Here is a 133,302-nt window from a genome sequence, read left to right on the forward strand (position 1 = left end):
TCCCATCACCTCATGGCAAATAGATGGGGAAACAGTGGAAACAGTGTCGGACTTTATTTTTCTGGGCTCCAAAATCACTGCAGATGGTGATTACAGCCATGAAATTAAAAGACGCTTACTCCTTGGAAGGAAAGTTATGACCAACCTAGACAGCATATTAAAAAGCAGAGACATTACTTTGCCAACAAAGGTCCATCTTGTCAAGGCTATGGTTTTTCCAGTGGTCATGTATGGATTTGAGAGTTGGATGTGAAGAAAGCTGAGCGCCGAACAATTGATGCTTTTTACTTGACTGTGGTTTGGAGAGAAGACTTCTTGAAGTCCCTTTGGACTGCAAGGACGATCCAACCAGTCCATCCTAAAAGGAGATCAGCCTTGGGTGTTCATTGGAAGGACTGATGCTGAAGCGAAATCTCCATCCTTTGGCCACTCATGCGAAGAGTTGACTCATTGGAAAAGACCCTGATGCTGGGAGGGATTGGGGGCAGGAGGAGAAGGGGACGACAGAGGATGAGATGGCTGGATGGCATCACCAACTCGATGGACATGAGTTTGAGTAAACTCTGGGAGTTGGTGATGGATAGGGAGGCCTGGCATGCTGTGATTCATGGGGTCGCAAAGAGTCAGACACGACTGAGCAACTGAACTGACCTGAACCGAAAGTCCTCTCCTGACCACTGAGGAAAAGAAAGGAAGATTCCAAGCAGGCTGATCAGCAGCAGAGCCAGCCTCCCAGGCGGGCAGTGGTTCACCGGGAGCCCTCAAAGCTCCGGGCGCCTGAGGCCACACTCGCACCTCTGAGTCTCCCCACCGGCCCCTTCTGCCCCAGCTGCCTGCTTGTTCTCGTCTCTTCTGTGCCTCGTGGCTTTGGTTTACGAGTGACCCCTGCTGTCTCCTGTCGTCTCTCGGTGGCTCTGAGCTGCTTCCAGTTGGCTCCATCTGCTAAAGAGAGACGCGCTTGGCTCAGCACATCACTGGCCATCAGCACCCTCCCCAGGTCAGCTCAGTTTCTAGGAGGGGTAGGTCACCACCCTTGTCTAGAGCTTTCCAAGGCTTGGTTGTTTATTCCCCTGGCCCTCTGGGAGATGGCCCCAGCAGGAGGCTCTGTCTTTTATTGTCTTGATTTTGTGTGGTTACCTTGCCCTGCTCACAAAACCACTAACCTGTGTTTGTCAAAGAGTCCCTCGTGGTAATTAACTGAAAAAACCCTGGAGTTAGCAAAGCAGAAAGATTTCTAGGCGTAAGTACCTGGTGAGATGGGGTGCAGCTGACCTTCGGCATGCCTGGAACCAGGAACTCTGCTTCTCAGCCCGCTCTTGTGCTGGCTTCGCTCTCTCAGGCGGGCTGATTGTACGAGACTCACAGCCTGAGTGGTTACATCTTTAATTTCCTTGCCTTCCTCACTAGAGGAATTTAAGACTGTCAACCTCAACCGTGGTCTAACTTGAATTCCAGTTCAAATAAACTGTGCTTTAAAAAATGAAAATTTCCACCTGACTTGATATTTGATAATATAAGAAAACACTGTTAATGTTTAAGACAGGGTAATACTACTGTGCTTTTTTTTTGAAAGAGTCATTATCCTTTGAAATTCACACTGTGAAAGCTGTGATGTTGGGAATTTGCTTCAAAATAATAATTCAGGGAGAAGTGGGTGAGGGTTGGGGTGAAAAAAGATTAAAGAGGACCCTTCCTCACCAGAGCCAACTGGAAAATTCCAGAAAAACCCTGATTGGGTCACATACCCACTTCTGCCCAAAGAGATGCTTATGGTTGAACTGGGGAGGAGAAAATCCCTCCTCAGGAAAAGACCTCGGCTGATAAAATAATACATGTCTATTTTGGGATATCAAAGAAATTTTTTTAAATTTATTTTTGACTGTGCTACATGGCATGTGAGATCTTAGTTCCCTGACCAGGGATCGAACTTACCACTCCCTGCAGTGGAAGTATGGAGTCTTAACCACTGGACCACCAGGGAATTCCCCAGAAATTATTTTTATTCCCAAGCATTTTGAGGCTGCATGTTTGGCCCAGGAGACCCGAAAGGTTAAATTTTCCATTTAATGTTTCAATCTCAGTTAATGCAAATTTTTTCTCAATAAAGTGTATCACTAAGCATGATTTGTTTTTGTACACTTTTATATAGCTTCATACGAATGAGTGACTAAATTTGAAATTTACTTGTCAAATCTTATGCCCTTGGTTTAAAAAAAAAACAAAACTTGGCACCTTGCTCTACCATTGAGCACACTAGAAAAATTAGCAAGAATCTCTGACTCTTTCTTCTTTACTTCTATCATTTGAGCTCTTCATTTATCTGTTGACCCACTTGAATGGGATCTTCGTGACCTTAGATTCTGTTGATTGTCCAAGTCCAGGTGTTGTTGACCTACCAACAATGGATGAAAGATGTGTTTGCTTAGCAACTGAGAAATAATGTTTTCCACATTAGACTCTGTTTGAGGTGTGAGGTCTTTTTTGCTATGTGCCTGATAATCATCATTCCAAACTTCTTTGCATGGAACTCTCTTGAGATTGGGAGGGCAGGAAATTAGAGTTTGTAAAGTCCAGATCATGCTATCCTCTCTTAGGCTGCGACTTAATACAAGTCTTAATGGCCTCTCTAATGGTTGGTGGCAGGGAGAAATGTCTGGAAGGAGAACAGGAATGGTAGGAAATGGGCAAGGAAGTCACATAAAGGGGGAAACCACAACTGGCATTGGACGAAAGCTATGGGAGTGGAGAGAAGAGACGAGTCTGGGAAACACTGTGAGAGAAGAACGTATAGAGCTTGGTGACTAAGCGGATTTACAGAGAGAAGAGGAAGGGAGGGAGTCAGAGACAGCCAGATGCCTTTCATCTGTGATCGAGGCAAAGGAAATGCTCAACTGGTAACAGAAAAGGAGAAGTTGGGGGTGAGAGCCTGGTGCTGGACAGTTTCAGACATACTGAGATCAGACAAGACAGGAAACCGCCTCCCTTCTAGTTAATATTCAGGAGGGGAAGTGCAGAGAGGTGGAAACCCCAGGCCCAGTGAGGGGTCAGGGGGTGCCGAGGGGGCACTCACCCACAGAAAGGCTCACCAGGTGCTCTTCACATTCCTGTCTGTGGCCCTCAAAGTGCGGAGACGAAGCGGCTGGGATAGACCCACTTTTTCTTTCCTCTTTTGTTTAACTTCTTATTACAGAACATTTTGAAAATAAACAAAAGTAGAAATAACATGACGAATTCCAGTGTTCCTGTCACCTAGCCTCAACACTGATCAGATTGTGGTTAACCTTGTTTCATCTCAACCCTCACCCATTTCTCCCTGTGTTATTTTGAAGCAAGTTCCAGACCTCATAGCTTTCCCAATAAATATTTCAGAAGATAAGGACTTTCAAATTTCAAATGGACTCAAAAAAAAAAAAAAAAAAGCACAATACCATTATTATGCCTTAAAAATTAACAATAATTTTTTAAAATCAAATACCAAGTCAGGTTCAAATTTTCATTTTATATAAAACAATTTATTTGAATTAGGATTCACCTTAGACCACAGATTGGGATCGATGATAGACTCTTTTAAGTCTCTTTCACTCTGTGGATTCTCTCCGTCCACCCCCTCTCTGATCTCCACTCCATACTCCTCTTTCTATTTATCTTTGAAGAAGCAAATTTGTTTGCCCAGAGAATTTCCCACACTCTGGGTCTTGCTGGTTGCATTCCCCTGGTATCGGCATGTTCGTCCTCCTGTATATGTTCTGCAACCTTGAAGCCCTGATGAGATTTAGACCCAGCTTCATTTTTGAATGTTATGCAAAAAGATGTCCAGTGAAGGGTGTTGCAGGGAGTCAGGGCAGCAGATGCAATCAGCGGGGAAAGAGTGTGAACTGAGAGGGGTCTGAGGCCCCTGAGGCCCCTTAGGAAGAGCGACATTTGAGGGGCAGGTAGAAAAAGACACCTGGGAACCAGGGACAGAGGTGCGGGCCAGGCCAAGGCTGAAGCTCAGACCAGGTGGTGGGCGGGCAGGTGTCTTCAGTCCAGCGGTGGCAGAGTTGCTTACCCTGAATTACCTGCAGTAGAAAGCAAAGGTTCTTCTGCAGGGGTATTCGGGTGGTCCTGGGGAGAAAACAGGCGCAAACACTGCCAGATGTGTGCGTGTTGCAAGAACCAAGCTGAGAACCAAATAAGCACAGCTCCCGGCGGCTTTGCTCTAGTGTCCCCTTGGTGGAAGGGGCAGCTGGGCTTGATGCCTGAGACCCCGCCACATGATGGGGCCAGACGGGGTCCTCCGCGGCCTGTGTGCCCACCTCTTGCAATAGTCCCTGCAGCTGCATTTGCAATTACACCCTCACCACCTGCCCGCCCAGTGCCCTCCTTCCTACACAAGGGGTGTTCTTTTCCGGCTGGTGCCAGGCTCCTCCTTCAGGTGCTGGAGAGATCCAGGGATGCCTGCTTTCCCTCACTGCTCAGGGGCCCTTGTGTTGTTCAATCGCTCAGTCACGTCTGACTCTTTGTGACCTCATGGACTGTAGCCCGCCAGGCTGCTCTGTCCATGGAATTCTCCAGGCCAGAACACTGGAGTGGGTTGCCATTCCCTTCTCCAGGGGATCTTCCTGACCCAGGGATTGAACCCAAGTCTCCTGCACTGAAGGCAGATTCTTTACCGACTGAGCTACCAGGGAAGCCCCTGGCTCCTGGTAAATGGCCAGGACTGGGGAGGCAGAGAGGCAGGAGAGGAAATGTAGCATCTTATTGAACATGGAGACAGGAGTGATGCTGGTGCTGATACACAAGCAAAGACTAACTTCTGGGCACAGGAGTGTTAATAACTACTGAGGTGGAGACAGGCAATTTTTGTTTTTCCTCTCCCCGTAAGGTAAAGCCAGTCTATGTAGAGTGAAAGAAGTCTTCAAAGAAAACGGATGCCTGCCGCAGGAAACCTCCTCTGCCTGGCACTGAACCCCTGCCAACACAGCTCATGTCCTCACCAAAAGCCCCCAAAGAGGATCTCAGCCTCAAACGAGGCCCAGGGCGGAGGGCGGGCCCTGTGGACGCGGCTGGTCCAGAGGTGCCCGGTGTTGCTGGAGCTGAGCCCTGGGTCAGGACTGACTTCAGCCCCAGGCTCTCAAGACTCCCGCAGGCCCCTCGGCCCCCGCCTCTGAAAGGAGGGACACGTCTTCCCATTCAAAGTCATCTCTGAAGGAATTCTGCCAGAAACCACTTAACCAGCCAATGGAGCCACCAAGCAAGGTATCTCCAGGACATGAACCCTTCTCCCCATGCCCACTGAACAGGATGCAAGTTCCCTGAAGCCCTCACAGAGAAGCTTCAAAGGTCACAGGGTCAGGCCTGGTAAGTGGCCAATGTCTTAAATACCCCTGCAGGCCCGGAGCCCCCAGGACAGACCTGGGTCGTAGGCACGCCTGCAAAGTGGACTGGATAATGGGCCTCAGCGCTGTGGAAGTCAGCCTTCGGCTCTCAGATAACCCACCATATGGTACTAACAGATGCAATGCTCGTTGGTTTGACTGGGCAAGGAGGGGCAGGTTTAACTTCTGGGTGATTTGGATTTTCACCAGTATTGTTTCCCTGTTAGTAAAGACATTGCTTTTTACAGCTTGTTGCTTTTCTAAAAATTATTTTCTCCCTCTGACTTGGACAAATAATAAAGGAAAGGTGATTAGAGGGGAAAGAATATGGGAAGGAATCATTGGGAGATATGCTTTAAAACCACAAACCTGAGGAAAAGGAGACGTGAGGGTTTTTCTGTTTTAATTGCAGTTAAATTGCACAGCACAGTGCTGTGGAAGTGAATTGTGATGCCAGACATTCTCTGCCCAGCTCCTGGCTGTTGATACATTTTAATTCTTGTATGTGTCATTAACAGTTGTAGTGTATATTAATTACCTGCAATCTGCCCTCTTTTAAATATAGCTCTGAATTAAGGGATTTTATGTGCTTTTTGTTTATATAACAAAATTTGGGGGTTTTTGTTCATACTTCAAAGTGGAAAGAAACCAAGTATTCATTTTTAGAAGCTCATTCTCTAAAGTTGAAAGAGATTTTTTTAAAATGTATTTCTTCTCTTAAGGTTGTTTGATAATCTGAATTCATTAAAGCATTCAAAATGTAGAAGTCCAAGTTTCATACCTTAATGGCAGTAAGAGTCCAACAGCTAAAATCCAGTGACCTGGTTTTCTCTTAAAGAGACAGAACTATGTGTATAAATAGATTAAAATAGCAAATACTCATTAATGTAGACCTTATTAAATACCAGGCACTGTTCTAACTACTTTCATAGTTATTAACTTATTTCATCAATATAAAAATTCTAGACTAGGCACTATCATTATCCCATTTTATGGATGAAAAAATTGAGGTACTGAAAGGTTAGATAAACTTGCTAAGGGATAAACCTTAGGAAGCAGAGGAACCAGCACATAAAACCAAGTTGCCTGGTCCCAGAGCCACATTCTTGTCCGATTGCTATGATTTTCAAAACTAAAAAAGATCTTCCCCTTAGGACACAGCAGTCCTTCAGGGGAACTGCTTTGAACTCGTGAGTTGAGTCCTGGTCTGGACATGAGGTTCATAAGTTGAGGGGCTCCTGGAGGCAAGAATAATGAAGGTGCAGAGAGGTTGAGTAACTTGTTCCAGACTGTGTGGCTGGTATGTGGCTGGACAGGTTTCAGAGTCATTGTGTAACATCAAGAATACATTAAATTGCCTTGAGATGTTTGCAAATGAAGTCTCCTTAGAAAAAAATTAATCATCAGCAATATTTTTAAATCAACAGACTTTTAAGGTCACCAACTATGGGAATTTCCTTGGTGGTCCAGTGGCTAAGACTCCATGCTCCCAACGCAGGGGGCCAGGGTTCAAACCCTGGTCAGGGAACTAGATCCCACATGCTACAACTAAGAGTTCACACGCCGCAACTGAAGATCCAGCATGAGGCAACGAAGACCCAACACAGCTAAATAAATGAATAAAAATATTTAAAAATCACCAATTATGTGAAAGCACAACTTTAAAGTAGACCTCATGCATAAAAATAAGGTGGAAGCATTAGCTTCATGGAAAAACAAAATTCTTATTTTTAATAATTTCAGAATTAATAGATAATTGAGATTATGTACATGAAAGGTTAGAAGTTTGATTAATACTGTTGAAATGTTATAAGGCTCCAAAACCAACTGATTTTGTTGTTGTTGTTTGCTGTGTCTTCTACTGGAATAAGGACATTGTTCATCTTGTTCCCTGCTATAGGACAACGCCTGGTACACAGCAGGTACTCATTAAATGAACACTGACTGAATGAATGAGTGTATTTACCAGACTTACTGAATAAGCTGAGAACGAGACTATGGACAATGACAGGAAAGGAAGAATCTTGAGGAAGTGCACCAGTCAGAGGATGGGAGTAAAAAGAGAAGTCAAAAAGTAATCAGTGGGATGGAGGCAAATCAAGAAAGTGAAGGATCCTGAAAGTCAAGAGTAGGGAGAAATCTGGGAAGTGGTGAGTAGCATTAGGAAACACTGCAAATAAATGGGAAAGCTCTATTGCATTTGGTTTTGGGGGGGGGGGGGGCACTGAAAAAAATGCAGCTGCGTAAGAGAAACTGGAGTGGAACCCCATTTGCACAGGAATCAAGGAGTGATTAGGACACTAGGCAGGAAGCCCAGCATTGAACAGAAGAGTTGACAGCATCGGGCAATTGCTAGTAGAATGCAAGGACATTGTTAACTCAGTAGAAAAGCGTTCTGTTGCCACTCTGTTATTGTCTCAAGTGGGGGCTCCCTCTCACCCATCCTTTGTCCTAAAGGAACAAAAGGGGCCTTGAATTTCATGAGTGCCCCAGTGATGCGTCTGAGAGCTCAGGAGTCAGTCCAAATTCAGATCGTGCAGAGAGATGTTCCACTGTCTAACTTCTGAGTATAATAAATTTATTAAATTTCTCACCAGCATTATTTTTAATTACACTGATTCTTTAACTGCACTCTTTACTTGACCCAACTGTGTTGGGTGTTTGAAGAAGAAGAAATTACTTGGGAAGTTACCAGTTGAAGAAGAAATTACTTAAGTGCTTAAGTTTTCTCACTGAAACAGAGATTCAGTCACTGAATATTTTTAAGTTCCTACCATGTGCCAGAAACAGTTCTAGTGGGGGAGTCAACACATCAGCAATAAACAAATCTCTGTACAATTTCAAAAACATGAAGCCAACTATTTTATAAAATATTTCATTTCATGATATTTTATATCTTGACTTCTGTTACCAGGAAGATGGAGTAGATGTAATTTTCCCTGTTGCCCCCATTCAGTTCAGTTCAGTCGCTCAGTCATGTCGACTCTTTGCGACCCCATGGACTGCAGCACACCAGGCTTCCCTTCCTTCACCAACTCCTGGAGCTTACTCAAACTTATGTCCATTAAGTCGGTGATGTCATTCAACCACCTCATCTTCTCTTGTCCCCTTCTCTTCCAGCTTTCAATCATTCCCAGCATCAGGGTCTTTCCTAATGAGTCAGTTCTTTGCATCAGGTGGCCAAAGTATTGGAGTTTCAGCTTCAGCATCAGTCCTTCCAATGAATATTCAGGACTGATTTCCTTTAGGACGGACTGGTTGGATCTCCTTGCAGTCCAAGAGACTCTCAAGAGTCTTCTCCAACACCACAGTTCAAAGGCATCAGTTCTTCAGTGCTCAGCTTTCTTTAAGTTGTATTTAATGTTGCCCCCATTAAATACAACTTAAAACCCCAGAAGTGGTCAAACAGGAGACGGCAAGAGTGAACATCAACATTTTAGAACATCAACATTTAAATCAGCAAACTAAAATGGACCAGAATGGGAAAATTTAATTCAAATGACCATTATATTTACTACTGTGGGTGAGAATCCCTTAGAAGAAATGGAGTAGCCCTTATAGTCAACAAAAGAGTCCAAAATGCAGTACTTGGATACAATCTCAAACATGACAGAATGATCTCAGTTCATTTCCAAGGCAAACCATTCAACATGAAAGTAATCCAAGTCTATATCCCAACAACTAATGCCGAAGAAGATGGAAGTTGAATGGTTCTATGAAGACCTACAAGACCTTCTAGAACTTTCACCAAAAAAAGATGTCCTTTTCATCATAGGGGACTGGAATGCAAAAGTAGGAAGTTAAGAGATACCTATAGTAACAGGAAAGTTTGGCCTTGGAGTACAAAATGAAGCAGGGCAAAGGCCAACAGAGTTTTGCCAACAGAACACACTGGTCATACCAAACACTCTCTTCTACACATGGACATCACCAGATGATCAATACTGGAATCAGATTGCTCTTTATTGCAAAATTCAGGCTTAAATTGAAGAAAGTAGGGAAAACCACTAGGTCATTCAGATATGACCTAAATCAAATCCTTTGTGATTGTATAGTGGAAGTGACAAATAGATTCAAGGGATTAGATCTAATAGAGTACCTGAAGAACTACGGATGGATGTTTGAAACACTGTATAGGAGGTGATGACCAAAACCATCCCCAAGAAAAAGAAATGCAAGAAGGCAAAATGGTTCTCTGAGGAGGCCTTACAAGTAGCTGAGAAAAGAAGAGTGCAAAAGGCAAGGGAAAAAAGGAAAGATATACCCATCTGAATGCAGAGTTCCAAAGAACAGATAAGAAATTCCAAAGAATAGCAAGAAGAGATAAAGTCTTCTTAAGTGAACAATGCAAAGAAATAGAGGAAAACAATAGAATGGGAAAGACCAGAGATCTCAAGAAACTTAGAGATGCCAAGGAACATTTCATGCAAAGATGGGCACAATAAAGGACAGAAACAGCATGGACCTAACAGAAGCAGAAGAGATTAAGAAGAGGTGGCAAAACTACACACAACTGTACGAAAAAGGTCTTGCTGACCCAAATAACCACGATGGTGTGGTCACACTTTGAGCCAGACATGCTGGAGTATGAAGTCAAGTGGAACTTAGGAAGCATTATTACAAACAAAGCTAGTGGAGGTGATGGAATTCCAGTTGAGCTAAAAGATGATGCTGTGAAAGTGCCACATTCAATATGCCAGCAAATTTGGAAAACTTGGCAATGGTCACGAGACTGGAAAAGGTCTGCTTTCATTCCAATCCCAAGGAAGGGCAATGCCAAAGAATGTTCAAACTACCGCACAACTGCATTCATTTCACATGCTAGCAAGGTAATGCTTAAAATCCTTCAAACTAGGCTTCAACAGTATGTGCACTGAGAACTTCCTGATGTACAAGCTGGATTCAGAAAAGGTAGAGGAACCAGAGATCAAGGTTCAAAAAGCAAGGGAATTCCAGAAAAACATCTGCTTTATTGACTACGCCAAAGCCTTTGACTGTGTGGATCACAACAAACTGTGGAAAATTCTTCAAGAGATGGGACTAACAGACCATCTGACCTGCCTCCTGAGAAATCTGTATGCAGGTCAAGAAGCAACCGTTAGAACCGGACGTGGAACAACGAATTGGTTCAAAATTGGGAAAGGAATATGTCAAGGCTGTATATTGTCTCCCTAATTATTTAACTTATATGCAGAGTACATCATGCGAAATGCTGGGCTGGATGAAGCACAAGCTGGAATCAAGGTTGCTGGAAGAAATATCAAGAAAATCAGATATGCAGATGACACCACCCTTATGGCAGAAAGTGAAAGGAACTAGAGAGCCTCTTGATGAAGGTGAAAGAGGAGAGTGAAAGAGCTGGCTTAAAACTAAACATTCAAAAAACTTAGATCATGGCATCTGGTCCCATCACTTCATGGCAAATAGATGAGGAAAAAATGGAACCAGTGACAGACTTTACTTGTTGTTGTTGTTGTTGTTCTATTCCTTTTTTTTCTTTTAGTTTTTTTTTTTTTTCTTTTGTTTTCAGACTTTATTTTCTTGGGCTCTTTCTATGGTTTTTCCAATAGTCATGTACAGATGTGAGAGCTGGACCATAAAGAAGGCTGAGCGATGAAGAATTGATGCTTTCAAATTGCGGTGCTGGAGAAGATTCTTGAGGGTCCCTTGGACAGCAAGGAGACCCAACCAGTCCATCCTAAAGGAAATCAGTCCTTCATATTCATCTGAAGGACTGATACTGAAGCTGAAGCTCCAATACTTTGGCCACCTGATGTGAAGAGCCGACTCATTAGAAATGACTCTGATGCTGAGAAAGATTGAGGGCGTGATGAGAAGGGGGCAACAGAGGATGAGATGGTTGGATGGCATCATCGACTCAATGGACATGAATTTGAGCAAACTCTGGAAGGTAGGGGAGGACAGGGAGGCCTGGTGTGCTGCAGTCCATGGGGTCACAAAGAGTCAGACATGACTAAGCAACTGAACAACAACAAAAACCCTAGACATTATATATAAGACATGAGAGGAAATCTAAAAGATGGAGAGAAAAATGCAGACAGACTAGGGACTTTGGGATCTGAGGCACAATCTGGTGATGAGTTGCCTGTGTTTTCTTTCAGCCTCATGGTTCCCAGACCTGGAGCTGAAGAAGCTGGCATCCTAGAAATGTCAAAAGGAGCAAACAAACAAACAAACAAAAAGTCCCCAACACAAGTTAAAATAACAGGAAAGGGGAAGTCTAACAAGAGTAAGAACTTTTAACCAACTTACTCCAGCCAAAAACCACAGATAAAAATGGTGACTCCATTCCCACCCACACCATCAAAGGGAGAATGGAAGCCTAGACTTTCTGCTAGTGGGGTGTATCAAAGGACCCCAACTGTATCCCCACCCCCACCCCCACTGAGATGGTATCAGAGATGTCTGCAGGGAGCCAGACTTTCATCCCCACCAGACAGTAATGGGCTCTGCCCCTGTGGTGTCAGTAGACCACTTGGGGCATCTAAACTCCATCTACAACAGTAATAAGGCACCCCTCTCCATCCCAGCTGGGGTGGCGTCAAAGGAGTCAGAGTGGAGTCAGGATTTTCACCACTGCCCAGAGATAACGAGGCTGATCATTTACTTTCTTATGGTCAGCAGTGGCCCCATGGGGAGCAATAACAAGGAATTCCTACCCCTCTCAGCCAGGGTAATAGGTATTGATGGCTGCATCATGGGATGCAAACCTCCCACCCCTGCCAAGCAGTTCCTAGCAGCCCCTTTCCTCTCCAGTGTCAGCAGAGGTCAAGTGGTGAACTGGACTTCTACCCCAACCTGGAAGGAACAAGGCAGTGCCCTTCCCTTCTTCCGCCAGGAATTAGAAGAACCAGTTATAACAGAAAGTTTAAGTAAGATCCAGAGTCTCATAATGCAATACCCAAAATGTCCAGGTTTCAACTGAAAATTACACATCACACCAAGAATCAGGAAAATCTAAACTTGAAAGAAAAAAGAACATCAATGGATGTCAACTCTAAAATGACTGAGATATTACAATTAACTGAGAAAGATTCTAAAGCAGCCACCTCAACGCTTCAACAAGCAATTATGAACATGCTTGAAACGTGAAAAAATAGAAAGCCTGAACAAATAAATGGAAACTCTCAGAAAGAGATGATATAAAAAAGAAAAAAGTGGAAATTTAAGAACTGAAAAATATAAAGCTGAAGATTAAGTGGATGGGCTCAACAGTGGAATGGAGGGGTCAAAGCGGGGTGGGGGGGGGGGGAATCTGTGAACTGGAAAATAGAGCAATAGTAATTGCCCAATTTGCACAATACAGAGAAAACAGAATGGGGTGGGGTGGGGGAATGAATAGAGCCTCAGTGATTTATGGACTCACGGCAAAAATCTAACTTTATATTGTCTGAATCCCAGTAGAAGAGGAGAAAGAGAGCAGGCTGAAAAATTATTTGAATAAATAATGGCTGAAAACTTTCCAAATTTGGCAAAAAAACATAAGCCTATAGATTAAGTAAATCATGACACGTAAGTAAATCACAAACAGGATAAGCCTAAAGAAACCCCATACCAAGTTAAACTTTACAAAACTAAACACAGTATTCTTCTTATATTTACTTAAGTGTAATTTCATGCTGTTGAATATAATAAAAAATTTGAACAACAACAAACCAACCCTAAAAACAAAGGATCTTGAAAGTTGAGAGAAGCAACACCTTATATAAAGAAGAAAAACAGCTTAAATAATAGCAGATTTCTCATCACAAATCACAGACGCAAGAAGGGGGTGGCAAAACATTTGTGAAGTGCTGAAATAACTGTCAACCTATAATTCTATATCCAGTGAAACTATCCTTCAAGAATGAAAGAAAATCAAGACATCAGCTAAAGAAAAACTAAGAAAGTTCAGTTTATCATCATCAGAATTATCTTAAGAAAATGGCTAAAGGAAGTTCTCTAAACAGAAAGGAAACGGAAAAGGAAGGAATCTAGGAATATGAAAAAGGAAGAAAGCACATAAAGAGTAAAAACTGTGAGTAAATACACTTCCTTCCCCTAAGTTTCTAAATTATTTGATGATTGAAACATAGATTATCACACTGCATGATATAGTTATAAATATGAGTAGAGGAAATTTAAGACAATTATAACCAGGGGAAGGCAAAGAGCTGTAAAGGGAGGCAAGGTTTCTACACCTGACTTGAACTGATAAAACACTGACACCATCCGACTGTAATAAATTGTACATATGTAAAGTAATACCTGGAGCAATTACTAAGAAAACTACAAAGACACACACTCAGAAACACTCCAGCCATAGAAGAATCTACAGAATAATATAAATTAAAACTGTATAGATAAATAAAAACAGAATTCAAAAAAATGTTCAAGTGATCCATCAAAAGGCAAGAAAAATAAAACAGAAGCATAAGGAATAGAGCAGAAAACAATAAAATGGCAGGTTTAAGTTCTAACATCAATAATTACATCAAACATAAGTGACCTAAATACACCAACTGAGAAAATAAATAAATACACACCCCAACTGAAAGACAGAGATTGGCAAAATGGGTTAGGAAATATGACCCAACTGAATGCTCCCTATAAGAAACTCACTTAAATATGATTTTATAGGTAGGTTGCAAATAAAAGGATGGAAGAAAACTTATCATCCAAACATTCATTAATCAAAAGAAAGTAATGTAATTGTAAAGAAAATGGCAACCCACTCCAGTATTCTTGTCTGGAGAATCCCATGGACAGAGGAGCCTGGCGGGCTACAGTCCATGGGATGCCAAAGAGTCGGACACAGCTGAAGCAACTGAGCATGCACAAAGAAATGGATATTACTTATTATTTCTTTAGAGCAAAGAAACTTACCACAGATTCAGAGGGACATGACATAACAACAAACTCACTTAAGCAAAAGAGAATAATTTCCTAGAAGACTCATAAAACCAAACTGTTGGCTGGATAAGGGGTTAGTGGAAATCAAAGACATGGAACCATGAATTAGATGTTTTCCATTCTCTTTATTTCTACTTCTCAATAGGAATTTCACTTCTCAGATTTCCGTGAGACCGAAAACATGGCCACCAGTGGTTCTTGAGACTCATGCCTCTTGCCATCTGTGTGTCCCCAGCTCCAGCTCAAATAATTTCAGCAATGAGAGTGATGCTGGTTCATAAAAACAGCAGGTGTAAAAAAAACAAAAAAAAAGAAAAAAAAAAAAAAAACAGCAGGTGGTAGATCTGCTAGTCACATGGTTCCATCACAAACACCTCTTCAAATCCTCATACTCCTGATGAATGCCTACTTTCCATTACAGGTTCCATTTAAGCATCATTTCTGTAAGAATTCTAGTATGTTCTCACAATAGAGTTTAACACTGTTCTTTGGACCCTCTTCACATATCCTCTATATACCTGTATCATGGATCTGATGATGCTTTATTTTGCTTATTTGTTTACATCTCTCTGCATGCATAAGTTGCTTCTGTCATGTCCAACTCTGCGACCCCATGGACTGTAGCCTGCCAGGCTCCTCTGTCCATGGGACCCTTCAGGCAAGAACACTGGAGTAGGCTGCCATGCTCTTCTCCAGGAGATCTTCCCCATCCAGGGATCAAACTCATGTCTCTTAACTCTCCTGCATTGGCCAGCAAGTTCTTTACCACTAGCACCACCTGGGAAGCAGCTCTCTTTCTACTAGACCCTAGTTTCATAGACATCTTTACTTCCCCATGTCCTAGCAGGGTAGTCAGGTTGCTAAGGATTCTAAAACAAAACTCACTGGCAACTCATTCCAGGAGTAGACATTGAGCAGTTGTAATCAACGTGCTCACTAATGTGCTTAAAGGAGTGACCACGGTAGCAGAAGAAATTGCTGACGTTTGCCAGGAAGAATGAAGAGGCCTGCCCCAGGACAGGGTCACACTCACCATTTCATTGTATTCTCTACTCCCTAGGGCGGCTTCCTTGGTTTGGGACAGAGGAAACTCCAAACAGGAAGTGGCATGTCAACCTACATAGTGATGTAAATCACTACTGAATAACTGAGGAGTTATATCCCAGTAATGCCACTGAGAGACAATTCCCATCTGGGGAGTTGGTATTAAATTTAAAAATGTAAAAACCAAGACACACACAAAGCGAAAAGGGCCCTTCCAAGCTCTCTGTCGAACAAAGAGGGGAAAAGATGAAGAGCTAAGGGGCTTTTTAATAGTGGGAAAAAACGTACCAGTGACAGGATGCCCTCTGTCCCAGATGACAGGTCCAAACACCGCCGTGCTCCGGGCAGCTGCAGACCCAAGCTCAGGCCTCTCCGAGACGCCTACGAAACGCTCCATGGAGAGAACAGGAGAGTGGCCTGTCAGCCAAGTGGTCATCCCTCAGAGCACGCCTGCCAATTTCCTTCCCTCCCGTTTCTCATCCTGCTCGATGTCTTTTCTAGGAACCGTTCTCTGAGCCAGGACCAGGACATCTGCGCTGGATATTGGTCGCAGTAGTAAATCTTCTCTGGTGAGAGCAAAATATGTATCTCTGACCTCCAGTTTCTCACCAGAACCCAGCTGGATTGGCCTAGCAGAGCCCATACACCCTGAGGCACACACTGGTATAATTTTTCCTCTGACACTTAGGTGACACAACATAATTACATCTATTGCATCGTCTCTCACTCACCAGCACAGACATGAAAAAGTTAGGGAGAAAAGCTAACTCCCCAGAGCAAGTTTACAAGGCGATCTGTGTGCGGCACCAGTGCATACAGGACACGAAACGTCACTAGAATTAACTCAAAAATAAGTTTCATGAACTCAGGTGCCACAAACAACTCCTCACATAACCAGTAGACATGAACTGGTCCCACATCCACAGAAGTAGGGAAAATAGTCCTTACCAGCACCAGCTCCATCCACACTAAATGAATTTTGAAAATTTATTTAAATGAATATTAGTTTGGATGGGCTAAATTACTAGTCTGCTTCATATTCCTTGGTTGAGTACAGTGCCCATTTCTCTTGTTTATTATGTTTCATATCTGAGCTAACCAATCATCAAACAAAATGGAAATCTTTTAGAGTCAAGATGATTTAGAACTGTGTTTCGAGTTTTTGCTCAGAGACATGCTAACGAGCAGTGTGGTTCACTGGCTTCTAGTTTATTCTCCTCCTCCCTTCTCTTACCTTTCCACTATTTGAGGAGGGGAAAAGCAAAGGGAGAAAAAGGAAACCAAGGTGGTTGAAAGAGAAAGCTGATGGGGTGGACTAAAATTTGACTGATAATAATTTACTAATTACAAATAGTAATTTAAATAGTAATTTAAAAAAAGAAAAATTATGAAAAGTGACCAGGCCAAGTGTGACCACTCACTTCTCAGTCTTTTATTTTTAATGAAAAGGAGTTATGAGAACATGTCTTCAAAAAGTGACCTCCTCTAACATTTAAAATGACACTTCAGATTCAAACACAGATAGAAACTGAGCATATGCTCAAGACGGCTGATGGCATCAGTTCACTTGGATCTGTTCCTCACATCCTGCTTCCAAGTCATTTCATGTGGACCTAAATGCGAGGCTTCCCAGGTGGCTCAGTGTAAAGAATCCTCCCACCAATGCAGGAGAGGCAGGAGACATGAGACATGGGTTTGATCCCTGGGTCAGGATGATCCCCTGGAGTAGGAAATGGCAACCCACTCCAGTATTCTTGTCTAGAATATTCCATGGACAGAGGAGCCTTGCAGGCTACAGTCCATGGGGTGGCAAAGAGTCAGACATGACTGACCAACTGAGCACACACTTGGACCTAAGTGTAAGAAATCAAAACACAAAAAATACTAAAAAAAGTCATGGGAGAAAAATATTTTATAATCAAATAGGCAAAAACTATAAAAAATTAAAGAATTATCAAATGGTTTTTACATATATGCAAAGATGTTCAAACTCATCCGTAATTAAACAAAGGCAAATGAAGCTGTTCCAAGAAGTACGTACATAAATCCAGTGTTCTGTTCTACCTAGGAAAACCTTATAAATATTGGAAAAGGTTATTATGCTGGCTTTTCACAGAACATTACATGGAATGGTGGCTTAAACTTTTGATTATTAAAGGAAAGTTTGACTTCAGAGGCCTTAGATACATTTGGACTACAATTGCAAAATAAAAGAGAATGTATTACCATTGAATTAAAATGCCCTACTGAATAAAAAGAATATTGCTATTTCAAACTGTATTTCTCAGCTAAAATGCAGACTAAAATACACTATACACAACACACCAATGTTGTATGTCATATATATGCCAAGGAAAAAACTGGAAGGACATAAACACTATCTTAACGGTTTATCTTTTACCTGGTATAATTAGAATTGATTTACTTTTATGATTTTATTTTTGGCTGTGCTGGATCTTCATTGCCGCTTGGGCTTTCTCTAGTTGCAGGGTGCGGGCTTCTCATCGTGGTAGCTTTTCTTGTTTCAAAGCACCGACTCTAGGGTGCACAGGCTTCAACAGTTGTGGCATATGGGCTCAGTAGTTGTGGTATACCAGTTTCGTTCCTCTGCAGAATGTGGGATCTTCCCAGATCAGGGATCGTACCCTTGTCTCCTGCATCAGCAGGTGGACTTTTTACCACTGAGTCACCAGGGAAGCCCTCAATTTGATTTTAAAAATGTTCTTCCTTTATGCTTTTGCATTATTTTCCTCCCCAAGATTTCTGTAATGAACCCATGTAGGTTACTTGCGTAAAAAGAAAATGCATTAATTTAGAAAATGATCACTCAGTAAAGAGAATATTACACACTCCTCCAAACCACGATTCAAGCAAATCTAACAACTACATTGAACAGCTTACAAGAAAGGAGTAGAGCAGGTGTCTGTATGTTAAATGAGAACTTTCTCAGCTTATTAGTCCACTTACAAGATTAACGCAGGATAGAAACCACTGCAACAAGCAACAAATGTAAAATATATGAAATAGCTTCTCAAATCATTAATGTTGAGCTCCGAAAGAATCTTTGTAGCACCCGTAAAAGAGATCTTGTGGTTTTAAAAAGCTCTTGAACTTGTTCTCTGAGAAATTCAATCTGTAGGTCTGTGTTTAAACACACAGGATATTATTATATAACTAAGCAGCTGTGAAGATTAATCGTGATTAAAAATAAAAGGGAAAACACACAGAACACCAAGGCAGGACTGTTCAACGAGAGAAGGGTGACTCAAAGGAAAACAGTATCTATACTGGGTAATAAAAAGTCAACCCACAGACTTATCAAGTAAGAATAAAGATAATCTATTTCAAATCTGACTCAAAAGGTATGCTTGTTAAATATGATTATACTAGAATGCAAATAATACTCATAAGCATATATACAAAATACATGCATTATGGACCATTTGTGAATGGCCCAGTATTTCCAAATTTCATGCCATTTTTCAAACCCGAACACCTTAATGTGTCTATAATTTATCTTTCCAATTTTACCCCACAGTCCAGATGCTTGAATGCCATATACACTGTCCACTCACCACCTTCTGCCATGAACTCCCAGTTCATCCCTTACATATAAGCCCCAATCCATTAACATTTTCTTGGAGCCCACCACCCCACCTTATACTGTGGCATGTTCATCCAGACCATAAGGATTTATGGAGCAGCAATAGGATCTATGATAGGTTCTGGGGATACAGAGATGAACAGAACATGGTCTTGCACTCAAGAACTTTGGATGAGCGAGGGACAGACTGGTAAACAATAGTTAAAATGCAGTCCACTTGCAGAGAGAACTCATGGCTACGCTTAGTGGACCCAGCCTCCAGTTATTTGTAATCACTTGTTATTAACCCATCATTCGCAAATTCTCCTAAACCACGGTTTGCAAACTCAAGTCTTACAGGGCAAGCAGGTAACATGAATTTATCAGGCTGGGAGTGAGATAATAGCTCACGCTGATAACTGTCTGATCTAAAGGCATTAAATTTCTTTTTTAAATGCCATGCCTGAAAATCAAAGTGTGCCGGTCTTCTATATACTAAGGTTAACAACATCATTTAGTGTTTACTCCGTGTAGGTCCCTCTTCTAGGCCTTTTACATGTTGAAGCCGATACTGTGATTCTTCCCATTTTACAAGTGGAACAATCGAGGCACTGGAGGGTTCTCATAACTTGCTGAGGTTACACGGTTGTTAGGGTGGTGAGACTGGAGCTTGAACCCAGTCAGGCTCCTTCGGAGCAGTACTTCACAGCGTTAGACTGCTGTATCTAAACTTTCAAAATTCCTTTATTCAGTGTATACTATATAATGAGTTATATATTTAACAATGCCCCAAGTACCACTCCTTTTTGTTGTTGAACAAACTCTTAATCGGTATATACAGACTTGATGCAAAAAAAAATCTGTCCATCTGCGCACTGTTTGATAAATTTCATCACATTCCTTGCTTACAATCATTTTTCTCATTTGAAGGTTCTAATTCTTTAGAAAGTAACTTTGCAGTTTTACCCCAAGACATACATGTTCAGTATTGAAGACAGCAGGGAGAGTGAAGTGTTTAAGATATTCACGGTATTCTCACAACCACTCCCCACCTCCTTCCCCATCCTTCCAGTCTATCTCCAACACCCTTCCCAGTTCTGGATGCATGTGGTTCACCATCAGTCCTCCAACCAGCAGGATAACATTTGGTTTTCAGTAACTGTCAGCATAATGCTTACACCTCTGTGGATCTTTCCGGACAAGGCAATCCATCAGGCCAGTGCCCTCAGAAAAGTCCTATTAATACCAGCTAAAACAAACCCAAGGACACCATGGCATCTGGTGCAACAGGCAAGATATAAACTCCCATGTCAGTGATCTTAATTCAAAACGTTTCACTGGTTTAAGAGATGTAGTCAGTTTTTAATCACAAACTTTCCTAAGAACTCTGAACATTATATTCTTTTCACTTAAGTAAGCTGAAGCCAAAAACTCAAGATTCTTGCCAGAGGCTGTATCAGTTCTGCCTCCTGGCCTTTGCTCCTACTGCTTCCTCAGCGGGGACCTCCCCACACCACCTGCACCCCCTTCCCAAAGCCTGCCTCCTACCCCAGCTTCCTGAAATTCCTCACGCGTCCCCTCCTCTGGGAAACCTTTGACCTCCAAAGTGGTTATGTGTCCCTCCTGTCTACACCCAGTGACCAGCAGGTAGTATCAATTTCAATTGCCTGTTTACTTCTCTAATCTGTAGTTAGAATATATGTAGATATACTTTTTAGCTCAATCTGTACCTAAAATTTATGCAGTAATACTTATTTCTAAAAAAAAAAAGAAAAAAAAAAGTTGTGCCCTTGAGCTTTAAACTTGGCTGTTTATTTTACAATCTCAAGAATGGCAAAAAATATATGGGCTGTGAGCTTTGGCATCGAACTAATGTGGGTTTGCCATCCAACTCTAGTTCTAATGGCCGTGTGACCTTGAACTGAGGCAATTTTATCCTTCGGAAAATAAAGACCTACTTCACTGTCAAGAGTAAAGCAAAGGGGCGCAGAGCATATCACCTGTGCAAGTCTGCGCTAAGTGTTAACTGCTGCTTTATTTCTCAGGAGACATTTAACTTTCATCAAAAGGAGAGATTTAACCAAAAGGACAGAAAAAATAATGCTAGCTGATTGGGGAACTACTCAAATGTATTTTATGATAAGCAACGTTACCTACATTGAGATTAATACTTAACATTTGTTATCTGTTGCTCTCCACCTATTCAGTATCAAAATGTGTCTTACATGGTTTGAAACTGTATCTGACTCTTTTAAATGCTCTAATAGAAAACAGATCTGAAAAATAAAAAGCACTGTTGGCACCATCTAACGGAGTATCTTTAATGCCAGGAAATTAATAGTACAGTAAACATCAATGAATAATAACCTATCTCAGTCTCTAGCAGACTGGAAACTTCATCCAAATCTCTAAGCATCAAATTTAAAAGGACTTAGAAAGCATTTTGAAATTATTTGCTTAACAGTAAATTGGCTTCTGAGCCAGTGAAAAATCCAGTAATCCAGTTGAGTGTTTAAACCCTTCTTTTTAACCCTTCTTAGACAGGAACTAAGATGCTTAGTTGCCAACTGCTGCCAAGTTTAACCTGGTAAGATCCAAAGACAATGCTTACTAATAAAGACCATCTTCAACGAACTTTTCAACTCTGGACCATTCAGAATTCCAACAGGAAATGTGTCCCGTTTCTGTGGGTTTTGCTTCTTTCACCATCAGTATAAACCAAAAGTACATAACATAAACAACTGCACTGTATGCTCATCATTTATACATTTATTAACCTCCACTTGCTCTAAATCAGAAGCCATACTAAGAACTTGGCGGATGCAAGAAGAACAAAACAATGTATTTCTGCTCTTAAGCAGCTCTCAGTGTTGAGTTTTATTTGCGAAACATGTAATATTTTAAGCCATCATTAATTCACAACTGAAGCAGGCACTTATTCATAGCTGAAACCAAAGACTTGAGATGGGACAGAAATGATACAACAGAGGTGGGAGTGGGCAGGAGACAAGACCACTAAAAAGACAGGAAAAGAAAACTAGGGTGTAATTCTGGTGCTGAGAGCTAGAGACTCATTCAGAATCCAGATCTGCCAACTACGAGATGCAAACAATTGTTTTTTGCAATGAGTATGTATTTTATAATTAAAACTTTTTAATTTCCAAAAATGTTCCTTGTTTCATAGTTTTGAAGATCAGGCGAGAACACTGGTCAAAGTGCATGGCACAGAGCTTTTTACCGGGAAACTCAACTAGTATACTTGTCTTTAAAAATGGAGTATCCCCATAATGAATTTTTAACACAATTTTGTTAATTTAATTTACATTAACACACATTTTGTTAAGAAGAGTTTTGTTCATGATGATAATGCTCGATGACAGAAAGTGAAGCAGAAAGGTAAACAAAAAAGTAAAAGCCTCCAAGTCAGCCAAGACCTAAAATCACATTAGGACTGGAGCTCTTGACAGCTTGCCGCCTTACCCTAAAGAAGTTATTCTATCATCATGGACAGATTTTCACAGGGTGGGAAAGAATAAATGTTAGAGATATAAAGGACCTCAAAATAGCAACTGACACTCCTCAAACACTGATGTTCACTTCACTCTTCGTGATCCTTAAATAAATGCATTTCCCAGCTGTACTAGATGCCTGGGGTCTGGCTGCTCAGCATACAGACCCAGTCCTACTTCAGCCCGTTCCCGGTTCCTCTGCAATGGTGAGAGAGGGAGGGGAGGAGCCATCCCCCTGCCCTCTGGCGGCAGAAGCATGGCCTGCAGCCTCAGCACAGCTGGAACTGGGCTCCCTCCTGGGGCTCCGCTCCCCAGGATGGTCTCCGCCGGGCCTGGGGCAGAATCCTGGCCCCCTGGCCCCACAGCAACTTCTCATCCATTCTGTGACCTACACGCTCACCCGATAAATTCATTTTCTCCTTAAGTAGTTCCTGTTGTGTGTCAACAAGAACCCTAAACTAAGGACACTTTTGTAAAACTAATAAATATCAGTGCCATGAAATTATTTTAGTATCTTTTTCTCCATGACTGAATATACAAAAATAATGGAAGCAAAGTATTCTTCCGCTGTAAAGATGGGTGGAATAGATCAAAATCCACTTGTTGAATTTTCTTTAAATAGTCCTCCAGAGCAACCTGGAAAAAGAGAATAATGGTCACCAGATCATATAGATTAATTCTTTTAAAGAAACAAAAATAAAACCAGCAGGTATTAAGGCTACTTTAGTCTTCCTGAGATGGTCTTCTGCATGCTAAGACTGTAAACGAGAATTTTTAAGAGAGAGAAAATAAAGACATCTTCTAAGAAGTTTGGAAGTTATGAAGCTAGTAAAACTGTATCACAGAGCTAGGACTAGAAATATCAAGCCAATTCTGATAATAATTTATAGTGTTCTGGTCAAAATGTAAAAAAAAGGAATGATTTACTACTAGATTCTGTAGGATACAAAAGGGGTGTTTCAATTAAGGAAAAGGAACACACACACCCCACCCCCCACAGAAATGCACTGTGCCATGAGCGGGAGCCCAAGTTGTTTAAAACAGTATTTTGTGAAAAAGTTCAGAGTCTCCATGTTCTTGTTAGAAGAAAATCTGCAACCAGGGAGAACCATCACGGGTCCCTTAAAGGTCACACCATGCTCCCCCATCACACAAAACTTGGCAGTTTTCCCTGGGGTTGGGGGGGCGGGGGCAGGTTGGAAAACACTGTCGACGGGCAGTGCTCTTCATGGTTTTCAATGTTACTAATCTGTAAATTTTCATCGTATTGCAGCAACTTCCTCATTACACAGAGAAGCTCCGAGTTTGGCACTGCACGATGCGAGCAGTCCCACCGCCCTCTCACCCATGTGCACGGCGCCCCCTGGAGTTCTGCGCACGACCTGGGTGTCCCACACAGCCGGTCTACAGGACTGCGCGTTCTCCCAGGATTTTCTTCCACATACTGTCAACGAGCAAGTTTACATATAAATTCAGTCTCTATTTCTGAAACTCTCAACTTATATACACACATCAGATATGTGCATGAATGCATGCAGCTGCAAAAAACCTGGAAACAGTCCAGAAGTTCTTTGACAGAAACAAATAAATAAAATGTTCACATGATGAAATATTAAGCTGCAGTGAAATTAAAATGTATTTAGATGGAATAATATGGATAAATCGTAGCAACATTATGTGTGTGTGTGTGTGTGTGTGTGTGTTTGTGTGTGTGTAACCTAGAAGAAATAAATAGAAAATGATCCATTTTTTTTTTTTAAATGATCCATTTTTACAAAGCTCAAAAACAAAACTAAGCAACATATTGGTTAGGAATATATAAAATGGGAAAAGCATTTTTAGAATAATAAATACCAAGTTCAGGACAGCTACCTGGAGGAGGAAGGCAGAAGTAAGGGGATGAGATGGGGAAACACATGAGCGCAATGAAACAGCAACATTCTAGTTCGTGGATGGAGCAGTGAGTTCATGCGTATTCACTATGTTATGCTTCACAATACATGCATACATATATGGATATAGTCATTTGTAGATATCAAATAAAAAACACTTTAAAAGAGAATAAAAGAAAAACCTTTGAAGGTATTTTAGTGGACTCTCACATGTTCTTTGTTTTTTGGGGGGAAAAAGCTCATATTATTCATAATGTTCTGTAACTTTTTTGGCTGTGAGAGATCGTTACTGTGGCATGCAGGCTTCTCTAGTTCTGGTGACGGGCTTAGCTGCCCTGTGGCATGTTGAATCTTCCTAGACTAGGGATCAAAACTGCACGCCCCCTGAATTGGAAGGACTCTCAACCACCAGACTCTACTGTAACCTGCTTTTTTTGAATCACTCAATATATTGTGATTAACTTTTCATCTCTAAGAATTTTATTATGTACATTTTAATAGTTTTATAATATCCAATTATAGGTATAGTTACTGAAATTAAGATGCAAGCACATAATAAAGAATTATACAGCCATTAAATATTAAATAAATATTTTTAATGATGTGGTTAAATGCTTGACAAATAGGACACTACCATATAAAGTGTGATTTTAAAGACACACAGAAATTCATTAAAAAAAAAAAAAAAGAACAGAGTGAATAGCTTTTGTCTCTGGGTCCAGGAACTGTGCTATTTGTGGTATGGTAATTATTTTCTTTTAATATTCTTTTTATATTGTCCAAATCTCTATTATGAGAATATATTGCTTTTATAATCAGGAGAAGATTTCATTGAAATACAGATGAAACAGACCTCAAAATTCAGAGCTCAACTGAGCCTGGGAGGCTGCCGTCTACGGGACTGCACAGAGTCGGACACGACTGAAGCGACATAGCAGCAGCAAGCATTCACAAGTCAGGATTTGGTTCAAAGTCTGAGTGAGTGAGGGAGTAAGGGAGTGACTCAGTCGTGTCTGACTCTTTGTGACCCCATGGACTACAGCCCACCAGGCACCTCCGTCCATGGGATTCTCCAGGCAAGAATACTGGAGTGGGCTGCCACTTCCTTCTCCAAGCAAAGTCTGGCTAATGGCAAATAAATTGTTCAACGTAACAAATTCATTGTGAAATTTTCAAAGATCTTATAATTTCTTAATATAGCTTCTGAAAACCATGGGCTTCTCTGGTAGCTCAGCTGGTAAAGAATCCGCCTGCAATGCAGGAGACCCTAGTTCGATTCCTGGGTTGGAAAGATGTGCTGGAGAAGGGATAGGCTTACCCACTCCAGTATTCTTGGGCTTCCCTTGTGGCTCAGATGGTAAAGAATCCGCCTGCAAAGCGGGAGACCTGGGTTTGATCTCTGGGTTGGGAAGATCCCCTGGAGAAGGGAAAGGCTACCCACTCCAGTATCCTAGTCTGGAGAATTCCATACAGTCCATGGGGTCACAAAGGGTTAGACACGACTAAGCGACTTTCACTAGCACTTCACTTTTCTGAAAACCTCATCTATAGAGAACAACATATGCTACCCCGGAAGAGTCATTTTCAAACAGCAGAACCTTTTCTTTGAAGAAAGTAATGAACAGATGCCCCACACACGGGGTGAGACGTGCCCCGGCTGGATGAGGAGGACAGCAGCAGCTCCCCGGAACTGTCATGCAGTCCCGCCACTTTCTCCTCGCACAGTTTGGAAACTGAGAACTGGGCTCCAACCCCAGGAGTCTCTGATCCATTAGGTCTGCGGCAGACCCCCAAATGTGCATTTCCAACAGGACCCCAGGCAGATACTGCCGGCCCAGGGACCATGCCACCAGCCCAAGGGACTGGTTCTTGGCCTAGATGCACTTCACGATTTCTGGGGGAACTTGTAAGTGGTATCAATGCCTAGATCCCACCTCTTAGATACTGTGATTTAGTTGGTTTAGAGATAAGTCCAACATTGTTTTGTTTTAAAAGTTCCCCCAAGTGATTCTGACAGACAACCAGAGTTGAGAACAACTTTTTTTTCCCACAAATGTGAACAAAACAGTCTTTAATCTTCTTGGGGCTTATAAATCAAAACAGGTGATGGTACATCACCAAATGATCAAATAAATAACAATTAAAAATGGTGATTTAGAACGTGTTGACATAGAGAGACTTGACATCTCATTTATACCAAAAACACATATATAATTATATGAATATAAAAAGTCCAAAAAGATGAACAGACATTATCTCTGGAAAGGATGGAATTGAGAAAATATTCCAATTTCTTCTTTTGCCTCTTGTTATGTGAACATCTAAAATATTAATGTATTACTTTCATAATAAGTAAACTCAGTAAAGAAACGAAATGATTTCAAACACTCAGATCTGAGACTTAGGACAAAAGATGTCAAGGGACAGAAGTGAATCTTTGAACATATTTTAGGGAGAAAGGTAGAAGGTATGTTTGGTACTGTAGAAAATGCTTGAGTTTTCCATTTTCAAATATCACAAATCTTTGAACCTTGGTCTACAAAATGAAGTAAACCACACTGAAGAATAATGTATGAGATGATCTAGCTCAGAACCTGTTTCCCATAATAGGTACTACTGACCGGAAGTTATTCTCATTTTTTAATGTATTTTACAACAATGGTTCCTGAACCTGGCTACACATCAGAATCACCCGGGTAATTAAAAAAATAAAAATCATCACAAATCCTCCTAGGAATGCACCCCCCACAACCCCAAGAGTCTGAGTCTTAGTAAGAAGACCCCAGGAATCAGTATTTTTGAAGAGGCTTTCCAATATGATTCTGATGCAGCCAGCTCAGCACTGCACTTTCAGGAACCACTGCTACAATATGGTCACTATTGAGAAAAAAATTAGTAAGTGTACCATTAAGTCACACTTATATGGCTAGAAGCAGCCTAACACACCTATGAGGCAGTTTCTCCTGTGAGTCCCATTTTACCTATGGGTAAACTGAGGAACGTAATGATTAAGGAACTTGTTCCACAATAAGTGACAAAGCAGATTCAAACCAGTGCAGCCCGGCTGCCGTCAGCGCTTATGACAATTCCACTCACCTGCTTCTGGGGAACATAGGCACGACCTTCACCAAGAGCAGAATGTTAACTAACAAAACCCACCCTAAGGGACGAAAACAAAAACAAATACTACAAACTAAAGAACTGCACTGGAAACCTTATTTTAAAAAAAAAGACTATACATATCTGCTTTATTAACTAAACAACTTTCTCTGTTAATCTACTCACAGTCTGAAGAAAAGCAGGAAATGCTCTCACAGGAACACTTCTGTGGAAGGACCTAGCCTAAAAAAGGAAGACAAAGGAAACTGGTTTGAAAGACAAGTATTTCTGGAAATTAACCCTCTCCCTCTGAAAGTGGACACAAAGCAACACCAGCAGTTTCAAACAGCAGAGTTAGGGCCTTTCTTGAAAACAAGAGAACAGTCATCTCTTGCTGGTTGAGATTAACTTGCCAAACCTAAAGATATCAGGAAAAGGTAGTATATTAAGAATTCTATTTATCTGACTCTGCCAGGTCTTAGTTGTGGCATGCAGCACCTTCAGTTGCAGCACGTGGGATCCAGTTCCCTGACCAGGGATCAAACCCAGGCCCCTTGCATTGGGAACATGGAGTTTTAGTCACTGGAAGTCACCAGGGAAGTCCCAAGATTTCTATTCTTTCTGACATTTGGTTTTGGCATTTCCAGCCGCCACAACTTTGACCACTGCTGCCCCCCCACACACAGAGCACCCCTGGATACAGAAGGCCACCTGTAAATTATGTGTGGATTTTTAACAGCGTGGAAGGTTGGCACCCTAAGCCCTGTGGTTGTGCAAGGGTCGACTGTATTTACACACCAGTCCCAGCACCTCCCCAGCCTGGACGTCAGCCTCTCTCGTCAAGATGAATATAAGACCCTCCCAGCCACGGTTCCTGCGTCTGTGTTCCCCAACCTTTAATTCATGCCACACAGTTAGCCAAATGAATGTCATAAAGTCATTGTTTAACTGAACTCCCTGATAGATCATGTCTCAACTACTCATCTTAGAATTCAAGGCCTTCACATCTTGAATCCAATCTCACCTATCCAACCCAGCTTCCTACTGCCCTGGACTAGAGCCTCGACCCACTTGGAGTAATGCCCACCCTCCACCTTCCCCAAGCCCACCTCTGTCTACAGCCTTTGTTTACATCGACAGAAACTAAACTCCCTGACACACTTCTCAACACACTGTACTCCAGTTTTACTCCATCCACTAAAACTGCTCTCTTCAAGATCATTCACAGTTTACTGAGCAGCATACCCCTCTTTTCTCTTCATTCTCTCGGAGGAGTGCAGGACTTCAGTATTTCCCGTTCTTGGAATCTGCTCCTCCCTCAGGTTTCCAAGACACTGACTCCGAGTCTCCTTCTTCCTAATACATGGCCCTCTCTCTGACAACCTGAGAACTAGAGGTGGGTTCAAGGTTCGGCCTTCGGTCTTCTTGTCTAAATACATACTCTCTTTGGACAAAAGCACACCCGCACCTGGAGTTTTAACCCTAAGCCTTCCATCTGGATGACTCCCCAGGCTGCATCTGCAGTTCTGACCTCCTTTTAAAGTCCTCATCCTACAGTCTGCATTCTGGCCCCCCTCCCTGAATGTCCCCGAATCCCCTTAAATTCAGCGATGCCCAGAGGCTACTGACGAGCAGCCAGCACACCACTACTCTTCTACTGCTGGCTCCGACTGGCGCCAGCACAGCCTGCATTCCATCTTCATGAAACCTGCGGCTGCCCTGCTCCCTGACCCTGTCACAATCTCACCAGTTACCAAGTCTAGCTGCTTCTTCCTCTTACGTGTCGCTTCAGTCGTGTCCGACTCTGTGACTCCATGGATTGTAGCCCGCCAGGCTCCTCTGTCCACAGGAGTTTTCAGGCAAGAACACCACCGGCGTGGGTTGCCATGCCCTCCTCTAGGGGATTTCCTGAGCCAGGGATCGAATCCGCATCTCCTGCATCACAGATGAATTCTGTACTGCTGAGCCACCGGGGAAACTCGTTATATGTATGTACATTCACATACATACATGTAAAACATCTACCCTCCCTAAATCAGACACTCTTTATGTTTTAATGACTTATTATGGCTGAATTAGTTGCTAAGTATCAAAGTAATCGGTAAGTATTAAACCTAGACAGCATATTAAAAAGCAGAGACATTATTTTGCCAACAAAGATCCATATAATCAAAGCTGTGGTTTTTCCAGTAGTCATGTATGGATGTGAGAACTGGACCAAGCCAAAGAATTAATGCTTTTGAACTGTAGTGTTAGAGAAGGCTCTTGAGAGTCCCTTGGACTGCAAGGAGATCAAACGAGTCAATCCTAAAGGAAATCAACCCTGAATACTCATTGGAAGGACTGATGCTGAAGCTGAAACTCCAATACTTTGGCTATCTGATGCAAAGAACTGACTCACTGGAAAAGACCCTGATGCTGGGAAAGACTGAAGAGGAGAGAAGCGGATGGCAGAGGATGAGATGGTTGGATGGCATCACAGACTCAATGGACATGAGTTTGAGCAATCTCCAGGAGATAATGAAGCCTGGCGTGCTGCAGTCCACGGGGTTGCAGAGTCAGACATGACTGAACAACTGAACAACCACAAAGTAATAAATCTGAGAACCACTTCTTTGTACTTTCTGGGCTTTAATAACTTAAGTGGAAATTTTTTTTTTTTTTGGAAATTTTAATTTCAGAAACTATTTTGACTGAGCAACCTAGGTAAGTTACAAAAATATTTGCTGCAACAAATTTGCTCTTATATTGTATTCTGCAAATGAGTACACCTGCAAGATTCAAAGACCACCATGGTTTCAGTGACACGATTTCCCTCTTACAAATCTCTCTTAGGCGATGTTGCAGGTACGAAATAAGACTGAGCCACAGGAGAGCCGCAGCCCTTTGGACTCCCCTGCAATTCCTACAGCATTCACTCATATCCTGGAAGCAATCAGGTTGAAGCTACCAAGAGGGTTTAAGAATGCAATAAATCAGATACTCTTTCAAATGTGGCAAAAGGAAATGATTTACTAGAGATGATTATTAGAGTATGCAGGATGGAAGCCAAATTACAGCCCGGTGAACAAGGTCACAGTGGTGAGGGCCTTGAGGTAAAAATAAACATAGAACACGTCTTCAAAAAGGGTTAACTAGGAGGGAAAAGTAAGAAAGAGAAGGGCCTCACGGGCCGCCCAATAAAAGCAATAGCAACAAACTAGAAGATAAACGGGGCACGGTGTCGGGGAGGCCAGCTGAAAACACCAGCTGGGAACTGCTGAGGATGGAGTCCTGGGAGGGCGGAAGAGGAGAGGCATCAGCCTTACCAGGCAGGAAGACATACTCTCCCTGGAGAGACAGAGTAACAGTGAGCGGGTGGGTCCCAGAGGAGCCTCACTGAGGACAGCTGAGGAGGAGAAAGGGGGATTTTTAAAAAGTGGAAAAAGTTTACAGTAGGCCCTGAGATACATCTGCTGGGATTTCAGTGAGCAATAGATATGCACTGTTAAACTTAAAAAACGCTACAACCAGCCTTAGGAGTAGCCACAGCTAGAAATGATGGTTTTTTCAATGATTCCGCCAGAGGCTACTTACGTGCTTTAGGTGCAGGTGTGCCTGGCTGGCAACATCATATACCACATCTCTCACGTTTCTATCTTGACGCTTCTGTAGAAAATCCTCTTGTGAAACACCATGCTACATAGGAAAATGCACATTATGTTTGGAATCAAAAAGCACACTTAAAACTAACTGAGCTCAAGACAACAGGGGTTAGAACAATGTATACAGTAAAATGCCTCTTTTGGTTTTTAAAATATAACTATATGTACGTGTCACACACACACACACTGTCTCTCCTAGGAGAATATGCAACCAGATGCTAAGTAAACAGCTGTACCTGGAACAAAATAAACTAACAGATTAAGAAATTCAAAAGAACAGAATAATGAACCTCATCCAGAAAACAAAGGTTCTCATAAACAGTATTCTTTCCTAAGGATTACTTCCTCCTTTAAAAGAACAGGCTAAGGTAAACACTAGGACTAATTATGTAATTGCTGGGAAGGGAGTGAAGCTACACCAAGTGAGGCTCTCTGGACCGTCTTACACACAGCTCCACCAGGACCTAGAATGCCTGACTGATAAAACTCTGACTTGATAACTCTAGAGCAAAAATGCAATAAGCATGCGTTTCAAAGAAGTCACAGACTAAAGAACCAAGAAGAGAATGTCCCTCCCCATATTCTTAAGGTAAATAATTAGGAGTATAAGCAACAGCCTTACCAGCACACAAACATCCATGGGAAGGAACACCCTTCTTCTGCTACCGTGATAGGGTGTGGCTCTCAAGCAAGTGACGATGCCTTGTGCTTTTCCGATGTGACTGGCAGCATGGTCCGCGTGAAGATCCTTTACGCCTATGATTTCAGAAATCTAGCAATTAGGCTGCTCTTTTCTCCTCAAATGCATAACAAGTCAATACAAGCAGCATAGGAAAATCACCTTAACACCTAAAAGGTGTTTATCCTGTGTTTCATATCTGAAAAACAGGATTTATGTGAGCAAAACTGGGCACAAAGACAAGCTGATCATTTACCAGTAACAGGTTTCTGAACATCAACTTTTAAATAGAAGTTTCCTCAAACGACCGCATACCAAGAGCACATTTGGAATTTTAATCAGCTCTTGTGGAAAACACTGCAAGTCTTGCACTTCTTCTCCTCAGTGCAATTTCCATATGACCTCATTTTAAGTATATGCTTAACAAACTTTCTGCTCTTTGCTCCCTCCTTTCACTGCGTTGGCAAACATGTCACTGAAGGAGAGGCAAAACAGGCCTGGGAAATTGGGTAATGACTTGTATTATTCTTTTAGGCTGACATAAAGACATATTGCTTTCTTCAAATGGATGGTACTGTCCTTGCCCCAAATAATTCCATTACAATCCTCATGACAATAAGTGCTCACCAATTTAGAATAGAGTCAAAAGAGCAAAAATATCTAAACTCCATAGTTTTGGGTTGTTTTTTTTTTTTTAAAGAAAAATCTCATAAAAACTTAGAGTTTTATTTCTTCAATCTTTGTCTTAAACATGGGAAAGTATTATTGACAGAGAAGAAAGGAGTCACGTCACAGGTTTTCCAAAGAGTAAGGGTTGCATAAAAGAGTAAAATCATCTGCAATTACCAGATTATTAATTATAGCATGAGGCAGCTAAAGTACTTTTATGAGAATCTGGGTATTTTCATTAGTCTGCATTCCATTCCAAAGAAAGGTATATATTATATTCCCTTTTTACCTCGAAAGAAAAAGAAAAGCTAGTCCGTTATAGTTGGTGCAAAGAAAAATTTTAACATTAAACTGGTTAGACTGTCAAATTAAGAAAGAGTGAAGTATAAAAGGTGTTATGTTGATGGAGGAAAAGAAAAAAAAAGGTGTTATGTTAACAGCATGGAGGTTCCTTAAAAAGCTAATAACAGAGTTACCATATGATCCAGCAAGTTTACGCCTGGGCATATATCCAGAAAAGATGAAAACTCTCATTTGAAAAGATACATGCACCCCAATATTCATAGCAACACTATTTACAATAGCCAAGACACAGAAACAACCTAAATGTCCATCAGCAGATGAACAGATAAAGAAGGTGTGGTACATACATACAATGGAATATGACTCAGCCATAGAAGGAGAATGAAATACTGCCATTTGCAGCAACATGGATGGACCAGAGATCATCATACGGAGTAAAGTAAATCAGACAAAGACAAATATTATATAATTCCACTTACATGTGGAATCTAAAAAATAAAACTAATGAACTTATTTACAAACAGAAACAGACTTACAGACTTAGAGAACAAACTTAAGGTTACCAAAGGGGAAAGGAGTGGGATAAATGAGGAGCAGAGGACTGCAGACGCTCATCATTATATACAGAATAAACAAGGATGTAGCACAGGGAACTATATTCAATATCTGTAATAACTACAATGAAAAAGAATCTGAAATATATACATAACTGAATCACTTTCCTGTATACCTGAAATTAACATAATGATGTACATCAAACAACTATATTTCAATTAAAAAAAGTATTTTAAGAAAGAAAACCATAAAATAGAAAAAAAAAAATACTTACCCAATATTTCTAGTGTTAGATAAAGAAGAGAACTCTGTGTATTTTCAGCATAATTTTCTAGTTCCTGGATATTACGATATGCTTTGTCATCCAAATTTTTTTCCTATAAACAAAATGCTTTATTTGTTTGATGAATGGTTAATAACTTATTATAAAAATGCACAATTTTTCCCCTAAAGAAATGAGTATTAAATAATTAAAACTATTAGTATGAACTGTTTATTACACAATAAAATAAGATAAAAATAAAATTAAAATATTAAAGTCCTACATGTTCACTACTTACAAATCACCCCTCAAAATAATACCTCAGGAATAATCTCAATGCACAAATCACCATGGACGTGGGGTTGGCTTAATTTTTACTTGCTTCTAAAGTCTAAGGTCTTTTTATACAGTTCATGAGGTTCTCACAGCAAGGATACTGTGGTGGTTTGCCATTTCCTCCTCCAACTGACTCACTGGAAAACCCCTGATGCTGGGAAAGACTGAGGACAGAAGAAGAGGGCATCAGGGGATAAGATGGCTGGATGGCATCACTGATGCAATGGACATGAACTTGGGCAAACTTTGGGAGATGACGAGGGACAGGGAGGCCTGGTGTGCTGCAGTCCATGGGGTGGCAAAGAGTCGGACAGGACTGGATGACTAAACAACAACAAAGTCTAAGGTGGGGGCTTCCCTGGTGGCTCAGTGGTAAAGAACCTGCCTGCCAATGCAAAAGTCACAGGTTTGATCCCTGGGTTGGGAAGATTCCTTGAAGAAGGAAATGGCAACTCACTCTAGCATTCTTGCCTGGGAAAGGCCATGGACAACGAGTCTCTCGGTCTACCATGGAGTCGCAAGAGATTCGGATATGACTTAGCCACCAAACAATAACAAAGTCTAAAATATCATGGAGAAAATTACTTAACTGAGCTCCTAATTAAGCATTTCAGACATTATTGCACCTCCATCCCCCCACAGAAGAAACCATATTCCATAAAGTAATGATTGATTACCAGAATACACTATATTCAAGAAACAGAAAAACGTAAATCTTAGAACAAGCACATCTAGCAACTTTTATAATACATTTAAAAAGACTCCATGGCCAAAGTAATATTATTCCTCCACCCCTTCCTCCTGTTTTAAAACTAGGAGAAACTGGCACCAGTTTCCCGGGGGCGGGGGGGAGATATCCTCCAGACCTTTCACATTAAAAAAAAAAAAAAACCTGAAACAATTCACACACCATAAAATCTTCTGAAGTATACAATTTCACAGTTGTAGTAAATTCCAAAGTTGTGCAATATTACCAATATCTAATTCCAGAATGTTCTCATCACCTCAGAGAGAATCCTGTATGTATGAAGCTGTCACTTCCCATTTTCCCCTCTCCTGATCGCCACAAACCACTAATCCACTTTCTGTCTCCATGGATTTGTATACTGCAAACATTTTATAAAAGGGCAGTGATACGATATGTGGCATTTTGTATCTGGCTTCTTTCAATTAGCGTATTTTCAAGGTTCGCCCATGTTGGCACATCTATTAGTATCTCATCCCTTTTAAGTGAAGAAAACATAGATAATATTCCATCGTATGTTTATTCACTCATTCATAGACTCTGAGTCATTCCCACTTTTGGACTATTATGAATAATGCTGCTATGAACATTTGTGTACAAGTTTTGCAAGGACACATGTTTTCATTTCTCTTATCAACCTAGGAGTGAAATTGCCAGGTCTATGATAACTCTATGTTTAACTTTCTGAAGAATCTGCCAAACGGTTTTTCCAAACAGCTGCACCATTTCACATTTCCATCAGCACTGTCCGAAGGGTCCCAGTATCTCCATATCCTCACCAACACCTAACTATTGTTCATTCTTTTTATTAGTGCCATCCCAATGGGTATGAAGTAGTATCTCATTGTGGTGTGCTTTTTTTAATTTCTGTTTATTTATTTGTGTCTGTGCTGGCTTTTCTCTAGTTGCAGGGAGTGCGGGCTTCTCCCTGCGGTGGCTTCTCTTGCTGTGGCCCACCGGCTCTAGGGCGCATGGGCTTCAGCAGTGACAACACGTGGGCTTGGTAGCTGCAGCCTGTGGGCTCGAGTCATTATCTCATTTTGGCTTATATTATTACTACTGTAGCCTATGGTTATTAACAGATTGTATCCAAATAAACTAAATAAACTTACATTTTCATGACAACAGTGTATGACAAATATTAGGTCAAGGACACTCAGCCAACAATGTGTCAGAAAGAACACACAGATCAGTCCCAGTCATCAAGCAATCTGCAAGCCTGGTTGGAACTAGAACTTAGTTCTAGTAAGATTCTATTTGCTAGAACCATCAGACTTTCTTTATTCATTCTATTTGGACAGCGCTTCAAGCACTGGATGTATATAACGATATATGTACAACTATTCTCATTTTGATGATATTAAGGAATTATGCATACTTTTTAAGGTCTGATTATCACATTGTAGTTATATTGTATACAAGTTTTTTCTTTTCAATTTTTATTTTATATTGGAGTTGATTTACAATGTTGTGTTAGTTTCAGGCGCACAGCAAACAAAGTGATTCAGTCATACACATACTTACATCTATTCTTCAGATTCTTTTCCCATTCAGTTTATTACAGAACACCGAGTTTCCTGTGCTATACAATAGGCTCTTGTTGATTATCTGTTTTATACAAGTTTTTATCTTTTCAAGTTACATGTATATTTACAGATCAAATGATAACATGTCTTGGGTTTACTTTAAAATAATCTAATAGGGTTTAGTGAGGGAAGTTGGTAGAAAATAAATGAAATAACATTGGACATGGGTTTATAAATATTAAAGCTGGGTGACAGATACGTGAAAGTATATTACACTATTCTCTCTACTTTTATATAAGTCTGAAAATTTTCTATTATTTAAAAAACACCAAAATAGTAGAGTATGATATGCACATGCATGCCTCTGCCTGGATGCCCGTTTGCCTGTCTGTCTCCAGGTACTGGGATAGGAGCCTGAGGTAGGTGGCATGCAGTGATGGAGAACAGATGAAATGGCACAGTTCTCTAAAAGTCTCCTTCCTCCAAAATAATATGCATATTAAAACATTTCTTCCCTGAAGAATTAGCCTAAGGGTTAAAAGAGGAAAAAAAACAAGACATGAGCAATTGCAACTTACTCTCTCATCAATGATTTTCATAAGCCATCTTTTAGTCAGATTATGTCTTCTGACAGCCTAAAAAAAAAGTTTTAAGTTTTTAGAAAGTACCACAAATGACTTCTGTAGACTTGAATAACATAAACAAACCAAATACAAAACCAGGCCAGGGAACGTTTGTAATAACTCTTCACCAGACAGCTATGTTAAAAACCTAGGGAAAAAGAAAATGTCTCTAGAAAACATTTTAAAACATTTCCAAGTAAAGATAATATATCCAAAACCTTTTCACTAATCTTTTCCTTATACTATTAGTAATTAGTGAATCCACTTTCAAAACAAACAAAAAAACAAGAATTAAGCAGAGCAAGCTTCTCTACGTGATATGCCTCAACTTCTATGCTTATTACAAACTTTTCCCCCATAAAATGAAGACCCTATTTAATGAAAATAACCACTTTATAAAAAAGAAAAGGGTAACAAAGCTCCAAAGAAAACAATCTGCAGGGTACAATGTTATCTTATAAGTAAAGACATTCCATTAAGAAAGAGCACACTTAGTGCTCAGATTTTGGTCTCTAATACCATTTCCATCAAAGGAAACAGACCCTAAAAAAGGGGATTCCAGAGCTGGAACAAGGGAGATTCAAGAGGATCCTAAACCATTTTATTGTGCCAGAAAATAGAAAGTGGAAAAAAAAAAAAGATAGGAGGCATGTTAGGACACAGGAGCCAGTTTGAAGGGACTCTCGTTGTCCAAATATGGGACTATTTGAATACCAAATAATTAAGTACAGTAATGAGGTATAATCTGCCTGCCAATGTAGGAGACATGAGACGTGGGTTCATTCCCAGGGTTGGGAAGAGCCCCTGGAAGAGGAAATGGCAAATCAATCCAGTATTCTTGCCTGGGAAATTCTACAGACAGAGGAACTTGGTTGGCCACAGTCCATAGGGTCTCAAAGAGTTGGACACAACTAAGCGAATGAGCATGCATGCAAGCAATGAGTTATAAAGTACTGAAAAAGAAAAAAAGAAATTCAGGAGTTTATACCAATAATTAATAAACAAATAAATAACAGGAGCGTGAGAGCACTTGCTTACAGTAGCGTGCCAAGTGGTAAATGTGAACAGAGCATTAGAGTTGGGACATTATCACTCTGTAATCATAACAGTAAAGACTGGATAAGAACCATCAGTGCATGTTACGTTTCACAGGAAACTGATAAGGAGCAGGATATTTGCATTGTCTTAAAGTTGATTAGTTGCAAGGGAAATTCTAATTATACAGTAGATTACACATTGGGAAAACCGGGCAACATCTTGAATGTTAAGGAAAATGAACAATGCCAAGAAAGGACAGATGGACAGAATGTGTCTCCAGATGTGACGCTCCGAGAATACATCGCCGATGCAGTATTCTGGCCAAGAGCACACAACCTGAACCATCTAAGCAGGAGAAAACATTAGACAAATGCAAAATGAGCAATGTTCTACTACAAAAAACAAAAGATGTTATACACTTCAAAAATGTCAATGTCATAGAAGGCAAAAAAAAGCTATGGAAATGTTCCAGCTTAAAGTAAGCTAAAGAGATATGACAAAAAATACCTGACTGGATCCTACACTGGAGGGGAAAAATACATTAATTTATATTATTAGGTCAACTGACAAAATTGGAATATGAATGGAAAATCAGATGAAAGTTATTTCAAAGTTAAATTTACTAAAGTCAATAACTATTCTGGTTAAATAAGACAATGTCTCTATTCTTAGGAAATACTAAAGTATTGAGGGATAAAGAGACATAATGTAAGCAACTTATACTCAAATAATTTAAAAAAATTATGTGTGAAAATATACAGAGATCATGCCAGCACACACACATGTGAGTGAGCACATACAAATAATTAACAAATAGGATAAAATGTTAACAACAGGTAAATCTGGGTAAACGACCTAGAAGTGTTCTTTACAATATTTTTAATTTTGTAACCTTTCTGAAATTTTGAAGCTATTTCCAAATAAGTTTTTAAACACTGCTTTTTTGCCAAGTCAACACCAGGTATAATACATTTTCACAAGAAATATTAGTAGTGAAACATAAAGTCTCCGGGATATCCTACACTTCAACTGAGACTCTAAGATGTCACTGATATTAATGTAAAGGCTGGCAGGCCCACCAATACACATCCATGTGGCAAAGGATGACGTGTGCAGAACGGAGCCCACTTTGCCCGACAGGCGCGCAGCAGAGGCTAGGAGGGCGGCAAAGAGTTGCTTTGGAAGTGCTCTCAGCATTGCTACAACTACCCAGCAGCACTCCCACGGGCCTCTCTCCCCAGTTCCAAGAGCCAGCCTGGGATACCTCAGTCACCTCAGTCTCGCTCTCCTTTTGCTCTGCACATGTCTGAGTAGGGCAGGGATGTTTGATCTTCGTAACCACACCATCAAGCACCATCCCTGGCACATGAAAGTACTCAGTAGACACTAAACCACTGAAAAGTCAGACTCCTATTTACTCAAGACTGACGCTGTAACAGCTGCAGTCCCTTGACCACAAAACAGAGTTCTGTCTGATTCTGAAGGAAATCAGAGATCAAGATAAAAAAACACATACTTATAAGAAGCTAAAAACCTGTTGAATAAAGGTATCAAAACTTTGGAAATAGAAGCCAGATGGAATAAAAATCATGGCTATAATTATTAGAAATTATAGGAATTCATCTCTTCTGTGCTCTAAAAGCAGCAATGAAACAGTGCGGCAGGAATGGACCTTCTGTTCCCCGATTTAACCTTCTACAGAACCCGAAGCTCTTTAAGTAATCAATGGAAAGTCTGACGGGACAGTGGCGCAATAAGCGTGTGCTCCAGCAGAACGCGGAGAAGCAAAAAACACGTCATCAGGACAACCGCTCTGAACACTACCTGCTTCCTTCAAATGCTCACGTTCATCTGCAATACCTGTCATATCAGAGAGCTGGCCAACATTAATCACCAAAATGTAAGCAGCTTTTAAAACTGGACAAATTGGCATACATGTAAAACATTCTGTAATTCAGATATGTCTTCTGGCATTTAAGTGAAGCCAAGACAAGATAAATTTATGTTAAATAAATCTCTGATTTTTCAACTTATTTCCTGACAAAGGCCAGAATTTTCGATACAAGTCTTAGCATAAACTTCTAACGCAAGTCAGGTTTGCATATAAAATAAGCAGTTTCTGGACTTTGGAGAAACTTTCCTCTAAACTGAGTCAGCCAGGATGAGGTTCTTGAAGTGGGATGAATAAAGGGAAACAACTGATCGGATACTCACGAGTTTCCCATCCACTTTTCCTTCCCAGCCCCTGGTGGAGGGGCCTGGCCCTCCAATTACTGAGGCTCTGTGATGTCAATCTGGGGCCCAGAAACAGGGCCTGCCTCTGCTGGGGCACAGACCTGAGAAGGGGTGTACCAGTCAGGCCTGTCAGAGGCTCCTGGGACAGACGCTGTCTTCTGGCACTCACAATACGACAATGCGGACACAGATCAAGGACGAAAGGAGCCTAAACCCCGTCCTCTGCTCCTAGTTCAACATATTTCTAAACTGCGTTAAGGCTAGCTGTGAATGAGGAATCCATACAGCTTTAACGTAAAACTAACTACTAAATACATCTTAGTGTACAAATAACAACCTCGCCCATAGGCTTCCATTCTCAGATACCTAAACTTCATCAACAAAGAGGCAATTCTATGAAACCAGACAAGGCAGCTTTAGGAATGATAAGAGCACAAAAGATCAATGCATCATCATTTTCTACAGTCCAGAGTACGAACTAAAGCACTGGAATAAGGAGCTACTTGGCAGACAGAATAGAAAATTTACCTGTCATTGTTTCAAAATTTGTAGGGTTTAAATTCTGCAACCAAACATGTGGAAAATAATTTATAACATAAACAGACCAAATTCCTCTTTCTTCTTTTAATAAACACACTAAAGATGTATGCAAATTATTTGTTAATGATATTAAATTCTGTCAAAACTAACATATATCTGAACGTTATATGAGCCCAAGAATATTTTCAGGACAGATTCCCCATTGCCACTATCCAACTTGTATGTAACAAAAAGTATGCTTAAATAACATTCATACAAATGAAAAGTAGCTATTTTTGTTTTACCTTCCATAGTTCAATGGCCACAGGCTGATGTGGTGGATTGTCACCATATATATCATCCACAGTTTTCTTCCAAAACTGCATTCGCATCAGTCCAATTGTTTTCTCAGAGACAGAGTCCTTAATCTATAAACAGGGTTTAAAAACATTAATAACTGCACTACTCAGAGTCTCAGAAATCACTATTTATAACTGCAAAATCATATAATTCAGTCTTCTCTGCATTTAATTTTTCCTTGAAGTTATATATCAGTTAAATTTTCACCATTATGAGTTACCTAAGTAAAAGCTACAGATTACTTGGTGATTATTCAAAAATATTCTCAAGGTCTGCATTCAAAAATATGAGCAATTCTTCTAAAAAAGTTATAAGGAAAAACAAAGGAGGGGGGACATTTTGTTTAAAAGGAATTTAAGAAAGATCGACGAGTCACATATAGACCTATTTGAATCCGGATTTAAAGAGAGACACAACTAGGAAAATCCGAACACCAGATGTTTAATGATATTAAGGAATTATTTTTAAATTTTTAATGTATAATAATAGTAGTGTTATTTTTTTTAAGTGAATTCTTTTAGAGATGCAAATTGAAATATCTGCAGATGGAAAAATTCATCTGAAACATAACTTCAAAATAACCTGGAGGTGGGGATGATGTGGCTGAGGAGTAAAGATGAAAAACAAGATTGGCCATGAGTAAGTAACAGCTGCAGGTGGGTGATGGGGTACATGAGGGTTCATTATATTTCTCTCTCTGTATATGGATATACTTCATTCTAGACATGATTGAAATTTTCCAATGAAGTTTTAAAAAATAAGTGGAAGCGAAGAAAAACAATCCTCACTTGGTTAGTGATAGCACAAATATTTTTTAAGTCTGAAGATAAACCTAGGAAATAGAACCAGAAGTTTTTTAGAGGAAGCAGAGAGGAAATATTATTTATCAAACGTCTACAAGTTCCAGGCCCTGTGCAAGTACTGTACCAGATGTTACCTGGTCACAATCATCAGAACAAACTCACAGGGTCCTTACCAACACATTCATTCTACAAGTACAGAAACTGTGGCTCAAAAAGGTAGAAGCTTATCTCAGGTACATGGAGAAGACTGTGGCGAGGGTAGGGGCTGACTCCAAAGGGACACATCCGGGAATCTTTCAGGTTGATGGAATTGTTCTGTATCACAACTCTGATGCTACATACATGACTTTAAGCAGTTTTCAAAACCTATAGGTCTATACACCACAAAAAGCAAATTTTACTGTGGTACATTTAAAAAAACTCATTTGTTTATTCACTAAGTAACTTTTTAAAAGAAGACTGTTAGATTCTTTCCCTAACTTACTACTGATTAAGAATGGCCTTGTTAAGTTCTGGCAAGAATCATCAATGCATGCTAAATCTAGGAGGAAAATTTTTTATTTCTAACTGAGCTATAATTGACACTTAACAGTTTCATAGTTTTAAGTATACAATATGATTTGATATGAGAGTGGTGGGCTACAGTCCATGGGGTCGCAAAGAGTCGGACATGACTGAGTGACTAAACCTACCTACCTACCTATATATTGTGAAAGATCACCACAGGTGTCATTAATATCTACTATCACCACACAAAATTAGAAGTCTGTGTATGTCGAGAGCTTTTAAGATCTGCTCTGTTAGCAACTTTCACATGCACAGTAGCAGCACTAGCTGTGCATTTCATGCCCACGCCTTATTTACTTACAATGCAAGTTTCCACCTTTTAACCACCATCACTCATTTCACCCACCTCCTACCCCTGCCTCTGGAGACCACCAATCTGTTCTCTTTACCTATGAGCTTGGGAATTGTTTGTTTTGCTTTTGCTTTAGATTCCACATGTAAGTGAGATCATATGGTATTTGTCTTTGTCAAACTCATTTCACTTAGCATGAAGCCCTCAAGGTCTGCCTGTGTTGTCACAAATGCCAAGATTTCCTTCTTCTTTATGGTAAGTAATAACTCATTGGGGAGATATACCTCATCTTTTTTAAAAAATATATTTACTCATTTATATTTTCGGCTGCAGCGGGTCTTCACTGCTTCCTCCGGGCGTGCCCGAGTTGCGTGAGCCGGGCTGACTCCGGTGCGGCGCACAGGCTTCTCACTGCGGCGGCCTCCGTGGTGGAGCACAGGCTCCGGGGCGCACGGGTTTCAGTGGACGCAGCAAGTGGCCTCGGGTGGCCGTGGCAGGCTCTAGGGCGCTCAGGCTTCAGGAGCTGCAGCTCGTGGGCTCAACAGCCGTGGCGCACAGGCTTCAGTTGCCTGTGGCATGTAGAATCTGCCTGGGCCAGGGGAACCTGTGTCCCCTGCACTGGCAGCAGATTCTTATCCACTGTACACCAGGGAGGTCCCGAGAAACCACGCCTTTATCCAGTCATCCACAAATGGACACAGGTGGCTTCCATGTCTTGGCTATTGTAAATAATGCTGGGATGAACAAGGAGGTGCAACTATTTTTCCAAGTTAGTGTTTTCATTTCCTTTGGCTAAATACCCAGAAATGACTAGATTTTGTGGTAGTTCTAATCTTTTGAGGAAACTCATACCATTTTCCACAGCGTCTGCAGCAACTTACATTCCCACCAACAGTGCACGAGGGTTCCCTTTCCTCCACATCCTCAACATTTGTTATTTCCTGTCTTTTTGATGACAGCTATTCTAATAGGTGTGAGGTGATACCTCACTGTGGTTCTGATTTGCACTTCTCTCAAAGTGATGCTGAGCACATTTTCATGTACCTATTTGCCGTATATGAGGTAAATTTTGATGAGGACCACAGTCTTAAAATGTCACATTCAACAGGAAAAAAATATTAACACCTTGACCAGCGACCAAAATTGGTATCACCAGTAAGAGGCATACAAATGTGTCATGCCTCGTTGTGATTCCCTGAGAAGGACATACACCATTAAGACAGTTAAGTATGACTAGAAATGTTTAATTGTGACAAAAAATAAACTCCAAATGAGAAATATTCAAAATTTTAAGAGGAACAATATGGTTTTTTAAATGTCAATGTTTAATAGAAGACAAAGAAAAGCTATGGAAATGCTCCAGATAAAAGGAGGCAAAAGAGATACGAAAGCTATATGTAATATGTGATCTTAGTTTGGATCCTGTACAAAAGGGTTTAAAGATGCCATAAAAAACATCATTCAGTCATTTGACAGAACTGGAAACCAGAAGGTAGATTAAATAAAACTAGTGTATCTGTCTCAAATTTACTCAAACTGGTAACTGTTATGAAAGAGAATATTCTTGTGCTAATGAAATACAGCTCAAGTTTATGAGTAAAGGGCCATGGTTTAGTAAGTTACAGTAAAATGATTCATAAAAAGAAAAACAGTGCACGAATGTGTGTGCATATATATGTGTGCATATACAGAGAGAGAGAAAAAGAGAGGGAGAGACGAAGGAAGAGAGAGAAGGGGACAACTTGATAAATCAAAAGGGGCCCAATATTAACAAAAGGGCGCATTGGTATTCCTTGTACTATTCTTACTCTTGTGCACATGAAAGTATTTCCAAATAAAAAAAATTTGTTTAATGGTCTTAGTGCTGGGTGGGTCTCTTTCAGTGTTCAGATCCCATGGCATATGATCTATTCTAAATACAGCATCAAGAGTAATCCTTTAAAGATGTGGGCACATATATACAATGGAATGTTACTCAGCCATAAAAAAGAACGAAACAATGACATATGCAGCAACATGGATAAACCTAGAGATTATCAGATTAAGTGAAGTAAGTCAGAAAAACAAAGAAAATACCATGTGATACCACTTATTTGTGGAATCTAAAATACGACACAAATAAACTTATCTACAAAACTGAAACAGACGCACATAGAGAAGAGACCTGTGGTTGCCAAGGGGGAAGGATGGATTGGGAATTTGGGACTAGCAAATGCAAACTATCATATATAGGATGGATAGACAACAAGGTCCTCTAGTACAGCACAGGGAACCATACTCAATACCCTATGAAAAACATAATGGAAAAGAAAAAATAAGTTAAAAAAACTTTTTTAAAAGACTAATCAGTGTCCTCCTGCAGTTCCAGCTGGCCCCCGCCAGCAAAGAGGAGAAAATCTCAGTCCAGAGGCGGCCGCCAGCCTCCGCTGACTTCAGTGGATGGTTGAATTAGACTGCCATTGTTACAGGGTTGGAATTCTTTCCTCTGTGAGGATGGCTTCCCAACCATGGATGTGAAATTTAATACATGTTTTACAGTCTCTGGGGAAAAAAAAAAAAAAAGACTAATCATTTCAGGAGGACACTGAGCTCACTTCTCCCCCAATGAACACATCAAATATACATCTACATCGCTGAAAACAACCTGGAAACTGGTTAAAAAAAAAAAACAAAAAACAGGCTCTTCTGCAACCAAGGCTATAAAGAAAAATGCACATGGAGTTGGGCAGGGAGGGAGGAAAATCGATGAGGCTGGGACCTGCGTTCTTAGCAGGGGACACAGAAGACGAGAGGAATATCATACACAGGTTCAGGGATCCACCCTGGGAAGACAATTACTCTTAGTTGGTGTGAAAACCAGTGGGACTTACTGGAGGGCTGTAAGAAACCAAGACTCTGCACAAGCTTATTTACTCCCAGGATTTGCATCAAGGCTGCAGGCAGAAAAGTGCCTGAGCTCTGACCAGCTGCCTGCTCCAGCCCCTTATCCAGCACTGCCCTCCACTAAGGCAAAGGCTATCACTGAGAGAAAAGGAAGCCAGCCTGGACCCGAGCCAGCACGCACGCCATGCTGCAGGCTGAAAACTGCTCGGCTTCTGTTTGGCTTCCAGGACTGTTCCAGCATGCACCCCAGCCCACCCAGCTGCCTGCTCCAGGCCCTCCGGCTCTCCACTGGGAGAGCAGTAAACACACTTAGAGGGAAGGGAGCCAGCTCAGACCAATCCTTAGAGCTTGTGTCTAGGACCCGGAGCTCTGATCGCACCCAGACAAGGGGATGACCGCCAAAGGAGGAGCCCAGGAAAAGCCCCAGCTCACACCTGGCTTGGCTAAGCCCCTTCATCTTTAGCCCTACCTCCCACCACGGTGGTAGCTGCCAGCACACCCCAAGAGAAGATGTGACCTACGCTCACTTCAGATCCAGCTCTCCCACCAAAATAATTGGGCACACACAGACTGCGTAGGGACAGCCCCACAAAAGGATACCCCTTCAAGATTGGGACAGGTAACCATTTCACCTAATTTCATACAGACAAAGTTATACAAAATTAAAAGACAAAGGAATATGTTTCAAGTGAAAGAATAAGGGAAAAAAACTGAGAAAAAACCCTGGTGATACAGAGATAAATAATTTACCCCAAACAGTTTCACAGTAACAGTAAAAAGAATGCTAACTAAGTTTGCAAAGAGTCCATGAACACACTAAGAATTTAAACAAGGAACCAGAAACTATTAAAAAGAACCAGTCATAGCTGAAGAATACCATTAATGAAAAGTGCACTAGAAGGCATGAATAGCAGACTAGCTGATAGATAAGAACACATAAGTGACCTGGGGGGAAAAAATGGAAATTACCCATCAGAATAGCAAAAAGAAAAACCAATTTTTAAAAAGGAGCATAATTTAAGGGACCTCTGAGACAACATCAAGTGTATTAGAATTCAGCTTATAAGGATCCCAGGAGAAGAGGGTGAGAAAACAGTAGAAAATGTATTTGATAAAATTATGGCTGAAAACTTCTTGAAGTTGAAGAAGGAAACAGATTTCTACAGGAAGCACAGAGTCCCAAACAAGATGAACCCAATGAGACCCATACCAAAACACATCGTAATTAAAATGGCAAAAGTTAAAGAGAAATTATAGGCAGCAAGAGAAAAACAGAGTCAAGCACAAGGGAATTCCTGTAAGGCTATCTATCAGCTGATGTTTTCTGCAGAAACTATGAAAGCCAGAAGGGAGTGGCATGATATATTTAAACAGCTGAAAGGAAAAAACCTACAACCTAGGATACTCTACCCAGAAATGTTATCTTTCAAAACTGAAGGAGATAAAGAACTTCTTAGACAAGCAAAAACTAAGTTTACCAGTACTAAAGCAACCTTACAAGAAGTATTAAAGGGTCTTTTTCAAGTGGAAAACAAGATTGTAAGAAGCAAGAATTCAGAGAGGGAAAAAAAAAAATCCCACTAGTAAAGACAAATCTTACAGTAAAGGCTGTGGATCAATCTTTTTAAATGAGCTAATACAAAGATTAAAAAAAAATTTGTAAAAGCAACCATAACTACAATAAACAGTAAAGAGACAGCCATGAAGATGAAAAGTATGACAACAAAAACATAAAAATATGAGGGATGGAAGTAAAAAATGTAGATCTTTTAGAATATGTTTGAACTTAAAAGACTATCAGTTTAAGTCAAGTAGATACAATCACTGGTCAACATACACAACCCCATGGTAACCACAAATCAAAAACCTACAACAGATACACAAAAACCTACAATAGATACACAAAAACCAGTAAGATAGCAACCCAAGCACAGTACAAAAGAAGATCATACGACCACAATGGAAGAAATAAATGAAGAAGAAATGAAAAGAGAAAAACTGCAAAAACAACTGGCAAACAAGTAATAAAATGGAAGTAAGTCCAGTAAGTCCACACCTATCAATAATTACATTTGCACTACCTACTGAATGGGAGAAAATATTTGCAAATAATAATCCTTTGAGGGGTTAACATCCAAAATTCAAAAGCAGTTCATACAACTCGATATCAAAGAACAAACAAAAGACCTAAATAGACACTTTACCAAAGAAGAGATACAGACGGCCAAGAGGTCCATGAAAAGGTGCTGAACCATCCCTAAGCACCAGGTAGATATCACCTCACATCTGTCAGAATGGTTATCATCAAAAAGACCACAAATTAAGAAATACTGGCATGAATGTGGAGACAAGACAGTCGCAGTGCACTGATGGTGCACCACTGAGCCGGGTGTCACCAGCTGTCATACAAAATCCACTTTTTATCTCAGGTCACAATCAAATCGAGAAATGGTCTGTTGTACAGAATAAGAGGAAACTTCAAAAAGACAATTTTTGGATTTGAAGTCAGCTCATGTGGCACCCACTTAAACTTTTTCACCTTTCCAATTTGCTTCAAATGCCAAACAACCATAGAACAGTTGATGTTGAATTGTTCAGCAATTTCTCCTATAGTTTTAAGAGGATCAGCTTTGGTGATCCTCTCAGTTGGTAGCTGTCAAATTCTGTTGGCTGAAGAAGCTGACATGGTGCTCCTCATCTGCAAGGTTCCTGTCTCCTCTGCAAGGTTCTTGAACCACCACTACACTGTATGTTATCAGTTCGGGGCAAATGCATTGCTGATGCTGCGAATTGTCTCTGCTGCTTTACAACCCACTTTGAACTTGAATAAGGAAACTGCTCGAATTTGCTTTTTGTCTAACATCATTTCCCTAGTCTGAAATAAATATAAAATAAATAGCAAGTAATAATTAGCAAAAAAAAGTGATAAATGTGCATTAAAATGATGTATAACATAACCACACTTAAGAATGTATTCCAGTAACAAAGAACAAAGTTCAACAATGCAAAACTGCAATTACTTTTGCACCAATATAATAAATCCAAATAAATCAAAACCACTAATTTGAAAAGATATATGCACCCCAGTGTTCATAGCAGCATCATTTACAATAGTCAAGATGTGGAAGCAACCTAAGTGACGATCAACAGATAAATGGACAGAGAAGATACGGTTTACATACACACACACACGCACACACACACACGCACACACACGATGAAGTATTACTCAGCCATAAAAAAATAATAAAATTTTGCCATTTGCAGTAAGAAAGGCCCATAGGATATGATGCTTAGTGAAATAATTAGAGAAAGGCAAATACTGTATGTTATCACTTACATGTAGAATCTAAAAGTTAACACAAATGAATAAACATAACAGCAAGAAAAGGAGAGAATCAGACTCACATATATAGAGAACAAAGTAGTGGCTACTAGTGGGGAGAGGGATGAGGGGAGGGGCAAGATAGCGATAGGGGAGTAAGAACTACAAACTAGGATGTATAAAATAAGTAAGATACAAGGATATACTATACAGCACAGGGAAGATAACCAATACTCTATAATAATGTTAAATGGAATATGACCTATAAAAATATCAAATCACTATGTTGAACACTTGAAACTAATATAATATTATAAACCAACTGTATTTTACTAAAAAAAAAATTTAAAGGGTAATCCTTTTAAAACATGACCAAGAGATGGTCTCTTTGCTCAGAATCCTCCAACGGTTTTCCATCTCACTCAGAGTAAATGCCAAAGTGATTGCAGTGGTCTCCAAGACCTTACCTTTCTGGCCCAGATGCCTCTAACCTAATCTCCCACACCATCCCTCCCTCTCTGCTGTGTCACACTGGCCTTCTTTTCTTTGATTATTTCAGGCACACATATCTCAGGACCTTTGTATTTGCTGCTCCTTTTGTCTGAAATACTATGTAGCCACGTATTTTTCACTTCTTTGCTGCCTTCAAATCTTTGCTCAAATGCCACATTCTCAGTGAGGTATTTTCTTACAGAAACCCCTGGTACACCAAACCTTCCCTAACCTCCTTAACTCTTCTATACAGAATTTATTTGCTCCTTGAGTGCAAGGACTTTGCATGTTTTACTCAGTGCTATATAACCCAGTACTTAAAATAGTGCCTAGCATATTTTGGACAATACCTATTGAATGAAGAATGAATGAACAAGATGTGTGTGCAAAAACAAACAGTAAGACAGACAGCTGCTGGGAGACGGAAGTCTTGTGAAGGGGCCACGGGGTCAAGGGGCAACCAGGGCCACACTGCCTGGAGCGGCAGGCAGGAGCGAAAATGCCTGCATAATTGAATTCAATGAAATTTTTAAAAAAAGGCAGCAAGACACTCTTATAAGATGACAGAGAATTAGGGAAAATATGGAGGATTTATCTATTAAAAAAGGAATTTTTTATTATTTTAAAGTTACAATGGAAGACAGCAATGGAGATTATTTATTTTTAAACTGTGGTGACTGACTTAAGATGGTGAAGTATAGTTTACACCTGAAAAAGGATAAAGTGAAAAAATACAGAACCATGACTTCTAGAAATACATCGAGGACAAACAGCGGGACTCAATTACTCTGCAGATTCATCAAGTCTAAGCTTCGTCATGCCTCAGTGCTACACTCACATCCTTTTATTCGTTCCGAGCTCACCTCCTATCACATTCACCAGAGAAGCTGCTTCAAAACTTGCCACACTCTTCAAGAACCCCAACACTCCCACGCTCCCTCACTCTCAATAACTGATCTCTCCATTTAATTTACTGAGAAAATTAAGGCCATTCTATCTCAACTCCCTCAATGACCCTCTCCATTTCAATTTATCTTATACCTCAGCACACATTCTTTCCATTATAACAAAAGGAAGACACTCTACTTCCTTCGTTATTCTTTAGACAAGAGTTAGCATGATGTAAGATTTGGGTTTGCTATAATTACTTCAATTTCCTTTAAAGTTAAAAACTTTAAAGTTAAAACTCATTTCAAAAAGTGCTCTGAAGAACTGCTATATACATGCAAATTATGCAAATATTGTAGAGAATAAGCAGTAATACTCCGATTAATCTATTCAATTAATCGACAATGTTAATTGCATAGTTTAAAATATCCTTAGAAAAGGAAATTCCAGACTGGTCTTTCCAGAAACATTAAGTTCATTAGCTACCTTTATTTTTGGAATTGAATTGTTAAGCAGGAGAAAGAAATCCCCGGCAGAGACCTTAAGCATGTCTAACATATAAGTTACAACTATGGTTCTTTATCATTCAGCATTAAAGGTGTTATATCACAATTTTTGCAAATAATTTATAAGGTATTTTAATACCAGCCTGAGCCAGTTCCACATTGAAGGCTCTCAGTGCAAAAGCAGAGCTTCTGGATTCGGCAGGGAGTAACAGCGAACATAAATAGCCTTCATAATCTCGTTTCCTGTAACAAATAAGCAGAAAAAGGTAATTACTTTTCACTGAGTTGCACACAAAAAATACTGACCAAAATGAACAGGAAACAAGGCTTCAATTCAAAAGGGGCCTTAAGTTTCCTATATTTTATATCTGTTTCTCTGCAATTACAAAAAAAAATGTATCTGCCTCCAATTCCAGAGCAATTACAATAATCAATCTCTATTAATTTATTTTGACATATATATAATTTTAACTATTTCAGAATCACTTTGGTTTTAGTAATAAGAGTTCAAATGAGCTACAGATATAGAAATCTAGAAAACAGTTCCAGTAAGTCCTGGTATGAATACACAGACATATTTACATATAGGGAAGACATAAAGACAGAGAACACTGCGGGCGCCGTGGGGGAGGGTGTGCCCATGTGTGTGCACACACACCACTCGTGGTTGCCTACAGCGCCTGTTGAGAAAGCCTATAAACAATGACGTTTGCCCTTCCACCCCATAACTGACACCTGGACCTCGATCTCTCCACTGAAAGAAACTCAGGCTCCCTGAAGCAATGACTGACTCCAGGACTGGTGCACAGAGAATACAAGATAAGCCTGAAACATCTTCTCAATAGAAAGTAAGCAAACATTCAGAGAATGGAGGGACCTGTCAGAGGCCAAAGAAACGGGCTTGATCAAGTTCTCCTTGGCCAAGTGGGGCACAATTTGAGCATCAAAAAAACAATGAGAGTAAAGATTGCAACAGGACCCCATGAGCCCAGACCAACATATGTGAATGAGTAAACAAACACAGAGAAGGAAAAACTTGACAACCAGTACCTGTCAACTGATCTAGAAGACATGACTGGATTTTTTAAAATCACCATTTGATAGCTCTTAATAGTAAAGTAATGCTCAAAATTCTCTAAGCCAGGCTTCAGCAATATGTGAACCATGAACTTACAGATGTTCAAGATGGTTTTAGAAAAGGCAGAGGAACCAGAGATCAAATTGCCAACATCCGCTGGGTCATGGAAAAAGCAAGAGAGTTCCAGGAAAACATACATTTCTGCTTTATTGACTGTGCCAAAACTTTGACTGTGTGGATCACAATAAACTGTGGAAAATTCTGAAAGAGATGGGCATACCAGACCACCTGACCTGCCTCTTGAGAAACCTATATGCAGGTCAGGAAGCAACAGTTAGAACTGGACATGGAACAATAGACTGGTTCCAAATAGGAAAAGGAGTACGTCAAGACTGTATACTGTCACCCTGCTTATTTAACTTATATACAGAGTACATCATGAGAAACGCTGGGCTGGAAGATGCACAAGCTGGGATCAAGATTGCTGGGAGAAATATCAATAACCTCAGGTATGCAGATGACACCACTCTTATGGCAGAAAGCAAAGAAGAACTAAAGAGTCTCTTGATGAAAGTGAAAGAGGAGACTGAAAAAGTTGGCTTAAAGCTCAACATTCAGAAAACTAAGATCACGGCACCTGGTTCCATCATTTTATGGGAAATAGATGGGGAAACAGTGGAAACAGTGTCAGACTTTATTTTTCTGAGCTCCAAAATCACTGCAGATGGTGATTGCAGCCATTAAATTAAAAGACGCTTACTCCTTGAAAGGAAAGTTATGACCAACCTAGACAGCATATTAAAAAGCAAAGACATTACTTTGCCAACAAAGGTCTGTCTAGTCAAGGCTATGGTTCTTCCAGTGGTCATGTATGGATGTGAGAGTTGGACTATAAAGAAAGCTGAGCGCCGAAGAATTGATGCTTTTGAACTGTGTTGTTGGAAAAGACTCTTGAGAGTCCCTTGGACTGCGAGGAGATCCAACCAGTCCATCCTAAAGGAGATCAGTCCTGGGTGTTCACTGGAAGGACTGATTCTGAAGCTGAAACTCCAATACTTTGGCCACCTCATGCGAAGAGTTGACTCATTGGAAAAGACCCTGATGCTGGGAGGGATTGAGGGCAGGAGGAGAAGGGGACGACAGAGGATGAGATGGCCGAATGGCATCACTGACTCGATGGACATGGGTTTGAGTAAACTCTGGGAGTTTGTGATAGACAGGGAGGCCTGGCGTGCTGCGATTCATGGGGTCGCAAAGAGTCGGACACAACTGAGCGACTGAACTGAACTGAATATCAAGGTAAACACTGATTCAGGCAAGTATCAGTGTCTGAAAATGTTAAACAAGTGAAAGTTTGACAGGAAAAGGATATTTACATAGTATTAAAGTATCTCCTCACCAAATAAATATTATTTACTAACTTTTTATTAATTAAATTTAAAAGACAGAAACCTTGAAAGACACCCTCTCAACCAAGGAACAGAAAGTTCAGCCCACAGTAATAGGATAAATCAACATACTGTGCTTCCTGATAGGATACTGAGAAAACCACAGCGTGAGTTCTGTAATATACTTGCAAAAATTGTATAAACCCAAACTGAGAGAACCTGGCTAATTCTCTTATTAAAAAAATCAAGTTCATGAAAGATGAGAAGCTGTCCCAGATTGGAGAAGACTAAAGACATTTGACAACTAAATGTAGCACATAATCCTGGATGCATGAAAGACATAACAGAATAACTAGCAAAAGTTGAACAGAGTCTGGATTAGATGGCAATATTGGATCAATTTTAATATGTTGATTTTGATGGCTGTACTATGATAATATGGGGGAGAATCCTTGTGCACTAAGAAATACACACCAGTAAATAATAAGGGAGGTAATGGGTCATCTACATCTTACTCTCAAGCGGTTCAGAACGTCCACAAGGAGGAAATCGCCATGATGAGCGTACTGGGGCTCTGTGTGCTATTTCTGTAATTTTTATGTGAATTTGAAATTACTTTAAACTGTAAAGTTAAAAAAATATAGACCTTAGTATATTCATTCTAGGACGATGTAGGTATAAAGTACTTACTAGACTGCCTACTGACAAAGCTACTTTCATTGTAATACGCTGGAACCTTACTGTAACAGTATTTCCTATAAAAGCAATACTCAATATTAAATGGGTCCAACGTCATTCCACGGAGTTTATTCCACACAGCATGTGTGGCTAGCAGAGAACTTAAACTTCACAATCCCCGCCCAACTTCCACAAAGACTAAAGAGAGAGGTCATGAACAGCAGAACCTAGCTATCACAAGACAGCTCTACTAAAAAATCTCACCAGTTGCAGTTTCAGCTATAATATGGAGGGTTCGGGCAAAAGAGCTTTATAGCTTACACTTTTATTATATAAAGATGAAAATATTTTGAAATTTTATTATAAAAAGTCTGTACACGTCAAAAGTTTTTAAAACACCTTAAAGTTAATATGGAACAGTGAGAAAAACTGAATAGGAATCAAAAATACAATCTTAATTTCCATCATTCAACTGGTTATTGACAGAAATTATATCAGTCATGTCTACTTCCTAACTTATAAAATGAGGCTCGATAACCTACCTGTTTCATATCTCCTAAAAAATAACCAATATGTGAAGTATTTTCAAGCTACTTACAGGAAAATGAAAAATAAAACAATGACATAACAGAACTGTAACAGTCTTTGGGAAATAAAGATAGTCTACACAGCTAAGAATTTGCCCTGTTAATAACTTTTTAAAAAGTATTTTGGTTGGAAATTTTTCTAAACAATATTACCCACTTCTTCACATTAAACAGAATATACTATTGACCCATTTCTGCACCGATCAGGATCATTGTTATAAACAGAGATTACCAGTGTACAAGGATATCCTGTAAGTGGCTAACCAAGGTCCAGTTACCTCAGAGCTGTAACGACAGTGAGAAATCCTGTACTGTGATAGCTTTATACAGCAAAGGGTCAATAACTTTTCATTTATTCATTCAAACATTCATTCAGTGCCTACAACGTGCCAAGCACTGTGCCAGACACTGAAGACGGTATAGACTTCAGTCTAGCAGGGAGAGACAGACACGTGAGAAATAAGCATAACTAGTGCTAAGACTGCGCCGCTAATTCCAATGACCTGTGCCGCCGAAGCACAAAGTTAGAAGTGGTTCCTCAGTGAGGCTGCAGCACTTCCAGATCACCAGTAGCACCTCATCTCCTTATTAGAGCATTAATCCCCAGCGACTTCACTTTTACTTTTCACTTTTATGCATTGGAGAAGGAAATGGCAACCCACTCCAGTGTTCTTGCCTGGAGAATCCCAGGGGTGGGGTCACACAGAGTTGGACACGACTGAAGTGACTTAGCAGTAGCAGTAGCAGGGGATTCCCAGGTGGCGCTAGTGGTAAAGAACACGGCTACCAAGGAAGACAAAAGACGCAGGTTCCATCCCTGAGTCGGGAAGATCCCCTGGAGGAGGGCATGGCAACCGACACCAGTATTCTTGCCTGGAGAATCCCACCATCAGAGGAGCCTGGCAGGCTACAGTCCAAAGGGTCACAAAAGAGTTGGACACAACTGAACTGACTTGCCACACTCATAAGGCCCAAGGAACTGTTTCTCAAAACCAGATCCCAAGAAACCTACATATAATAAATTGGGTTTGAGATTTTCCCACGAACCTTGATTCCTAAAAGAACCCCTGCAGGCTAACCTGAAGTTATACGGCATCTTTTCTGATATTTGGAAGCTTTGCATAAGACACATGTCCAAAACAATCCTGCACACACAATTTCAGAGTCAAAATTTTGCAAAGATTAATGGACAATTAGAAGCTAAAAGTTCTCATCTTCTGTTCAAGCTTCATTTTGTTTTAAATTTCTAATCCTCTGTTCAAGTGTCATTATGTGCCTGAATTTTTATACACATCATGTAATTTAACCCTCACAACCACCTTATAAAGTGGAAGTAGAAACCTACAAATGAGGAAATAGGTGAATCTTAAAGTAATTAACTTTCCCAAGTGACACAACTAGCATTAATAAACTCAGATAAGGTCTGCCTGCTTTTCAATAAATCACTAGTCAACAGCCTCCATTCCCCTTAATTACCAACATGGACAGATTAAGTGTCTCCCCATTTGTAAATATGTATTTGAGAAAAGCTGTTATGTGATATCCACAGACTATTACTAAAAGAATATATAAGAAATCTGTAAAAAAAAAAAAAAAAGAAAAAGAAAAAGAAATCTGTAAGAGTGATTCAACCCTGGATAGGAAAGTTAGAGGACACTACTGGTGTCAAAGAAAAACTGCACTGAACAAGTGAATATGGATGGTAACCATACATCTTGATAATCTAAACTGTTTATTATCAAAAAGTGGTCATTTTAAACTATATAAAAATGAATATAACTTTTTTGGCTTTTACAGTTTTTAATGCCCTGATTTCCACTAATGCTACCTTGTTTCTCCAAAAGTAATCAACAAGTAAACAAGGCGGGATAGGTACACTATTTTTAAAAGCAATTAAAAACAAAACACTGAAATGCATGGGAATTCTGTCATTATACTACATTTTGCTACAATGGAATTTTTTAAAATTGGACTTACTAGCCCAATCAAATCCAGGGTGGTTAACTACTCTAGCACTTCTCAGAAGCCCTTGAGATCATATATTTTGAGATTTTCCGCCACTCTTTATTAATCAAAGGCAGCAGAGTCGGGGAGGGGGCGCGGTGCATTTTAAACCATTCATCCCTGAAGTCAGACCGGGAATCCAAGACAGGCCCCTGCCGAGATCTATCAGGTAACCTGATTTGTCCAATTCACTCCTCTGTGCTAGGCCCTTCACGTGTTACCTAAACAAAATCGTCATTAAGCTTCTGACTTTATGAGGCTTAGATTCCACTGAACTCGGGTAAATTCCCTGAATTCTCTCTAAATCTTTGTTTCCATATCTGCTAGATAAGATAATACAGTTTATAGTCACTGTGCCCCTGCTTTGTACCAGACACTGTTCTAAATGCTTTAATTCAGAAAACTTGGAGTGTACAACTGTCCGTTATACTTGTAGCGAAGATTGATTACTTGTAAACTAATACTTTGCATAATGCCTGACTGACACACAGGAAGAACTCAAAGTTAGCCACTGCTTACTTAAAATTAATTACTAGTCATCTTTCACATTTTAAAAAAGCTATTCATGTAAAAACTTTAAAGATAAGGCTCAAGCAATATGACAAACGAAGGAATTTTGCCACAATTTTGGGACCGATGTGAAGGCTCCTGTGGCTTCACTCCCACCCCACACCCGGGGCTGACCCCAGGGCACATGCGTTGTAACGCCAAGGGTCAGGACGGCCCCGAGGCCCGCCGCGCCCACGAGGGTTCCTTCCGGCCTTGCTCCCTGACCTCGGGATAGGCCGGGCTCTCTCACCGCAGCAGCTCCAAGCAGTAGCGGTCAGTACCCGAGGCGCCAAGTCCACTAGCCGCGGCCACGCTCCGCCCGGACGCCACGGGCTCCGAAAGCCGCCATGCGCGCGCCCACAGGCCCCGGAGTGGTCGGCGGCAACACAGGCCGGGGACGCCTAGCCGCAGAGGTCCCCACGCCGAGCCCAACGTGGAGGCCGCCATGACACAGACGCCGCGTGCCCTTCGACCCCGCGCTCTCGGCGCGCGGCTACGCTCGGCCACGCCCCCGGCAGGTCTAGTCGCGCAGTGCGCGGGGGCAGGAAGGCGACCTCCGGCCGCCGCTCAGAGAGGAGCCAGGTGTCGCTGTGGTCCGCCGCCGCGCTCCTCAGGAAAAGCCCCGCCTGAGTTCCAGGGATTCCGCCCAGGCTCTCCCCTTCCCTTCCAGGCCCTCCTGAAGGTGTGTTTATCGAGATAGGAGAATGGAGAATAATTTGACAGTTTACTAGCTTGATTTATAACTTTTAAACAATTATTCACATGGCATGTGAGCCTCCTTAGGCCCTCTTAACCTCAGGCCGGTCAAATATTACGGTTGGGTCTAGTTGCCAGAACCCAAGACCTGGTCCAAGCTGCTTACATCTGGATCCAAATAACACTTCCTACCTCCAGGTTTGACCAGAAGTTTCCTGCTGCCACCACCCTCTTCAGTTCAGTTCAGTCGCTCAGTCGTGTCCGACTCTTTGCGACCCGGTGGACTGTAGCACGCCAGGCCTCCCTGCCCATCACCGTCTCCCCAGAGCTTGTTCAGACTCATGTCCATCGAGTCGGTGATGCCATCCAACCATCTCATCCTCTGTCGTCCCCTTCTCCTCCTGCCCTAATTCTTTCCCAGCATCAGGGTCTTTTCTAATGAGTCCTCTCTTCACATCAGGTGGCCAAAGTATTGCAGCTTCAGCATCATTCCTTCCAGTGAATATTCAGGACTGATCTCTTGTTGGATGGACTGGTTGGATCTCCTTGCAGTCCAAGGGACTCTCAGGAGTCTTCTCCAACACCACAGTTCAAAAGCATCAATTCTTTAGCGCTCAGCTTTCTTTATGATCACGTCCACACATGACTACTATGTAAAACCATAGCTTTGACTAGAGGGACCTTTGTCGGCAAAGTAATGTCTCTGCTTTTTAATGTGCTATCTAGGTGTGTCATAGCTTTTCTTCCAAGGAGCCACACTAGATCTTTCTAAAATGTACCTCTGATCATGATCCTTCTCTAACTGACAAACTTTACTGCCTGTTGGCTAAAGCTCCTCCTTTCAGTTTTACCTTAAAGCTTTACCTTTCAGCCTCAACCCAAGTGTTTGTGACTCCAGCTTAATGTTCCTCCTTAAACCCAAGGGAGAGTTCTGGTTTTCTGGACCTAAGAACTCCAGCCAATTCACCCTGCCTTGGTTTTACTCCCCGACACAGCCTCTCTTCAGCCTAAACAGGGTCTCAGTTCCTCCTGCATAATGTTCTCTTTTCTCTTTGGGCTTCTGTCCTTTAGCACTAAGTTTAAACCTGCTCAATAAAAAAAAAAAAAAAAAAATCCCTTATTTCCACTTGCAATTCTGGTCTCCTGCCTAGCTGGACTTTTCCATCTCAACTCTTAGTCTTTTTGTCTGGACAATGTGCCCCTTCTCACAATCAGGGGAGAAATACTTTGGAATCATCTCTACCTATTCTTTCTTGTATATCTAATGTAGTCTAACTGGTCAGGTCCTATCAATTCTTCTTTCGTCATATATTCACATCCATGACAGCAAAAGTACCTGGAATCAGATCCTGGCTCTACTTCCTATTATCTCTGTGACCTTGAGTGACCTTTTCTTGTGCTTCGAATTCCTCCACTGTGAAATGGTAAGAGTAATAGAAGCCAAAGTTTTTGTGAGAATTAAATGAGTTAATATGTTTAAGGCGTCCAGGGCATTGCCTGACCCATAAATAGCACTCAAAACAAGTCATCTGTGTAGGGACAACATTAAAAAAGACTGTTTAAAAGGACCAAAAAGATTCCTGGGTGTTTTAATGGAAAGTTAGACACTGTCCAGGTTGTCTGATTTTATGGGTTCTTTGTGCCTTTCACTGTCTTTGAACTGTTTTATAATTCTGTAAGTGGCAGAATATTGATAATGCAAATAATTCTTGTCCATGACTTATGCAGATTATATCCGTAGGAGAGTCTGTCAATTACTATTCTGTGATTATTGTCCGATTTTACCTGTTTCTTATCAAACAGATTTACTTAAGCTTCCTGACTGCCTATATATGTCTAGTAGTTTGAATACTTCATTGAATTGGTTGTAAGATCTTACTGGTTCCCCCACAAATTAATGAAGTTAATTTTTTAATTTTTAATTTTTGGCCTATGCTGGGTCACCGTTGCTGCGTGCAGTCTTTCTCTAGTTGCAGGGAGTTGGGACTATTGTCTAGTTGATACGTCTGGGCTTCTCATTGTGGTGGCTTGTCTTGTCGCAGAGTGTGGGCCCTGTGGTGTGGTGGGCTTCAGTAGTTGTGGCATGTGGGCTTAGTTGCCCCGAGGCATGGGGAGTCTTCCCCAACCAGGATTCAAACCAGTGTTCCCTGCATTGGCAGGCAGATTCTTAACCACTGGACAACCAGAGAAGTCCTGAAATTTTAACATGTGTTGATTTTATATCTGTATGAGAATCAAGACTCTACAATTTTGTTAAAAATTATTTTTTTAACAGTTGTCATTTGTTATCATTAACTTCTCTTTTGTTTTTTTTGCAGGACCCAGTTTCACATCTTTCTGATGGACCCATTTCTTTTCATGTCTCCAGGCGGATCAATCTATATCAAAAAACATAGCCATTTCTCATAAATGTTATGAGCCTGTACATTTTTTTTTTTTTGAGCCTATAGATGTTGAAACCTGAAAGTACAATTTCAATTAACAGGATAGAGGAAAATTAAGAAGTTTTAAAATTATTCTGTGGATAACACATTGTCACTAACATTTTTTTTAACATCTATTACTAATACTGAAGTTAATTTTTTTAGAATTATGAGTACATGAAAATATTTCCATAGTGTAATTTCTTGATATTAAAATCAATATATTTGAAATATGCGTGCATTTTTCTTCATTTAGGGTTATATCAAGGCAGAAGCTCAGTGCTTAACCCAAAAATTAACATCAAAAAATAAATGACCACAGAAGCACAATTTGTTAACTTGGCCTTTAAAAGTGACAGTTGCTTACTTTGTCATCTTTGAGTTTATGACTCTCTCCCTGGTGGTTATAACTGATCCATCTGTGTAGCTGTGAATGAAATATAGTAGTGTTTATTTCCAAGCTTCAGCTCAATAAAGATTGTCCTGTGGTTATTGCTACATTGTAAAGAGCTGTGCATCATTGTTCCGGAATATTACATCACTTCTTATTTTTTACATGACCTCTGTTAAGAAGTGAGTTTCGCTTTTTATAATGAGTCAGGCTGACCTATTTACTTTTATTTTTTTAATTAAGTCTTTTTTTGTTTATTTATGGTTGTGCTAGGGTCTCCATTGCTGCCCTAGGGCTTTCTCTAGTTGTGGCGAGTGGAGATCCTCACTACAGTGGCTTCTCTTGTTGCAAAGCATGAGCTCTAGATCATGGGCTCCAGTAGTTGAGGTGCATGGGCTTAGCTGCTCCACAACATGTGGAATCTTCCCAGACCAGAGATGAACCTGTGGTGCAGGGGTGCATTGGCAGACAGATTCCTATCCACTGTACCTCCAGGGAAGTCCACATATTGGCTTTTATGTGACACCTTGAGGATATAGTAAATGGTCTGCACCAGACCACAGTTGGTTAAGTCTCCCCAGACGACAGTACGGCACCCATCACCTCCAGCTTCTCCATGGCTCTCAGGGATCAACTAACTTCTCCTCAGTCCACTTTGTTTTGTTACATGTTTTTGATTATATGTATTTTTTCTTTTTAAAAAAAATCTCATTAAAGGAGATTTGGAAAATATAGGCAAATGTAGGGAAAAAAATCATGCTAAAACCTATGATTCAAATAGTTACTATCCACATTTTGTATTTTCTTCCGACCTCTTTCTTTATGCATAGGCTTTTTACTTGTTTTTACTGCCTGTGCAGTGTTATTGGATTAGTCTAACATGCTGATGTGCATTTTCTTAGGCTATTATTTCATCCATTTTGAAACTTTTATTGAGAATCTACTCTGTGTCTACACTGTACTAGTTGCTAGGATTCCAGAATGAATAAATGTGCTCCATGTCCTCCAAGAACTTATTCTTAGTGGTAAAATCATTTAAACAAACAAAAATCATCACAACTAAATATGCAATTAGAAAATGTGGTAACTGTTGCTTTAATAAGAATATAGATTCTGCTGCTCAGATGAAGATACAAAATAACACTGCTGTAAACAAAGTAGACATTTATTCTCCTTTCAAGTACCAGTTCAGGTATAAGCAATATAGGGTTGCATGGAGATTCCAGGATCCCAGACACCTAGGCTTTTTCAGTCTGGTTGTTCCATCATCCGAAGGGTACAGTTATCTCCATGTCCAAGATGACCTCTTGCTAGTCCACATGCCAGTCAGCAGTAAGAGTCAAAGGGGAAGGGGCACACGCCCTTCTCTTTCAGGAGTTCCTTAATGATTTTTGTGCCATGGCATGTAACAATAGATGTGCTTCCTCAATGTTAAATAATATTTAGCAGTGAGTCTGATTTCAAGTGTCATAGTCATGATGAACATAAACAATATAAAAAACTATTTGTAATTTCATTTGGTGACAAGATCAAGGTTACTCCCAATACTTTTGCACTTCGTTGCCTATATTCATAATTGAAACCATTGATAAATTTTAGTTAGCAGTTAGTAAAACTAAAGATGTAGGTTTTTGGGGTTTTGTCCTACTCAAAGTTATAGACCACTATGAATTCTATCCACAGCTTCCTTGGGTTAAGAGCCCTCTGCTTTAAGGGTACAGCCTAGCATTTGTACATATCCCATCCACTCATATCCCATTGTTTAGAACATAATTTTCTACAACAAAAGCTGGAAATAGTCTTTATTCCTGCAGACATGTGCCCAGTTAGAAATCAGGGGTCCCATTATTATTGAAAATGAAGAAAATGAGTATTCCGAACCCCTAATTAAGAAGAACCATATACTATGAAAGAATTTAACTAGGAGCCTAACCTAGATTATGTGGTCAAGAAAAGTATCTCTGAGAAAGTGACAGTTAAACTGAGATCTGAAATATAGTTAATGATAATAACAATACCTATTACTTATTGAGTGCTTACCATATACTAGACATTCTTCTAGATATTTGTTCAATCTCACAACAGCCATATTCAGTTTAGGGTGACCATTCAGGTTTTGGGGAATGGCAGTCCACTCCAGTATCTTTGCCTGGAGAATTCTGTGGACAGAGGAACCTGGTGGGCTACAGTTCGTCGGGTTGCAAAGAGTTGGACACAACTGAGCTTGCACACACTTGATTCAGGATTTAGCTCTGAGAGTCCTGCATCCCAGGAAACCCCTTGGTCTGGGGCATACTAGATGGTTGTCACTCTACTGGTACTCTTGTTATCATCCCCATTTTACAGAAAAGGAAACTAAGGCAAGAAAAGTTTGAACCGTTTGCTAGAAATGGGCAGAGGCAGGATTTACACTTAGGAAGGTTACTCTAGAACTCAACTGCTTAACTACTCTGTTGGTTTGCTCGGGCTGCCTAACAATATACCTCAGACAGGGTGGGCTTAAACAACAGAAATTTATTTTCTCAACTTGACAGAGGCTAGATATCCTAATCAAGGTCTAGCAGAGCTGATTTCTTCTGAGGGCTTTCTCCTTGGCTTCTGGATGGCCGCCTCCTTCCTGTATCTTCACATGGTCTTCCCTCTGGGTGTGTCTGTGTCCTAATCTCATCTTTTATGAGCGCACCAGTTATATTATGGCTCACCCTGATGATCTCGTTTTACCTGGAATCACCTTGTTGAAGACCCTCTCTCTAAAATCTGGATTCTGAAGTACTGGAGGTTTGGACTTCAACATATGAAGGCGAGGGTGGGAGCTCATAACTGAGCTGTAACAACTGCTATATTCTACCGCCAGGCAAAGAAGGAGGGGTGGGGTAGCATTCCATAAGGTGTAGCTTCATGTCCAGGAGTCCTGAATCAGTAAAGCACACTCGAAGAACAGAGTGAATGCCTGTGTAGCTGACACTTACTGAGTGTGCAGGAGGGTGGACCATTTGAGACTGGAGAGGTGAGCAGGAGCCAAATGATGTGATGTTTTGTAAGCTAGGTTGAGAGTGGAGGATTTTATCTTAAGTGCACTGGGAAGCCATTTAAAGAATGACATAATGGAGCCATTTAAGGAAGGACAGGGAGTTGACATAATGGGACTCAGATTTTAAAAGACAACTCTGATGACTGTTTGGCGAATAGATTTGAAACAGTGGGATGGGTTAGGAGTTCATGGCTGCAAACTGGGCCAGAGCTGTCGGCGACTTGGACAGGTATAGTAGTGGAAGTGGAGAAAAGTGGTGGATGTCAGACATGAGGTGAAGATGGCACCATGGAACGAAGAAGGGGGCAGGAGAAAGAACTGTCTGCTTCCTCCACCAGACAAAAGCCTCTTTGTACAGGTGTCAAAGGAGCCAGGTACCGTCCTCAGTCTGCACAGGTATATCACCAGAGACTGGCCTAGGACCACGCATGTTTACCTCCTCTGGACAAGGACACTTGTGGAAAAGTCCACTGTGGCGTTTCTGAGAATTAAAAAAAAAAAAAGCCTCCCTAATTAAAGGACGCTGGGTCAAAGCAGAAACAAGGCTTTTGTGGATATGTCTGGTGGTGAAAGTAAAGTCTAATGCTGTAAAGAACAATATTACATAGGAACCTGAAATGTTAGGTCTGTGAATCAAGGTAAATTGGAAGTGGTCAAACAGGAGATGGCAAGAGTGAACATCAACATTTTAGGAATCAGCGAACTAAAATGGACAGGAATGGGAGAATTTAATTTAGATGACCATTGTAGCTACTACTGTGGGCAAGAATCCCTTAGAAGAAATGGAGTAGCCATCATAGTCAACAAAAGAGTCCGAAATGCAGTACTTGGGTACAGTCTCAAAAATGACAGAATGATCTCAGTTTGTTTTCAAGGCAAACCATTCATCATCACAGTTACCCAAGTGTATGCCCCAACCACTAATGCCAAAGAAGCTGAAGTTGACTGGTTCTATGGAGACCTACAAGATCTTCTAGAACTAACACCAAAAAAAAGATATCCCTTTCATTAGGGGACTGAAATCCAAAAGCGGGAAGTTAAGAGATATCTGGAGTAACAGACAAGTTTGGCCTTGGAGTACAAAATGAAGCAGGGCAAAGGCTAACAGAGTTTTGCCAAGAGAACACACTGGTCATGGCAAACACCTGACTCCAACAACACAAGAGAAGACTCTACACGTGGACATCACCAGATGGTCAATATTGAAATCAGATTGATTATATTCTTTGCAACTGAAGATGGCAGAGCTCTATAAAGTTAGCAAAAACAAGACCAGGAGTTGACTGTGGCTCAGATCATTTGCTCCTTGTTGCCAAGTTCAGGCATAAATTGAAGAAAGTAGGGAAAACCACTAAACCATTCAGGTATGACCTAAATCAAATTCCTTATGATTATATGGTGGAGATGACAAATAGATTCAAGGGATTAAATCTGGTAGCCAGAGTGCCTGAAGAACTATGCATGGAGGTTTGAAATACTGTACAGGAGGTGGTGATCAAAACCATCCTGAAGAAAAGGAATTGCAGGAAGGCAAAACGGTTGTCTGAGGAGGCTGTACAAATCGCTGAGAAAAGACAAGCAAAAGCAGAAGATACACCTAACTGAATGCAGAGGTTCAGAGAATAGTAAGGGGAGATAAGAAAGCCTTAAGTGAAGAATGCAAAGAAAGAGGAAAATAACAGAATGGGAAAGACCAGAGATCTCTTCAATAAAATTGGAGCTATCAAAGGAACATTTCATGCAAAGATGGGCACAATAAAGGACAGAGACAGTATGGACAAAACAGAAGCAGAGGAGATTAAGAAGAGGCAGCAGGAATACACAAAAGAATTATTCAAAAAAGGCCTTAATGACCCAGATAACCATGATGGTGTTGTCACTCACCTAGAACCAGACACCCTGGAGTGTGAAGTCACGTGGGCCTTAGGAAGCATTACTATGAACAAGGCTAGTGGAGGTGATGGAATTCCAGTTGAGCTATTTCAAATCCTAAAAGATGATGTTGTTAAAGTGCTGCACTCAATATGCCAGCAAATTTGGAAAATTTGGCAATGGCCACAGAACTGGAAAAGGTCAGCTTTCATTCCAAACCCAAAGAAAGACAATTCCAAAGAATGTTCAAACTACCATACAATTACTCTCATTTCACATGCTAGCAAGGTAATGCTCAAAATCCTTCAAGTTAGGCTTCAACAGTACATGGACTACATGAACTGAGAACTTCCAGATGTTCAAGCTGGATTTTAAAAAGGCAGAGGAACCAGAGATCAAATTGTCAACATCCATTGGATCGTAGAAAAAGCAAGAGAGTTCCAGGAAAACAACTACTTCTGCTTTATTGACTATTCTATTTTTTTTTTTCATAGAGAGAACAAACTTTTATTAAGTAATTTTATATAAGATTAAAAGTACCATGGAATTTACAATGAGAATGTAAATAGTAAATGACAACTATCTTAACTTATATGAATTTTAATGCCACTCTTCCATGATTTCTTTGACATATTTTGTTAATAGTTTCATTGACTATTCTAAAGCCTTTGACTGTATAGATCACAACAAACTGTGAAAAATTCTTCAAGAGATGGGAAAACCATACCACTTTACCAGCCTCCTGAGAAACCTGTATGCAGATCAAGAAGCAACTGTTAGAACTGGACATGAAACAATGGAATGGTTCCAAATTGGGAAAGGAGTGCGTCAAGGCTGTATATTGTCACTCTGCTTATTTAACTTATATGCAGAGTACATCATGCGAAATGCTGGGCTGGGTGAAGCAGAAGCTGAAATCAAGATTGCCAGAAGAAATATCAACAACCTCAGATATGCAGATTATACCCCTCTAATGACATAAGGTGAAGAGGAACTAAACAGCCTCTTGATGAAGGTGAAAGGAGAGTGGAAAAGCTGTCTTGAAACTCAACATTCAAATAACTAAGGTCATGGCATATGGTCCCATCACTTCATGGCAAATAGATGGGGAAAAAGTGGAAACAATGACAGATTTTATTATCTTGGGGCCCAAAATCACTGTAGACAGTGACTGCAGCCATGGAATTAAAAGACAGATGCTCCTTTGAAGAAAAGCCATGACAAATCTGGAGAGTGTATAAAAAGCAGAAATACTACTTTGCCAACAAAGGTCCATCTAGTCAAAGCTATGGTTTTTCCAGTAGCCATGTATGGATGTCAGAGTTGGACCATAAAGAAGGATGAATGCCGAAGAATTGGTGCTTTTGAACTGTGGTGTTGGAGAAGACTCTTGAGAGTCTCTTGGACTGCAAGGAGATCCAACCAATCAATCCTAAAGGAGCTCAGTCCTGAATATTCATTGGAGGGACTGATGTTGAAGCTGAAACTCCAATGCTTTGGCCACCTGATGTGAAGAGCTGATTTATTGTAAAAGACCCTGATGCTGGGAAAGATGGAAGGCAGGAGAAGAAGGGAATGACAGAGGATGAGATGGTTGGATGGCATCACCAACTCGATGGACATGAGTTTGATCATACTCTGGGAGATACTTAAGGACAGGGAGGCCTGGCGTGCTGCAGTCCATGGGATCACAGTCAGACACGACTTAGCAACTGGACAACAATGATAAAAGGAGACATAAGGTGCAATGTACTACTTATGAAACATTCTTGCCAAAGAGATTTAACATGAATCTCTTTAAACTTCTAAATCCAATTTTGAAGTTTATAAGAAATGCAGAGATAAGAGGAGCAATATAAATGACATGATGAGGAAGCACATCAGAATAACTCAAAAGAAAAACTCAGTGAAAAAACACATTGGGAGGACGCTGACACCACGAACAATGTAGGGGAGGCTTGCACTGACATGAAGCTCAAGTATGTCCAGTGCTTCAGTCACTGGGTTTGCCCAACTTCTTCAAGCACTACCATCAGTGTATTCAGAAAACAATAAAGGAGAAGGAGATTCCTATTGAAGGACTGGAGTTCAAGGGCCATGGCAAAGAAAAGCCTGAAAGCTCTTCTTGACCCTGACAGTCACCTTGAGAGTGGACTCCTCAAATCAGGAAATTGAGGTCTCTGGATCGTGTCAATGAAAACTGAAGATAGCATTGATTTGGTGAATTTAGGAGGGAGGAGTTTCCCTTCCTCCTTGCTATTTTTCTCTCATTTGTAAAAGATGATGAACCGTCACTTTGCTTTGAGATTTCTGGCTTTGGCATCTCAGCAGGAACTCCGAGTTCTAAATAATGGGATTATTTGGGATTATGGTGGCAATACTTGGTCTGGGATCAGTTTTAAATGTATCTTGTATGAAAACATGCATAAGCTTGTCAGGATGACTAAGGTTGCCTGACATTGAGTCATTCTTTGAAGGACATTTTGTCCACTCTACTGGGGTTATTTGTTCATGGAAGCAACTAGTTAAGATCTCTTTTCTCTGAGGGAGCTAATGCTCCAGAAAGGGTCCCCAGCACAACAGCTCCAGTCAATGCTTGGGAGCACAGTTTTATTTTTATATAGTCATTTTACTGTGATTGCTGGTGGACTGGGTTAGCCAAGAGGAAGATGGCTTTCAACAGTTCCCTGCCTTAACAAGTGGTGTCAGATTTCCTATTAAGACGTGAAAGCTTGTGGGAGAATGTGAGGGTGGGATATTTCAAAAGAACAGCATGTATACTATCTATGGTGAAACAGATCACCAGCCCAGGTGGGATGCATGAGACAAGTGCTCGGGCCTGGTGCACTGGGAAGACCCAGAGGAATCGGGTGGAGAGGGAGGTGGGAGGGGGGATCGGGATGGGGAATACGTGTAAATCTATGGCTGATTCATATCAATGTATGACAAAACCCACTGAAATGTTGTGAAGTAATTAGCCTCCAACTAATAAAAAAATAAAAAAATAAAAAATAAAATAAAATAAAATAAAATCCACTCCTTTGTAAAAAAAAAAAAAAAGAAAAGACGTGAAAGCTTCATGAACGCTGCAGTGAATACCATTTCAGAACGAATGGTGTAGTTCAGGAATTAAAATCCTTGGAGTGGCTCTGGAGGAAAATCCTAAATTACAAAGATTTACTGCTGCCAGCTTTCAACTTAAGTCAATGAATTACATCCACCTGTTTATGAGTATGATTAAATGGGGGGTGGGGAGAGAAAAGAGGTCACTTTACTTGCCTTATTTACTCACCCTGCCCTGTAATGCCTGTAGTCATGAAAATGGAATAAATGGTAACATTTAGTTTCTGTCATTAAAAAAAAGAAAAACAAATTGGGAGAATGTCCTAAATTTAAAAGGACCAAAGAAACAAAGCCAAGTGCCATATATGCAACTCGATTGGATTCTGGCTTGAATTACATAAGCTACAAAATACATTTTAAGGATAACTGAGGAAATTTGAAATTGGGACTGAACATTAAGTGATGTGAAAGGATTAGTGTTAATTTTTCTTCAGTGTGAGACTGTAGTTCTACAGAAGACATGTTTATTCTTAGGAAATACACGCTGAATTATGTAGGGGCGGAGTTGTGATATTTGCACCTGATTTTCAAATGACACAGGAAACAAAACATAAACATGTAGACGTGTATCAGTCACCGAGTGGAAGAGAGAGGTTAAGCAATTATGGCATGTGGCAAAATGTTTTGTCACTGTTGTTTAGTCACTAAGTCATGTCCAACTCTTTTGAGACCCCATGGACTGTAGCCCACCAGGCTCCTCCATCCATGGGATTTCCCAGGTAAGAATACTGGAGTGGGTTGCCATTTCTTTCTCCAAGGAATCTTCCTGACCCAGGGATCCAACCTGCATCTCCTGCATTGGCAGACAGACTCTTTACCACTGAGCCACCTGGAAAGCCTGTGGCAAAGTGGTATTAATAGTTAAATCTGGGTTGCACCACTCTCAACTTTTCAACATGTTTACGGTTTTTCAATATAACACCTCTTCTTCCTTTGGATGGGTGCATGGGACACCTGTTACTGAAGCAACCACCTTTCAGCCATGAGGGAGACTTGTCTGAGGATCAAGCTGAAATGCTGACACAGGTCCCTGCTGACATTAGGAAGTAGATGCATTTTCAGCCACTGGAGCTGCCCTTCTTCAGAAGTGTTCATTATGTGAAATAATCCATATTCTTTACTATTTAAACCATTTTGAATTGAGTCACTATCTCTAGTAGAAACAAACAGAAAAGAATCAAAATAGAGTATTCAAGGAGGCAGCAGGGAAGCCAGGAGACAGTGGTGTTACCAATATAAATTATTAATTCACATACAAGTTTTCCTTCTGCGTTTTAAAATACTATAAGATGAATTTTCTCATATCATTACGATTTACTTATAAACATTTTTATTTAATATGTTTGAATAGGTAATCTATTCCTGTGGTAGGTTAAATATGACCACAGATTCTTTGCAGCTATTCTCATCAAAAGATAGAGTCTGTTTCCCACCTCTTGAATCTGAGCTGTCTTTGATATTTGCTTTGACCAGCGGAAGGTAGCAGAAGTGACATTGTGCAAGTTCCAGAGCCTGCACTTCAGAAACCTTGCAGTTTCTGCTTTCCCCTCTTGAACAGTTCTCTGAGTCTGCCATTAAGGAAAGTGATTTAACCTATTAGAGGATATGAAGTTACATGGAAGAAAACCAGACAGGAGAAGCCAAGACCACTGCCAGACATGTGGAAGAAGTCAGTTTGGACCTTTGTACCCACTGGATCTCCCATCTGAATTCTACCATGTGACTGAGGCCAAGTAAACAAATTAAAGAACAACCCAGCCAACCCACAGAGCCAGGAGAAATAATAAATCATTGTTGTTAAATCATCCAGTTTGGGGATGGTTTGTTATACAGCAGGTGATTACTAATGCAATTTCCAAGGTGCAAAAAAATTTGAAGTACAAAAATACACAAGTGAGGACTTGAGGTATTTGTACACCCAAGTTCAGAGCAGTGTTTTTCAAAATTTCCAAGCAACTCACATGATCATCGACTGATGAATGGATTGAAAATGTGAGATATACATACAAGGTAATGTTATTCAGCCTTAGAAAGGAAGGGGGGACATTCTGACACATGCTGCAACATGGATGAACCATGAAGACATGGTGTTAAGTGAAATAAGCCAGTTCATGAGAGGACACTTATGACATGATTCCTCTTACATCAGGTACCTGGAGTCATCTGATTCATAGAGAGAGAAAGTAGAATGCAGAGGGAGGGATGGGGCCTTACTGTTTAATGAGAACAGAGTCTGTTTTGCAAAATGAAAAGAATTCTGGGGATGGATGGTGGCGAAGTTCTCAAAGCAGTGTGCATGTACTTAATGCTACAGACCTGTATGCTTGGAATGGTCAAGACGGTGGATCACAACTTTTTCCCAGTTTGTTTTTGGTTTTGACTTCCCTTGTGGAATCTTGCCATGTAGAAATTTTGTAATACATTTTTGTATAGTCACACATCAATATTTGCTTCTGTGGCTCTTTTTGTGTCATTATTAGAAAGGCCTTTCTGATTTAAAATTCTTTTGACTAATTTTTCTCCCTTGTTTTCTTCTAGTACTTTGGTTCCTTCTAAAGCACTTCTACAGGTCCTATATATACATATGTTTATATTTATATTTGTATATATATTTATATATGTTTTTTTTTTGGCGGGAGTAAGTATTACAAAGGCATGGATCCAACTTTTTTCCTTATACCTGTCTAGTTGTCTTACCATCATTTATTCAGTAGCCCATCTTTTCCTCCTTTCATTTGAAATGCTTCCTTTTCCACAGAATAAATTCATGTATGTGTTTTGTGTCTATACTGTTCTGTTTGTCTCTATTAACATTCTAGTGCTACACTCTTTTAATCATTGAGGATTTAAAATATTTTTCATATGTGTCTGGTACTGTTTGTCCTCATTGCTCTTATCTCTTCTCAGAGTTTTCCTGGCCATTCCTGTTTATTTTTTCATTCGACTTTTTGGATCAGTTTTTTTCTACTAAAAAGATTCTGAGGGTGTTTTTATTGGAATTATGTTAAATTTATAGCTGACGTATATTTTCTCCAATTTTTGATTTTATAAATAATTCTTGGATAAGCCATTATAGTTGAATCTTTTCCCGTAGCTGTGATTATTGCCTTACGATAAATTCCTAGAAGTAAAATGTGAGCTTTTGTCATTGCCAGAATTATTACCAAAGAAATTTTATACCCCTACAAACTGGATGAAAATGATAGATTTATTAAATTTTAAAAAAAAAAGTCTTGCTACTCTAATAGGCAAAAAGTAATATCTCGACTTTTAATTTTCTGATATCTGATTATTAGTGAAACAGAACATTTTTTGTTTGCTTATCTATTTGTATTTAATTTTCAGTGATTCACTATTAGCATCATTACCCATTTTTGGTTAAAAAAATCTGGTAGCTTATTTCAAAATTTTTTTTTTCGTTATTTTATTTTATTTTTTTAAGAAGCATGTATTGAGCACTTTTAAGTTTTTATTTATTTATTTTTGGCTGCACTGGGTCTTCGTTGCTGCACGTGGGCTTTCTCTAGTTGCAGCGGGGGGTACCCCTCGTTTCCGTGCACGGGCTTCTCACTGTGCTGCGTTCTCCTCTTGCAGGGCATTGACTCGAGGCTTCTGCAGGCTTACTAGTTGCAGCTCGCAGACTCGAGAGCCCAGGCTCAGCTGGTGTGGCGCACAGGCTTAGCTGCTCCAAGGCGTGTGGGATCTTCCCGGACCAGGGGTCAAACCCGCGTCCCCTGCACTGGCAGGCGGATTCTTATCCACTGCCACCAGGGAAGTCCTCGTATCCATTTTAATGCTAATGGTCCTAATGTTTTTTGAGCTATATGTTGTTGTTCAGTCGCTCAGTCGTGTCCGACTCTTTGCGACCCCATGGACTACCGCACACCAGGCTTCCTCTCCATCACCAACCCCCGGAGTTTACTCAAACTCATGTCCATCAAGTCGGTGATGCCATCCAACCATCTCATCCTCTGTCGTCCTCTTCTCCTCCTGCCTTCAACCCTTCCCAGCATCAGGGTCTTTTCTAAGTCATAATGAGCTCTATGAGCTTCTATATATTGTCTATCAAATGTGTTTTAAGTGTTTATCATATTTTTGTCAAATACTTTTCCAGTTTGTTACCTAATTTTAGTCAGTATAACATGTATTATTGTATGTAATTTTTTATTTTAAAAGTTGCATATTCACTGGATAAATTAATACAGAACCACATATACATATAAGTATATTTAAACATATATACTAAATATATATACTGAGCCTTCTCGTACTGCTAAAGATGTGTGTGGTGATTTTTTGACATTTAAAATTTTAAGCTTTTTATCAAATCTATAGAACTTTTCCTTTGTTAATTTCTTCCATTTGTTTATACTTAGAAAGACCTTCCCACGCAGAAATCAGAGGTGGAGGGGAGGCTGAGCAAGTATGGAGAAACCTCTTGAGATCAGCTGGGCATGAGATTATTGTAGTATGGACTAGGATCATGGCTTAGAGATAAACAGAGGTGGACAGATCAACATGTAATTTGGAAGTTGACTTACAGACAGATTCATGGGGGGGCGGGTAATGGAGAAAAGAGAGAAATAAATAATGACCTAGATTTTTGACATAAGCAGTTGATGGAATGGGGGTATCTTTTTCACATTCCTGAACCAAAAAATGTGAATTCTTTATAGGGTGATTGAGGGAATTTTGGTATGTGATACCATCCCAATGATATTCATCCCCATGGGATCCCCCTTCAACAGGATCCTTGAATATGGGCTGGCACAGCACTTCGTCTTCATTCTTTGGCCTGCCATGGTTTAATGTGCCTGCCTACTTTGCAGGAATGTTCTCTTTGGGTTTACAAAGTACGCTTGAGCTTGCCCCACGTTCTCTTTGATGACTTCTTCCTAGGTGCGAATGTGAGCTAGAGTTTTCCATTTCTCAGTCACTGGGCGCTTCGGGAGCAGGGTTTGGGGCACCAGGGGATCACACGCACAGGCGGCGAGGCAGTCCTCAGTGCTTTCTCTGGTTATCAGATTGTTGCAAGGAGGGCCCTCGGGCACTTCCTGAGGACTGGTGCTCTGTAACTCCCCACCACCTTTTATTTCAACATTCGGGTCATGAAAGGAGAACTTGGTTTATGAGTGTGTGGCCTGGAATAGCTAGTTTGGAACTAATCAGTAAAAAAGAGCATCAGCAAGTTTATTATTAGGTTGCGATTGCACAGACCGGTGCCCAGTGAAGCTTCCTGTCTGCCTTGAACTGCACAAACAGGTTCAGAGGACAAGGTTGTTTCAGAGCATCACAGCAAAGTCACAGTGCCTAACTCCAGGGGAAGAAATAAAGCTGCCTGAAAGCTCCCTGCCTCTGACCCTTGTATCGCAATGCTATCTGATGCCTGCATATGACTCTCTCCCTTAACAACCCAGAAAAGACGCCTCTGACTTCCTGCCAAAATGACATACACACACGCAGTTGCTTCTCTGAGAGTGACGATGGCTTGTGAGGAGCCGTGTCTTCTAGCAACCAGTAACAATGTGCCAACAAGGGAAAAAGTTCACTAGAGTTAGAAATGTCATCTGTGGTCTTGGAACAGCTTTTCTGGGCCAAACTAACTGATCCTTCTAGGGAAATAAGCAGTCTAGGTCTTTCAAACATGATATTCTAGCTAATTCACAATTCTGTTGTGTAACCAAAGGTCACACCTACAGGCAAATTACATGTTTGTCACTAAGGAGATTTCCATCTGGCAAACAAAATACTGTGGGATCACAGTGCTCCCTCTTCCTGGAATGTCCTTGTATGGTACTTCTACAAGGAGGCCATTTGGCCATGCTCCCAAATCCAGCCTTTGACCAGTCACCTCCTGCCTCCTCAGATGCTCGACAGAGCTATGCTGGCAAAAACACTGTCTATTACCCTGTTTATATAAGCCCCACTGCTGAGCTGTCTGGATCACCCCAGAGGCCAAAAAAAGACATAGACAAACCCAACAGAAGTAGTGAGACCCAAGTCCTAGGTCAAGAGATAAAGCTGCAACTGAGGCTTTCCTGAGTTTGGGGTAGCAGAAGAAACTCAAGCTTTATCCTTATTACCAAATGTCCCAATCCCCTTTTCCCACCCCACAGATTTCCACTTATCACCCACTGAATCCCCATTCAAATGCCTCTTCCTTTCTGAACTTTCCTTGACCACAGCCACATCCAAGAGAACTGAGTGGTTCCTTAATTTGTGATTCAGTAGCGATGTGTGTGTGTTTCTCTTTGATCACGTTATTTGGTCTTATTGTGGTAATCTGTTTACATGGCCCTCTTCCCAGGCTCCAAGAGTAGACTCTGTTTTATTCCTCTTTTTATTTCCAGGGCCTGGCTGAGTTCCCAGCATTGGGAGGTGTTCTGAAGCCATGCATTGTTCTGAAGCCATGTTTTTTGGCACTGGAATCAAGGTACCTGGTGTACAGTTTGCGCACTGCACAGACATGCCTGGGCTTGGGGTAAGTGGTGGTCTCGGACGCCAAGTGTGAGGGGTGCCTTGCTCTCACCCAGAGGCGCAAGTTGGCAGGGCTGCATGAGCCTCGAGGGGGGCCTCCTCTGAATTTGCACCAAGATGCTGTATAGACTTGCACCCTTTGCTACTGGAAGACCTAACCCGCCACTTTAAGAATGGCAGAATGTGAAGAAATTCGAGCTTGAAAAGAACAGCTCCCCTTGTGAAAAGTTTCCACAACTCATTTCATTAAGCCTTCCAGTTACCTGATTTTGGAGAGTGTTGAAAGTGTGAGTCTCTCGGTCATGTCTGACTCTTTGCGACCTTATGGACTCTAGCCCACAAGGCTCCTCCTAGGGAAATAAGCATGGAATTCTCCAGGCAAGAGTACTGGAGTGGGTAGGTATTCCCTTCTCTAAGGGATCTTTCCAACCCAGGGTTCGAACCTGGGTCTCTTGCATTGCGGGTGGATCCTTTCCCATCTGAACCACCAGGGAAGCCCAAAATGCATCACGCTTTTCAGTGTAGTGTTCAGTTCAGTTCAGTTCAGTCGCTCAGTTGTGTCCAACTCTTTGAACCACAGCACTCCAGGCCTCCCTGTCCATCACCAACTCCCAGAGTTTACCCAAACTCATGTCCATTGATTTGGTGATGCCATCCAACCATCTCATCCTCTGTCGTCCCCTTCTCCTCCTGCCCTCAATCTTTCCCAGCATCAGGGTCTTTTCAAATTAGTCAGTTCTTCACATCAGGTCGCCAAAGGATTGGAGTTTCAGCATCAGTCCTTCCAAAGAATATTCAGGATGGATTTCCTTTAGGATTGACTGGTTGGATCCCCTTGCAGTCCAAGGGACTCTCAAGAGTCTTTTCCAACACCACAGTTCAAAAGCATCAATTCTTCAGCCCTCAGCTTTCTTTATAGTCCAACTGTCATATCCATACATGACCACTGGAAAAACCTTGACTAGACAGACCTTTGTTGGCAATGTAATGTCTCTGCTTTCTAATATGCTGTCTAGGTTGGTCATAACTTTCCTTCCAAGGAGTAAGCGTCTTTTAATTTAATGGCTGCAATCACCATCTGCAGTGATTTTGGAGCCCAGAAAAATAAAGTCAGCCACCATTTCCACTGTTTCCCCATCGATTTGCCATAAAGTGATGGGACCAGATGCCATGATCTTAGTTTTCTGAATGTTGAGCTTTAAGCCAACTTTTTCACTCTCCTCTTTCATCAAGAGGCGCTTTAGTTCTTCTTCACTTTCTGCCATAAGGGTGGTGTCATCTGCGTATCTGAGGTTATTGATATTTCTCCCAGCAACCTTGATTCCAGCTTGTGCTTCCTCCAGCCCAGCATTTCTCATAATGTACTCTGCATATAGGCTAAATAAACAGGGTGACAATATACAGCTTTGACGTACTCCTTTTCCTATTTGGAACCAGTTTGCTGTAGGGGTAAATAGGAGCCCAAGAGCTTATGATGTCACTTCTTTCTCTTCTTGCCTTCATTCTCCATCTCCTCCTGTTTCTTCTCTTCTTCTTTTCTCTTTTGGCACTTGCATTAGGTTTTGCAACCACAACTTCCAAGATCAGTTCAATACAATTTATATTTAATGAGCATCTTTACCCGTGTGTGGCGTCTGGGCTGTTCTTAGTCGCTCAGTCGTGGGATCTAAATTCTTTTCCACTCCCACACATCTTCCCAGGTGTTTCCTTGTCTGCTCCCACACTACTAGATTGGGAGCACCTTGAGGAAAGGAAACAAGTCTCAGTCTTACTTGTTTTTACTCCCTGGATTTATAGTAGAGTAAGGAGTTGCTCGGGCTTCCGTGGTGGCTTAGTGGTGAAGGAGACCCAGGTTGGATCCCTGGGTCAGAAAGATCCCCTGGAGGAGGGCATGGCCACCCACTGTAAGTACACTTGCCTGGAGTATCCCACGGACAGAGGAGACCGGCAGGCTGCAGTCCACGGGGTTGCACAGAGTCGGACACAACAGAAGCGACTAAGCCGCAGCAGCAAGTCGTTGCTCAATACATGTTTTTAAAATGAAAGTTATTGAATGAATAGAGAGAATAAGTGACAAGAAGCCTTCCACCCTGTGATATTTTATTTAAAATTTCTGAAATAAACATCAAAATATTAACATTTTCTAAATTAGGGTAGTAGATATGAGTATACATGATCTTTATACTATTTTCCATATTTGAAAATTTCTGTAACATTTAAAAACCAAGATGAGTAATGAAGATGATAGCAGTATGATAGAAATGTCTTTCTTCAAGGATCTCATCACTTAATTAGGGAATTGTTCCAAAGGCACCTGATTGCAGAAGTCTGTTGGGCTGTACATTTTTAGGGGTTGACTGGCTTGCACTTAAAAAAAAAAGCAAATAGGCCTAAACCTTGAAAAGCAGGAGTTGATACCACTTGTCCAGTTTGCAAGGTATCCTAGAAATGAACAGATAAGCACTTCTGGTATTTTTTAATACACATCCATGCACATTCATGACGATGAAACATGGTCAACAAGAACTGGATGGATTCCAATCAGCATTATGTTGACTAGCTGTATACCTGGGGGTGGGTGGAAAGCCTCTTGAGAACGGCGGCGAAATATCTGTTTCCTCCTTAGGGTCAGATCTCCTCTTTGTCTTCTCCATCCTGCACTCTCCCTGGAATACTGATCTGTATGGACCACATCAGTGGATGCTCGTGACTCTGCCTTCTGGTTGGGTTCAACTAGAAGTCAGAGGAAGGGAAGCAGAAGAAGGTCAGTTTGCTTCATCCCTTTGTTTCCTTCCTATGAAGTTGCCTCCAGCTGGCAGTGTCCCTCGACTAAAGGTCATTGCTTCTCTCATGTAGAGTGGCAGTGATACACGACTCCGTGTCTCTGTCTGTCTCTGTCTCTCTCTTGGGTCCCGGAAACATCTCTTCTTCTCATCCTTGTGGGCCTGGGTATTACAGGCTCATTAAGAAGTGCCTTAAGCCTGCACACATACAGCTTTGAAAACAGTCCCTTTGTGTATAAAACATCCCAATTTAGCCTCTTCTGAGTGGGCCATCTGTTTTCTTTTGGGATTCTGATTAATCAAGGCTTGAACCATGACATCTAAGTTTTACCTCCTCACCAGTGGCTAGCACCCATGTTTCTCTCCTTCACTTAGCAGATGCCAGGAGAGAACTTCAGAGAATTCCCTTTAAATACTAAACTCCTGTCTGCACCTGGTGTCCTCTGTTTTTTTCTAAATCTTTTCATCATCTTCTTTTCTGCCACAAAGTCATGTAAACTGAAATGTTAAATTGCTAAGAAACACTTGAAAACATATTGTCAGCATGCAATAATTACAGTCCTCCTTTAATAAATTCTACCTTCTGATGACTTTTGATCAGCTTGTGATCCTCATATATTAGTACACTAGTATATACAAATATTTAATCATCACAGGGGGAAATCTAAACTTTCATTTTACCATGTAATGATGAAAAGGGAATGTGTGTAATTTAGTGTAATTTGAAATATTATGGAAAGCAACAATCAGTGGAAATGGAAATGTCTGGGATAATGCCCTGGGCCTGGCCACGGATGTCTGGTGAAACCCACAATTCCTCAAGGCCTTCACACATACTGGTCCCTCTGCCTGAATACTCTGCCTGCCTCTCCCACTCTTCATCTGGCTAATTCCCATTTATCCTTCAGCAAACTACTTTAATGTCACAACCTCAGATAAATCTCTGATCCAAGTCTAAATTAACCTCCTGTCAATTCTCTGATAGAACCCAGTTCTTTTCCTTTATCATAATTGTGTGTGTGTTAGCTTCTCAGTCATGTCCAACTCTTTGGGACCCCATGGACTGTAGCCCGCCAGACTCCTCTGCCCATGGGATTCTCCAGGCAAGAATACTGGAGTGGGTTGCCATTTCCTTCTCCAGGGGATCTTCCTGACCTAGGAATCAAACCCAGGTCTCCTACATTGCAGGCAGACTCTCTACCGTCTGAGCTACCAGGGAAGCCCCATAGTTATCACAACGTAAAGTATATATTTATACCTATGTTCATTGTCCAATGTCCATCTCACCTATGAGGACGGCAATCAGTTTTTTTTGATTCTCCCAGTATGTTTGAATTCCTTATCAATATCGGGGCCCCAACCAATAGTCATGAAATAAATGAACGCACGAAGTTCTGAGAAAAGAAGAGCCACGGCACTTATGAATTATAATTCCATTTATAGTACTGTCATCAAAGGTGGATTATTTGTGTTCCTTAACTTTAAGAGGCTGTCCCTAGACAAATTAAAATAAATCTATTTACTTATCTACTGTAGATTTGCATTTTATGAGTCACATTTTGTTCCAAGAAGGCAAAGCCCAGCCAAGAACTTGTCATAAACAGTCCTAAAGGAAAAAAAAAAAGTACTTTCTTAAAATTATAATTAGATGTACTAGGGGATACCTGCTCTTTTTGCCTGCTCAACGTCCTTTGCCATTCTTTAGAAGCAAGGACCACCATGTGTGACCTCTCTGGGTTGTGCACTCCTTGACTCCAGGAGGTCCCGTTCACATACACTACATCGTGAATTAGCGGTCTGAAGCTGGGCAGCATGGTGGCCCTGACATCACTCTTCCTGTTGGTGAACGCTTCTCATACACCGTATCATTCAGTCCGTGCATGGGCTCCCTTGCCAAAGAGATGAACACGTGATCCAAGCCAGTTGATCAAAAAACTATCTCTAGAAATCATCGCTACTTATTGTAGGACTACATATAAATCGGGATTTCCAGCACTGAGAAGCATGAACGTCTCAAGCTGCGAGAAGTTCTTTTGCCACATAAAGACAAAAAACCTGTCTGTGAGGGACGTCAACATACAGGAAGGCCGAACTGAAAGAAGGAAAACATGAAACAGATTTTTGATGCTCAGAGCTGATCCCCAGCCCAGCCTAAACTACTCCTGGGCTTTTCAGTTTTGTGATCTGGTTAAGTTCCCTCCCTTGTTTAGTCAAGTTTGAGTTGAACCTCTGTTGCTTACAACTCCAAGAGCACTGGCTAATACAGATACATAACTGAAATCATAAATGAGGAACTTGGACCTTGTATTCTGCTTAACGGGAAACTAAATTTGCTGCTTGTGACAACAATGACATCATGTATCTGCCTACTGCCCTCCAATTGCTTCTCATGGTGCCCAGAAAAAAGCTACCTGTCCACACACATGGCCAGTAGATCTCTGCACGGTCTGACCTGACCTCCTCCCACTCTCCCTGCCTTTCGCTCACTGTGCATCAGGAATCCTGACCTTGGTGATCCTTATAAGGGCCAAGCATGCTGCCACCAGAGGTTATTTGCACTTGACATTTCCTTGCCTGGTACAGGCTTCTCCCAGTTTACCTGCTTGACTATATTCTGTTCTCTGTTCATATGTGAACTTCCCTCATCATCCCATCCAAAAATCTTTTCCTCTCTGTATTAGTTTCCTAGGGGTTCCATAACAAAGTACCACAAGTTGGATGGCTTGATTCAATAGCCATGTATTGTTTCACAATTCTGGAAGCTAGAAGTCTGAGATCAAGATGTTGGCAGAGTTGGTTTGCTCTGAAAGCTGTGAGGGACTATCTGTTCCATACCTTGCTCCTAGCTTCTGGTGGCTTGCTGGCAATCATTGGCATTCTTTGGCTAATAGAAGCTCCATCCAAATCTCAGCCTTCATCTTCACATGACATTCACCCCGTGTGTATGTCTGTCACTGTATCCAAACTTCCCCGTTTTGTAAGGACTCCAGTCATATTGGATTAGGACCTCCTCCAATGATCTCATCTTGACTTGATCATCTGCAAAGACCCTAATTTCAAATAAGGTCGCATTCACAAGTACTGAGAATTCAACATCTTTTTGAGGGGACAGAATTCATCCCATAACACTCCTCTTAAGCTATCTTATTTTTCTTTATAGTATGTACCTGACATTATAAACTATGTTTATACTGATTTTTAATGCCTTTCTCTGCTTCAACTAGGACATAAGTCCCATGAGCGTGTAGATGTAATATTATATCCACAGTTCGGTTTTTTTTTCCAGATTTTTCTTAATTAATTTATTTATTTTAATTGGAGGCTAATATTTTACAATATTGTAGTGGTTTTTGCTGTACATTGACATGAATCAGCCATGAGTGTACATGTGTTCCCCATCCAGAATCCCCCTCCTACCTCTCTCCCCATCCCATCCTCCAGGGTCATCCCAGTGCACCAGCCCTGAGCACCCTGCCTCATGCATCAAACCTGGACTAGCAATCTATTTCACATATGATAATATACCTGTTTCAATGCTACCCTCTCAAATCATCCCACCCTCACCTTCTCCCACTTTTTTCCAGTTTTTAAAACAGTGCCTGGTATATAGGGTGTACGCAATCAAAATTTGTTAAATGTGTTAATACTACATAGGAAAATGGGCTCTCCTATTTTAAAATATAAAGTCTGAAACTTCTTTGTGCATAGTCAACTATTTGAAGAAACTAAATCTTCTCAGATGGCTTTAATATGTGTATTAAAGAGTCTAAGACTTACTGGCGATCTATAAAAAAAATCGCTGTCACAAACTAACATACCATTCCTTTGAAAATAGAAGGGTGGACAGAAACATTCTAAGGAAGAATGGAATTTGGGAGTGGTAGGTTGAGAGGGGACATGTGAGAAGTGGTAGAAGTTAAACAAGTTTATGAGTGGTCAAGCTCTGGCAAAATCCTGCAGTAGTAATCGTTTTGTCTGACTTCATGATAAAAGTATGCCGGTGGCCTTCAATGAAGTTACATTGTTTTCATCATTAAAAAATAATATTAATGCGAAAGCAAATTTTGCCTGCTGCAGATATTAGAGGTGCCCCCTCAGGTACAACTCTGTCCAGTTGTATTATCCTTATCTGCCTTTCATCTGATGCCCCCATTGGAATATGAGCTGAGGGTAGGGTCTGTGTCTTTTTAACCCACAACCAGTCAAAAAAACAAGTGATTAATTAACTATCAGTGTATTTGCAGCACACACACACACGCACACACACAAAGAGTTAAGAGCCCTTACTTACATAAGGCTTTTTAGAAATCAATAAATAAGAAGACAGGTGACCCAGTAGATCAAAGGAAGTGCAGATGCCATATAAACATAACAGGTTGCTCAATCTTGCCAGTAGCCAGGGAAATGCAAATTAAAATCATAGCAAAATTGAATTTTTGCCCATCTGCTTGGCAAAAGTTGAAAAGATTGATAACTTCCAGGCTGGTGAGGGTGTGAATAACCAGGCACTCTCAAACTTCTGAGTGTGGGATCGTATGTGGAACTGTATGTCCAATTTCAGAATACACTGACCTTTTGACCTAAAAATCCTACCTTTAGGTTTCTCTCCTATAAAACAGGCAGTCTTCAAAATAATACATATCAATAAGGCTTCAGAACTTCAATATAGGAAAGACATAGGGGTCTCATTTGGTTTTAAACAAATCAAGAATATGATATTTTTGTACTTTTGAGTTTGTGAAGTAAAATTCCTGCTCTCAAAGAATTATCAATTAAGTAGCAGAAGCAACATTTATCAAATGTCAACTGGAGGCAAAGAATGTTGTTTGATTCCCTAATTCTGTTTAGTCACGAATATTTAAGAAAGTCACTCTTAGCTTCTACCAGTCTAAACCACCCTAAACCAGTCTCTGATGAAAGTAAACCCTTAACCCTAGAGGTGAGCTTGGAAAGTGAGAAGTCAAATGGGCAGGAACACTGGGCAGTAAATCCAGCTTTCGCTCTCAAATTTCACTCTGTGCTCTAACCATCCCTAGTTGTTTCTGTTTATAATTAAAAAGGGGAAAGTGCTGGTTAGAGCAAGAATTGCCACAGCCATTTTCTCATACTCAGGGAGTGGCTTAATAAATATATTTATAACATATCCAGGGAAAATGCCAGGCGGCCCTCTTTGAATAGAAGAAATGACTCCTCCCACTGAGAAAGAAAAGGTATTTTTATCACACTGAAGTGCTCTGCATAAGGAAGTGAGAAGAACTTCGACTTTTCCTAGGGATAGGGAGGAGGTGAAGATCAAGGAAGATTTGAGGGGCTTGGGAGGGAAAGCAAAGACTCCCCCAGAAGGGGGATGGAATTGGGTCTAGCAGGATGCTGGAGGCCGGGTGGTGCTCCCATAATGCGATCATGTGCTCTCCCCAGACCTGCCCCGGCCACTCTGGGCTTTGGAGTGAGGGCTGGCTCTTTCCAGGGCAGCTCCCAGCAGTGACTGAGGCAGGCGGCGGCCAGGGCCCAGCTATTTCCACCAGAGAGGGGACCCCTGTACTGACCAGGCGGAGCACCTCTCATTTTGACAAAGCCTTTGTCAAAATGAAGCCTGGGTCAGATGGCTTCCCTCCCTTTTGTTTCTCAGCTCTTACTCCCCAGAAACCCTTCCCCACTTCCCTCTGTCAGCACCTGCTCCCGGGAGAGCTGACTGGCGCAACCAGAGACCCCTTGTTTGCCCCTGCCAAAGTTCTAACCCAGTGGGATTTTTTTTTTTAGACTCTGAAAGAAACCATTTCTCACTTTAATTTCAAGTTCAGGAATTACAACCAAATAATTGCTGGTTCGTCCTGTGCCACACAGTCACTGCTTAACTTCAAAGACAACTGGCTTTGTCTGAGTGAACAATCACACTTTTCCTCAGGAACATATTTCTTTCCTTTTTTGTTGTTAAAGAGAAATGAGAGAAATTCTAGGGGGAGAAGACCTGCAAATGGTGATACAAAAACTTGTAATTTTTATAAGCAATGGAATCCTAATTTCAGAATAAAACAAAGACCTCCTAGTTTATTCTAAATAAAGCCCCTAACTTTGCATCAGAGAGTTAATCCATAGTGCACTTGAAAGTTGTAATCTAGATTTCCAGTTACAAAAGCAAATAAGTAAACAACAAAAAACAGCTTTGCAACTATCTTAGTAAAAACAGTTAACATTCCAAGTGATTATAACTTGTGTTTGTATTATTCAGAATGACTATAATACTAGGTGGTAACTCCCATCTAGATAAACTAGCGCTTATGTTATTGAAGTAGATGATAAAGTTCAGTGTTTGGGATCTTATGGTTTTTTTCAACTGAATGTATTTTTCTTTTCATTGTTTTCAACTCACCAACTGTATTTGTTGAAAGGACAGTTCCATTTTCATTTTCAGAAAAAACAACACACGAGGCCACTTGGCCTTTTGGGTCTATGTGCTGAGGAAATTGTGAGGCAATCATGAATTCAGTAGTGTATTTATTGGGAGAGGGGCATTCTGGGTTTTGTTAAGAAGAGCAAACAAGCTCAGAAATGTGTAACTTGAAACAATAAATAGTTGTTACTTGTTTAATAAACTTTTAAATCTATCAGCAAGGAAGCTGACATTTGAAATGGCTTCTCTGAGTATTTATTAAGGGAATATACTTGTCAATTCCCTTTATTCTCTAAATGCTCTTTTCTCTGCACTATTTTGCCATCTCTGCTGAAATTACATCTCCACTTGTCTCTTTCTCATTTTGAAAAAGCAGGAGCTCCCCTTCAGCCCCAATCTGCTTCAGCTTCATTAATCCACTTTGTACCTGGGCCAGCTTGGGGCAAATGAGGTTATGATGAGATTTCTCAGCCTCTTAGGAAGACCGCGGTCCCCACACCTTTCAGTTGTTGCTTTGAGGGTCTGCTGTGCCATCCACCCTCTCCCTTCCAGTGACCCACTGACCCACTGCTCCCAGGGCAAGGTGGCTGCTGACCTAAGTCCACCTATATCTGGTTTCTATTGATACCATAGATCAGCCCACTTGTCTACACAAAAGGGTGGTTTCAGCTACAAATTACATGCAGACGGTCAGGTTATCTTCTCTGTGCTGCTAAAATTGAGACAGCATTTTTTAAGACAAAGGCAATCATTTGAGTGAATATTTACTAATATACATATATATGTATATTATATGTTCAATGACAGTGATGGTGTCTATTCAGAATCATGGAGTACAGGATATTCCCACATCTATAAACATATGTGCGTAAATGTTAGTGTTGCCCATATCATGAACGGAAAATTGTTTTCCTGTTTCATTCTTAAATAGTTTAAATAGGAATTACTCAATAATATTCATTGCTATTTTTAGTAATAGCTCAAAATAAGTAGTTTCTTTGTAAAAAGTTTGTGATCTAAACAAGACATGTCAAGCCAACACCTAAAAAAATTAGCTCAGAAAAACCTAGGCTTCCACATTTGGGGGAGAAACTAGCCTTAGAAGTTGCCCTTTGTTGAATTTCCCCAAGCTAGGATTATTCAAAGTTTTTGTTTACACCTCTGAATACATGGACAAGACTTGATGACCGTCATCTTTAATTCATGGTGTATTACTAAATAATAATGTGAGTGAGAGGAGGAGAAGGAAAGGACACAGAGCTGGAAGACTATCTGCCTCAGGCTCCATGTTTACGAAAGGCCTGGAATTTGGGCTTTTGACTCACCTCCAAAGGAGGTTACACAAAAATATTCTGATAGAGTGGTTGAAAGAAGACACCCCCATCCAAATTCAAAATTGAGATCCCTGACTAAACCACACCACCTTTTGTGTTAAAAAGTTAAATCTTTTAATTACCTTCTGACTTGCACAACTGTCTTGTGTCATAATTTCTTTTGTATTAAAGGCATCAATTGTTAAAATGTGAACATTCAAAACACCACCAATTTTTATTAGGGAAAAACAAAGTTTGGGAATTCCCTGGCAGTCCAGTGGTTAGGACTCCATGCTTTCACTGTGGAGGGCATGGGTTTGATCCCTGGTCAGGAAACTAAAATCTCACAAGCTGTGCAGCGTAGCCAGAAAAAAAAAAGTTTAATATTCTGGGGACCTCAAAAAATAATGGAAGCAACCAGGATCTCCCTCAGCTTTTGAGAAGCTCTGAAATTATTTGGTTAGAATGCAAATATTTCCATGATGTAGCAGGAACATTTCTATGTAACCCTAAGATACTATGACTAAGAAATCTGGAAATAAGGAAATTGTAGGAAAAAATGAGTTGCATGCGCCATTGAAGACTCAATACACACCTTTTTGTTTTTCCTTCATGCTAAATTTTATGGGCTTCCATGAGTCTTACTATCACAACCTATTTAATGCATATTTAAAATATTCAATATTTGCGTCTTTAAAGCATGCATTCTCAATTTGAAGTCACTAACTTTTCTTGGTAATCTTAGAGAAGCAGCATGTGTGAGAAGTTGTGAATGTTCAATCAGAGTAAACTGCATGATGAAAAATGTTCTTGAACCCTGAGGCCTGGAGTGTTCAAATAAAACCAGATATGTAAGATTCTTTAAAAGATTAGTCTTACAGAAATGCCTTAAAGGAGAAAGGAGTGACAAAACAATAGGAAAGTCAACTCTTCTGGGTTAGAAGGGAAGGTTAAATCTGGGTAGGAGGTCAACAGAGGTCATTTGAATTATAAATATCTTGAAAGGGAACTTCTTCCTCCCGTCTGCCCAGTTCCCACAACTGCTGGGGAAGCATTCATAGTTATTTCAGCAAATCCAGTACAGAGTTTTGGGAACAACCATTTTGGGACTGAAATACGAAGCCAACTGTCTAGTTGGATGGGGGAAATTATACCTTTGAGACCAATAGGCGTTGGTCTAGAGACGTTTTGAGAAGAGACAAAGGGCACCAAGGGCGAAAGGAATGTTCGAGTCTGAATTTCATCGCTGCTACGAGGCAGTGTATTCCTGATGGTCTTAACTCAAGGGCTCAAAGTGAAAACACAATGCAAGGAGGAAGGCTCATGTCCACCCTGGGGGGTCCAGAGTCCTAAACGCTAAAATAGGATCTACTGAGTAATAACAGCACGAGTTGTAACCTTCTAGAATTACACAAAATGCAGGTGGAAGTAAGATTTTAAAAATCCACAGTGTGAGTCCAGGAAAAAGTATAACACATACAGGTAACTAAGGGCTCAGTTTATGGCGACAAGGAACAACTTCAAATTCCCTGTAAATGGTCCCAGATGTTTTTGGATCTCTGTGTCACATCTCAGTATATGATGTGAAGGTGAAGGGCCCTCTCAGGATGGATATATGTTCTATACATATGATCTCAAGTATTCCTCTTAGCAGCACTGTGAGTTGGGGATTTTTATTCCCGTTTTACAAATAATGAAACAATCTCAAAGAAGGATCTCAAGCCATTTACCCAAAATCAAGTGGGAAAGTTGGACTTTGGATTCATACTCTTTCTTCAGTATCATTCTGTGTCTTTCTTGCTGGTATTTTAACTACTGCTTGCAAATTAACCAGACTTTTCCTTTCTTTAAGGAGAATCACCCAAGATTGAAATATGGAATCGTCTTCAACCTTTCCAGTCAATTATTTCACCAATATTTATTGAGTACCTACTACAAGCTAGGCATTGACATAAAGAATGAGCGAAATATAATGCCTGCTGTCAGAAAGTATAGTTCATATGTGGACTCAGTTACTAAAGTTTGTTGAGCTTATTTATCATAATCTATCCCCATCTTTCTTTTCTGAGTGTCTCCCCTGTTCAGGCCCTTACTCCCTGCTGCTTGGACAATAGACTTAAAACTGATCTCTATCTGTTACACCTAGGGTCAAAGGAGAACTACTCACAGAGTTGCGGGCACAGTAAAAAAAAAAAAAAATTAAGTAATGCAGAGACGTTCAGAAACTAGCAACAGTGGGAAGCAATGACCACGCCTAGGGCCAGTTTGTTCTAGATCTGCCATCCCTTAGGAGCTACAGTCATGGAGGCAGGCAGCTAAGATGCCTCTCTTCTCTTTCTCTCTGATCTGCTGGTACAACCCTCTGCTCGGACTCAGAAGCCAGCCAGCCCCAAGTCTGAAATCTGCAAGGGTCAGCCTCCCTGTGCAGAATGAATCAAATAGCAACAAATGGAGAATAACCAGTTCTCTATTCATCCACTCAACAAATATGTACTGGATGTGTGGTCCATGATAGGCACGGTGGCTGCAATAGTAAGCAGAATGGATCTTTCCTCCATGGAGCTTATACTTGGGTGGAGGCCACTGAGAAAAAATCAAATAAAACACAAACGAGCCTCATACAAATGGAAGAAGAGCTGCAAAGAAAAGGAACCCAGTTCAATAAGAGAATATAGTGGAGCACACTCAGTCAACTTTGAGAGTCAGGAAGGCTTCCTCAAGAAAGGGACAATATCTGAGAGACAAAGGAGGAGATTAGAGTGGAGGGTAGGAACTGGAGGGCATATTTAAGCAGAAGACACTGTGGGCAAAGTGCCCTCCCTGCTCGTGGTGGGAGGGAGCAAGGCTCATCCAGGGAACCGAGAGACATGCAGTGGAGGACAGGCCTTCTAGAAGGACAGTGGCTTTAGTGAAGCCAGGAGTGGGCCCAGGGCTCAACGGGGAAGGTTTTATGGGCCAGGTTAAGGATTTTGGTTTATACCTTAACAGCAAGTGGGAAACCAACAGAGTTTTCATGCAGGGAGGGAACAAGGATAGGGCTGGACACAAGTCAGATGTCAGAACTATTTGGGAAGTTTACTCTGGGTACAATATGGAGGCTGAATGGAAGAGGGGTAGAGACCAGCTCTAGGCTGTTATGCAAGTCCAGGTGAGAGAGTGAGCTCACGACCTGTGATGGTGGCAGTGGAGATGAAGGGCAGGGAAGATCTTAAGAGTGATTCACGCACCCATAACGGGACTCGGCTGGGCACTGGGCATGGGGGTAAGGAAAGTGAAGTGCCAGGATGACTCCCAGGACTTGAATGAGTGATTGAGGTATTCATTGAGCTGGGGAAACACGGTAGGCCAGATTTGGAAATTGTTATCAGTTGAATTGTGTGCCCTCAAAACAGATAGGCTAAAGTCCTAACCCCAGTACCTCTGAATGTAGGTCTCAGGGTGAGGACTTTAGTCTCTCTATTAGGTTAAAGAATGTGACCTTATTTGTTTACAGAGTTAAAATGAGGTCATTAGGGCGGGCCTTAATCCAAAATGACTCGATGTTCTTTTAAAAAGGGGAAAGAATTCCCTGGCAGTCCAGTGGTTAGGACTTTGCACTGTCACTGCCGAGGGCCCTGATGCAACCCCTGGTCAGGGAACTGAGATCCTACAAGCCCACGCAGTGCAGCTTAAAAAAAAGGCAGAGAATTTGGACACAGAGATGTGCAGAGGGAAGATCATGTGAAAGCACAGGAAGAACACCGTTGATGAGCCAAGGAATGTCTGAGGTTACCAGAAGCTGGGCCAGAGACATGGAACGGACTATTTCTCATCACCCTTGGAGGGGACCAAGCCTGCCAACACCTTGATTTTGGACTTTTAGCCTCCAAAACTGTGAAACAACATATTTATGTTATTTAAACTACTCAATTTGTGGGACTTTGTTGTAGTAGCCATAACAAACTAATACAACCATGAAAATCAGAAATTTGACCCTGAACAAATGGAGCTGAAGGGGCTATTTGAGAAGCAGTATAGCAAAATGATTGAGAGCATGGACTACGGTACGGAACCATCTGCTCTGGAGTGACCTAGCTTTGCTACTTACCAGCTGTGGGAGCACACACAAGTTAGCGTAAATCATTTAGCCTCAGTCTTCTCACTGTAACTAGGAATAATGCCTTTCTCATGGAGTTCTTATGAGGAGCAAATGACTAATTGTAAAGAACTTAAAACAGTGCCTGTTACATAGTAGGCACTATAGAAGAGTTTATTTAAATGTATACAAATACATAAAGCATCTAAATATTGAATAGAATTGGTTATAGGAGTCTGGAATTCAGAAGAGAGTCCTGCATTCTAAAATTGGGAGTCACGGGCAAGTAACTGAAATTGTACAGGAGAGCACAATGGCCTAGAAAGTGTGGGATGAAAGAGGATAGGGCTTCTGGCCAAGTCTTGACATCTCCAGCATTTGATGGCTGGATAGAGGAGGCTGAAGGCTTCCCTGGTGGCTCAGTGGTAAAGAATTCACCTACCAATGCAGAAGATGTGGGTTTGATCCTTCACCTGGGAAGATCCCCTGAAGAAGGAAGTGGCTACCCACTGCAGTATTCTTGTCTAGGAAACCCCATGGGCAGAGAAGCCTGGTGGGCTACATTCCCTGGGGTGAAATAGTCAGACACAACTTAGAGACTGGCCAGCAACAGTGGAGGAGGTTGAATCTTCATAAGAGAAAGAAAAATGGCTAAAGAAAACCATAGTGAGAGGTCATCTCACACCTACTAGGAGGGCTGTTAAGCTGAATTGTGTCCCCCAGAATTCATATGTTGGAGCCCTAACCCCCAGTGTAACTATATTTGGAGATAAGGCCTTTTGTTGTTCAGTCGCTAAGTAGTGTCTGACTCTTGGCAACCCCATGGACTGCAGCACACCAGGCTCCCCCATCCTTCACTATCTCCCAGAGTTTGCTCAGATTCATGTCCATAGAGTCAGTGATGCTGTCTAACCATCTAATCTCTGCTGCCCCCTTTTCTTTTTGCCTTCAGTCTTTCCTGGCATCAGGGTCTTATCCAGTGAGTTGGCTCTTCACATCAGGTGGTCAAAGTATTAGAGCTTCAGCATCAGTTCTTCTAATGAATATTCAGGACTGATTTCCTTTAGAATTGATTGGTTTGATCCCCTTGCAGTCCAAGGGATGCTCAAGAGTCTTCTGCAGCATCACAATTCAAAAGCATCAATTCTTTGGCTGTCAACCTTCTTTATGGTTCAACTCTCACATCCATACATGACTACTGGAGAAACCATAGCTTTGACTATACAGACCTTTGTTGGCAAAATGATGTCTCTGCTTTTTAATACGCTGTCTAGGTTTGTCATAGCTTTTCTTCCAAGAAGCAAGTGTCTTTTATTTTCACAGTTGTAGTCACAGTCTGCAGTGATTTTGGAGCCCAAGAAAATAAAATCTGTCACTGCTTCCATTTTTCCCCCTTCTGTTCTCCATGAAGTGATGGAGATGCCAGGATCTTAGTTTTTTGAATGTTGAGTTTTAAGCCAGCTTTTCACTCTTCTTTTTCACCTTCATCAAGAAGCTCTTTAGTTCCTCTTCACCTTCTGCTATTAGAGTGGTATCATCTGCTTATCTGAGGTAATTAAAGAGGTAATTGAAGTTAAATGAAGTAATAAGGGTGCCGTCTTAACTCAGTAGCCCTGATATTCTTATAAAGAAGAAGAAGAGACACTAGACTTGAGGCCTTTTAGGTCATGTGAGGACAGGGCAAGAAGGTACTCTCTGCAAACCAGGAAGAGAGGCCTAATCAGAAGCTAACCCTGCTGGCATCTTGATCTTGGACTTCCAGCCTCCACAACTGTAAGAAAACAAATTTCTGTTGTTTAAGCCACCCAGTCTGTGGCATTCTGTTATGGCAGCTCAAGCAAACTCATATAAAGACTATAATTTAAAGAATGGAAAATAATATGTGTTGGTGAGGTTGTGGAGAAACTGGAACTCTCATACATTGCAGGTGGAATTGTAAAATGGTCCAGCTACTGTGGAGCTTCCTCAAAAAGCTAAAATAAAATTATCATATGACTCAGCAGTTTCACCCCTAGGTGTATATCCAGAAGAAATGCAAAGAAGGACTCAAACAGCTACTTGCACGCCCCTGTTCCCTGCAGTGTCATTCACAATAACCCAAGGTGGACACAACACTAGTGGTCATCAACAGATGTGATATATCCATACAATGGAATATTATTCAACCATAAAAAGAAATAAATTTCTACTACATGCTGCAACATGGATGAACCTTGAAAATATCATGATAAGTGAAATAAGCCAGACACAAGGAAAAATATTGTACAATTCCACTTAAGTGTTTAGGATAGGCCAGTTCATAGAAACAGAAAGTTGATTAGAAGTTACCAGGGATTAGGGAAGGGAGATATGGGAGTTATTGCTTAATGGGTACAGAATTTCTATTTTAAAAAATTATGGATAGAGTTGGTGGTGATAGTTGTACAGCATCATGGATGTATTTATTACCACTGACTTGTACACCTAAAATAGCTAAAAACACAAATTTTGCATACATTTTACTACAATAAAAAGATAACAGAGAAGTTGAAAGAAAGAAAGAGTGTGACACTGTGGAGGCAAAGAAAAGAAAGTTTGCAGTAGGAGGAAGCAGTGAAGAATGTTAAAGGTGAATAACTGAACTGATTTCACTTGGCAAGAACTATTCAATGAAAGATGGCAGGAGAAGTCAGATGCCATGGGCTGAGGAATAAGTGAAAGAGGAGAAAATAAGTGAAAGAGTATGGTTGCAGATAAGTCCTTCAAAAAGCTTGGTAGTAAGGAGGAATAAGATAAGGTAGTGGCTGGAGGGGGCTAAAGATCTGGGACTTTTCCTTTGTAAGAGGAAAGAGTTGAACATGTTTGATGTTCAAGGGAAAGAGTTTAAAAAGAGTAGTTGCATAAGAATGAAGGGATCAGCTAAGGGTAAGGTGCCTGAGGTGAGTAGATCTGATAGATGAGTGTCTGGAAAACTATGAACATAGGTTTATAACATTGAGGTGGGGCAGCAGAGATCAAAGCCTGGGGGCAGGGGTTAGCTTGGGACAGCAAGAGAAATACACTGCTAAAGTCATATGAAGAGAATGAGAGATGAGGGAAGTGGGAAGCTGAGAAGATTCAGTTCTCTGGAGTGAAAGGTGAGATCCACTAGCCGGAGGTAGCAGAGGATTAGAAAGGAGGATAAAGGTTTAAGATAATAGAAGAGGGTTGAGATCAACATGTAAGAAAATGAACAGAAAAGCAAAGGTGAGTTGTCTGACCATGCAAAGGGCTCTTTGAAAGCTGGCCATCTTGAATTTATCTTGCACCCAGTTTGCCCTGAAGCACTGCTCAGCTCCTGGAGTCTGATATGCGGAAAGCACAGAAGGAAGGGCTTTGTCCTGGCCTAGAGTTTTCCCAGGTGATATGGAATTGGAGGTGCAGGAGAGTTTAAAGCTGAAAAGGCAGAGGCCACAGGGAGGTTCCTTGGGGGCCCAGGGCTCTGGGGGTGGAGGAGGAGTGGCAGGCAGGGGTCAGCGGGTGGGATGCATAGAGCGTTGATGTGCGCCGCACATGCTTGGCAGGGGAGCATTTTCAAATTATGATTCGTACCCCATTACTCCCTTTGAACCCACCAACTTAAGTGTAGACTGAGCTTGCATTAAAGCCCGTCTCCCAAAGGGCCTAAGGTCACCGCTTTAGACATATCTCCAAAACCTTCACCATTATCTTCAACCCCTTCTGTTCTTCTGGGTATACCTTCCCAGTTGTGTGAGTTTTTGAGTGCAAGTTGCTCAGTCATGTCCGACTCTTTGCAACCCCTTGGACTATATAGTCCATGGAATTCTCCAGGCCAGAATACTGGAGTGGGTAGCCTTTCCCTTCTCCAGGGGATCTTCCCAACCCAGGGATAGAACCCAGGTCTCCCTCATTGCAGGCAGATTCTTTACCAGCTGAGCCACCAGGGGTACCTACCCAGGGCTGAACCAAATTGGACAATGAGTATCTCCAGTTCTTTCTTACTTCTATGGCTTCATTTACTTATTTTGCTCCCTCAGGAATGCTCTCTCCATGACATAAATCTCTCTTTTATCAGTGTTCTTATGGTGTTAAACACTCATCTCTATTACAGCACATTTGGTTGTAGTTTTTTGTTAACATTTGTCAAGGTTATCTATTGTGTTCATCTTCTCAACATCTCTTCCTCCCTGGCCTCTCCCTCCCTTTGGTAACAAATTTACCCTGTAGTTAAAAAGTGACCCCTCCTTCATTCATTGCGGATCTAGTGTAGCTCTCAAATGTGGCACCAGCACTCTCTGGGTATAAGTATAGACACATGACCCAAACCAGGTCAGTCAGCATCTCTTTGCAGGGTCACGTCTGTGGAAGGTGAAGAGATCTCTCTTTCTTTAGGTCTACTAGCTGAGATGATGCAAGCCAGAAGTCATCTGTGACCAGTTTGCACACCGTGGTTTCTAACCATTACCACACAGAGGAAGCCCAGTTGTAATGGGGAAAAAAGAGGAGGCCCAAACAGAGATTACATTCTTTGATTTCTGAGACCCACTTATCCCTGATGCCCTTCTGGGCCTCACAGTTGTACATGCCATTCAAGTGCCTCTTCTCCTTAAGGTGGCATGAGCTGGTTTTGTTTACTTGCTCCTAACCAGGTCTCAAGGAATATGCATCATCTCCTGTGTTAGACTGTAGGTCGTCAACTAGATACAGAGACTGTATCCCAGCTCCTGGCAGAAAGAGTACTCAATAACACGAAATAAATGTTAAAACCCTAAGAATCATTCCAGGTCCAATTTAAATTTCATTTACTTCCATAAAATTTTACCAAACCCCCAAATCAATTGTGATCACTCTTATGACTCCTGGTGGTACTTCATAGATTCTGCTGCATATTTGGTTGTGTTCTTGGTCATCTGTCCCTATCAGAGAACAAGTGAGTTGGAGGCAGGGTTTAAGTCTGTATAGTAACTCAATAAAAGTTAACTGTTCAAAACTGAATTCCTGTGTGCCATCTGTTGTGCAGAGAGAAAAAAGAAAGATAGATGAGACTCACTTTCTGCTCTGAGATGCTCACGGCACACGTTCAATTAATGTTGTGAATTGCCTTGGCCTGAATAGAAAATGAATAAAGAAAGAAAGTAACATATATCCCTTATGGAGAAACAAAGCTCTAGACTGAGAGCAAAAGATATTTTTATCAGGAAGTGTCAAAAGAATGCGGAACAAGCTCGGAAACATTTTATAAATAGATCAGGAACCAAATACACTGGAAATATAAAACTGCTTCGTAAATAAAGTCCAACACGACATTTCCCTGAACATAATTTAGCAACTGCAGGAGGCACTAAATCCTCTTTTCATCATCTCCAAATTTCTTTCCAACTAAATAAGGGCAGGATAAGCTGATCCCCTGTGTGTGTCTCACCCTGGGTAGACACAATGGCTGTAAAATGCTCTGCTTCTCCAGAGGACAGTGGAGAACCCTAGTTGAAGCTGACATTGTTCCAACTATTCCAGCTCTGTAAGTTAAATATGGTGGCAGAACTTTGTTCAATCCTGAGGTACCCTTAGTCCCCCAAACAGAGACGTGCAGTCTGGAGCTGTTCTAGGAATGAGTGTTGCATGGTGAACAACTCAAACCAAATCTTCCCTCTCAAGGTGTGACCATATCCAACTTCCTCACATTGTTTCCTCTTCTGCCCTCTTTAGAGGTTTAAGAGTCTAGCCCCGGACAGCCAAACAGAAGCAAAAGTTTATGCAAGAATCCAGGACTCCTACTTAGTCTAATCTCTAGACAGCCTTGGGGGAATCAGGCAAAAGGCATCTGGGCAAAGACACCAGAAGTGATTATGTCACGTCAGCAGTTACTGCATTGTTCGGTGCCCTCTGTTGCCTGAAAGCCTTCCTGTTGCAGTTAAGATGTGGAGGAACCAGCTGGCTGGTTGCCTAATAGGATGTCATCACAAAGTGGCATTTCCGCCCCATCCCCGGGAGTTGGTGATGGACAGGGAAGCCTGGCATGCTGCAGTCCATGTGGTCACAAAGAGTCGGACACAACTGAGCGACTGAACTGAACTGAGCAAAGCGGCATTACCAAGGCAAAGCACCAAAGGCTCAGGGCCTCAACTTTTCTGAAGCAAAAACTTCATTAAACCTACTCTCTCAAGAGAAGTATGTTAGGGTTCTCCAGAGAAACAGAACCAACAGGATATATAGAAATGTGTAAGGGAGGATTTATTATAAGGATTGGCTCACGTCCTTTGGAAGATGAGAAGTCATACAGTCCGCAAGCCAGAGGGCAGGGAAGGCTAACAGCACAATTGTGTCTGAGCCCATTGGCTTTTGAGGATGGGGGAGGGGCTGATGGCAAGTCCCCGTCTCTGTTGGAAAGCCCAAGAACCAATATCCTCAGTATCCAAGGGCAGGGAAAGATGACTATCTCAGCTGAGAAAGTAGATAGCCTTTTGATCTGTTCCTTTGCCTTTTGATCTGTTCGTTTGCCTTTTGATCTGTTCAGGCCCATCACATCGGTGAAGGCGATCTTCCTTACTCGGTCTGCTGATTCAAATGCTAATCTCTTTCAGAGACACCCTCACAGATATACTCAGAAATAATTATTTACCAGCTACCTGGGCATCCTTTAGCCCAGTGAGGCTGATACATAAAATTAGCCATCATAGTAGGGGTAGTCAAGCTCTGAGAAACCGGGTTGCACTCCCCAAAACATTTCCCAAAGGGTCAGAGATTGAACCAGCCTGAAATTTAGTCCTTCTTTGCTAATGAAATAAACACAGAAATTTATGCACGAAAAAGTAAATGGATTTTTTTTTTCTTTTTCTATTTGGCTTATGAGAATAGGGGATTTGTATGTTATATGCTTTTCCATAGTTTGAATTTTTTTAATAGCCATGTTTTACTTTTATAATGAAACATGCGTTTTTAAGTTGTTGCAGCAAATAATTCGTCTGTGAGAACAATTTTTTAGTTTTGTGAGGGTAGGGACCATGTTTTGTTTTCCCTTGCCCCTGTACCTCCAGCAGACAGCCCAATACCTAAGACATCGTAGATGCTGAATAAATAGCCTTCTTGACTCTTGTCAATCTGGTCTTATTTAATAAAAAACGCAGGACTTCCCTGGTGGCTCAGTGGGTGAAGAATCTGCCTACAATGCAAGAGACCAGGATTGGATTCTTGGGTCTGGAAGATGCCCTGGAGGAGGGCATGGCAATCTACTCCAGTATTCTTGCCTGGAGAATCCCGTGACGAGAGGAGCCTGGTGGGCTACAGTCCATAGGATTGCAAAGAGTCTGACACAGCTGAAGCAACTGCGTGCGCACACACAGTCACGTAGATCAGGGAAAGCTGACTACTTTATAGACTCTCAGAGTCTTTAGACACTAAATACTCCATAATTTCCCAGCTTACAGATAGTGCCCATTAGTGGTTTGTGAAATCAATGTAGTGAATCATGACTGGCATTATAAAAAATAGAATAGAATTCAGTAGGAAAAAAAACAGAGTACATATAATAAGGGAATTGTTTCATGAAATTTTGTTTCCGTTTTGCACACACTGTGATGAAGTAAAACATGTTTCTTAACTTGGGGTTGTGGTCAAGAAGCTTGAGAGTCACTGATCTAGTTCAACTTAGGCACACACACCCTGCTGTCCCAGCCATAACAAAGCACTGTCAGTTCCCCAAAAACATCAGGCTGTTTTCTACTCTAGAGGACTTGGCACTTACTGTTCCCTCTACCTGACATGGACTTGTCCTGGTCTGCCTGGGGCTCCTGGCTTACTTAAAAAAAAAAAAAAAAATCATTTTATATTGGGATATAGCTGATTAACAGTGTTGTGATAGTTTTAGGTGAACAGTGAAATGGCTCAGCCATACATATCCACGCATCCATTCTCCGCAATCTCCCCTCCCATCCAGGCTGCCACAACAACTTTGAGCAGAGTTCCATGTCGGACACAGTAGGTCCTTGTTGGTTATCCGTTTTAAACACAGCAGTGTGTACCTGTCCACCACAAAGTCTGTGAGCCTCTTTCTCTTTTACAAGTTCATCCCCCAGCTTACTTTTCAAGACGCTGCTCAAGCGTCTTTCCTATGAACCCCTCTGTCCCTCTTCCCGCCTCCCCTCCTGCCTGCTTCCACCTGACACATCGCAGAGCTGTGTGCTCTGGGCAGTGATCCCTTCACAGGCGGCCACCTCTTCTACTAGTGTGTTCTCCAGAAAGTGTGGACTTTGTGGTCTTCACCTTCGCATTGCCAGGGTCTCACCTGATGACTACAACATTCAGTATGTGACTATCAAATAATTACAGGGAAAGGCCTTTGTGAGGAACAAGGCAGCTCCTTGTGTAATGAAATAGAATCACACCCAAATTTGAGCATCCAGATTTTCAGTAATAAGTGAAAAAAAGCAAGATATAGCACAATATGCATAATAATGTATACTGCCCATCTGTGTGTGTGTGTGTGTGTGTGTGTGTGTGTGTGCGCGCCCACAGAAATAGCTTTGGAAGAATACAAAGGAAAGTGGTAACAATGGTTGCCACCTGGGGACAGGCATAGAAAGGAAACTTATATTTCAGTATCTGTCTCTTGATTTTTGTGCTATGTGCATGGACTACAGAGCACTATAATTAATTAATAAATATTACTCCAAAATATTTTTATAAGCAATGAATGTGAGAAAACCAAGATTTATGGCTTCTAAATATTCCATAACTCATAAAGGTATAATTATTTTTCTTGACTGATATTTTTTTATTTTGACTGATATTTTTTAAAAAGCCTTTATTCTTCTGTGAAGCTGAAGGTAAATCTAGACATTTTCTGATTTACAGCAAAAAGGAGAACTGGCATCTCCCCTAAGCCAGAGAGCTGTCTGGGTATAAGAGGGAGACTGGGGTGGGTGGAATTACAGTTTTTATGAAATAAGCAAACCTCCAATCTTTAGAAAAAATGCAGATCCTACGAAGGCCTGACTAATGAACACTCAGCAGTTGTTGAAGAAGGCAATTGTAACAAAGGATAATCTAAATCAATTTTGTAGCCTTTTGGAAAACAAGGTTCTTCCGTCAGTCCTCTGGCTGGGCCCTCCAAATTCTTCATCTCATTAAAATATTCTTTTATATAAGCCTAATTGTCAGAATTAAAAGAGCTGCTTATTACAGACTTGGGTTTCTATGGCAACAGTAAAATAAACGCCAAAGTGTCTGAAGCATTGAGAAAAATAATATACGCTAATAATAGGTAGCCCTGTGAATCCTTTTAATAAGACAACTAATTAAAAGCCAGCTAGCTACTTGTTGTAACAAGAATGGCTGAGGAGATCTGCAAACTTTTTAAAACCCAGCAAAACGTCCTTTGCTAAAGTCACTGAAATGATTCTGAGTTAAAATATATGTTCCAAGTTTTGGTGATAAATCTGTTAGTGAAAGAAAAGATCATTTTCCCTTTTACATTGTATGCTCAAAATCTGTCTCTTGCATTCTCTCTCTTTTTCTGTTCTTCTATTTCTTTTTCTTCTTCTTCTTTTTTTTTTTTTTCTGAAATCCTGGCGGGGTGACCTTGGCCCCAGGTTGGGGCCTGCCCTGTATCTGTGTGTGGAAACAGGGGAACTGACTCCCTTCCACTGTATCGGCCACGCTCATCTCCCCAGGGGATGAACCCTAAACAGTGTTCCATTTCAGACAGGGACCCTGAGATGGTCCTTTTTGGTTCATGTTTTTGAACTTAAGTTCTTTTCTACAGTAAGTTCTTTTCTTGATTTATTGTATAGCAAATGGCATAATTCTCTGTATTAGCTAGCTAGGGCTGCCATAACCAAGGAGATGGCTTAAACAACAAACACTAATTTTCTCACAGTTCTGGAGGCAGGAAGTCCAAGATGGAGGTGTGCGCACAGTCAGTTCCTTCTGAGGGCTCTCTCCTTGGCTGGGAGATGGCCAGCTTCTCTGCGTCTTCACGTGCTCTTCTCTCTGTATCTGTGTGCAGAGCTGTTCTTCTTGTAGGACGCCAGTCATCCTGGGTCAGAGCCCACCCTAAACTCCACCCTAAACACTTCCTTTTAACTTAAGTATCTCTGTAAAGACTTTCTCCAAATCCAGTTACATCCTGAGATACTGGGGGTTAGGACTTCAATATATGACTTGTGTGGGTACACAGTTCGGTCCCTAACAGTAAGCGTGCTCACTGACAGCGTGACTTTGATGCCCTTCCCACCAGGTGGGGCTCTACCCAGTGTAACTGGTAGCCTTGTTCCCAGTTACAGGAAGAAGGGATTAGGACACAGAAGAAGAGATTAGGACGTAGAGGGAGAATGCCGCATGAACATGAAGACAGCTGTCTGTAAGCCAAGGAGAGAAGCCTCAGAACCAGCTCATACCTTGATCTCGGACTTCTAGCTTCCAGAATTGTGAGAGAATAGATTCCTGCTGATTAAGCCACTCAGTCTGTGGTATTGTTGTGGTAGCTTTAGCGGACGCACACACTTAGAGACGCAGGAGGAACTGTGGGCCACTACCTTTTCTGAAAACCTGCCACACCCCTGAGATCTTAAGCTCCCTGTGGCTTGGGATTCTGGTGTTCATGTGCATTATCATCATTCAATAAATATTGTCTGTTTTTAGGCCATCTTTCAAGGCAAGAGAAGAAAGAGAAGCCAGACAAGGTAGTGAAAAATCAGGGAAATATGAGAAAACCAGAAGAATGTTTATGTCGCGGAGGCCAGAGGAGGAGAGCATCTTGGGAAGAGATCTTTGGAGATCTCAAGGAGGAGGGGGCTGAGAAGGAGCCACTGGCTGCAAGGAGAAAACAGTGTTGGCCAAGGAGAACTTTACATTCTTACCATGTGTTTCTACTTCTTAAAATATTTCACCGTAAGAATATAAAATATCACATGCAAAAAAATGTTTAACATATAGTAATCTTTAAAGAAAGAAAATTAAAATCCTCTCTGGGCCTTCTATCCCTACCTTCTACAAGTACTCACTGCTAGGAGTTTAGTGCATTTTCTCAAACATTGCCAGGAATGCAAAATGGCACAGGCCCTGGAAGGGCAATTTGGCAAAGTAATAATAATAACCTAAGTTATATACCAATAAAGTTCTTTTAAAAAGTTACAAAGGTCTAAACCCTCCAGATGCACTCACACACTTGCAAAATGACACTTTGTACAAGGATATTCACTGTAGCTTTATTTGTTATGGGAAAAGTCTGGAAATAATCCAAGAGTCTTCCAATAAGGTATGGTTAGATAAATTGTGCTAGAGTCACACAATGGAATCTCCATGCTGCCGTTTAAAAAAAAAAAAAAAAAAAAAAACAGAATGAGGAAGCTCTTCTTGTAGTGATTTGGAAAGATTTCCAAGATAGATTAAGTGAAAAGAAAGGTACAGAGCAGCTGTGGGTCCTTTTATGTAAGCATGAAGGCAAAAGAAGACTACACACACACACACACACACACACACATATATATTTAATTTACATATGCTTGCATAAAAACCTTCTGGAGGGATAAGAAAACAAATAGAATTGGTTATCTGGGGAGAAGAGTGTAGACTGGAACTTAGGTGGGACTATTCTCGATTATTTTCTCATTTCTATGCACAGTATCCTTGATCTGTATAGCAAATCTGAGGCCAGTTTTATTGTAATAGTATCCCAATTTTACAGATGAAGATTAGAATTAGACTAAGTAACTTACTTACCCAACTATCAGCTTACACAACTGATAAACTGATAAACACAACTGATAAAAATGGAACCTCATTCCAGCATAACTGCCTAACTCCAAAACCCATGGTGTAACATCATTTAGACTGTCCCCTGAATAAACATGGGCCCTCCTGGTCTTCAGATTTATGATCTTAAATGAATGATCTCTAAGAAAGATAATCAAAAGTTACAGCCAAACATATTTTAAGGTGTTTATACACAAACAAGGGCCCAGGGATGTGGAGAGAGTCTTTATTAAGTAGACTGGTTTTAAAGGCAGTTTGTGTTTATTTGTTCCTTTGTTGGCTTCTTAGCTTCTCCGATGTCTGTTTTGGAATAAGCAAGTGGAGATGGAGATGGAAAATAATCTACTTTTTTGGTACGTACTGTTTCCGTAGGCAAGTAATTTTTTGTTGAGGCTTTTGACATTGAGGGTTTATGCTATTTAGTTCCTGAACACGTTGTCCAAGAAAGTGACTAGGGGTGTAGGAAGGGAAATAAAAGATGAAGAAAGGTCCCTTCCTGGATAAGGCTTCTGCTATCATTGCTGCCAAGTCTCCTGGATTATCCGAGTACAAAGGAAAAAATCTGTAGTTCCTCTATCTGTGAGAAGGTTCTGGCACCCAGTTAAGTTACACTGTGTGTTCTAGATCTTTCCTTAACTAATTGTATCCTTTTTGCCCTGTTAGGAGGAAATTTTCTTAAGCTAGATTTATTTTCTGAATGGAAATAGCCAGGCCTTGAACGTAGCAGTTCTTGCTCTGAGCAGTACAGATCCTAAAGTCCTTCAGTTACATGGCCATGGTTGTTTCCTGTAAGACCTGAGTGGCCCCTCACAGAGGTTCTAATCAGAGCTTTGGGAGTTCTAACAAGAAAAAGAGGGGGGAGTCTCAAGGAAACAAAGCAGGAAGTGGAAAGTTCTTTCCTTGGATTACTTTCCCCCTTGCTTTCAGCTCCAAGTGACACTGGTTTGCCAGGAGGCCAACTTGGGCCAAACTCGTGGGTCTTTTCCCAACTGGCAAAAATGGAAAAACAGAATAGTTGCTTTTCCCCAAAGCTTGTGACTCTTGTCTCCATCACAGTGACTCATAATGCCGAGACCACCCAAAATTGTTGCTCTAACTCCAAACCACCTTGTGAATGCCTTGCTCTCATCTTGCAGGAAACCTCCCAACTTGCCCCATAAGCCCTCAGTGCTCCCAGCATAACAGACCAGATCTTATGATGCTTTTGTTCTGAAGTCCAACCCTCTCCTTGGCTCATCACAACTAATACAAGATAAAGTGAATCTTAGCCATGACGCTGACAAAATCTTGATAGAGTAAGACTTTCCTTCTCCAAAGTCTTGAGAAGAAACAAGAGCTATTGCGATCTGTAACACTTTAAAGAGAATTAGCCCTCCTTTGGCAATGTAGTAAGTACAATTCCCAAACCTCTAGTCACTGTCAGTATCAAAGCAAGAAACTGAATGTGTTGGCTGGTAAAATGGTTTATTGACTGAGTGAAGGCATCTCATCGTTTTCATTCAGTGACCCTCGGTTCATTAGTGTCATCATTCATTCTTCATTATTTATTCATTTATTCACATTTACTGAGCCAGATATTCTGTGAGGCATGGGGATTACAAAGAGAACAAGAAACAATGTCTGACCTCAAGGAGCGTGCAGTCGAGCAACATGTTCTTCTCTCCTCTCATCACTTTCATGAACTTTAAACTGCTCCCTTCTAGCTGACCTTCACACACACAGCTGTAAGCAGCTCTGCCTCTCTGGGTCTCTGTAAATGCCAATTATCCCTGGAGAACCCTTATGGTATAGTGTGTGCTAAGTCGCTTCAGTCGTGTCCGACTCTTTTTGACTTCATGAACTGTAGCCCTCCAGGCTCCTCTGTCCATGGGATTCTCCAGGCAAGAATACTGGGGTGGGTTGCCATGTCCTCCTCCAGGGAATCTTCCCAACCCTGGGATAGAACCCAGGTCTCCTGAGTCTTCTGCATTGCAGGCATTTCTTTACCACTGAGCCACCTGGGAAGCCCCTATTAATAGTATATCGGCTACTAACTTAAGGAAATAATGAAGTCTAAAAGTAATTATCTTTGTATAGTTTGAAACACTTTTCTTATTTATAAAACAATGCATTAAAAAAAAATCAATTGAGCCTCGCAACATATTTGGGTAGAAATTGTTTCTTTTTCTTCTTTTTTTAATAATAGCTTTACTGAAATATAATTTACATATGATACAATTTATTATTTGAAGTGCACAGTTCAATGGATTTTATATTCAGAGTTGTGAAAACAAACATCACTGCAATCAATTTTGAATATTTCCATCACCCTAGAAAGAAACCCCATACCCATTAGCTATTACACTAACCTGCTTTCTGTCCTTGTAGAATGTAGAAATGTAGAATGTAGAAATGTCCATACATTTCACATAAATGGAATTATATAATACATGATCTTTTGTGTCTGGTTTCTTTCACCTAATAATTTTTTAATGGCTCATCCATATTGTGGAATGTATCAGTACCTTGTTCCTTCTATTACATGGATATTTCACATTTTATTTATCTATTCATCTTTAGATGGTATATTTCACTTTGTAAGTGAAGAAACTAAAGGAAACAAATGGCTGGGTTGAGACCATTCAAAGCCAAGTCTCCTGGCTCCTGACCCAGTGCTCATTTTATTAAATCCATTGCTTTTCATAACTAAAAAGTACATGTTCATTTCTATTTTAAAAATACATTTACATAAGAAATTCTAAAATAGGAAATGAATAAAAAGTACAATAAAGCTTCTAAGACTGCCTCCTAGGAAATCTAGGAAGTCTCATTATTCACTATTACGAATATTTAAGGGTTTTTCCCACTCTGCAGGGAAAAAAATAATTTTGAGAGTGAAAAAGAAGTCAGTAAAAAATGGTTCCTTCTGCTCAATGTTATGTGGCAGCCTGGATGGGAGGGAATATGGGGGAGAATGGATACTTACAAGCTGTGTGTGAGTGCTAAGTCGCTTCACTTGAGCCCGATTCTTTTGAGACCCTATGGACCATAAACCGCCAGGCCCCTCTGTCCATGGGATTCTCCAGGCAAGAATGATGGAGTGGGCTTCCATGTCCTCCTCCAGGGGACCTTCCCCACCCAGGGATTGAACCCTCATCTCTTACATCTCCAGCATTGGCAGGCAGGTTCCTAACCACTAGTGCCTCCTGGGAAGCCCAGATACTTGTATATGTGTGGCTAAATGCCTTTGCTGTTCACTTGAAACTATCATAATATTGTGATTTTAATCAGGTATACTCTGATACAAAATAAAAAGTTTAAAACTAACAAAAAGCATGGTTCTTTGTAGAGCCTAGCCATCACCAACGCCCCATCCCTTCCTCTGAGTCTATGTCTCTGTTCTCTATTGTTGTCTGTGTACCAGTCATAGGTCATCAGGATGGGCCTGTGGGAGTCGAGAGAGGAAGAGTAGGTCCTCATTAGAAAGAACACCAGGGGCTTCCCTGGTGGTCCACGGGCTAAGACTCTGTGTTCCCAATGACGAGGGCCGGTGTTTGGGCCCTGGTTGAGGAACTAGAACCCATGTGTGGCAACTAAAGGTCCTGCATATCTCCGTGAAGATTGAAGATCCCACATGCTGCAACTAAGACTCAGCACAGCCAAAAAATAATCTATTAAAAAAAAAAAAAAAGAGTACATCAGAATCGACTACTCAGCTTCAGTTGCTAACACACCGGCTCCAGAATCCACAGGCCACATGCAAATGTTATGAATGTCATCCTTATTATTCTCTAATAGTTTTATACACTTAGATGAGGCCCTTAGCAGGGGGATATTCTAATGGAAGCTACTATAATGAAACAAAATTTTTTTTATATACAGAGATTTTTTTCAATTTTAAAAGAAAATCACTTTAGACAAAACTTTGAGCCTATAACAGAGCAAATCTGTCCAGCTCTAAACCAAAGTCCAAGATTGGCCAACTCCTATTTTCAGCAGCTGGCAAGAGCACCCTTAATGAGCTCTATGGACATTTCTTTTTCTTCACCCCATATGGTATAAAATAAAACCAACCTAGACTCCTTGATAAGCTTTATGTAGTCACTTGAGTCTTAGAAATGGTTTCTCTAACATGCAGCAATGTTTTGCCTGGTGATGAGTCCTCTGTAAACAGTTAACCAATGTTGTACATTATAGAAACCAATGTGTGTATAAATGAAACAATACTGGAAATACTAGGAAAACAATCTAAATGCATTAATCACAGTACTATGAAGATACGTCCAGGCTGCTGTAACAGAATACCATAGACTGAGTGGTTTATAAATGACAGAAATCTATTTCTGACTGTTCTGGAGTCTAGGAAATCTCGAATCAAGGTGCTGGCAGATCAAGTGTCTGATGAGCATCCACCCTCATCAGGGTTTATAGATGGCCATCTTCTCACTGTGCCCTCAGATGGCAGAAGAGGGCAAGGGAGTTCTCAGAGGTCCCTTTCATAAGGGCATTGATTCCATTCATATGGGCTCCACTTTCATGACCTAATCACCTCCCAAAGTCCCCACCTCCAAATATCATCACATGGGAGGATTAGAATTTAGCATATGAATTTAAGGAGACAGGAACATTCAATCTATATCATATACTAAGGATAATAAAGGTGAATAAATTAACTCAAAAGATTCAAAACTCAATACCAGCCTAGAAAGTCAGGCTAAGCAAAGGAAGCTGATAAACAGGAAAAGCACTGTCCGACCTTATTATGCAGAATACCAGTTTGAGGTTTCAACCTCAGTGAGCTTTTTGCAGTTCAACTCTCACTTCCTCTTTTGTCCCCAGCTTTCCTCTCTTCATCGGCGAGACTAGGGCTTCTTCTTCCAGAACCACAGTTAGCTAACCAGCCTAAAACTGGGCAGATCTGCCAGCCAGGACTGTTCCAATCGATAGTGGCCACACCCCCTCCTGTGAAAATGTGTGTGCTAAGATCTAATTGTAAACATTTTCTGATTCTAGTGTGTCTCCTAATGGAATGCTCTGTCTTGGCATGACTAGGGACATACTGCATCTACAGACAAGCACCTCTGGACAATGGACCTCCTTCAGGGGGGAACTCCCAGGGAAAGAACAGAAGGGTATGTATGGGTGGGGTTTGGGGGGAGACCTGTGTGTCTAAAATGAAAACGCTAGTCTTTTCCTCCTATTTTAAGGGAAAATCTCAGTTCAGTCTATTTCCTGTGTATTTCTTTCTCTACTCACAGAGAACAACTTCTGACACTTCTGGGTACCAAATGCGTGTGGGGTTTTCCCCACAACAATGAGTAAGTCTGCAATACAAGCTAAGCGGCCTACAGTTTAACTCAGCTCTGATACCGTCTACCCAGAGATAGCGTCAGCTCCCACAGGTTCAGGGCTCAGTCTCACAAGACTGCCCTCCCTTCCTCACCACACACACACACACACACACACACACACACCACCACACTCCAGTTGAAAATCATCTGAAAGCCCAGGTGCTCTTTGTGCTTCTGAACAACTGGCTATAGCTTGGAAGTTTCAATGACCCTTTCCCTTGGATTCAGTTAATTTGCTACAGCAACTCAACAGAACTCAGGAACACTTACCTAACCAGTTTGTTAAAGACATGGTAAAAGATACAAATGAACAGTCAAATGAGGAGATACCTAGGGCGAGGTCTGGGAGGGTTCTGAGCACAGGCACTTTTGTTCCTGTGGAGTTGGAATGTGTCGCCCTCTCTGAAAGTTGTGCTATTGGAATTTTATGGAGGTTTCATTGGATACATGTGATGGATCATTAACTACATTTTCAGCCCTTCCTCCCTCTTAGGAGAATGGGGGGCCAGGCTGAACATTCCAAGCTTCTAATCATGGCTTGTTCTTTCGGGTGACCATCTGTCAACCGGGAACCACCCAGGAGCCCACCCAGAGTCACTCCATTAGAATAAAAGACGGTCCCGTCACTCAGGAAATTACAGATATTTTAGGAGCTCTGTGTCAGGAGCCAGGGGCAAAGACCATTGTATATTTTCTATTATCTCACGGTGTCCCACCATAATTTCTGGAAGGAACTGGAAGCAAGGCATCAAGGCATGCTAATTAAGTGCTGGTAAGAACACATCTCCGATTTGGGAAGAATGAGTAGCCAAGGGCACGTGTAAGGGTGAATGAACCAAGCGTGTGCACGGTCTCTTGGTCGTGTCCGACTGTGCGACCCCACGGCCTGCAGCCACCAACCTCCTCTGTCCATGGAATTTTCTAGGCAAGAATACTGGGGTGGGTTGCTATTTCCTCCTCCAGGGGTTCTTCCTGACCCAGGGACAGAACCTGTGTCTCTTGCATCTCCTGCATTTGCAGGTGGATTCTTTACTACTGTGCCACCTAGGAAGCCCTTTTAAATCAAGAATAATCAATAAAAGTTTTCACAGTGGCTTAAAATTTTTTAACTATATGTTCACAGATAAATATATATATATCTTATATATATATGTATATAAATGCTATATACATATTATAATGTATGTATGTATTTTGAGGGCTTCCGCAGTGGCTCGTGGTAAACAGTCTGTCTGCAGTGCAGGAGATGAAGGAGGCATGGGTTCAATCCCTGAGTTGGGAAGATCCCCTGGAGGAGGGCATGGCAACCCACTCCAGTCTTCTTGCCTGGGAAATCCCACGGACAGAGGAGCCCGGTGGGCTACAGTCCATAGGGTCGCAAAGAGTCAGACACAACTGAAGCGACTGACCATGAGCACATATGTTTTAGGAAACCGGAAAGAATGATAAGCCTTCAATCCTGAATAGTTTTATTTCTGGGTGACAGAGAAGCAATGCATTCAGGGAGCGACGCACAAGGGAATTCAACACCGTTTGGGAGTTTCATTTCTGAAACTGAGTGGTGGACACACGGGTGTTATTGGCACCATCTGTTCACGGCGATGTCTATTTCTTTTAATTTCTTGGTTTTAATGACTACTAAACACTGATAGATATAACCCACGTCAACAAGAGCTCTGTTTAGTCCCCAGTCTGTTTCTTGTGCCTGGTTAGTCTTTTTTTAAATTGTGGTAAAATATATGTGACATAAAATTTACCATTTTAACCACACTGAAGTTGTTCTAACGGTACTAGCTCACATGTGATAGATGTGTAAGGAGTGGTGATACTATAACACAGAAACCAAGCTTGTTTATGTGCGATTGTTCCAGTATGTTGTTATTTTGAAGTCACTGGGGCAGGCTTTCTCGCAAAGAGAAAGCCTTCATCATACTTGAGCACCACAGGAGGGAACTGGAAACCCCACAGAAGCGCCTTCCTTTAGTGGCGGATTTAGTGGCTTAAGAGTCTCTACATTTTTCGCTCTTTTAATCCATCTAGGGAAGTTAGGAGTACAGATGAGAAAGTGATGATGACATTTTTCCTTTGTTTTAAATAATGTGAATCAAGAACACTACCTCTAGATTATATTTTTTGTTTGGGAGAAAAGAGTCCCTTTGGAAGCAAATTTAGGACTCTGGTCTCTAAGGAGGAGCCAGACTCAACTTGTGGTTGACTGCAAATGTTAACGGAGAGAGAACTGTGATAGGATAGTTTTCTGAATGGTTATCATTTTTATCAGGGCTCTACTTGCTAACTTCTTAAGATTTTGAGTGGCCTGTTCCTAGTTTTTCTGTTTTTCCCATAAGCACTTGTACTTTTCATGCATGATTTGCTAGACATGAAATTTTTCAAAAATGCAAAAGGATTGTTATTACGCTTTAGGCATACTTGTATGTTCTAAATATTCAGTTAAAAAAGTTAAGGCTGCAAAGGAGAAATAATCTAAGTTGGGGAATTATTTATAGTCAGCTTTCCATATCCACAGTTCTGAATCCACAGATTTAACCAGTCTTGCAGCAAAAATATTTGAAAAAAAATTCCAGAAAATTTCAAATAGCAAAACTTGAGTTTACCATGTACCATTTACACTGCATTGGTAATATAAGGAATCCAGAGGTATTTAAAGTGTGCAGGATGATGTGTGTAGGTTCTATACAATCTGAGCATCCACAGATTTAGGTATCTGTAATGGAATGTGTGTATGTGTGTGTGTGCTTGGGAGTAGCAGGGTTCTGAACCAATCCCACACAGATACAAAGGACAACTATATTTTCTTTCCTGTTTACTGGGCTGATGTTAACCCAGGCGTTAAGAAAATCAAAATGACTTAATATGGAAAACGTGCCAATATCCACAACATAAGCTTCCAAATACAGGGTATCATAAGCAGAGTGGCATAATGATGTCTTCAAGGACTAAATCACTTTTCATCTTCCTCATCTGACATCCTCAGCACCTTGGTTTTCATCCACAGCTTGTGCCCTCATGGTCACAGGATGGCTGCCACAGCTCCAAACCTCACACTGTCATACAACTTTGTTCAAAAGTAAAAAGAAGTTTTTGCTTTAGAGTCTTTTTCATTAAGGAGGAAACTCTTTCCATAAGCCCGCCTGCAGATTTCCCTTTAGTTTCTTTTGGCCAGAGTTGAATCACATGGCTATACCTTAGCTGCAGGAGAGTCTAGTAATGAATATCTGGCAATTTCAGCCTTTAGAGAGGGAGGCAGTTCTACCAGCAAGGAAAACACATTGGGAATGACTTGGGTAGGCAACCAGCAGTGTCAGGCAAGGCATAAGGTAACCAGACAGGTCTGTCTGCAGACCTCTGCCCCATGATGTCAACTTCAGATTCTTCCAGCTCTTAAATTGCCTTCCATCACAAACACTGTAATATAACCACACCTTCAAACTCACCTTCACTTCCTGCTTCCCATCTCTGTACACAGTTCCCTCAGCCTGGAATTCTGTCTCCTTCCACACCTGCATTTAGTCGTAGAGTCCACTCTTTTAAATGTCACTCAAACACTACTCTGTCAGTAGAGACGATAAGTGGTCAAACTTCACGACTCTTCCTTCAGTCTGCCATAGCTAGGGAACTCCTCATGGGGTCTAGTACAGGGTCTGCAAAGCCTCAAGTCTGGCAAGTGAACCCGTTTTGTCCTTTGGGCTGCAGAAGGAAGTGTAATAGAAAACATTTCCCTTCATTTGGTGGTGGTGGTGGGGATTTGAAAGAAGTGATACTACACTAAAGAGCTACCCCAAAGGTTAATGTTCTCTTTATTCTGTTTCTTACCCAAGTCATGTAAGGAATTTACCTAAAAGTCATTATTTTCCTCCCCCCAATTGTTTGAATGACTGCTTTAACCCTTTCAAATTCTTTAACTTCTAAGCACTGATCTTTATGGATTTTTAAACAGCTTCTCAAAATTACTGAAAGTTAATAATTATTGAAACTGGGTGAAAGGTACATGGGAGAATTCACTACACTGTTCTATTTTTGTCTATGTTTAGAATTTCCTTAAATAAAATATGAATTGTTCTCCATGTTTAGAACCTTTGAAGCCAAAGGCTATGAATTTAAGAAAAAGTATAGTAAACATTCAAGTGGGATGTTGCCCATGGGAAATTAACTTCCACTCAGTCTAGACACAAAATCTGCAGGCCCCATGGCAGGGTTTTCTTCTTTGCTTCCCCAGACTCAATGAACCTTTAGTCTTCCATTTACTTTGGACAAAAGAGTGCCGGTGTAATGTGTGAACTTATCCTAGCTCATCATAAAGTTCTTTCTTTTTTTAACTGACCTGGGATCAAACCTGCCCCCCACCCCCGCCCCATCAGTGGAAGTGCCGAGTCCCGATCACTGGACCACCAGGGAAGTCCTAAAGTTCATTTTTGATAAGCACTTGTTTTCTTTCAATTAGATAATTCCTTGGCCCTTTGGGCCTTTGTCAGGCGGGATCCACATTTGCTCAACTAAGCCAGAAAACATTGATTTTTAAAAATTAATAATAACTTTGATTCAACTGTCACCCAAATTTGGCAACAACAGTTAACAAAATTTTTTTAGTTGAGATAACAACTGCTCAAGTGATCTAAGTGAAATGTCTTTTCAGTTAATAAACAGGGAACTGCAGAGGCGGCGTCTTATCACACTCTTTTGTACCAGATAAACAGAGTGGAGCTTCCTCCCTTGTTTCCTCTCTGAAAAGTTTTGTCTGTTCCCCACAGCTTAGGTTAAATTCTGCCTCCACTGTGAAACCTTCAAGTTTGAGGCTGCTGTTATTTAAAAAAAAAAACAAAAAACTTTTTATTACAATCTTATCTAACTAGTATTGAACCCTTATTATATGGAGGCAATAGGTTGAAAAGCAGTAATTTGCCCACTCACCAAATTCATTTGGGAGGCATGTTAAAAATAAATTCCCTAGTGTCTTCCCAAGAGATCAATCCTATTTTGCTAACTCTGTGGTAAGCCCTGAATGTGTGCTTTAATAGGGCTTCCCTGGTGGCTCAGAAGGTAAAGAATCTGCCTGCAATGCAGGAGACATGAGTTCGATCCCTGAGTCGGAAAGATCCTCTGGAGAAGGTAATGGCTACCCACTCGAGTATTCTTGCCTGGAGAATCCCATGGATGGCGCACCCTGACGGGCTACAGCCCATGAGGTCGTGAAGAGCGACTGACGTTGTCACTTTCACTCACTGGTGATTCTTTAGCCCAGGCAAGTCTGGGAAACTAGGCAGAGCGCTTAAGCCATGTGCCCTGGACACCCTTGAATGCAGGCTGCCTGGGTTTAAATTCTGGTTCCACCACTCACAGTGTGGTCTTAGAAAAGTTACTTAGTATCCATAAACCTCAGTTTTTCTCATTTGTAAAATGATAGTAACAATAATATCTATCTCACAGCATTGTGCCCAGGTTTAAATGGGATAATAGTAGTACAAGATTGGGGGGACCTGATTTAAGATAAATAATTGCAAACACATTTTTAAATTTGCAAATTTTATAAAAACGTATGCTCATATGAACACATTACCAGGATCCTTCCCCAGGGCCCTGAATTTTTATTAGCTTTCTAGAAAATCCTCTGCTAAGTAGCTATTATTTTTATTGTGCTCAGGCTTTGTGTATATTGTTCTATTTTGTTTCTGTGATGACCCCCTGAGGAAAGTATTATTATCTCCATTATAGCAGAGGAATCAAAACAAAAGTTTATGGGACTTCCCTGGCAGTCCAGTGGTTAAGACTCCGTGCTCCCACTGCAGGGAGCATGGGTTTGATCCCTGATTGGGGAAATAAGATCCATCATGTTGCATGGCTTGCCCAAAAAGACCAAACAAACAAAAAACCCCAGAGGTTTAGGGGGGATGGGGTCCTGCCCAAGACCATACTAAAAACAGGAGAATCAAACCCAAGTCTACCATGCACCAGAACCCACATGTGTTGTCAGGGCCACATACTAGATAGTCACACTCTGTCCACTTTTTATGTGAATGACCTTGTCAAAGTTAAAAAGAGATAATACAGTAAAGAGACTTTTTAAATTTATTTTTTATTATCACTATAGTTGACTTACATAGTTGTGTTGATTTCTGCTATGCAACAAAGTGAGTTAGGTTTATACATTTTTATACACATTCTTTTCCATTATGGTTTATCCTAAGATGTCGAATATAGTTCCCTGTGCTATACAGTGGATATAGGGAGACTTAAGTTGATTGGCTTCTCTGCGTCATGGTGGAACACCACGAAGCTGGGACTGTTCTCAGCTTTGTAGTCAGAACATCAGGGTTAAGCAACCAATTGCTTAATCGAACCCAGTGGAGGCTGACCGGGCACGTCATGCCAGTGTGTTTGTGGGCAATGGGAGAGTGCCTACCTAGTCGTCAGCCCGGTCAAGGGACCAAAGGGCAGGTCAGAGGACAGTTTAGTAAATCTGGGATCAGAAATCGGAGTTGGGTGCCATGGTGAGATATTTTCATCAAGGTAGGCTAACCAAATGAACAACTGTTTCTCCACGAGGGAGACACACCTGCCCAAGGAATAGGGGTCAGGAATCATAGAATCAGCTCTCTTAAGAAAGCAGTGGATAGACGGCAACACATTTTTATTCTGTAGTCATCCTTTTAAAGTGCATGTCCACAAGCACAGTTTGTAGATCTATTTTGGTTATAAGTGTCTAACAGCCCAACTCAGCATGACTTGGGAAATGTGTTGACTCACGTAAATGGAAAATCTAAGGGCAGAAGAGCCAGCGTCACCAAGGCTAAGTTGGGGTTCAGATCATCGCCTCCTCTCTGTATGTTGCTGAGTTCTCAGGCTCCACTGGGAAGCAGGATGGCTATATCTACTGCAACCAACAAAGTTCAAGTTCAAGTTCCACCTGGGAAAAAAGAGCCTCTTAGTAGTTAGTGGCTTCAGTTTAACTGGCTTAATCACTTGCTCACTTTTGGCCAACCACGAGGCAAAAAGAATGCGACACGCTGACTGCTGTGGGCCTTGATCGTGTGCCGTGACTCTTGAGGCAAAGGTGGAGCCCAGACACTTTGTAGTTTGATGACGGGCTAGATGCCCAAACAGATAAAAGGCACTCTTGCTGGAAAAATGGGGAAGAGAGGCAAACAAATATCCACTAAACCAGGGCTTCATGCCCGAGACATTACAGTACAGCTGAGGGTGTTAGTTTTCTTCTGAGACACACCGCCTTCAGGATACACCCCAGTCAGCTTCTTTGAGCCTGGGTGTCTCCCACAGACCATTTCTTAAAGCGGGCTATTTCTACAGTTGACTAATCTCCTTTAAAATGAGTGGTTCAATTTTCCCACCCATTATGAAAAAAGTGTGCTCTTTAAAAATATACATATATAACATATAAATACATGAAGAATAAAAAAGTAATTATACACTCTCACCATGTAAACAAAACCACTGTTTTTTTTATGTTATTTCATCCTAGTCTGTCTTCCATGCATAAAGTTGGTTTTATGTCACTGTCTTATTTTCACGCTGTCATCCTCCTGCACGTATTTCTTCTTTTTTCCTTAGCATAAACAGTTTTCCAGATTATTACCTAGACTTTCTGCATATAATAACTTTTGATTAAAATATTTTAAAAGATATTACAAAAACAATACATTTGTGGGCAAATAACGCAAAAGTGCATGTGGTTAAAACATAAAATCACCAGATTTTAAGAATGTGGACTAAACTCATGCTGAAATCTCCACTTCTTCATAAGACCCCAAGAAGAAATTTTTAAAAGTATGGAAAGGAAAGAAAGAAGGAAGTCAGGGGGAGGGAAAGAATGGATGGAAGAAAGAGAAGGGGGAAAGTGAAAGATAATAGAGCCACTCTTGAAGAAAAGCAAAGGCCCACTCCATAACGGCTGAGCAGCAATCCTTAAGGAGGTGGAGAAGGGAAACCACACGGTAAGCAGAGACACACCATGAAATAACGTCTACATGGGAACTGATGCAGTCAGACCACAGAGGTGTAGGCAGAGGTACAACCCAGGGGGAAGAAGGTGAGCTCACCCAGCCTCTGAAAAAGGCTAACACCATCCAAAAACCTCAACACGAGGAGGACCTTGGACCTGAGACAACAATCAGCAGCTCAATGAGAACTCAAAAATTAGGGATTTCAGATTTTCATAGACAACAGCCCCAACTGCATGCTGTAATCACCAAGGAGCTGTCATGTCCTCTGCTCCCCAGACCTGACTTACCTGCTCCCCAGACCGCGCTAGGTGGGCTTCCCTGGTAGCTCAGATGGTAAAGTGTCTGTCTGCAATGCGGGAGACCTGGGTTCAATCTCCGGGTGGGGAAGATCCTCTGGAGAAGGAAATGGCAACCCACTCCAGTACTCTTGTCTGGAAAATGCCACGGACGGAGGAGCCTGGTGGGCTACAGTGCATGGGATGGCAAAGAGTTGGACACGACTGAGCAATGTTCCTTCTCAGACCTCGCTACCTCCCTCCCAGTGAAGTCAGAATTCCTTGGGATTAGACCCAAGCATCAGTATTTTCAGTGTTCCCAGTGACTGCAATGTGCAGCCAAGGTTGATTTCAGCTGTTGGGAATTATTTCCATGAAATGAAAACACGAGGCTGTGAGACAATAGATGATCATAAGCAAGAATCAGCTAAAGATGATGAAAATAAATGACTGTTGACAGAAAAAATGAATAATGGTCTGAATATCAGACTGGACATGACCTTGATGGTAGTCTTTTCAGATGATTAACTTCCCAGAATTCATTCAGCCTCTTTCTTCCCTCCTGCCTTCTCTCCTTCCCTTTCTCTAATCCTGGCCCTACACTGTGTATATGTAGGTACAGAGCACCACACAAAAGTGTGGTGTCCAGACAAGGTCAACAAAGAAAGTTTCCAGGTGACCAGCAGCTGCAGGTCACGGGAGATCTGTGAATTCTATCTTATTGCTCTGGCTCATCTCTGCCTGAGTCTTGGCAGGATTTGAACTTGGGGCCTGGGAGACATCTCTGGAACTTTCTGTGAGGATACACCTGGAGACCTTGGGAGAAGGAATAGTTCAGTAGACATCTCACCGTGCCTCCATTTTTTCTCTTCTCCTTCCCCACCTCACCCTAGGAAGGTAACATCTGGCTAAAATGATTAATTAGGACAGCTTTATGACTCAAGAAAGCAACCTGAAGAGTGTGAATGAAAGGGGGACCTCCATCTCACCCACCTCCCTGTCTCTGTCTGACCCTAGCAGCAGTAGGAGGGCAGAGAAACACTTGCCCTCTCCTAGGAGTAACTCAGCTTTTGGATTACACAGTTATGACGGCACACACACATACAAGTGATGATCTTGGTAGGCAGGAGGGGTAGCAGCAAGGAGCTGGCTTTCTGGAGACCTAGGTTTGACTTTCAGGCTGGCACTTACTCCTTTTTATCCTATAACGCCTTGGGTTTGAAGCTCAGGTCAATGCTAGAAGCAAATGTCTTCACTGAAGCACTGAGAGACTCAGAGTCTGCTCTGGGAGTAATATCACCCACCTCCTAGTACAGGGCTGAAGATTAAACCAGATAATGTAAAGCCGCTAGCGCAGGGGAGGTGCTCAACAGATGGTCATTCACTCTGCCTTCCAAAGGAACCAGCCAGCACTACAACCGTGTCTCAGTTACCAACAGGAAGCTGCTCTCTCTCTGGGAACTGAGAGCTGACATTTGTGGGCTCAGTTACCAACAGGAAGCTGCTCTCTCTCTGGGAACTGAGAGCTGAAACACACAGGTGACGCATTCTCCAAACTGTTTTATAGCCATGAACTCTTGCTACATACATATATTTTGCATATTTACAATACCCCATTGATTCCCACTTTTAGGGCTATAAAATCATCTGGATTTATGCAGCTTTCTCCAGATATCTTATATACACTGGATTTCATTTTGCCAATGATAAAGGGAGTAAATTTAGTTTTGGAAGGCCACTAGCACTGAGAGTTTAACAAGACCTTCTGAAAAATTCCATCCACCAGTAAACTTGGATCTGAGGGGTCCTGGGCCAGGCCCTCACTGATAACCCATTAATCTGTGTGAGATTTCTACCTGGAAGTAGAGCAGACATTCCTAGCAATAAGTTTTTTGATTCAACTTTTTAAATTTTGAGATCACAGGCAGTCTTTTTTTTCCATTTATTTTTATTAGTTGGAGGCTAATTACCTTACAGTATTGTAGTGGTTTTTGCCATACATTGACATGAATCAGCCATGGATTTACATGTGTTCCCCATCCTGAACCCCCCCCACCTCCCTCCCCATCCCATCCCTCTGGGTCATCCCAGTGCACCAGCCCCGAGCACTTGTCTCATGCATCCAACGTGTTTTAAGGGATAATACAGAGACAGCAGATGTCCTTCACCAGTTTCCCCCAGTGGTGACACCTTACAAAACTGTAGTACAAGATCAGAACTGGGACATTGACACTGATACAGTCAAAATACAGAACTTTTCCATCATCATAAGGATCCCTCTTGATGTCCTTTTAAATCCATACTCCCCTCCATCCCCTCCTTAACCCCAGGCAACCACTTATCTGGTCTCCATATCTATAATTGCATTCTTGTCATTTCAGGGATGTTTTACAAATATAAAAGAATTCTACAAATTATAAACGTTGGAGACGGTATGGAGAAAAGAGAACCCTCCTACAGTGTTGGTGGGAATGTAAATTGGTGCAGCCTTCATGGAAAACAGCATGGAGGTTCCTTAAAGAGCTAAGAGTGAACATGTAGTTCAGCGATCCCATTCCTGAGCATGTATCCAGAAAAGATGAAAACCCTAATTGGAAAAGACACATGTATTACAATATTCATAGCAGCATTTTTACAATAGCCAAGCCATGGGATCAACCCAAGTGCCCATCAACAGATGATTGACATAGAACATATATCAATAGTGTATATATTAATATATATTACATATATGAGCTATTGAAAAGAATGAAATATTGCTATTTGCAGCAGCATGGGTGGACCTAGAGAATATTATACTTAGTGAATTAAGTCAGACAGAAATACTAATAGTGTATGATATCACTTATATGTAGAATCTAAAAAATAGTACAAATGAGTCTATATACAAAACAGCAACAGACTTACAGACATAGACAACAAATTTTACAGTTATTAAAGTGGGGAGGGAGTATAGGATGATTAGCTGCTGCTGTTAAGTCGCTTCAGTCGTGTCCGACTCTGCGACCCCATAGACGGCAGCCCACCAGGCTCCCCCGTCCCTGGGATTCTTCAGGCAAGAACAGTGGAGTGGGTTGCCATTTCCTTCTCCAATGCATGAAAGTGAAAAGTGAAAGTGAAAGTGAAGTCGTGTCCGACTCTTTGCAACCCCATGGACTGCAGCCTACCAGGCTCCTCCATCCATGGGATTTTCCAGGCAAGAGTACTGGAGTGGGTTGCCATTGCCTTCTCTGGAGGATGATTAGATTGCGCGATTATTCTGCAAACTACTATGGAGAATAAGCAACAAGGATTTACTGTACAACACAGGGAACTATGGGCTTTCCTGGTGGCTCCGCAGTAAAGAATCCACCTGCCAATGCAGGAGACGCAGGTTCGATCCCTAGGTTGGGAAGATCCCCTAGAGGAGGACATGGCAGCCCAGTCCAGTACTCTTGCCTGGAGAATCTCATGGACAGAGGAGCCTCACGAGCTACAGTCCCTAGGGTCAAAAAGTCGGACACGACTGGAGCGATGGAGCATGCATGCACACCTGCAGAGGGGATTGTATTCAATGTCTTGTAATAATATATAATGGAATATAACCCAAAAAAATATACATATGTAACTCAATTGCTTTGCTGTACGCCTGAAACTAACACAATATGGCAAATCAACTACACTTTGATTTTTAAAAAAGAATGTTGCATAAATGGAATGCTGCCACGTGTAATCTTTCACCACTGACTTTTTTTTACTCAACATAGATCTCTGGAGATTCATCCAGGTCATTGCCTATTTCAATAGCCTCTTCCTTTTCCCTGCTGTGTTGTGTCCAGAGTATGAACGTACCACAGCTTGTTTACTGTTCACTCATCAAAAGACATATTCATTGCTTCCAGTTCTGGGCTGTTAAGAATTGAAGCTTCCACGAAGACTCATGTCCAGGTTTTTGTGTGAGAATGAGCTTCCATTTCTCTGGATAAATGCTTGGGAGGACAATGCTGCATCACATAGTAGTTGTATGTTTAATTTTAAAAGAAACAGCCAAAATGTTTTCCAGAGTGGTTGTACCATTTACATTCCTACCAGCAATGTATAAGTGATCCAGTTTCTATGCATTCTCACCAGAATCTGGGATTGTCACTATGTTTTATTGAAGCTACTCTGATAAATGTGTAGTACTGTCTCATGGTGGGACTTGCATTTCCCTAATAACTAATGAGGTTGAACATCTTTTCATGTGTTTATTTGCCATCTGTATGTCATCCTTGGTGAAATGTCTCTTCATGTGCTTTGACAGTTTTTTAATTAGATTTTTCACTGTTGAGTTTTGACTTATTTATATGTTCTAGATACCATTCCTTTGTAGGATGTGCAGTTTGCAGTATGCTCTGATTTGTAGCTTCTCTTTTCATTCTTTTAACAGGGCCTTTCTCAGAGCACATTTGTCATTTTGGTGAAGTCTGATTTACCCATTTTTCCCTTTATGGACCTTACATTTGGTGTTAAGTCTAAGAACTTTTTGCCTAACTCTAGATGCTGAGATTTCTCACCTACATTCTTTTCTAAAAGTTCTATCATTTTACTTTTAAGTCCATGATCAATTTTGAGTTTATTTTTGTATAAAGTATGAGGCATAGGCCCAAGTGTTTTTGTTTGTTGTTTGTTTGGGGAGGGTTTTTCCTTCAAGATGTCTAATTGTTCCAACATCATTAAAAAGATTACCCTTCATCAATCAAATTGCTTTCTCATCACCATCAAACATCAGCTAGCCCAACTTGTGTGGGTCTATTGTGGGGTCCTCTGATCTGTTTCAGTGACCTCTGTGGCTATACCTCCACCCATACCTTACAATTTTTATTACTGTACCTATTAAATAAACGTTGAAGTTGCTTAGACTGAGTCCTCCTACATGACTCTTTCAAAATAGTTCTAGTTATTCTAAAATAAATCAGTTCAGTTCAGTCGCTCAGTCATGTCCCACACTTTGCGACCCCATGGACCGCAGCACGCCAGGCCTCCCTGGCCATCACAAACTCCCAGAGTTTACTCAAAGCCATGTCCATTGAGTCGCTGATGCCATCCAACCATCTCAACCTCTGTCATCCCCTTCTCCTCCCGCCTTCAATGTTTCCCAACATCAGGGTCTTTTCTTTTTTTTTTTTTTCAGGGTCTTTTCAAATGAGTCAGTTCTTCGCATCAGGTGGCCAAAGGATTGGAGTTTCAGCTTCAACATCAGTCCTTCCAATGAATATTCAGGATGGATTTCCTTTAGAAAGGACTGGTTGGATCTCCTTGCAGTCCAAGGGACTCTCAAGAGTCTTCTCCAACACCACAGTTCAAAAGCATCAATTCTTTGGCACTCAGCTTTCTTTATAGTCCAACTCTCACATCCATACATGACCACTGGAAAAACCATAGCCTTGACTAGATGGACCTTTGCTGGCAAAGTAATGTCTCTGCTTTTTAATATGCTATCTAGGTTGGTCATAACTTTTCTTCCAAAGATTAAGTGTCTTTTTATTTCATGGCTGCAGTCACCATCTGCAGTGATTTTGAAGCCCCCCAAAATAAAATCTGCCACTGTTTCCACTGTTTCCCCATCTATTTGCCATGAAGTGATGGGACCAAATGCCATGATCTTAGTTTTCTGAATGTTAAGCTTTAAGCCAACTTTTTCACTCTGCTCTTTCACTTTCATCAAGAGGCTCTTTAGTTCTTCTTCACTTTCTGCCATAAGGGTGGTGTCATCTGCACATCTGAGGTTATTGATATTTCTCCTAGCAACATTGATTCCAGCTTGTGCTTCATCCAGCCCAGTGTTTCTCAAGATGTACTCTACAAACAAGTTAAATAAGCAGGGTGACAATATACAGCCTTGACATACTCCTTTCCCGACATGGAACCAGTCTGTTGTTCCATGTCCAGTTCTAACTGTTGTTTCCTGACCTGCATACAGATTTCTCAAGAGGCAGGTAAGGTGGTCTGGTATTCCCATCTCTTGAAGAATTTTCCACAGTTTGTTGTGATCCACACAGTCAAAGGCTTTGGCATAGTCAATAAAGCAAAAGTAGACGTTTTTCTGGAACTCTCTTGCTTTTTCAATAATCCTAGGGATGTTGGCAATTTTTGGCAGAGGAACCAGAGATCAGATCGAGATAATGGAATTAGGACCAACAATAGAAAGATCTTACCAGACTCACTCCAATAATATACATTTTAAGATGACAGGATTAGTCAGAAGGTTCTCAAGAAGGAAAAACATGTCCTCAAGCAGTATACATTGTTGTTATATAATCATTGGTACAGAGCTTAAGGCAAAACATGTCCTTGAGCAAGAAGAGTTGTTTTGTTGCACAATGATCAGCTCTGGGCTTTAAGAAAAAGAGGTTTGAACTTTTCTCTTCCTGGAGAACTCCAGACCATTTTCTCCTCAAGGACCCCAGACTTCTCTTCAACCTGCCTAGGAACTGACTCTCTCAGGAACAGAACCAAAAGACACTCAGAAAAGACACAGATTTGGTTGGACAGCAACTCATTCTTGGTGCAAAGGGGTAGGAGGTGACCCAGTCAGGAGAGCCGAGCCATGCCCCAGGTGACCTCCAGTTTCTGACCAGTGACCAGTCTCTACAGGTGCAGAGATGCCAGTGTCCCATTCTAGCCCTGAGGCCTAATGGAAGGACCTCCCGGACTTCCCGTGAAGATATCTTCTTTCCTCACTTCCACGAGCACCCCTTAAAATAAATCTTCTCTTAAAATAACAGCTCACAGCCCAGCACAGGTGTATAATAAATTAATGTCTATAAAGTCTAGCGTGTAAGAAATATCACCTTCTATGAATAAGTGAAAGGGAAGTTGCTCAGTCATGTCCAACTCTTTGCAACCCCTTGGACTGTAGCCTACCAGGCTCCTCCATCCATGGGATTTTCCAGGCAAGAATACTGGAGTGGGTCACCATTTCCTTCTCCAGAGGATCTTCCCAACCCAGGGATCGAATCCAGTTCTCCCACATTGCAGGCAGACGCTTTAACCTCTGAGCCACTAGGGAAGCTCAAATTCCCTTTTAATCAACCTAACTCTGATTCCCAAGCCCTATTCATTGCCACCCTCCTTTGCTGTTTCACATTGACTTCCCTATAGAACTTGAACATTTTATCACAGCAGCTGCTGAGCACCCAGCTTTGCAAAGATGGATGGCATCTGAGAGGACTATAGTTTGGCCTAATGACCAGGCTTCCCTCAAAAATGTAGAACACTCCCTGAAGCCTCCTTGAGTTCACTGCAGCTTGCAAGGGTTCCTTGACCCACATTTGGGGAATGATGGGCCTAGCACATGGTAGGCATTCCATAAATACCTCTTGGGTAAACAATTCAGAGTCCTTTTCCCTGTCAGGGTCATACTAGAATCCAGGAAATTGTTGCAACCAGGAAAACAAGAGCCTCTAGCCTGGCCTGGCCAACATGGTAGCCACCATCCGCATGTGCCTACTGAGCACTTGGAAATGGGCCAGTCTGGATGAGGATACGCTGTGTGAACTCCATACCAGCTTTCACAGGCCCACAGGAAAAAAAAAGTAAAATATCTCAGTAGTGCTTGATTACATGTCGAAAGGATAAAATTTTAGACATAAAATATATTATTAAAATTAATTTCACCTGTGTCCTTTAATTTTGTTGTTTTTTTTTAAGGTGGATTTTTTTTTAAGGGGGAGCTAGATTCTGTAGCTCGAAACTTTGAAATTACAAATGTGGCTCGAATTATGTTTCTATTGGTCAGCACTAACCACTGCGTTCTCACAGTCAAGGCCGACATTGTCTTAGTCCAGGATCCCAGGAGTCTGGAGTGCCTAACTTCCGGGCCACGAGGCATGGGAAGATGGTGCTACCTTTCCCAGCACACAGAACAGCCATCCCCCGAGGGACAGCCACCCTTGAGGTCCTGCATCGGCTCCCAGCTGCTAGGCCGGTCTCCAGAAACTCTCCCCGCCCTCCTCTTTTCTTACACTCCCAAGCCTCACCCACCCCCACCGCTCCGGGGACACTCAGTATCACCCATCACTTCAACAGGCTTAGGCTTTCCTTAAAGACTGGAAGAGCCCCTGGATTCAGTCACCTCCTCATCCCTTGGGCTTCCTGCTCCAAATGAATCCCTCTGGCCAAAGACACAAGAGAGCAATGCTACCTGCCTGAAAGGGGGAGAACAGGACAGCTAGAGGAAGAAGAAACCTAGATGAATAATACTTCAATACATTGTCATTATGGAAGTATTTCATGTGCTTGTTTTGGGGGTGATTGCTGAAAGGTCGGGGCATGCCCCGGGAAAGTGCCGCAAGGCAAATTCCAGAGGCTGGCTAACTTCCAGGGACCGACCCCCTGCAGCCTGGTCCAATCAGGTACCCACCCAGAGCCCTCGGACACTGACCGCCGCTGTAGCCCGCGCTTTCTTCCTTATATGAAAAGACCTGGCTTGGACGCCGGCCCTGGCTATAAAACCCCTCCCCACCCCCTCATACCTCGCAGACTCCCTTTGTCTCCTCACTCACCCGCCCCGGGAGTTCTGCCCGAGAGCGACCGCTCAATGAAGGCCTTCATCAATGGTCCTTAGAGGTGGCTTTTTCCTCCCACGGCGTTTTTCTAACATCTGGCGCCCAACGTGGGGCTCGAACCCATGACCCTGAGATTAAGAGTCTCATGCTCTACCGATTGAGCTAGCCGGGCCCGTTGTGCAGACAGTGAGGCCCCGACCTTTCAATTGCTATTTAAACAAGTGATGGCAAGAAAAAATAGCATTTACTTTTAGTTTATTCATGATTTTATTTAACAAGCATGAGAGCTCAATTGATAAAGAATCCACCTGCAATGCAGGAGACCCCGGTTTGATCCCTGGGTTGGGAAGATCCCCTGGAGAAGGGAAAGGCTACCCACTCCAGTATCCTGGCCTGGAGAATTCCATGGACTGTATAGTCCGAGGGGTTACAAAGAGTCGGACATGACTGAGCAACTTTCACTTTCACTATGCAGCAAGTGTCATATCAGGTACTGCTGAGAGCTATTTACAAAATACTCATTTAGTTCCCACCACAACCTTATGAGGTGGGTCCTATCACTGTCCCCATTTTACAGGAAAACACTGAGACACAGAAATTAAGTAACTTGCTCAGGGTCACACAGCTATCAATATAATGTAAGAAGCAGAGCCAGGATTTGAACCCAGGCAGTTTGTCTTTAGAAGTTTGAGTCCTCATTACATGGTAATTACTGACAGTTCCTCTTGAGAACTGAATGTTTTAAATGTAACTTACTTTTACAAACAGGAACTCATTTTCCTTCAGGTGGACCTTTAGGATCTCTCTTAATGATGTTGCCTTTGTTCTCTAAATCGATCTTGCTAGGACTAAAACACTTAATCACTTTGAAAATAACCTCTTTCACCTTTTCGGAACACAGCTTTCCAGGAGAGCTTTCTCCCCAATATCATCAGAGCCATTATTTTTCTTATTTAGTATTTGTCAAATGGTTGCAATTTGATAGGTGAAGGACTCAAGGTTGAGACGGCCCTATCAGAAAATAAATAACAGAATTGGTTTCACAACTACTGACACCATTCTTCAATTTGCTGGTGAGTCAGAATTTTTTTTGAAATTTATGTTAAGGACTGTAGAAATAGAAGGTATGGTTCTCTGTCTTTTCCACCCATGAGAAACCTGAAAACAGTAACATTCCCAGCAGAAATGATCCCGACAGAACAGTGAGAACTCCAAGCCAGTCTTTGTCAAACAGGTGGGATGGAGACGCAACCCCAGAGAGAAGAATAATGACTCATCTTTGGTTTCAGGTACTCCTGGTCACCAGACCTTTTAGAGCAGGAAGTTAAACAACACGTCCTGCTAACAAGCATCAGCTTCATTTTCCAATTCTATTAGCTGTTCCTTGATTCTTCTCTTAGGGTCAAGGTCATATCAACTTCAGCACTTGGTTCTCTGTTAACTGACAGCTAAGTTTGCGTGCCCAATGCCCTATTACCTTTAACCCTGGAACTGCAGGTCTGGACAGGGCCACCAAAGGCCCATCTGTGTGGCTGATGTTCAATTTGTGGCTGGACTCATTTTTGCTGTGATATTTTGATATCACAGCCAATATTTCATTTTCTTTTTTCTTCTTGGCTTTGCCGCGCGCGCAGCTTGTCAGATCTTAGTTCCTGGATCAGGGATGGAAACCAGGCCCTCATGCAGTGAAAGCATGGAGTCCCAACCATTGGACCACCTGGGTATACCCCCAATTCTTTTCATATATTTTGAGACTTTACTGTTAACTCCCACAAGACAGTTTTTTAAATTTTGATTAGATGCAAATTCCTCGAGGGCAGATTTTCAGAATTATCTTTGTAATCCCAGGACTTGGCCAAGAGAGATCAGCACAGAGTTCAACAAAGGTGTGCTGCAGGAAAGAAGGCAGCCAGGCTTCCTCTGTGACAACACTGTGGTGGGTTTCCTTTTTTCTATAAATATTTTCCCCTTAGGTGAGAATATAAGATAAGCACCATTTCAAGTCCTACTCTTTTTTTCAGTTAACATGATACAGGCCTTTTCCAGTATGCTATAGTCTGAATGTTTGTGTCCCCTCCCCCTAAAATCAGTATGTTGAAAATCTATGCCCCAAATGATGACAGCAGGGAGTGTGTCCTTTGGGAGGTGATTAGGCCCCAAAGGTAAAGCCTTCATGAATGGGCTCAGTGCTCTTACATATGAAGGCCCAAAGAGCTTTCTTGCCCCCTCTGCCACCCATGCTGGCACCCTGATCTCAGGCTTCCAGCCTCTAGAACTGTGAGAATTAAATTTCCGTTGTCTGTAAACTATTTAGTTTCTGGTATTTTGTTCTAACAGCCCACAGGGACTAAGACACAGTTGCCACAAATTCGTCTCATTTTGGGTATATGTGGTATATATGGTTGATTAATATTCCACTTATGAATGTACCAAAATTTTCCAAGTCATTCTTTTGGTATCAGCATTTGGATTATTTCCTCTTATTAACTACTGTAAATAAAGCTATGGCCGGCTCTTTCATCTGCGTTTTGGCTTAGTTTCTTAGGATTCCCTGAAGCTGGAATTACTAGGTTAAAGGGTATAAACAGTTTTTTACTAATTTGATAGTCTAAAACACGTCATCCTGTGGTTTTAATCTGTATTTCTTTCCTGGCTAATGGTGCCAAACATTTTTCTTTATCTTTGTTTACTTGTTATATTTCCTCGTTTGTGAACAGCCTATTCAAGTCCTTTGTCCATTTATCTGTTAGGGTCTTAGTATTTTTTTTTTTTATCAATTTGCATGAGTTTTTTTCCATTATAAAGATTCTAACACTTGTTATATTTACTAAGAGGTTTCCTTCTTCCTTTGGGCTGTTTTAATTTACAGTGTTTTTGTTGATGGAGACATTTACCAATTTTTTTATAATTTAATGAGTGTTTTCCCTCATGCTGTTATTGTTTCTAACACTGAAATTCTTGAAAGAGAGGGTCACACCAGTGGGACCCCATGGGTCCCAATGGGTCTCTTCCTAAACTTCACTCTTTCCAAAATTCACCATCATCCAGCTGTTGACTCCAGGATGCTTTGCAAACTGCTTTTGCTAATGTCATCAGTGACCTTCTACCACCTTTCAAGTCCTGTGGCCCGCCCCCCCACCCCAGACCCCCTGGAGGCATCTGGAAGGCGGAGAGCACCACTTTCTGTGGCCGCCAGCGTGAAGCCTGCTGCCTACCTCCCCAGAACCTCCCTGGGTTCTCATTAGATTCTCCTTCTCATTCCCCTTTGCCAGATCCTCCTCATTCTCCCATGTCCAAAAGTTCTGAGGGATGTCTTGTCCATTGAGACATATTCACCAGGTGAGCAATCTCATCTGGTCCCGCGGCTTTAAATGCCAACTTGACGCTGACGTCTCTCAAATTTCTATTGCCAACCTGGACCTCACCCCTGAACTCCAGACTCCAACTTCCTCCGCAACCATCTCCACTTGGATATCTAAGGGCATATCAAACTTCACATGACTGCAAGTAGATCCTTGGTTTACTCTCCTCCGATCACATTCCAGCAAATGGAAGCCCAGCCTCAGAGGTGCTGGCCCTGGAAGCCCGAGTTGTCTTTGCCTCCTCTCTGCCATACCCTAAATGCGGCCTATCCACAAGCTTTATTAAACATGTCTGGCATCCAATCACTCCTGCCCACTTCCACCCAACCCGAGACGCCATCATCTCCCACCTGAGCTCCTGCTGTAGAATCCCAGCTTTCACTCTTGGCCCGTGTATCATCTGTTTCACACACCACGCAGTCTTTAAAAAGTAAGATGGATCATATCACACCACCACTCAGAACCTTCCAGTAAAGATTTTACTGTGTCCCGTCCGTCAGCCCATAATCCATCTCCCACTCTGCCTCTCTCTCCTTGCTTGCTGACTCAGCTCCAGCCATTTTGGTTCTGTGATTCCTTAAAGATGCCAAGCACCCTCCCGCCTTAGGGAGTTTGCTCCTGCCCTCGGCTCCGCCTGAAACGCTCCTCCACAGACATCCATGGCTCCCTGCCTGGGCTGCTTTAGACATTACTCAAGAGTCATCTCATGAGGGACACCTTCCTTCACTCTGCTTTATTTTTCTCCTTCATTACACTTGTTGTCACTTACATAGGATATACTGTGTCTGCTGTCCGTTTCCACTAACTAGAATACAGCCCTGGGGTAGAGAGCCTCAAAGTGGTTCTCCATGACCCCCACTTTCCAGTATTCATGCCCTGAGGTAATACCCTCCCCTTAAGTGTAAGCTTGACCTAACGACTTATTTCAAAACAGATGGAACCTGGAAAAGGGGATGGGAGGTCACTTTCAAGATTAGGTTACAGAAACCACTAATTATTGTACCACCCCTAATCTCAACCCTCAGCCCAGAGGACAGGCCCACATTGCCAGGAACTGATATCTCTGGCCCACAGTCAGGGATGACCTGAGGCTAATAGCACACAAATGAGCAGGAAACAGGTCCCCCCAGCAGCCCCAGCTGATATCTTAATTACAGCCTTAGGAGAGTCCCCCAGTCAGGCCATGGCCAAATTTCTGACCCACAGAAACTGGGAAATAGCAAATGTTAGCTGTCTTACGACACTCAGTTTTGGAATATGTCACACAGCAATAGATGACTCAAACAAGATCCAGTGGGGCCAGAATCCATCTGCTTGATTGACATTATCCCCAACATCTAGAAAAGTGCATACCACATTACCCAGCAATATTTCTGAGTGAATGAATGAATTTCAGGACTCCGGTCTTGTTCTGGACAATGTGGCGTGCATGTGTGAGTCTGGAACTATTTCAGCCATTTTACTACCCTTTGTGAAGCCAACTAGGAGGCAAGGCCAATGAAGAGGGGGCAGAGCCAGGAAAATACGCAAAACCAGAGCCCCAACCAACATACGAGCTCTACTCTACATTTTTTTGGTTATCTGAGAAAAGTTTAAGCTAGCTTGGGCTGAGTTCTCAATAACTTGAAACTAAAAGCATCCTAACTATTACATTTTTTTATGGCGTCATTCTCTCCCATGCCCCCAAATGTTCTTTATCTTCTTCTTTCCTCTGTCTACCTCATTATAGCAGAGATTACAGTTGTCTACCCAGTTTCCATTCTCCCTTCTTCTCAACCAAAAGAACCACAATTTAGGACTTTCCTGGTGGTCCATTGGTTAAGAATCCACCTGCCAGTTCAAGGTTTGATTCCTGGCCCCGGAACTAAGATACACATACCATGGAGCAATTAAGCCCATGCGTCATGGCTACTGAGCCTACGCTCTGGAGCCTGAGAGTCACAACTACGGAAGGCCGCACACCACAGATCCCATGCTCTGCAACAAAAGAAACTGCAGAAATAAGAAGCCTGAGCACCGCAACTAGAGAAAACCTGCTTGCAACAATGAAGACCCAGCACAGCCAAAAAGGAAAAACAATTTTAAGAAGAACCACAATTTAGTTGGAGCAGTAAGAGGCCTAGCTAAATAACTGCATCACCTAGCCTTCCTTGAAGCTAGGTCAAGTGACTAAATTCTGGCCAATGTAAGCAGAAATTATGGAGTAGGTCTCCTAGAAAGACTTTCTTAAAAGCAGACGCATTTGGCAGGAAGATATACTTTTCTCTTGGCCTCTTCTGTTTTCCCTCTGCCTGAAATGGGATAGTGGGACCTAAAGTGGCCGTTTTGTGATTGAGGTAAATTTGAGAAGGAAATGCACACATTAAATATGGCGAAAGGAAAAACGAGTGCCTGACTCGCTAATGAAGCCAACATACAGAGAGCCCCATCAGAACTTCTGTTATGAGAAAATTAAAATCTGTTGTCTGTAGTGGAGCTGATGTAACCCTTAATTGTGAACTTCTCCAGGGTCTGTCCTTGTCTTCTCTTTTTGTGCCACACACTTCTCCCAGCTGGTCTCATCTGCTCCCACTGTTTCAGGAACCATCTACATCATAAAGACTCCCAAAATGATGCCTTCACCTTCTGCCTATCTCCCAAGCTCCCAAGGGACTCAGATATCCCCACTGGGGGGCACTTAGAAGCAGGTGGGGACGGCATGGATTCTGCAGTCAGGCAGGTGTCATTTCCAGCCCTGACTCTGTTACTCTCCAAGCAAGCTTGGGGGGACAGCAGCACCTCTAAGCCTTAGCCTTCTCACCTGTGAAATGAACATAATACCACTACTTTCATAAGTAGGTTTTTATGACAAAAATATACAGAAACAATGCCTGGCATAAAACCAGTGCTAAAAATGTTTAGTTACCTCCTCCCCGTCACCCTTCCCATCCTCCCCTCTGCCTTCTGTCCTCTCACCACCAGGTAAATGGCTTTACTCTGTCTCCAAAGCTAGAAACCTTGGACTCTCTTTCAACTTCTTTGTTATTCCCCATTATTCCATCAAAGCCCACCAGTGACCAGATTCTGTTGCTTTTATCCCAGAACCGTGGCTGCACTTTTCTGTCTCCCTGGTTTAAACTCTCACTCGCCCTTGTCTGGCTTATTCCTGTGGCCAAGCACAGGCTCTCCACAACTTATCTTCCATCAGAGCTGCCCCTTTAAAACAAACAAGAAAAAAAGATCTTGGTGGTGCAGGGGGCACAGGTTTGATCCCTGATTGGGGAAATTTCACACGCTGTGGGCATGATAAAAAAAAAAAGTTTTGTGTCAACACAGCATATTGACCTTCCCTGAATTCTGATGCCTACAAAATAAAATCCAAATTCTACAAACGGTCCTCTAAGGTGTCCCCTCTCCCTCCCCAGGTACTTACCATTCTCCAGACATCTCAGGCTTTCCCTGACTCTGTCACCACACCTCCTGGGATGTGTGTGTGCAGTCCATTAAACCACAGCATCACCATTAATATGTGGCCCAATAATTGAAAACTTAAACTTTTCTCCCTGCATTTCCACTTTTGCCCTCACCCATTCTAAAAGGGTCTGCTCCAGTCTCAGGGGAACAGGGTTGGATTGTAGACACTTCCCTTTCTGGCTCATCTTTCCCCAGCCCTAAGTCAGCTGAGCTGAATGGGGTGGGGGTGGGGAGGGTACATCCCTAGTGGAAACTGACCAGAGGGAGATATTTCCCCCAAACCAAGAAGAGATGGCTGGGCCTGGGGAGAGGAAAGAGGGGCTTCTGGGGCCTGCCAGCAGCAGGGACCTGAGCCCTGCTTTCTAGAAGCCCTGGAGGATGTACTGGGCAGTTGGTGGAAATAGTCATGATATCTCAGGGCGGTGGGGTCCTGCAGCCAGGGTTCATATGTCACAGAGACAGCAGCAAAGGGGGATGTAGGGCCCTGCTGGCTGAGTAACAGACCAGGATTTCAGCAGAGCCTGGGGTGCAGGGGGAAGCCACAGGAAAGACTAAGATTGAATTTCCTGCAAGCCTAACAGGATGGGGGCTGAGAGTGAAAATGAAGTTGAATGATAAGAAATCATGAAATGGGGTGTTTGGTGCCCTGAGTTTCTTACCTGCTTGAGAAGCAAATGTCTGCCCATCTTATTGGGTTCCTGCCCTGCCCTTGCCCATGTGCCCTCTGATCTCTTGCTCTGCTCTTTCAGCCCCAGATTTCTGGCTCCCTGAACCGCAACAGGGAGTTCCTGCCAATCCTGATAACTTCACTCCTGGTTCATTGGACTTTGAGTTCCCTGCATAGCTGTGGACTCCGCAGGCAGTTTGTCCCAATATATCCGCAGCTGGGCCAGCCTCTGGCCTCCGAGGGTAAGGGTGAGAAGCAACACAGTGCATAGAGCTTTTCTTTCCTCCTTCTTCTCTGACAATTTTATTTCTCTTTCAGGACTTTGCTAAAATGTCACTTCCTAGGCACCTTCGCTGACCTCCCTAGGAAACATTCTTTGTCTGGGTTTCCAAAACATTTTGCTTCTATCTTTGTGCTTGTCATATGTTTTTGTTTTTTAGACTTTTCGGGGTATAGTTGCTTTACAGTGTTGTGTTAATTTCTGCTGTACAATGAAATGAAAGTATATATACACATATATGTTTACATACACATATATATCCCCTCCCTCTTGGACCTCCCTCCCACTTCCACCTCCCATCCCACCCCTTTGGCAGCGAACTGAGTGCCCTGTGGTATTCAGCAGGTTCCAACTAGTTAGCTGTCTTACACATGGTAGTGTAGGTATGTCAGCCCCAATCCCCCAATTCATCCCACCTTCCCCTTCCCCTCTGCATGTCTACATGTGTGTTGTCTATACCTTCATCTTCATTCCTGTCCTCGCATATGGGTTCATCTGTACCATTTTTCTAGATGCCACACATATGCGTTAACATGTAATGTTTGTTTTTCTCTTTTTGACTTACTTCATTCTGTATGACAGACTCTAGATTCATCCACATCTTTACAAATGACCCAACATGGTTCCTTTTCATGGCTGAGTAATACTCACATGTGTTGTTACTTGTGTATTTACATGGTGGCCTTTTCAACAGGAACCATGTCTCATTCACCTGGCACAATGTCAGCTACAGAATAGGGCCTCACAAATGCTTGTTAAGTGCCATTTCTCATGCAGTGCCCCAGATTCTCACTCACCCTTCTATCCTTCTTTCTCTGTATTGAGTAGGTATGCTTTTGACTACAAGTAACAGAGAACCTGACTACAGTGGCTTAAACAGAGATTTGTTTTTCTCACTTGAAGAGAAATCTGGAGATAAGCAACCGAGGGCTGTCAGAGACCTAGCCTCTTCCTATCTTCCTGTCCTTCCAGTTTCAGTGTGTTGTTCATAAATGCTGTTGTACCTCCAAGCACTCCATATAAGTTCTAAACAAGAAGTAGGAAGGTTTCACCCCCAAGTATGTCCCTTTGCATTAGGAAAGCACAGGTTTTCCTCACATCTCATTGGCCAGAATATGTCACATGACCACCCCTAGCTGCAAGGGAAGCTAGAAGAGGAAGGCAGGGGAGAAAGTGGAGGAGCTTGGATGTGAATAACATTCTTGGCTCTCAGCCCAGACCTACTGAATCAGACATGCTGGGGGTGGAGCTCACAATCTTTGTTGTATCAAGACCCCTCAACAATTCTGATTCAGCTGAAGTTGGAGAACCACAGTCATATATGATGGCCAGCGTTCTGGAAGGGGAAAAATCCTAGACTAGAATTCAGATCACCCATTTCTTACTATAACTTTTGTAGCTGACCAGCCAGGAAACCTTGGTTTTCTGACCATTGAGTTGTGGTGAGGATCAACTTAAATAGTGTAGATGGAAACATCTTGAGAGCTGTAAGTCATGGACAGTTATACTGATTTTGAAATTATAAATTTCTTAGTTCACAGTTTATGTAGCTGACACATTCAGCAGATTGCAAATGCTTGGGAGAAGCAAAACTACCCATAAAAGGCATAAAAAGATAGAAAAGTTATGACAGTAAGGGACAAAAATAGAAATTGAAACCACAGACGTTCAAAATACACTGTTATCAAAAACAAATGTTTGCAGCAGTCCCAGTGGTTGCTGCTACAGGTGGTTTCCATGAGAGGAAGGAGGACATACGTAGTTTCAAAACAAATGCTTTGGAGGATAATGAAATGGAGCATTTAGGGGAAAGGGTTGGTAAGAAGATGTGGAACAAATGTAAGGGATTTGGTGTTCTGCCGTTTGGATTAAACATACTGAGACCTCATTGTCTGAGTTCCAAGTAGAGTGTCCATGCCTCCCTGTAGTAAAACCTGCTCACTCAATCTATTTATTCCACAACAGTCTCTCATGTAACAGACTCTGAGTGGTCTTTACCAGTGAACCTGGCCAGTTCATCAGCTGCTCACTAGGCACCAGGGAAGTCACAGTCAGATCTACATTTGCCTTCAGATACCATTCTCAGGGTAGGAACTGGCCATGATTAAAATAGCAGAGGTATACCAACACTGTGTGTGTGTCACACTGGGGGTGTGACCTGTCTGCTCAGGTGAAAACCACAGTGTCAGGAAGGA

At 41.5% G+C, this 133,302-nt stretch overlaps 1 protein-coding gene and 2 non-coding genes across 6 annotated transcripts; all 3 read right to left on the minus strand.

The window, feature by feature from the left end:
• Nucleotides 1-21,650: 21,650 nt before the first annotated feature.
• NDUFAF6 (NADH:ubiquinone oxidoreductase complex assembly factor 6) lies at nt 21,651-57,412 on the minus strand. Of its 4 annotated transcripts, none has more exons than XM_043483644.1 (9): nt 57,182-57,412; nt 50,791-50,890; nt 40,837-40,959; nt 36,695-36,751; nt 33,522-33,624; nt 31,664-31,797; nt 30,974-31,075; nt 27,584-27,640; nt 21,651-23,042 (listed from the first exon to the last, which is right to left on the minus strand). In XM_043483644.1, exons 1-9 carry the CDS (start codon nt 57,376-57,378, stop codon nt 22,914-22,916), a joined length of 1,002 nt encoding a protein of 333 aa, XP_043339579.1. In that variant the 5' UTR covers nt 57,379-57,412; the 3' UTR covers nt 21,651-22,913. The 4 variants fall into 4 exon arrangements, with proteins under 4 accessions (XP_043339579.1, XP_043339582.1, XP_043339581.1 ...); XM_043483647.1 differs by having other exon boundaries at nt 57,157-57,329; XM_043483646.1 differs by having other exon boundaries at nt 50,787-50,890; nt 57,182-57,317.
• Nucleotides 30,234-30,368, minus strand: LOC122451543. The gene has a single exon (XR_006272441.1). It is a non-coding gene; the product is annotated as a small nucleolar RNA SNORA14 (small nucleolar RNA).
• Nucleotides 57,413-123,444: 66,032 nt separating the features above from the next.
• TRNAK-CUU lies at nt 123,445-123,517 on the minus strand. The gene has a single exon. It is a non-coding gene; the product is annotated as a tRNA-Lys (tRNA).
• Nucleotides 123,518-133,302: the final 9,785 nt, after the last annotated feature.

Source organism: Cervus canadensis, chromosome 12, assembly GCF_019320065.1.
Source record: "Cervus canadensis isolate Bull #8, Minnesota chromosome 12, ASM1932006v1, whole genome shotgun sequence".
Classification (NCBI taxonomy): domain Eukaryota; kingdom Metazoa; phylum Chordata; class Mammalia; order Artiodactyla; family Cervidae; genus Cervus; species Cervus canadensis.

Bases quoted from the DNA above. Each gene is read 5' to 3' on its own strand.
- NDUFAF6 (XM_043483644.1), bottom strand. From the start codon at position 57,378: ATGGCGGCCTCCACGTTGGGCTCGGCGTGGGGACCTCTGCGGCTAGGC. The intron at 31,798-33,521 runs GTAAGTATTTTT...CTGAAATCATAG, and splicing joins TCTAACACTAGAAATATTGG to GCGTAAAGGATCTTCACGCG. The intron at 23,043-27,583 runs GTGAGTAGATTA...CTCTTTTTCCAG, and splicing joins TTCCTGCTTTTCTTCAGACT to GTTGCTCTGGAGGACTATTT.